This window comes from Aplidium turbinatum, chromosome 3 (assembly GCF_918807975.1).
Source record: "Aplidium turbinatum chromosome 3, kaAplTurb1.1, whole genome shotgun sequence".
In the NCBI taxonomy this organism is placed as follows: domain Eukaryota; kingdom Metazoa; phylum Chordata; class Ascidiacea; order Aplousobranchia; family Polyclinidae; genus Aplidium; species Aplidium turbinatum.
The window spans coordinates 43,805,814-43,949,992 of NC_137474.1; the positions used below are offsets into that span (position 1 = coordinate 43,805,814).

Genomic DNA, 144,179 nt, shown 5'->3' on the forward strand with positions numbered 1-144,179 from the left:
AGACATTAAAACAACCATTTTCATCAATTGTGATGCCGAGGGACTAATATCAGCTGTTTAAAAGCATATTAAACCATTTGATGCGGAAACATACAATTTTTCACAAAGGTTCGGGGGGGCCCGGGCCCCCTGGGCCCCCCCCATAAATCCGCGCCTGCAAGTGTGCTTGTGTGGAGCGACATTAATAAGCCAAAATGACTAGTAGGCTACACCTCACTATAATGACATCATTGATCGAAAGTTTCTGTTTACCATAGCTTTATTGAAAATATTTCTGGGAGGAGGGGAGAATTGCTGCTTTTGCCCTCTCTCTCACTACGCTCCTGCATATGCAATAAAATGCATACAATAATATAATAATAATTTTTGTGAAGTTGCTAAAGTGGAAAAGACAATGGCTGTCCTCCAAAGATTTATTTATTATTTGCAAAATCTAAAAAGGTATATTCAATCAATCATTTTATTTTTCGTCATTAACGCGTCCGGGACGAAAAAGATACTAACTACAAAAATCGATACCAACCTACCAGCACGTTAACGAACGGGAAAAGGCGGCAAAACCTTGAAAAGTTTAAAACGTGCCTGAATGTTACAGCATTTTTAAGATGGATGGGCATAAAAAAGAAAACAGCGCTCTCAAAATATCAACTCACACTTACATTAAGAATTTTGTGAATTTTGCATGCGGCTATAAAATATGTCGAATTGTGAATGTTACTTCATCTCTTAGACACCGCTCAAGAGCATGCGGCTGTGTCTTTGGCAGGACACTTAAAGCATGCCTGAAGGTAGACACGAAGATTGGCTTCCTTGCCTTCCCGTCCATTTAATCTAAATCTTCAACTTCCTAGCGAAAGCCTGGATACGACATAATAATCAGCATTCGCTATATAGTATAGAAGGTGGGCTAAAATTAGGTTTGCAGTTATTTAAACAATCATTACAGCCTCCGCTTGAAGATACTTCCTAAGTTCAATCAGTAGGCCTACACCGGCATAATATTCCTCACAATAAATCCAACTTGGATTTACATTTTTTTTCTTGCTGCTTGCAATTTATTTTAATGTTAACTTTTCAAATAAATAGTCCGCATGAAAAGTGTAAACCTACTTCTGGTCACCCTGTGCGTGCTTGTTATATGCAAGTTAAAGGCTCATGTCGTGTCACGGTTTATGCTCGGTTGAGGAAGCTTTGGATTACGTGGAGTGGAAGGTGACTTGGCAAGGACACCAATCTGCGTGTCTGCTGTCCGCCTTCAAAATGCCTTGCCAAAAGTGGAACTGAGTGTTTGCGGTGGGGGCCGAACACAAATCCTTTTGAACATCGTTCCAACAGTCTCGTCATTTTAAAACGACATTAAATGTAACTTTAAAATTATATTTTTCTGTAACTATTATAATATTTTTAAATGTAATATAATTAATTTGATATGTTTTTGAAATTGTGTAAATTGTATGTTGAAACCCATTTTGCATAATCGGTCTTTTCTACATTGATTCAACGTCTGCTGACTATGAATTAATGTGAAACTCACCAGTTTTGCTTTGTGGGCATGAGGTGTTCGTTTTTAAAACTAAGCCACTATTTCTCTTGGCACCGTATTGCGCCATCTTCATCTGGTCTGATTCCATTACTAGGCTACTACTGTTCATAACCATAGTGCTCAAGTAGCGGCTCGTATCCAGATGCGTGTATTCATTTACTTATGACATCACAATCTCGGGAACAAAAATACGTTTGGAACAATACTTATAACCATTCGCTATCTCCGCTTGCAGCAGATTGCGCATCAACCTGGGTTACTTGACAGGGTTCCATTTGATTTTATGAGCCGTGCTGCTTCCATGCTGGCTCAAGGCAGATTGGAAGAGGGTGATATGTCACCAGACTATTACCCGATTTATCCTCACTGCGTTATGCAAGAAAGAACACAATCGGTACCCTTTTTAAAGTCTTTGGTATGACCCAACCTGGAATCAAACCCAGGGCTACCAGCACCAGAGCCGAAGGCGATAACCACTGAGCCACGGGTGCTGGAACAATACTTACAGTGAAACCAGCTCAGTGGCCGAGTGGTTTCGCATTCGGCTCTGGTGCTGGTAGATCTGAGATCGATTCCAGGTCGGGTCAAACCGAAGAATTTAAAAACGGTACCGATTGTGTTCTATCCTGCATCGCGCAGTGAGAATGAGTCGGGTAATAATGTGATAACATCGTAAACCTGATACAAATTAATAATGAGCCCTGTCGCTAAAAGACCTTAGCTGTTGTAGAGCGACAATAAATAAAACCATAACATTATTATTACTTACAGTGAAGCAAATTTTTCTAATATATTCATTTTCGTATATTGCTGATTATCACCTCAAAAAACGATTCTTGCCAAACACAGCAGATACAACTCTGATATAGGCTGCAGTAGAGTTCAAACATAGCAGAGGTGTAGAAAATGGTAAAAGCGACAAAACAAGAACACTAGGGGTTGAATGTAGAAACTAAACTTAAGCTGTCCTTAGCCATAAGAACTACTTAAGTACTAATCATGTCTTAAAACTGTATGCAGAAACTAAACTTTTGACTAAGCAATACTTAAGTTCTGATCAAAATGTTCAAAAGTTAAGACTGCTACTGACCAGTCTTAAGTTGTGATTATTTCTGGCAATGCCTAAAGTTATGGTACACGTTAGGCTGATACGAGGGGATGGGGAGATTGCTTTTATACTGGTAGAGTTGCTCCGTTCGCTTTTGGTTGATTTTCTTTGGAATTTTCATGATTTTGAGAAAACTACAGGAAATTTCCAAACTACCGACGGCGACCTCATGGGATTGCACCAAAGCACAGTTTGCAGAGCAGTTCACAAGATTTCAAAGTGTATTGCTAAAAGAAAATCTAATTTTATGAAGTTTCCTACCAACTTGGCGGAAGTCAAGCAAGCTTTTTTTGCTATTGCTAGGTTTCCTTTAGTTGTAGGTGCAATCGATTGCACGCACATACCCATAAAGTCACCAGGTGGAGACACCGCCGAAGTTTTCAGAAACCGCAAAGGTTACTTTTCTGTAAATGTGCAGGCAATCTGCACAGCAGATCGCATTTTTACGAATGTTGTTGCGCGATGGCCTGGGTGAACTCATGACTCCAGAATTTTTGAAAACAGCGTCATACGGGACAGACTCGAAACCAATGAAATAAACGGTTTCTTGTTAGGAGACAGTGGGTATGCATGTAAGCATTACATAATGACGCCAATGCTGAAGCCAGCTAACGATAGGGAACGAAGATACAACAGGAGTCACATTAACACACGTGTTCGAATCGAACAGTCATTTGGTGTCCTGAAGCAACGCTTCAGGTGTCTTCGCGTTCCACTGCGGACACATTTCAGCAACTCCTTGGTAATAATAATAGCAGTATTCTGTCTGCACAATTATGTAGTTAAACGTGGACAACCACTTCCAGAAGATGTTGTTGAACAAGATGACCACAATCAAGGACCAGAAGTAGATGATGCTGCTCCTTTATCTTCCTCAGCAACAAGCTTGCAAGGACGTGCGGTTTGCTTGCAGTTAATAAACCAATAGCCCACTTCCAATAAACCAATACTTTCAGTTAATAGACCCTTTGGCAAGAGTTTATGCGACTATGCATGATTGAAAAAACTCAGATTCATGGTAATAAAAAACTGGTATCAGGGAATTGAAGTGGTTTATTATCATCGTTACCTTTAGAGGTTACAATGATGGTTCAGCAAAGTTGACCACATTTAATAATGAGGCATGTAAATTCACTGCAGGGGGTAACTACAATTTACAAAAATGCACAAGTATTGTAGACTTCAGTTATGTAAATACAAGAGGAAAATGCTTCACCGCAGTAAATTTTAGCGCGTTAATCAAATTGGGGGGGGGCCTTGAAAGCGCGCAAATCAAAGTGGGGGAGCCCTGAGCAACTGCCCGATTTGCCCATTCTTATATCCACCACTGCAAACGGCTGTCGCTCCCAGTGACCAGTATGTAATTTGCAGTACTATGTCAAAACTGGATCGCTTTATACATTATTTTTAATTATTGTTATTAGAAAGGGTTATTACAGCATACAAATGACCAGAATTAGAAGTTTCGTATGCGCAGGTGCTGCTTTGCAAGTCTAGTGTCGGTGATGTATCAGCGACGACGTAAGAAATTCTTACGCAATGCGTCACGTACGTAGACTTAAGTCATTGACTGAAAACTTAAACAGAACTTAACTAAGAAGAGATTAAGAATACTTTTTGCAACAGGAAATCGACCAGGACTTAAACAATACTTAGCTAAGTTCTTCTTAACGTTAAGCAGTTCTTTAGTTAAGTTTAGTTTCTACATTCAACCCTAAGACTATTTATTAAATTAGGACTATATTGTACGGAAAGATTAATCTTATGGAAAGATCTGTCTTTTTTCTTGGTAGCTGTTACACAAAGCCAAGCTACAGCTGTCATCGTCGCTCATTTAATTAACACTTACACATCCAGTTCGGAAAACTTACTTTTGTACATTGATATAACAGCTACAGACATTGCATTAATGTTAAAACGATGTTTTTTCGAGCTGGAACTGGGTTTGACATTGACAGGTAATTCATCAATCAATCAACAAGTTCCCATTTTCCCCTTTAAAAACTAACAAATGTAAACCTGTTTTGATATTAATTAGTTAAACAGGCTTCATTGATGGACAATAAGTTTCGAATGCTTCTAACCAAACAGCAAATTTGACGTTGATTTAACTTCTGTAGCCATTGAATTGATGTAAAATACGGTGGATTTGCTGTCCGGAAAACTGCTGGTGTTCTGCAGGGTTTCAAATCTGATTCCTCGCAAGACAGGATACATACGCACTCTCACTGTATGTGGCAAATCTTCAGTAAAGTCACAAAGTGTAAAACAACACAATCAGTACTAAAGGTAAGATACAAAAGAAGTTCAATTAAATCTATGAAAAGCAGAAGAAAACAGTTTGTGATTAGTGACGCAGTGGTGATGTAACTAATGAAAGCGTGCTTATCAAACGATACGTCAGTTTTGGTGACATCACCAGTGATGTCACAACAGAAAGAAAAAAGTGTTTAGTGCTCGTTGAAAAAATTTAAAGCAAGATATAGAAGAAGCAGCAGTGATAAAATGATGGAGAAGTTAATAGCAAGGTCTTTCAATCGGAGATTGTTTCCAACTTCCATATTTGGTCATAAAAGAAGCCCAAGAATCTTTGGAGATGAAAAACTGTAAAAATAATGATGAAAATAATTAACGTTAAATGTCATTTTCAGATTTTGATTCTCGATAATTTGAATCTAGATTCAAATATTATTAACTTTCGCTTTGAGCTCGAACAAGACGTTGGCCCATACAAGCTGGTAACTACAAAATGATAGAAAATAAAATCGTCAAACTGACTTTATCAAGAAGGCTAAAGAGATCAAAACTATGTGATCAGCAGCAAAATAGCACAACAGTAAAATATTTTTTCATCGCTTTATGTATCTTCAATATGTATCTGTGTTGTGACATTTTGTGACCCCGAGTTTACAGAGTGGAAATCCGGCAATCACACACCAACACCACTGCACCATTTCGCCCATGACGTAGTTTTTCAGACAGCAAAGTTTTTTTAACATCGTTGCAACCTCACTAAACGTTGGAACTATGTAAAAACAGCAACTTTTGCTTCCTGTGTTGCAAGGTCTACCAACGAACAGCATTTTTTATGACGATGAACACACAGATTACGTATCACAACGTCACCACCTTTCAACCAATCAAATGCTTAGATTCATGCAAGACTGTCACAACCACTATCTTTTACTCGACGAAACACAGATAGAAGTCCACTGAAAATATTTTTGCAGCCTACTTTTTGCTATTGTATGTTGATTCAATGTAGAAGGAAAAGTTTTTGAGAAAGAAACGTTAATATTCTTAGTAAACAAACCATGGTTGAACACTTGAAGTACCGTGATGTCTCACACTGCTGCGCTAAATAACTGTCAACCAGGCCCGTAGCCAGACATTTTCAAGGGGGGGTTCCTAAATCCAAAAATATGGACCTTTTGATAACACTTCCTTCTTTGCCTGTCCCCAAGCAAGCAATCAAAACATAGGAAGTGGCAATAAATAATATATAGGCCAACAAACAAAACAAACTTCAAGTTGTCAACATTACAACAACAAAATAAATAAATAGGTTACAAACAATTTTCACGTTAACAATAGCACATCTACAGGGACGCCGGAAGCGGGGGCAGAGGGGACGGGTGCCCTTTTAAGGTCATGTAAACTACTGCACATTTTGCAATATAACAATTTCTGCTGTTCGCTTTTAGCCTAAATTGTCTACGATATGCGAGCTTCTAAACCAGGGAACCGCAAATAGTGGGTCGCGACCCACATTTGGATCGCGAGATTATCCACGGTGGGTCGCAAAAGGGTTTAACCTTACTATAAATATAACTTGTATGTCAAAAATAAATACAATCATATACTCTTTGACGCACTGAGTTTCGTCTTTCCACCTAAAACATCGGGAAGCTGATCGTGAGCTACATGCTCAGAACAATGGAAAACCTCTGTCCTTCTGCCCTGAACCAAAATATCTTAGGGTGACACTAGACAGATCGCTCACATACGACCACCATTTAGTGTCACTGCGCAAGAAACTGACATCCCGCACTGGGCTACTCAAGCGCCTGGCAGGCTCCAGCTGGGGGGCGAGGGCTGACACTTTTCATCCTTTTTCCTTGTCTACTCTTCAGCAGAGTAGGCTACTGTGCACCTGTTTGGTGCCGCAGTGCTCACTGCCATAAACATCGCCACAGCCATAAACAGCGCCTTGCGCACAATGACCGGATGCCTGCGTCCCACGCCATTGGACAATCTCCCCATTCTAGCTGGCATCCAACCTGCTGAGCTTCGTCGTGAAGAAGCGACTTTGTCTCTCAGTCGACGGGCACCGAAGCCTAACCACCTTCTCCACCACAAGATCTCTGCTCTCCCAAACGAGCACCTCCGGCGACTGAAATCAAAACACCCATTCGTGCCAGCCGCTCAACTTCTGATTAACGAAGCTGATGAAGAAAACATCTCTGCGGCTACTTAGGCAGACCATCTATTGAATTCTGAACGGAAGTCAAGTAGCCTATTACCAGACTCCATTCGTTCATTTCCTACGCCGACACATGCTCCATAGGCCTGACACTACAAAGACAGGCATGGGTGCGCCTCAACAGTCTTCGTACGGGCGTCGGGTTTTTCTGCTCAACCATGCACCAATGGTGAATGGCCTCTTCCTCCTCCTGTGAATGTGGTGCCGAGGAACAGACCGCAGACCACATCATCAATGACTGTAGAACGGAGTGGAAGGTCTGCGCGTCTTGAATGATGAAACCAAAGACTGGCTGCTCTCTAGCAGCCTTCCAGTGTAGTCCTGAAACATCGTGAATCTGGGGTGGTAAAAAGGTAGATCCTCGGTCCCAGAGGCTTACATGATGACGACCACAGTTAGGAGGTCCACTCGCTTATTAAGCCCAATTTGGTCCATTCCTGAATTATTGAAAGTATAGGAGTGGTAGAAAATCCCCCCCGCTCAATAAGCCCAAAATTGTCCTGTCCCGATGTGGGCTTAATAACCGGGGACGACCATATTGAAATTGATATTATATTGCAAAAGATTTTGCGCAAAAATTATATGCATCTGAAACTTTTGGGCCGCGAAGATTTCGAACGATTGTCTTTTGGGTCGCACCAACAAGTATTTGCGGAGTGTTCTAAACAAGCAACAATATATTAACATGTTTATTCAGAACTATCTGGAAGGTTTCAGCTGATCATAGGTAGCTGATCCTGTGATCGTATGTACACTACACCTTCTCCAAAATGTGGACCTTTTCGGCTCAAGGGGGGGTTCCCGGGAACCCCGAGAACCCCCCTCCTGGCTACGGGCCTGCTGTCAACAGCTGTAAGCCTTCTGTTTTAAAGAATCATCATCAAAGCGTTTATAAACTTTCAAAACATATTTGGACTCCAGAATTGCTAGAATCGTTGTTTTTTTTACAGTAGGCTAGCTCACAGAAAAATCATCTGGGGGGCAATTTGCACTGTAGCCTAGTTCAAGAGCCTACGTTCTGCATTCGTACTTCGACAGCAAAATCCATAATTTTTACATTGATTTAATGTCCGCAGACGTATCAACGTAAACATGACGGATTTTGTTGTTTTAGTACCAACTCCTGTCAGCAGTTAATCTACAAATTTCGGGGGCTGTGGAAAGTTAAGGTCCGAAAAATTCAACCAGGGAGACAGTATCTGGGAGGCATACCCCAAGGGAACTTTAACAGATTTGCTTGTTTTGCATTTTGTTACCCAATAACAACTGCACTCCCCAAACACTACATAGGCAGGGTACTTTCAGCAGTCCTGGTTGCCCACACTGCGAATCCATCATTCAGGTCGTCGATCACCTGGTCAACGACATGGGAAGCAGTAGGGTAGGCTACATGCATGTGGCGACATTTTTAAACAATGCTTGAAGCGCCAAAGGCACATAAGATGTGCACACCAAACGACTCCACATATAAATTAATATTAGATTTCTATAAAAGTATGCTAGAAGTTTGCTTTAAAATGGTGTCGCTTCTACCTTTTTCTCGACCTTTGCTATGTTGACGTGTATTGTTTTTGCTGTGATGGCCAGAAATAAAAACAACTGAACTGAAAATTAAATATCATTTTTTGCCATTACAGAAAGATTTCAATAATATATTTGACAAAGTCTTTGTTGTTTTGTACGTGTAGCGCTAATCTAATGTTTGTGTAGTATTTTGGTAAAATTTTGAAAATCCTTACGAGGTATATCTTAAAGGGGTACTAAAGGAAAAACCTGACTTAGCGATTTTCCACGTTCTTTGTGTTTAACATGCTACCATAAAACGATTTTCAATAAAATTTTGCCCCATTGCGGTCAGACCATCATTGCGCGCGTGCTTTTGTCAGAACTTTCAAAACCAGAATGGGCATGAGCAGCAAAGCGTGCGACTGTACAGTCTACGTAACAAAAGACGAGCAATCAGCTGATCACGCAACAGTTGTTACTGCCGGCGATTTAACTGTAGGCTATGTATGCATGTACATCAAAACATCAAATTTCAACGTCAAAACATCAGACAGTTTGCTCAAAACCTCAGATCTGATGTTAAAACATCAGATGTTGTAACGCGGCTTTTGTTATTGCTGTCTTTTGTGACTTATTCTCGAGCTGTGTTTGCACTTTTTGGTCATTTTGAAAAAAAATGAAAATAAATGAAACATTGGACTTTGGGCCTTGCCAGCGCCATTGAAAACAATTTTTTTTCGGTAATTTTTTAAAAATGTATTCTTGAATGTTCAGTTTACGCATTTTAATGCTTAATTCCCGTTTGAAAATTTCATTTAGTATGCCTTTTAGAACGGAAAATTAAAGCTAAATCAATTCGAAAAACTAAAGCAATCAAAAATCAACTTTCTTTCACTGCACTTCAGAGATCCCTAAGATGGAAACAATTGGCCTCTGTCTGAAGATAGTAACGCCTTTTTAAGCATTTTCTTTCATTCTTTTCAAATTATGTAATTTTTACTTTGTGTGGAGCTACATTTAAAGAGTTGTTTGTTTTTGTTATTTTCTCTAATGTTTAGCCGTCCAATTGTTTGTATCATCGCACTGTGAATGTCCTGGGCATGACGTTAAAAACTGCAACCGGTGGAAAAGGCTCCAGTGTGGGAACTCTGGAGTTATGGGGAATATGGAGTTACCCCTTAGTTTTCCATTACTCCCAGGTCTGCTCTGGCCCGTAGCAGTAGCACCTGTCAGGGCCCCAGCTATGGGTCAAATAACACCACTCCGGCTTGTCACCTTATTCAAACCTGGATGTGTGGCAGACTGTGCGGAAGAAGCTCATCACTGGACATAGCTCAACGGACAGGAAGGCACCATCCAGTTTCACAGTTGCAGGACGTGCCCAAGAGCATGACGTGACACGTAGACGTTATGGTCATCCTGCTGCATCTCATGCTTCACCCAATCGTCTTGACCATGTCTTGCCATTGGACCCTGAAACCTGAGACAAGAGAGTGAGGTTGGAGTCCCGCGCAGCCCTTCCTCACTTTAAACAAAATCACGCGCAAGTCATGATCCTGGATCAAGAAGCCCAGAAACTTGATCTCAGTCTCATTGGCCATCTTCGGAAACGAAGGGCGAACATCATCATCGCACTGTGAATGCGGGACAATAGCTTTCGTTGTCACAGCTTTTCTAACTGAATCAGGCTTCAAGGGCATCTCTTCTTTCGGCAACACGGCAACACCGGCTGCATAGCCGAGTGGTGAGAACCCTGGAACGGCAATCGAAAGGACGCCGGTTCAACACCGCTCGAGCATGCGGCTGTGTCTGTGGCAGGACACTTAAAAGCATGTCTGAAGGTGGACCCGAAGATTGGCTTCCTTGCCTTCCCGTCCACTTAATCTAAATCTTTAACTACCGGGTGTAAGCTTGGATTTTGAAAAAAAATGAAAATAAATGAAACATTGGACTTTGGGCCTTGCCAGCGCCATTAAAAACATTTTTTTTTCGGTAACTTTTTTTGATATGTATTCTTGAATGTTCAGTTTACACATTTTAATGCTTAATTCCCGTTTGAAAATTTCATTTAGTATGCCTTTAACCTTCCCTTATAGTAGGCTATGCTTTATGCTATGCACATTTCACCGTTATTCACACTGAAACGGGTAATAGACTACCTAGCCTATTGCAAACTAGTTGAGCAAGCAATGTGTTTACTTTAAAATATTGCATCTTAGTTTTTGAGGGGACACAAATTTCGATTCCTGAAACCCGGTGAAAACGAGCGGGAAATTATTGCAAAAATAATGGAAAAAATTACATCTTTCCTTTTTTTGGGAGGGAGAGGAGCACGTGACCAAGTGTGCCCCTTGTAGATCCGCTACTGACTTCGTTGAAACAATTAAGTTTGTTCCAGTCTCTTAAGGGTTTAAGAGAAGAGCAACACCTTTCTTTATCTTGGCACAGAGGCGGATCCCAGCAAGCAGCTTAAGAGGCGATCGTCTCTCCTGGATCTGCTGCTGTCATGGCATCGGCCGTAGCCCATTTTTTTCACAGACTGTGAGTTCTAAAGTTAATTAGTCTACTGAATTGGTGGCATTCTTAAGCGAAACACTTCAAACTTATCTTGGGGAGAGGACAAGCGCATGAGGTTCTTACGAGGTCGTGGTAGCTACAACTTCGGACTTTCTGGTATAATTTGGTGGATTGTGGAATCATTATTCTCGCACCGAGAAAGCCTGTTTAGAATCTTAATCCTGGCACTTTTGCATAGCCTATTTGTAGAGACTTTGAACCACGACACAGGCCCAATCGCCGAGATTGAAGCTTCCACTTGCTGTCTGTAAATAATTACATTCATATGTGTCGTTTAGTGGAGAGCGGTCCTTGAAATTTTTGTTCAACCGCACTGGCCACAAGGGCAAAATTTTTTGACTAAATATTTTGCCCATTTTAACGAAAAATGCTGAGTTGGCAAACTAGATTAGTACTGTAATTTAAAAGATGTAAGTAGGCCTAGGCTAGCTAGCTAGCTTTTATCAATATAAAATTCACTTTTCCAACTCTTTATTAACAATGGAAGCATGGCAGACTACAGATAGGGGGCCATGATGGAAGTCATTATGTTTTTGCGTTTGCCTCCAAGTTCGCGCACACACGTTGACCAGTTTCCATGCTTTTGATGAAAATTTTGCTTCTTCATGTTAACTAGCATCTCTGTGTCAACAGCTTTTCCGAGTTCCCAACCAATTTCTTGAAATCTTAAGATATTGTACAAAAACCTATCCAATTTTGCTTGCTTAGGTGTTGCCTTCATGGGAAACTCGGTGCAAAATGAATATAAGTTGGCTGAACGTTTGAAATGGCAGAATGCAAATCTCGACCTTGCTAAAACTGACTGCAAATAAGACACAATGCTTTAAGGGCGAAAATCATATAGTCTGAGTAGGCCTAAAACCATGATAGGTGGTCTGCAACGTATAAGGCTAACGCTCCATATGGAACAGACGTAATAAAGACCAACCGTCCGCTCATAAAATTATTGACAGTTAAAATTTTAGAAATTGAAGGGGAGTGCTCTCCTCCCGGCTACGCCTATGCACCCACAGAGAGTCGAACCACTTCCATTTGGTTTTGCCGTTTTTTGTGCACAAACTTGAGTAACAAACTGAGCTATTACATTCACGTATGTCAGCCAAGGATATAGGCCTAGATACAAAACAACTTATTGACTTACCGTATATGCACTTGGCTTGCAACAGATACTTGTATTGTAGCAAATTCTCTGAAGTTAAAGATTAAATTTCGTAATCACTGGAATGTAAAGGTAGGCTAAGTTAAAACGAAGATGCATTGTAGGCCTAAGTCTACAACGTTTCAACAATAAACGTAGGAAGAAATAGAAGAACAATTCGCAATTTTTCACTCGGTAGTATTTTAGAAATTATGTTGTAGCCTACTGTAGCCGATCTGGCTGAAGACTGTTCTTCTCTGTCTTACATATAGCTTTGAGGTGTGTCGAATCAGGATTAGATGAGCATAAACTAAAAGCTCTGTATTCCATATAAAAGCTCTGTATTCTAGGCTATATTCTCAGTTGACTGGATGACCAAACGGTCTCACTGTTCCTGGCTAATCAGATTGAATCATTCAACACCGAGCGTACGTGCGTTGTGATGTTAACAGTACTTTTCTAGAATCTGATTGGCAAATAGTTATTTCCCTCTCGAACTCTCGTTTTCAGCCGAATGCAATTCCAGGACACATGAAGTAGGCTAGACGACCTTTTTGACACCACAAGTCGACGAAGACTGACGGGCAGAAAATGCGACAAACAGACAACAACACTGCTGTTGCAATTCTCAAAGCTTGAGTCACAAGCAGGGGCGTGATATGTGAAGATAAAGACTTATCATGAAAGCTGCGTGAAAGACGGGACTGCTTCACAACCAAGATGCACGTCTCACGATAAGACGTGCATTTAAATGACTGAAACAAAATGCAATCTAGAAACCGCATAACGTGTGAAGGTCTATGCTACGTGTTATGGTCTGTAGCTCATCTTCACACTTTGATAAGATCCGTCGAGTTTGGAGCTATTTTCTGGCCATTCTTCAACCTCGGACATGCCAATACACCTCAGAGGGCGGTAGCCACTTTAACATAACAACTTTTGTAAGAGACAGTAAAGCTTGAAAGCAATCAAAAGTACAGGTAGAATAGCGTTTCAACCAATCAGAAGTTTGAGGTGAAACAGAGAAAAAACGCAAACACATCTGATAGAAAGCAAATTAAGTGAACGTTTCGCCGTGGTCAGCGTGCCCTAGAGGGTTAGTGTTAAGGGAATACACTTCGATAACGTGGATTCAATTCCTTACCCTGTCATTACTCTTTTTTCTTCTGTAACTATCAAAGTCCAAAGCAAGGATCAACTACCTGGCTGAGTGCTAAAAAGGTCACAATTGGAGGGTAGCCTCTTAAACATGTTCTGAATGGTTGGCGGCGTAATCGGGTCTTACTGAGCATCGCCATGTGAAAGTGGCTACCTCTCAAGACGACATACGCCATTTGAAAAGCTCTTTTAACTAGAACAGCGACTACCAAATGGAAAAAACTCGTATGCTAAAATATGTTGGAAGATGATAGGATCAAATCTATAAACATCATCGGTCAAACGTTATTTGTCTATAAAGAAGGTCACAAAGGCCAAGTTATTGGAGTTTGGTGCAAAACTAACGCTGTGACCCAACCAACTAGAAGTTCTGTTGCTGTATATCAACATGTTCAATTGTCCAATCCTGCTCGGCAGATTGCCTTGAATGTATTGAAAAGAAACACAATCTGTGACAAACACAATCTATTGTAGAGATGCTATTATTTAATGAAATACGGCGGCCAACTAATGCACAAGCACAGTGCAACCATTTTCAATGCGATCGAAGCCGAAGCATAAAGTATTAGCATTTATACCGGGTTGATAAATAAAAACTGAATTATTTTAAACAGTCTGAAACTAGTTACTTTCGTTTCAAAAAGCTCATCTTGACCTATTGGCATTTTACATCACTCTCAATAGAAAGAGCTTGTCATTAGCCAACTCTTCTTAAAGGAAAGTGGTTGCCTCTCCAGACAGCAAATCAGGCATGTTTTACATTGATTCAATGTCTACAGACGTTGAATAATGTAAAAAGAGACTGATTTACAGTCTGGGTAGATTGATAAAGCGATAATTTCAATAAAATAATACAAACATAACATCATCACACTTAAAAGTCCGATACACGAGTGACGTGGGTGAAAGTATCAACGTTGCCGGTCAGAGAAAAGAATTAGCTTCGTGATGACTGCATGTGCGATGGATGGCGTCGCTATTCTGTTTACTGCGATTAAAACCAGCACAACCCCTCCCCATGTTAGGGCAGAGGTGACACTCAACCAGTATTCGGTCTGACAATGGAGCATCAGTAAACTTACGAGGAAGTTTTGGTGGCACTCAAATAGTCTTAAAAATAGAGGATGCACTAAAAGAAAAACGTATAATTACGTTATAACTTCACATAATTGCAATGATGGAAACGCGAGAGCAGGTTTATTGGCAGCCCACTCTCTGATGAGTACGACGAGACAATGGGTACTCGGTGCCGCAGCGATTTTGAGCCTTGATCAGCTTTGAGCAGAGTTTACAAAGCAAAGATGATCAACCAGTAGACGAATCCTAGCAAAATATCACATACAAAGTACAACGGTACAGTCGGTAAAATCCATACAAGCGATTTTACCAGCAGCAAGCTTCCAGCAACGTTAAGACGATGCAAATACGGATATGTGACCCAGGCTAAAATTATAGCAATCCATTTGGACAATGAAAGACAACAGCATGGTAGGTCTCCTATAACACAAAGCAGCGCGATTCTGTTCTCTTAAACACTTCTTGATGTTGATATAGACGCATGATTCATGACGTGTTCTTTGCACAAACAATATAAGTCAAATGTGAAATAAAAGTTTTGAATCATCTTTGGAATGAGAGTAAAATTTAGGCTCTGTAGCTCCTACTAGCGATTAAAAACATCGGCAAGCCATTTTTACTTGGCTTGAGTCCTGAAGATTGAAATTTAGATTGAATGGACGAGAAATCGATTTACATATTAACCTTCAGATATGCCATTAAATCACATGCCAAAAGCACAACCGCATGCTTTTGAGCGGTGTCAAACAGGCGATTGTTCGTGCGTCAGTCGAAACAAAAAAACATATTTGAAAGATTGCAAAATTGGTAAAACGACCAAGATATCGGAGCCATTTACGCTCAGGCATCAAAAAGTTGATAACAATACTGGATTGCTGTTACAAAGCTTGATCAAATTCAAGAAAATATTCAATGATGTTGATACACAATTCTAAAACTTGGCTCATTGAAACGTGACAAAAGTTCTGTGGTTGGTTGTAACTTGCTTGATGCTGAAAGCGATAGGTAGTGGTTGGAATGCTGACCACAACGTGAGCTAATGAAACACCAACAATATGACATCCTGGACACAAATCGTTTATATAAAGTGAAAGAAACCAAAGTTTGTTGATGAATTCCTCAAGAAGTTTTGAAATTTCGTCCGATTCAGTCGCTTAGCTTGTAATTGGTGTAGAACAAGCAGTAGTCTTGAAGATGGGCTACTTGCTTGTCCAATTGGAGGAATCCTTTGACAATCGGCTGCTTCAAGGAATACCAGGAGTTGTGACAAAACGACGACTCCTATAACACGATAATGTAGTAAAGCTTTGGTAGAGAGCATTTCAGTTTACCCTTAACGTCCTCACAGCTAAAGTGAGTTTTCACGAAGAACAATTAGGCTACGCAAAGAAAGTCATTAGCCAAATTCCAAAATTTAAAAACGTTTTTAAATTTTTGGATTGATTGCAATGCGAAGTGGAGAAGACAGCACGTTTTCTTTGACAGTAATCGCATCTGGAAGTCGTGCCAAACAGCAATCAGTTTGTGCATCCAGAAATGAAAAATTAGTCGCATGAGAGCATACGAAAGTTCCCGGGAAAATGATTGGCCAATAAAAGTCTTATTATAGTTCTTTTTTGTTTCTATCGCAATTTTAGTTTGTCAACTGGCAGAAGTTGTTGATATGTTTTGCCTTTGATACTCTCAACGTTTTGATTAAATCTGAAAATCCACACAACTCGAGCACTCACGTGATTGGCGAACAACGTCATCGAGAACTTTCCAGGCTTGAAGACATCGAGAACCTTGTCAATCAATGGAGCGTAGTCGTCCATTATGACGTTGCTTTCGAAGCTGACGTAAGAAAACTCTTCTTCTGGTGTGACGTGGATGGTCCAATAGCCCCCCTGAAGTGCGGTTCATCCGGTTAAGTCGGTTGTGGCTGGACATACCATTGCTGGCTATCCAAGAAAGGTTTATTGCTTTATAAAGCCATGCATATTTGTAAAATAACCATGCGGCCTTTGTTGAACTAGACCAGTGGTTCATTATCTTTTCTGAACATATCGCGCACCTTAGAGGGAGTCACGCAGTGTGCCAATATTTTACGAAAGGATATGCAATATATAATTCGTAAAGTTACCTCAGCCAGCAATCCATTCAAGGAGTACCCGCAAGGTTCAAACAAGTAGGTACTCAACTTTGATCTAGGAAAAATGTCACCTATGCCGCTGGTCTGAAAATAACAGAAGGGATATTATGTTGAATGCAATTATAACGTCATATTAGTGGCATTATATGACCTCTCAACAGCAGAATCACATAGACTATAAAGGCTTTGTGGTGAGATCGATCACACAGGCGACCTTTAGTGATCGATAGAGACATAGATCTGTGATGACGTAGAAAGGTTGTTGACTTTATTTGACTATGATGTGCAGCGGTTACGTCATAATTATTCATAACCCAACAATAACAAAAGATAACATGAAACCAAGGAACTTTCAGAAATCGTTAGTTAAACTACCATTCAACGTTTTATAGGCAGAGAAAACTTTTTCTCGAACCGTAGAAAATTTCATTGTCAGATCACCGCTTCAATGCGTGATGGAAATCTACAGATAAATCTGCATCAGGCATTGCAGAGTGCAAAAAACAGTGTTGCAGAACGCGTTTTCGAATATTAAATTCTCATCAGTGCAACTACGTTTATGAACGCAATAACAACGGTTAAATTTAAACTCAATACAATACATTACAAACATTATAAGGACATATTCTCAGTGTTCAATTGAATATTAATAAATCCAGAGACATCAGAAAATCACTTCCCGCATGCAATTCCAGACCGACATTACTCGCTTAAGGTTTTTTTTTTTTTTGTTAAAACAAACTTAATGTTCAAAGCAAAAAAGCCATCACAATGAACATCTACCGAAGTATACTAATTTACAGTACTTAAATAAGCACTGAAAATTAATAGACGGTATTGTTATTAATATCAATTCAATATGATTTCAGTGATTATAATACAATGTAATACAGTAGCGTATCCAATTAATTAGCGACGACCTTCTAAAGTACACGTTAATTCGAACAGAAATAAGAATTTATCAAAAGTCTCAGTCATTTTAGAAAGATTTTACCACCGGTTACAGGACCATCTTTGCTTGTTTCCTTGACAGAGTCAACTCTGATTGATCATATACGCCTTGGAGAGTAGCTAGTTGAGAAAATTCAGATAACATGAAACCAAGGAACTTTCAGAAATCATTAGTTAAACTACCATTCAACGTTTTATAGGCAGAGAAAACTTTTTCTCGAACCGTAGAAAATTTCATTGTCAGATCACCGCTTCAAGGCGTGATGGAAATCTACAGATAAATCTGCATCAGGCATTGCAGAGTGCAAAAAACAGTGTTGCAGAACGCGTTTTCGAATATTAAATTCTCATCAGTGCAACTACGTTTATGAACGCAATAACAACGGTTAAATTTAAACTCAATACAATACATTACAAACATTATAAGGACATATTCTCAGTGTTCAATTGAATATTAATAAATCCAGAGACATCAGAAAATCACTTCCCGCATGCAATTCCAGACCGACATTACTCGCTTAAGTTTTTTTTTTTTGTTAAAACAAACTTAATGTTCAAAGCAAAAAAGCCATCACAATGAACATCTACCGAAGTATACTAATTTACAGTACTTAAATAAGCACTGAAAATTAATAGACGGTATTGTTATTAATATCAATTCAATATGATTTCAGTGATTATAATACAATGTAATACAGTAGCGTATCCAATTAATTAGCGACGACCTTCTAAAGTACACGTTAATTCGAACAGAAATAAGAATTTATCAAAAGTCTCAGTCATTTTAGAAAGATTTTACCACCGGTTACAGGACCATCTTTGCTTGTTTCCTTGACAGAGTCAACTCTGATTGATCATATACGCCTTGGAGAGTAGCTTTGATAAATTCTTATTTCTGTTCGAATTAACGTGTACTTTAGAAGGTCGTCGCTAATTAATTGGATACGCTACTGTATTACATTGTATTATAATCACTGAAATCATATTGAATTGATATTAATAACAATACCGTCTATTAATTTTCAGTGCTTATTTAAGTACTGTAAATTAGTATACTTCGGTAGATGTTCATTGTGATAGCTTTTTTGCTTTGAACATTAAGTTTGTTTTAACAAAAAAAAATAAACCTTAAGCGAGTAATGTCGGTCTGGAATTGCATGCGGGAAGTGATTTTCTGATGTCTCTGGATTTATTAATATTCAATTGAACACTGAGAATATGTCCTTATAATGTTTGTAATGTATTGTATTGAGTTTAAATTTAACCGTTGTTATTGCGTTCATAAACGTAGTTGCACTGATGAGAATTTAATATTCGAAAACGCGTTCTGCAACACTGTTTTTTGCACTCTGCAATGCCTGATGCAGATTTATCTGTAGATTTCCATCACGCATTGAAGCGGTGATCTGACAATGAAATTTTCTACGGTTCGAGAAAAAGTTTTCTCTGCCTATAAAACGTTGAATGGTAGTTTAACTAATGATTTCTGAAAGTTCCTTGGTTTCATCATAGATATCTTACATATAGATATGCAACTCAGCAATCGTGGAATTATCGTCACGCTCGACTGACTTTATGGACACAATCAACAATCAAGGTTGCCAGCTCGGCCAGCGTATCCATGGCAGGCTATTATTGTACGGTTTGGGCTTGGCGAGTGGTGGCTTTTGAGCTCCTTTGGAATATTTTGTTTGGCGTATATTTCAAGTTTTCACAGAATAGCCTACTATGAAAAATCAAGACAATAAACTTTCTTCACGTAGGGCAACTTCTGTTTCATGATCGTTGGAACTACCATTTAAGCTTATTTCCAGTGACTCATTAAAGCTTGTTGTAGACAGTTTACAAACCTGAGATAGAGGGGCGCCGGAACGATTTTAGGGTGAGATATACGGTAGCGATAATGCTGGGCAACTCGTTCGTTTTCCCGCTATTAGCCATGAAAGTCGAAATGTGAGACAGATGAATAATTGCAATAACTTGAACAAGAAACGAAAGGTAAATTTCACATTCATAGCATCACAATCTGCTGCAAAGTATAAAATGTGTCCACGGGATAATTTGTGTGGGCCAACTGTAGGCTATAGGCCCTATAATTTGGCTAAAAGCGAATAGCAGAAGTTGTTGGCCTATATTGCAAAATGTGCAGTAGCTTACATGACCTTAAAAGGGCACCATTGCCCCCCATCCAGAGAAAATTTGAGGGCAGGGGGCATCCTCCCCCCTGCTGAGACAGCTTCATTAGCATCACGGATCCAACCGCCAAACCAAGACAATTTTAATGTTTGGTACACACCATAACTAGGCTACCAAATGCTATAGCACAGCTTTCGGTAGCCAGCAGTAACTTTCATTTTGGTAACACTCAGTAGATTAATTGAATAAAACTTCAGCTTGTCCTGAAACTACAGCTCCAAAAAAAGTCTTTACCTACTTATCAATGGTTGACAGGCTTGTTGTTAGGCATTGTCGGAAATTTTCAAGCATTTTCAGGGGTTGTCAAGCATTGTAGAGTAGCTACTTTTAGGCATTGTCTAGGATTTCTAGGCATTGTCGATCATTATCAGTAGTTGACGGGTTTGTTAGGCATTATAGAACATTTTCAGGCATTGCCAAACATTTTCAGGGGTTGTCGAGGATTTTCAGGAGTTGTCAGGCATTGTAGAGTAGCTACTTTCAGGCATTGTTGGGAATTTCCAGGCATTGTCAAGGATTTCCAGGCATTGTTGATCAATATCAGTGGTTGACAGGTTTGGTAGTCATTATGGAACATTTTCAGGCATTGTCGAACATTTTCAGGAATTGTCGAGCATTTTCAGGGGTTGTCGAGCATTTTCAGAGGTTGTCAGGCATTGTAGAGTAGCTACTTTCAGGCATTGTCAGTAATTCCAAGGCATTGTCTAGGATTTAGGGGGGGGGGGGCAGAGGGTGCAGGTACTCCGGACCCCCGACTTTTAAAGGGCCCCCTACGTGAAAAAAATGTGATTTTGTGTTATTTTTTTTCTTTTAGCTTTGGTGGTTTCTGCAAAATGCTGTGCAGTGCTGGATTGATGCTACTGTAGACGTCGAGGGGGTGTTTCACGCCATAGGCGAATTTTTTTTCACGGGGGCCCCTGATCTAAAAGTGCCCCGGGCCCCCCATCAGTTAAATCCGGCCCTGCGTGAAAATGAAATGCGTTTTTTATCAGATTATAATCAAAATCAAATATCGTAGTCTGAAAGTGCCGCCCCCAGACGTGCCGCCCCCAGACGTGCCGCCCCCAGACGTGCCGCCCGGGGCGGTCCGCCCCTCCTTTCCCCCCTAGCTACGCCACTGATTGTCGGACATCTTCAGGCATTGTCTAGGATTTCCAGGCATTGTCGAACATATTCAGTGGTAGATAGGTTTGTTAGGCATTGTCGAACGTTTTCTTGGGTTGTCGATCATTACCAGGTTTTGACAGGTTTGTCAGGCATTGTCGATACTTATGATAGCCAGGTCATTTAAACGCTGCTGTGTTTGTGTATATCGTAAATACGTTTACAACCTACGCAAAATAGAAAGGGATCATTCTGCTGCGCATGCAGAGCTGGGAATAAAAATGCATGAAAATGTTCGACAACGCCTTACAAACGTGTCAAAAACCAATAATGATCGACAATGCCTGGAAATCCTAGACATGCTAGGAAATGCCCAACAATGCCTGAAAGTAGCTTAATCTAGAATGCCTGACTACCCCTGAAAATGCTAGACAACCCCTGAAAATGTTCGACAATGCCTGACAAACCCATCAACCACTAATAATGATCAACAATGCCTGGAAATCCTAGACAATGCCTGGAAATTCCCAACAATGCCTGAAAGTAGCTACTCTACAATGCCTGAAAACCCCTGAAAATGCTCGACAATCCCTGAATACGTTCCATAATGACTACCAAACCTGTCAAACACTGATATTGATCGACAATACCTGGAAATCCTAGACAATGCCTGGAAATTCGCAACAAATGTCTGAAAGTAGCTACTCTACAATGCCTGACAACCCCTGAAAATGCTCGACAACCCCTGAAAATGTTCGGCAATGCCTGAAAATGTTCCATAATGACTGCCAAACCTGTCAAACACTGATATTGATCGACAATGCCTGGAAATCCTAGACAATGCCTGGAAATTCCCAACAATGCCTGAAAGTAGCTACTCTACAATGCCTGACAACTCCTGAAAATGCTCGACAACCCCTGAATATGTTCGATAATGCCTGAAAATGTTCGACAATGCCTCACAAGCCTGTCAACCACTGATAATGATCGACAATACCTGGAAATCCTAGACAATGCCTGGAAATTCCCAACAAATGTCTGAAAGTAGCTACTCTACAATGCCTGACAACCCCTGAAAATGCTCGACAATCCCTGAAAATGTTCGGCAATGCCTGAAAATGTTCCATAATGACTGCCAAACCTGTCAAACACTGATATTGATCGACAATGCCTGGAAATCCTAGACAATGCCTGGAAATTCCCAACAATGCCTGAAAGTAGCTACTCTACAATGCCTGACAACCCCTGAAAATGCTCGACAACCCCTGAATATGTTTGATAATGCCTGAAAATGTTCGACAATGCCTCACAAGCCTGTCAACCACTGATAATGATCGACAATGTCTGTAAATCCTACACAATGCCTAGAAATTCCCAACAATGCCTGAAAGTAGTTAGCCTACTCTACAATACCTGAAACCCCTGAAAATGTTCGACAACCCCTGAAAATGCTCCACAACCCCCCAAAAAGCCGACAATGCCTGACAATGCCCGACAATGCCTACAATGCCAGACAATGGGTATTAAGAGGTACCCTCTGTGACTGTGATTTGTTTTCAATCACCAGAATCTCCATAAAGCAGTCCATGCGGAACGAGAATGTGACGTCATCACAAGCAATCCATACGTCAACTTGAAAACGAAGAAAGTTTTATTTAAACAAAAACCAAAAAATATATTAAAAATAAAGTTGTTTTGCTGTGCCAAGTTTGAAGTCAATGCATACAGCCATAGCTACGCTGTTAGCCTTCAAACATCGTTACGCACCACTGAGTTGCATATCTATATATAAGATATCTATGGTTTCATGTTATCTGAATTTTCTCAACTAGCTACTCTCCAAGGCGTATATGATCAATCAGAGTTGACTCTGTCAAGGAAACAAGCAAAGATGGTCCTGTAACCGGTGGTAAAATCTTTCTAAAATGACTGAGACTTTTGATAAATTCTTATTTCTGTTCGAATTAACGTGTACTTTAGAAGGTCGTCGCTAATTAATTGGATACGCTACTGTATTACATTGTATTATAATCACTGAAATCATATTGAATTGATATTAATAACAATACCGTCTATTAAATTTCAGTGCTTATTTAAGTACTGTAAATTAGTATACTTCGGTAGATGTTCATTGTGATGGCTTTTTTGCTTTGAACATTAAGTTTGTTTTAACAAAAAAAAAAAAACCTTAAGCGAGTAATGTCGGTCTGGAATTGCATGCGGGAAGTGATTTTCTGATGTCTCTGGATTTATTAATATTCAATTGAACACTGAGAATATGTCCTTATAATGTTTGTAATGTATTGTATTGAGTTTAAATTTAACCGTTGTTATTGCGTTCATAAACGTAGTTGCACTGATGAGAATTTAATATTCGAAAACGCGTTCTGCAACACTGTTTTTTGCACTCTGCAATGCCTGATGCAGATTTATCTGTAGATTTCCATCACGCATTGAAGCGGTGATCTGACAATGAAATTTTCTACGGTTCGAGAAAAAGTTTTCTCTGCCTATAAAACGTTGAATGGTAGTTTAACTAATGATTTCTGAAAGTTCCTTGGTTTCATGTTATCTGAATTTTCTCAACTAGCTACTCTCCAAGGCGTATATGATCAATCAGAGTTGACTCTGTCAAGGAAACAAGCAAAGATGGTCCTGTAACCGGTGGTAAAATCTTTCTAAAATGACTGAGACTTTTGATAAATTCTTATTTCTGTTCGAATTAACGTGTACTTTAGAAGGTCGTCGCTAATTAATTGGATACGCTACTGTATTACATTGTATTATAATCACTGAAATCATATTGAATTGATATTAATAACAATACCGTCTATTAATTTTCAGTGCTTATTTAAGTACTGTAAATTAGTATACTTCGGTAGATGTTCATTGTGATGGCTTTTTTGCTTTGAACATTAAGTTTGTTTTAACAAAAAAAAAAAAAACTTAAGCGAGTAATGTCGGTCTGGAATTGCATGCGGGAAGTGATTTTCTGATGTCTCTGGATTTATTAATATTCAATTGAACACTGAGAATATGTCCTTATAATGTTTGTAATGTATTGTATTGAGTTTAAATTTAACCGTTGTTATTGCGTTCATAAACGTAGTTGCACTGATGAGAATTTAATATTCGAAAACGCGTTCTGCAACACTGTTTTTTGCACTCTGCAATGCCTGATGCAGATTTATCTGTAGATTTCCATCACGCATTGAAGCGGTGATCTGACAATGAAATTTTCTACGGTTCGAGAAAAAGTTTTCTCTGCCTATAAAACGTTGAATGGTAGTTTAACTAATGATTTCTGAAAGTTCCTTGGTTTCATGTTATCTGAATTTTCTCAACTAGCTACTCTCCAAGGCGTATATGATCAATCAGAGTTGACTCTGTCAAGGAAACAAGCAAAGATGGTCCTGTAACCGGTGGTAAAATCTTTCTAAAATGACTGAGACTTTTGATAAATTCTTATTTCTGTTCGAATTAACGTGTACTTTAGAAGGTCGTCGCTAATTAATTGGATACGCTACTGTATTACATTGTATTATAATCACTGAAATCATATTGAATTGATATTAATAACAATACCGTCTATTAATTTTCAGTGCTTATTTAAGTACTGTAAATTAGTATACTTCGGTAGATGTTCATTGTGATGGCTTTTTTGCTTTGAACATTAAGTTTGTTTTAACAAAAAAAAAAAAACTTAAGCGAGTAATGTCGGTCTGGAATTGCATGCGGGAAGTGATTTTCTGATGTCTCTGGATTTATTAATATTCAATTGAACACTGAGAATATGTCCTTATAATGTTTGTAATGTATTGTATTGAGTTTAAATTTAACCGTTGTTATTGCGTTCATAAACGTAGTTGCACTGATGAGAATTTAATATTCGAAAACGCGTTCTGCAACACTGTTTTTTGCACTCTGCAATGCCTGATGCAGATTTATCTGTAGATTTCCATCACGCATTGAAGCGGTGATCTGACAATGAAATTTTCTACGGTTCGAGAAAAAGTTTTCTCTGCCTATAAAACGTTGAATGGTAGTTTAACTAATGATTTCTGAAAGTTCCTTAAGGTCGTCGCTAATTAATTGGATACGCTACTGTATTACATTGTATTATAATCACTGAAATCATATTGAATTGATATTAATAACAATACCGTCTATTAATTTTCAGTGCTTATTTAAGTACTGTAAATTAGTATACTTCGGTAGATGTTCATTGTGATGGCTTTTTTGCTTTGAACATTAAGTTTGTTTTAACAAAAAAAAAACCTTAAGCGAGTAATGTCGGTCTGGAATTGCATGCGGAAAGTGATTTTCTGATGTCTCTGGATTTATTAATATTCAATTGAACACTGAGAATATGTCCTTATAATGTTTGTAATGTATTGTATTGAGTTTAAATTTAACCGTTGTTATTGCGTTCACAAACGTAGTTGCACTGATGAGAATTTAATATTCGAAAACGCGTTCTGCAACACTGTTTTTTGCACTCTGCAATGCCTGATGCAGATTTATCTGTAGATTTCCATCACGCATTGAAGCGGTGATCTGACAATGAAATTTTCTACGGTTCGAGAAAAAATAACAAAAGAATTCACAGAGTTACCATCCAAAAGAAGCAAAGCCATAAAATCACCTATGAAAAATACAAGAAGCCAGCTAATGGTTCATCTTCCAAGCTGCAACATAAACCCGGTTCACGTGCCATGAGTTTGCAGGACTTGAAGTGCAAACCGGCCGATAGATCAATCATTAACTAACAAATGGAATTATACTGTTTCGCCGGTTGAGTGGATGAGTTGGCAAACGTTCTTATCTAGTGGCATGCCAAAGGCCGAATGTTCGTCAGGTTTTATTGAAGTAAATTTAACATTAAATAATTTTGCAATTATGTAATCATTTTAATGTTAAATCAACGTAAGAAGCACTCGTACACAACGCCAATGAATTGGGCAATAAGCTAGTGTGTGTAAATAATTAATTTGTTTAAAACGTAACTTGTTGACAGTTTGTCAAAGCTTTCAGCAAGCAAACCCCAATGAACTACGCCTGGTTGCCGGCACCACTGTGTCCAATAGAATTTTTAATAAATCACAAATGCATTCAGTTGATAACATTTTTAACTTAAGTAAATCAAAGTCAAGTGCTTCATGAATTATTGGAGCAGGTCCAATAAATGCAGTAAGACAACAGCAACAATACAGTAATTAACAAAAGTTGACGTTCAACTTGCTTCAGCACCTGGCAACGTGAACGCGAACTACTGTAGAAAGAAAAAAGCTCCATCAGCTGTTCAAACAGTACCTTAGTCACGGAATCACCAGTCCTGGGCTTGCCATGCTCGCCCGTGGCATTAAATTGGGCCATGACGTCTCTATCCAGTTCTGTCATCAGGATTTCAATGGTCTGGTCAGGCTGGTCAATGCCAACCAGTGCATGGTTGCCAGGATGGTTAAGGGTGTAAAGAAACCAGCAATCACCATCCATTCGTCCTAAGCAGTATGAAGCGCTGGCTGTTGGGAAAGAGATTAAAACAAGAATTGAGTAGAAGTGCCTTCAAATGTTTCGTTTTGACGCAAAATGTTATACGTGTTTATTTCATTCAAATAAAACAAGCCTTGAATTTTTTTTACTTTATTAAAACTAGTGGCGGGGCAAAATATTGACTTGAGGAGCTCTGGTAGGCCATGCTTGATCGCCCGAAAAATATAGGAGCTTAGAGGCCTGCTAACGTCTACTGCTTCCATACCGGATAACAACTTGTCTAAGTAAACGATTTCATCTTGAAACGTCTTGTGAGGATGAGGCTGATGTTGGGGCTTCATGAAGTTCTTTCTTGAATAAAAGCAATCCTGAAAGTTGAATGTCACATTAAAACTTACGGAAAAGTGCATTGAGATTCTTAATAACTTGCAAAAAACTTTGACAAATTCGCTGCAGCAACTCTTCACAACATATGGTTTTAATGTATACAGTAAACGCTTTAGATCTCAATAATTTTAGGAAACGAAGCAATGCAGCCTACTACAGACAGTGATCACAGGATGCACGACTTTATGCCGCTGTCCAAATGACACCATCCCAAGCACGCAAGGTCAGTAGGCTATGCAATATGCATGCATTGCATACATTACTTAACTGACGCGTGACTTGGTTATTTCTTATAAAACTAAATTATTATTTTTTTGAATGTGGTAATAATTTGACATGGTAGCAATTTCAATTTTTTACACAAACAAAAATATAAAAATTGTTTTGTTGCACTTTAATGTTCAAATAAAGACGAAGGTGCCACTAATTCAATTGTTGCTTTTTAACCTTTATGAACACGCCTGCTGAGAAATCTTACCAATCAGAAACGTCTTGACAAACTCAAAGTAGAAGTCTGGCCCCCCGCAATTAATCTCGTTCCTCGCAGCTTTATGAACAACACAGGAGGCCAGTTACACTCTTTTGTTTTCAAAGACAACCGACTAAGTTCGGACGCGCATTCAAACAGCCATATTTAACTTCAGATGAATAATAATCATAGGCAATTTTTGGTCTGTAACTGTGTAACATTTTGTACTAATTAACCTTTGTAAACATGTGTGAAGAGACATTTTAACAAGTAAAACAGTCTGACAAACTCTAGGTCTAAGTCTGGCTTCCCGCAGTTAATCTCGTTCTTCGCTGCTTCATGAACAAACACAGTAGGTAAGCTAAACCTTTTAAAAAAACAATTAATTTTAGAAAGAAATAACCAAGTCTTGCGTCACTCATGTATTGCGACGTTCGGCCTTGCGTCATTGTCTTGCGACCTAGGGATGGCGTCATTCTTGTTCACGTCATTGGGATCGCGGCATTAAGTCGTGTACCGGTAATTACACGAATGGGATTAATGTAAAAAAATTATAATTCTACAATTTAAGCAATTGATTGAGCTTCGCTTTTAGCAGCATGATCGTTGCTTACTTCACAATGTAAATTCTAACAAAAAATCTATAACTCGTATGTATAGTTTTTTCTGTTACGTACTCTTTGAGTAACTCAAGTAATGATGTAAACTTACCGCCACGGTGTCCAAGCCGCATTTAGCTTCAGCTATCTTGAGAATATGAGGCAAAGCTTGAAGGCAAAGAGTTGTTCCACAAGTCTTCAATATTATTCGCCGTTTGGATATAAAAAGACTTGACTCACTACAAAGAAGGTTTTGCTACAATGGAATCAATGTGCATTTACCGTTGAAACTTAGAAAACAATAAAAAAAACTACCAGTAAATGAATTTCCACTACGATAAATTAGGATTGTTAATATTTTGTGAATGGTTATCCAAAATTGTACTTTGAAAAAATATTGAATCGCTTTATCTCTGAGAATTCCAACCAAAAAGAAAAGGCTGAAAATGAGTTAAACGTGAAGCATTGCTTGTCCATTCCGTTTGTGGGAAAAGAATCCAAAACGTTTGCTCGTAAAATCGAACAGTTTATGAAAAATAAATTTGATGTGGACGTTTTTCCTATTTATAAAACATTTAAAATTAGTTCGTATTTTCAACTAAAGTCCCAGACGCCGTCTCTCTGCTCAAATGTCGTATACAGTTTTACATGTCCGTGTGATTCGGCATTGACGTGCATCGGTATGTCCACCAAACATTTGACCACGAGAGTACGGGAGCATCTGAACTTTAGAGACTTAAAGAAAAGTGCCATCAAAAACCATATCATGGATTGTTCTTTTTGCACAGATCGAAAATTCTCTACTGACTCATTTAAAATTTTACGCAAAGGCAAATCCCAATTTGACACAAAAATTCAGGAAGCGCTGTTAATCAAACGCTACAACCCAAATTTAAACAAACAATTATTTGCGGGAGGCGCCTCCATTCTGCTCAACATTTACTAGTGTATCACGTACCCCGTGGTGCAAATTCATTTGTAACTTAGTCACGCAGTTGCCTTTTCTTAATGTAATTTGCTTTTCGTCTGTCTGTATGTTTTCCACTCTATTGCTTTTAATCGTTGCGTGTTTCTCGATGCTTTTAGTTAGTTAGTTAGTTATGGTAGTTACTGTCAAGAAGTGAAATTTATTGTAGTTTATAAATATTTGCAGATTCCTGATGAGGGCTTAAGTTAAGCCGAAAACGTTTGAATGTTGAACTATTTGTAAATATGTATACTATATAATAAATCAAATGTAGTTATTACTATCTGAAGCCTTTACAAATTGTTTCACCTAACGGATCATCAGAAGGTCTTAAGAATTCTATTTGAATAAGACCTTCTGATGATCCGTTAGGTGAAACAATTTGTAAAGGCTTCAGATAGTAATAACTACATTTGATTTAATTCGCTCTGCTTTGCCTTTTTGCTTGGCATTGAGCACTTTTTGTAGTATTAATAGTTTTCATTGTTTTTTTTTATACTATATAATATATATACTGTTGTAATGCTCAACCCTGTGTTATTGTTGTGTCTTGCCAGTCTTTGGTATAAAAAAGAAAACTCTCATCCCGAAACTATATAAACATTTAAATGTATTGAGAAATCATTGAAGTATCAATACAGGCCGTGAAATTCGAATGTATGCATACATAACATAACATATCGCCTTCGGACATTCTGTTGTGTTATTGTCTATGTTAAAATTGCCATAATATGTAGATGGCTAGCTTTCTCCTCTCAATAACCTACTTCACCTGAGAAGATAAGCAGTTTGTCCATCTCCTTCTAACACGTCAAGGATTGTACATTGAACATGCTTTAGAATACGCTCCCAGTCAGATCTGTAACAAAAATAAAAATGGAACTTAAAAAATAAGGCATTGCAATCAATGCAAAGCAAATCTTAAACAAGTGTTACAGCAAAAAATACTTAAATATACTGGGTCCTGCAGCTAATTTGGGAATTTTGTATTTTTTGTTATTACCCGATCTTTCAAGGTTGAAAAAGGTAAAATTATCATTTTAACTTAACCTTACAATCTATTCAACACAATTATTTAAAATGATGGCCCTTGCTTCGATAGCTTTGGATATTCTCTGGCAAAACCGTAAACAACTTCTCTTTATCACATCGGTATCAAGATTCCGGAATGCTCTTTAAATGACTTTTTAAAGTTGAGGTTAGAGTGTGGAATTGAGCTAGACTGTCTTTCAATCATGCTGAATAGCCAATACTCGTAAACGTTCAAATCTGGAAGCTACTCGGCCAAATGTCTTTCGGGACAAACATGGGAAGATTCTCCTTCAGACAAGTCTGGACTTTTTTGCTCCATGCGCTGGCACAGAGTCTTAAACAAGCATGACTTTGGTAGCATTGTACTTTCTATGAATCCAGGGAAGAAAAATATAATTTAGGATCTTCAGATATATACTCTGTTGTATTAATTTCAAGTCCAGCTTTGATGAAATGAGGAGGCATCACCTTGCCACGGCTGCAAAAACCATGACAGAAGCAAAATTTTTGCTTTCCATCAGATGAGGAACTTCATTAGGGTCACAGGCAATAACTCGTGTGTTCTGACAGTTTGTCAACAACCTTGTCCACAATGAACTTTTTCTCATTGTCAAAAATGTGAACATGTCCTCACTTGTTCTCGAAATGATTGAGAAGCTTTACACAATACACATCTTTCAACTCTGACTGATCTTGAGCGGGCAGTGAAGAGGTTGCAACGTTTTGACAAAAGACTCCATTTCAAGGTCTTCATTGACTGCTCTGCTGATGGTTCTGTGAGAGACATGGCACCTTTTGGCCAGTTTTGTCATTGATTGTATTGTGTCTGCCTTTATTGACCTTTTTCGACACATGTGCCTTAATGCCCATTCACCTAGTCTTTATAGATGTTTTAAATTTCAGGTTTATATATCTTTGTTTGCTGACATATTGTTTATGGAAGCAATAGTTACCACTTTCTATTGTTTGTGAATGACAAAAATGTGCTAATAGCAAATGGTACTAAAACATCGAACTGCTTAGCAAGTTAAATGGTAAAACATGACAATACAATGGTACTGTACACAGCTGTTTTACAACTTTTGTTTAGGAATTCACACTGTTCTTATTAGGCTTACGAATAGTCATACACACAATTACATCAACAACAACTGTGTTGTTTCACTTTAAAATCTAGATAAGACAAACCTGCGTGAGGCTAGCCGGCTAACTTGCAGCATTTCTGCAAATTCTAGTCAAGCTACTGGTATTTTACATATTGAATATGTAGTTAGCATTAGTATTCTATAGGCCTAATTTAAATTTAATAAGAATAGCCACCAAAAAAACTTGACTTGAGGTCAAACTGACGCAACACGCTAAAAAGCAAAATTTTATATTCTTCTGACTTTGCCTTCACATATAGGCTAGGTAGTAAGGTAGGCCAACAAAAGCAGGCAATTTTAATCTGAGTGTAAAAGTAATGGCACTAACCGAGATATTTTTCTCATGTCACCAGAGCCAACACTATCTTTAGATTTTGAAAACCATATTTCCAAGAGTTTTTCGACTCCTTCAAAAAAGTTACCACTGCCATTGCTGTTGTAAGCTATCACCTCCGCCATAGCAAAATTGATATATGTTGATCAAAACCTTGTTTGCGATAAGACTTGTCAGCTAATATCAGAGCACATTGCTATGATAAACTGTAAAATTTTACTCAGATAAGGAATCAAATCCACAATTGTTTTTCCATTTCCACACAGCCAAAACAAAAAAAGCCTAATTGTCCTGAAATATACCAAGGTAAATATTCAAAAATTGACTTTGGCAAAATGTAAATTCACTTCCCTGCAGATACACTATTAGAAGCCTACATTTGAAAACTATACATGGAAGTTTTTTGGAAGAGCATGAACTTGAAATTAAACAACTGAGTTGTCTGTCATTAATTGGTAATGTGAAGCCTGAGTGGTGAAAGCTATGGTTCGGTGCTCAATAAGGTGATAGTTTGTCACTGCTCAAGAGCATGTTGCTGTATCTTTGGCAAGACACTTAAAGGCATGCCATCAATTGCAGAGTGGTTCCCTTTTGACAAGGCCTATACAGTATCCCTTGATTTTTCTCATGTACGCATTGTACGGTACCGTACTTATATATGAACAGTACATTGCTATAGACTAGTCTAGAGAATTAAATGCCTACAACCCTTACTAGGGGTATGGCCTGCTGAACTGTGCAGCCTGACAACAGAAAACAGTTTAAACAGAATGATCATGCACTCCAGAGCCACATTCACATGAGCTTTTGCCTGAGGTCAAAGATGGCCCAGATTGGTTTTTAGAAATACGGTAGAACAAAGTGGCTATTTAGAGTTGCTAAGTCCAATCAGAAAAAAATCAAATAGTCTCAAAAAAGGCCAAATAACTAAACACTTTCCCTTTGGTAAATCTACTTTGTTGATTTGGAATAATTTACCATATGCTGTAGTCAATAGTATGTCTATTGCGATATTTAAGCGACGTGTCGAAAACTATTTATGATTGTGTCGTATCTTTTTTGTTCCTTGTGATTTTTGTTTTCTCTTCAAAAATTTCTTATTTTTATTTATTTATGTTTTCTTATCAATTGTTATTTGCGAGTATGTTAATGTTTTTCTCTGTAGTACCATGTGTACTGGACCAGAATACATTATTATTATTATTTACCTATAATATCGTACGTAAACACCTCAACCTCAACAAGCCAAAGCAGTAGGCCTACTCTGGCAACCCTCGTGACCTAGGCGAGGTCAGTGGTTAAAAGCGTCAACAAATGCTTATACCGGATGCAACCTAGTTCGTACCATGAACAGTTTGTACCCTGAACAGATCGAGAAAAAAAATTAAAAAAGCAGAAGTCGCTGATCGCAGTTTCCGCAAACATTTTAAAATTTTCCCCCTGAAAAGATTGAGAGAAAGATAGCACAAAGCCAAAGTCGCTGATCGCAGTTTCCACTAACCCTAACGCTAACCCTCGCTAATCTCAATTTCCGCAAACATTTTTCTGCACTTTCCGCTAACCCTAACCATAGACTAATCTATGCTCTAACCCTTACCCTCGCTGATCGCAGTTTCCGCAAACATTTTTTTGTAGTTTCCGTGAACCGCAGTTTCCGCTAACCCTTACTCTAACCTTAGAGTACCGTAATCTATGCTCTAACCCTAACCCTCGCTGATCGCAGTTTCCGCAAACATTTTTGCGCAGTTTCCGCTAACCTTTACCCTAACTCTAACCATAGAGTAATATATGTTGCAACCCTAACTCTCGCTGATTGCACTTTCCGCAAACATTTTTCCGCAATTTCTGCTAACCCTAACCCTCAAGTTGTTTGCGGAAACTCCGATCAGCGACTTCGGCTTTGTGCTATAAAACTGCGATCAGCGACTTTGACTTTTTTAAATTTTTTCTCTTGATCTTTTCAGGGTACGAACTGAGGGTACGAACTGTTCAAGGTACGAACTAGGTTGCACCCACTTATACCCACTTAGGTAGGTACCAAACTGTCAGCATTCGTCCTTCAACTTAAAAGAGGTTTTCAAAGATGTGAGAGGTCAGGATTCAGCCTCCAAAGGATACTGTACCTCTAAATGGGTGCAACCTATTTCGTACCCTGAAAAGATTGAGAAAAAATAAAACAAAGCCGAAGTCGCTGATCGGAGTTTCTGCAAACATTTCAGTATTTCACCTCTAATGCTAGACTGCAGTTAGCAGGCCCGGATTTAGAGGGTGCAGGTGCCCTGGGCCCCCTGACTTTTGAAGGGCCCCCTACGTGGAAAAAATGTGATTTTGTGTTTTGTTTGTTTTTCCTTCAGCCTTTGAAGTTTCTGTAAAATGCTGTGCAGCGCTGGATTAATGCTACTGTAGACGTAGAGGTGGTTTTTCGAGCCGTAATCGCAAAAATTTTTTTTGCACGAGGGCCCTCCGATCTAAAAGTGCACCGGGCCCCTCTTCAGCTAAATCCGGCCTTGGCAGTTAGGTTATATTATTACCACTAACCTAAATCTAATTAAATTACTTATTAACTCTAATTATTAGAGTTGATTGCAGTGTAATTTGCTAATGTAGACTGATAGGCTACGGCACTCTTTAAACTTTTTCATCAGCACCTACTACAGTTACAAGTCATTGATCAGGGTTGCCAGACTGAAATTTGCAAAAAGGCCAAACTCACCAAGAAAAAAGGCCAAGTTAAGGCCAAATATTGTAGGTAGCAAAAAGGCCAAAAATAAGCCAAACTCAAACAAGATAAAACAAGCAGTGTAATCACGGTTGCCAGACTATGAAAAGGTCTTAATGCAAAATAATACAAAAAGGCCAAAACAAGAAAAATATTAGATAAAAAAAGCCAATTGGATATTTACCTGTTTGTATTAAAAATAATGAAATAAATTTAACAAATTTACTTATATTTTATTGGATAATTGAAGAATTTCTTCTAAATAGTTGGTTTCTTCATTTTCTGATGAAATATACAAATTCTCACTGTTGTGCAATTCAATAATATTTGGGGCGCACTTGAAGTCTTTGCAACACATTTTTTGGTCCAACAGGTGAGAACAAATTCTTATGATAACTTCCAATAGTTGAATTTGTGTTCTGTTTCTAGGCTTTGTTTATACAGCAGTAATTAGTGAAAATATTACCATGATACTTCACCACATCACCAATGTGATATGTCGTGATCGTGATCCTATGTCGTGATCATACATTCATTTAATGTTTAGAAGTCATGAACAATCTTAATTTTAACGTTGCAGGACCAAAATCCAGTGTTAGACATGGAATAATAGTTGTCTAAATATTTAATTCGTCATGAATGTTCATTCTCAGATATTCAGTTAGGCCTACACTACAAAAACTAACACTTAGGTCTAAACATTACAACCGCAAGCAATTTGTACAAAAAGCTAGATAAGTTTGCCTCCTGCGTATAGAAGCTTAACGAACTAAATATTGCTGTTCCAGACAATTGTTCACCTAATCAAACGTCATATAAAAACCGTTCAGGTCTACTGAATCTTAGCGTATTACGTCATGGAATTTTTCCTAAACATGAGCAGAGATTGCACCATCGTTCGTACGACTTGTGTCAAACCTGTTTAAACCTGTTTCAGTGTCAAACCTGTTTAAACATGAAATATTGGATCATCAGCTTTGAACACCTGTTTGAATTGCGTGACAATGTCTTTCACTATTGCGTCACAGTACTGCGAACGTGAGTTTGAGATATTGCTATCTATTCTGGTCATTCGTAAAATTGTTGCTTGAAGTTAGTCGCAAATTTAACTGTTTCGCTTAGTGCTGCTAGCTGGACAAAATTTCCGTCTTTCATCTAAGTAATCTGTTCTGTAGTGACAAGTTTTAGTGGTGTACGGCGTTGCATGCCATTTTCGACAGCTTTGAGGCTATTTTTACAGAAATACAATTCTCGAATAGACGTTTCCTGAAGAGTGTTTTTTTTTCGGTCATTACATACAGACGAACGGATTCGGGAATCTTATGTTACAATTTTCCAACGAAGAGATTATGGTTTACCGCTGTGACCAATTGCATCTGCACCTGAACGTTCATTGGCGAAGTAACGTTATATCAACGCTGTAAAAAGGGCAAAGGCATGACTATGAAAGCTAGTATAAGCTAAAGTACATGGCGAGGAGACATCAAAAAACAGCAACAATCTTTTCGCCTTTATGATGCTGTGCTGTGTACCGTGACGAAAGACCATTCTGACGAGTTAGTCTAGCGAATGTACGCATTGACGTCACTGGGAAAGCAACTCTAACCATAACACATCTGATTGGCTAAGCAGCTGGTGACGTTTTGCAAAACGGGTGAGGATTGGATAAAACGAAAGCGTTTTTTGACATTTTTGAACCTGGGAAAGCAACTTTGATAGTTGCTTCCCTGGAGCCTCAGTGGTTGTTTCTGACAGTCCGCGTTTGCGTCAATTGGCATTTATAGGCAAGACATGCGGTTTGGTGAGGACTTAGACTACTCACAAGCGTTACGAGTAATTCTAGTCACGAATACAGTAATTTTCAAGTTACAATAGACGTGATAAAAATAATAAGAAGTTAAACCTAGAATTCAATCATTATATTTTGCATAGTTTTCGCTCAGGTAAGCACTGCTTTCCTTGCTTTTTCTCACCGATCGTCACTGCCGTGTGAAATTTTGGCACCTAGCAAACAAAATTAGTTTGCGCTAGGGTATGCGCTGACGCCTGACGCCGCCAACTTTTTTTCCACGTTGCGTTAACGCATGCGGCGTATGGTTTTTCGAACGTTTGCGTTTACGCTGACGGCGTCAATATTTTTTGTATGCGCGTACATCACTGCTAATTCCCGGCAACAAGACTTCAACAAAGAGAAAACCCAGTGTGGCTGGCATGCTCCAAACGATGTACATAATCACGACCAGTAGCGCACCCAGAAAAAATTTAGGGGGGGGCTAATTCAGAAATGTAGGTTGAGTGATTTGCGACAATACTGACAGCAGTGGCGTATACTGGTGGGTTGAGCACTGTGTTGCCAGATTGGGCTACTTATCGCAAATTGGGCTACTTTCCATATGTGATTTGCGACAAAAAATTGAGCTTGGCGACTTGCGACTTTTTGGGCTACTTTTAAATTTAGATTGGCGACAATATAACAAGATTGCGACTTTTTTACATCGGAAATTTCTTACTAAAGTAAGTTTCGCTTGCAGTCTACTGACAATTTATTTGTAGTTTACAAATTTTACAGCGCATTCTCATGTTTCCAAGACGTAGCAAGGGACATGGTTGAGTGAGTTTCTAGTCATTCTAGCGTTACGTTATCTCCGTTCTATGTCTTTACAGTTTACTCTTACTGTAGAAGTCAGAACGCAGAAGTGCTTGAAAAGTAGTGTGCTGAAAAAGTGGTGAGAATCTAATCTGTACCCGATAGAGCCTGATGTGAACGTGCCTTACTGTACCGGTAACTCTGTTGCTATTTAGCAGAGTAATTTGTGCAATTTCACTGGGTTTGTTAAGCTGATTTTTCATATGTGTGTTTTTTAGCTGTACATTCAAGAGCATTTGACGGCTTGTATGTTATTAATTAACATTTTTTTTCAGGTTCTTCCACTGACTGGCATGCAGTTTTTACATAGTTCACTAATCAATGTAGTAATAATTGGAATAAGAATGAATGGCTTGATGAAAATGTGTGTTTGTTAAATTTGTGTAATGATGATTGTACACCTTGTCCTTCAGTGAAAAAAACCCAACACATGACAAAACTGAGGCTAAGCAGTTCTGTTATGAAGTATGCCTAACAGAGACATCCAAAAGTGTGACAGTGTTAGAACGCCTCACGGGGGTCTGGGGGGCGAAGCCCCCCAGAAGTTGGAAAACATAGCTCCCGCGCCCCCTGCTATAAATTGGGCTACTTTGGAAGCAAATTTGCTACTTTTTTGGCTACTTTTTTTTTCAAAATCTGGCAACTGTGGTTGAGCAAGGAAAGCAATGAAAGTCAATCAATCAATCAATCAATGTTTTATTTGTCAGTAACAGGAACATAGGTACATGTTTGAAATATGCAATATACACAGTACAAAAGTTACACAAGTTCCCATACCGACAGGGAGACAACGAGACGACCATACAGTCTACTAGTCAATTGCCACCCTACGGAAATTACGATTTTGCCATTTAAAATAAGCTTACAAGAGAAAAATAATAATTGAAACGTTCCCGCGCTTCAACAACAGCATACGCACAAAAAAAAAACATATTGATGATAACGTAGGCCAAAACACAAAATTCCATGAAGCAAGCAGAGAATAATAAAGTTTCCGAAGCAACTGACAAGTTGGTTTCCATAACATATCACTTACGATGCACTGTAGCTTTGTAAAATTAACGTTTTGATCTCTTTTTTGAAACAATGAAATGATAAGTTTTTTAGCCTACTTGGAACCTCTGACCAGAGCATTGGTCCCAATACCTGCATGGACTTCTTGCCAAATTCTGTGTTTGATCTGTTTATAAAATAATTGTTGCTTGTTTGATATCTTGTGTTATGCTGATGAATAGATGAAGCATTTGTAAATAAATCACAATACGTAGACGGATACTCATTCATATGAACTTTGTACATATGTTTTTTTATTTCAATGTTATGTATGTCTTTTAGTTTCAAGATGTTCATTTTGAAAAATAAAAAATTAGTGTGAGCATAGTAATTTTGTTTCGTAATTATTCTTATAACCTTTTTTTGTAATTTTATTAATGGATCCAGTGCACTGTCACAGGCCTTTCCCCAGCTTGAAATACAATATTGCAAATGACAGTAAATCAAAGCGTGATACACATCTTTTAAAGTGTCTGTGTTGACATAATTTCTGAGTTTAAGCAACGCCCATGACCCTTTTGCTACTTTTCCGCAAATTTTATCTATGTGATATTTCCATGTTAATTTGTTATCTATGTAAACGCCAAGGTATTTTATTTGATTTTTTTGTTGAATGCTTGTGTTACCAATGTTAATGTTAAAATTTTTTATGTGTTTTTTATTTGTTATTAGCATGTATTCAGTTTTTGAGAAATTTAATGATAATCTATTAAGCTTCAACCAGTTGTAAACTTTTTGCATTTCGGCATTCACATTGTTCTGCAAATTTATTTCACATTTGTCGCTCATCGTAAGATTGGTGTCGTCAGCAAATAGTTTAACATTCATGTTTGTTGAATTTGGTAAGTCATTTATATAGAGTAAGAAAAGAAGGGGTCCCAATGTCGATCCTTGGGGCACACCGCAGGTAACCTGTCTTGAGTTTGAAGAGATTCCATTGACGACCGTGTGCTGTAGACGATTGCTGATATAGCTTTTTAACAATTGTAATGGAAGGCCCCGAAAACCGTATGTTTGCAGTTTCTGTATGAGAATAGTGTGATCAACTGTGTCGAAGGCTTTAGCTAAATCAAGAAATACAGAGCAAGTTGTATCTTTATTATCTAGGTTAGTTAAGATGTTATCACAAACGTTTGACACAGCTAACGAAGTGGAATATTGTGGTCTAAATCCATACTGATGTGGTGTGATCAGGTCTTTTTTTGTTAGATAATTGTACATTTGTTCATACAGGCATTTTTCGAATATTTTGGTGAAGGGGAACAATAGTGATATGGGCCTATAGTTGGAACAATTTTTCCTGGAGCCACTTTTGAAGATTGGGGTAACTTGAGCGACCTTTAGTACATCAGGATATACACCTTTATCGATACACTCATTGAATAAGTTGGTGAGGAAAGGGGCGATTATTGGTGAGGATAGTTTGACAAATCTCATAGGTATTCCATCATGTCCTGTACTTTTAGAGACAGAAAGATTATTAAGATGTTTTAATACTTCTTCTTGATTGACAGGTTTTAGGAAAAAGGAGAATGGGACACTTTGCAATTTCAATAATGAGCCAGGAGACGGTAGAGAGATTTTAGATGCCATAGAAGGACCAATTTCTGTGAAATAATCATTAAAACAGTTACTTATTTGTGCAGGGTCAGATATTTTTTCATTGTCAGTGCTAATTATTTCTTCTGGTAGTGCTTATGTTTGTACTTGATGATGTCATTTATGGTTTTCCATATTTTTCCAGTGTTGTGCTTGCTTTGCGTAATAAGAAAACTGTAATGCATTTGTTTTGCTTGCTCTTTGGTATGAGTAGGCTAAGTACATTTCTGTACTTTTTGTATGTTGCTTGTGCAGAAGTGTTTGTTGGGTCTTTTATTTTTAAGTGATATAGTCTGTTTTTAGTTTTGATGGAGTTCAAAATTCCTTTTGTTAGCCATGGTTTGGTCTTGAGTTTTCTTTCTCTTCGAGACAACAATCGTAAAGGTGCATGCTTGTTTAAAGTGTCATTAAAAGTGTCGATGAAATGATTAAATTTGCTATGAACTGAATCATTCCTTTCTGTGTATTGGTTGGTCAAGCTATTTTCCAGATCACAAACGAATTCATCAGCAACAAAGTTTTTCATGTTCCTTACTTTTTGTGTATATTTTTCTTGTTTTGGTTTTACAGAGTTTATCACAACTACAATAGGAAAGTGGTCAGAAACATCGTGAATAAGAACATGGCATTGAATTTTATTTGATTGATTGATTGATTGATTGTCGTGGGGGTAAAAGCGTGCCGAAGGCATGCATATCCTAGGGGGGTCCAGGGGCATGCTTCCCCGGAAATTTTTTGCAAAATTACACTTGAATAATGGATTATAGTGCTTTCTGGAAACATTTTTAGGGTAATATTTGTATGAAATTTATTAGCAGATAAACAGCTATTAACTTAAAATGAAAGGTAGCTCTTACACGAACGGGCAAAAACTGCGGCTCAAATTAGAGAACACCAAAAATTCAGCTTAACTGCTCAGTTACAGCTATACCTACTGCTGTAGGCTAGTAGCCAGGATAACAGTGTAAATCTAACATTAGGCTCAAACTTTTCCTTGCAAGGCAGATATAACCCCAAAGCCTTAGATTTTTTCATTACGCACCGGAATAATACCCAACGGGAAGCAACTCTGAGATTGCTTCCACAGATTAGTTGAAAGAAACGTAAATCGCGTAAACTTTCCTCTGCTCTTTTCCTTTGTTTCTCACCTTGTTTCTTTGTATAGCAAAAACGAGAGCAATGGATGCGGTACGAATCTCTGCTTCCGTAAGCTTCCAACTTTTTTAAAATTAAAACCTAGACGGGACATGAGTTAAAAACTGTTCTAATTCGTATTCAGATAAAGAAATTACGAAATCGTTTTACTGAAAAATATTATCTTTTTTTTCCAATTTTGGTAGGGGAAGCAATGCTTCCCTTGCTTCCATTAAGGATACGCCCCTGAGTGACAGTGACAATAGGCCAATACCCATACCTTTGATTAATATTTAAGGCACTCACGGCCCACAACCCACCGGTTGCCGATACATCAGGATTTGCTCTCTCAATCAGATTACAAGTTAGCCTAGTGAACCCCATGCTACTAGCACCATCAGCTTCCTCATTCTTACGTCTACTCTCGCAATCTTTTATAGATCTTGACTTTTCCCTCATGTATGACAAAATAGAATTAGCTTCCTGTTTGCCAATACAAATAAGCGCGAAAACAACAACTAGCACGAAAACAGTTTGAAACAAAACACTAATTTTGTAAACATTAAATTTGATGTGAACATTTTTCCTACTTACAAAACACTCAAAATTAGTTCGTATTTTCAACTGAAGTCCTAGACGTCTTCGTCTTTCTGCTCAAATTTCGTATACAGTTTTACATGTCCGTGTGCTTCAGCATTGACGTACGGTACATCGGTATGTCCACCAGACATTTGACGACGAGAGCATCTGAACTTTAAAAGTGCCATCAAAGACCATATCATGGAGTGTTCTTTTTGTACCGATCGAAAATTCTCTGCTGACTCATTTAAAATTTTACGCAAAGGCAAATCTCAATTTGACATCAAAATTCAGGAAGCAGTGTTAATCAAAAGCTACAACCCAAATTTAAACAAAAAATTAACTTATTTGCTGGAGGCGCGTCTATTTTCCTCAACATTTATTTGGGGAACATACAAAACTTGATTTTTTGTGGCGGGTTTGGGGGGGCTTGAGCCCCTTAGCCCCATGCAGGGTGCGCTACAGATCACGACACGAAAACGCACTGTGGCATGCAGCAGATGCACAACGCTAAAAAAGATGTAAAACTACATGTACTGTAGCCTAAAACAATGAAAACTATTAATACTACAAAAAGTGCTCAATGCCAAGCAAAAAGGCAAAGCAGAGCGAATTAAATCAAATGTAGTTATTACTATCTGAAGCCTTTACAAATTGTTTCACCTAACGGATCATCAGAAGGTCTGCAAAAAACATGTAAACAGTAAAGAATCGATAATTCTGAAAAGATATTAAATATTACAACTGTAAATTAATCTGCCAAAAAAAACTCTAAACCTGTACTTCCTGAGAAGATATTAAATATTACAGCTGTAATTTAATCTGCAAAAAAAACCTCTAAACCTGCATTCCTGAAAAGATATTAAATATTATAACCGTAATCCAATCTGCAGAAAAAAAACTCCAGAATTACTAAGGACAGCCTTCATCCGCCACGATAAAGTATCAATCAATTTGTCCCAATGGAAACCAAGCAACAATGATGGCAACATCTATGACATCACAAAGAAGCAAAATGCTTGTTATGATCGGCTCAACCTGTAGTAATCTGCACAGAATGAATAAAAATTGTTTTTAAACCTGTAAAAATTAAATGAGATTTATAACCTGTAAAAATCAAATGAAATTTAATTTTTTTCAAAATTATAACCTGTAAAAATCCCAAGGAATTGTGATGATGTAACCTGTAGTGTCCTGAACAAATGAAATAAAATCCGTTTATAAATCTGTAAAAATTAAATGAGATTTATAGCCTGTAAAAATCAAATGAAATTTTAAAAACCTGTGAAAATCAAAAGGAATTTATTTTATTTTGAAGTACTTGAGTTTAAATTTGTTTCTATGACGACATTTGCCGACCAGTTCCGAACGCTTGTTCAAAAGGTGGCCACTATCAGCCTTCAGAATGGCCAGCTTTTCAGCCAAACATAGGCCACAATTGTTACGACCACCACCACTATAAGGCCGAGCACAGCTGTGGATGGACCAAGTTATTTTAGGGTCAACACCCTTGTCCTTAAGGTCCCAAACTGCCTTAGATAGCTCGGTGCTGTTTCGTTTAGACCTATCCATGAAAGTACATTTATGGTTGGAAAAACGTTTTTTAAAAGTAGTTTCGCAACAACCAATGTAATTAAGAACCTTCGGGCTGTTATCAATGGTAGCTTTGTAAACAATGGCCTTCTGCAAGCATTGCCCATTCAAAGGACAATCTGGCCTCACCCTACAATTGCAACCAGGCTGCGATAGTATATTATCAGCCTGCAATATTGCTTTATTGTGGGAGGATATGACGCTTGCAACATTCGGAGTACAACTGTAGCTCAGCTTAATAGTATTACGGTTGAATATTTTGTGCAATCTATGATGGGGTGGAAAGTGTGTGGAAACAAGTTTGAAAAATTCCTTACCAATATTGCTATCAACCTGCAAGCTGAAAGGAGGGTTAAACCATAAAATTTTCCGGCTCCTTTTCCTAGATGTTCGTAAGTTATTAGCAGGGTTGTAGCAAACTCTCTCCGCAAAACCACTTTTCAAAAGGGCATCGTTATAAACAGATGCGGTCTTATCAAATGCATTTTGGCCAAATGATGTGGCGGACAATCGCTTTGAAATCATAGTCGGGATTTGTCTTTTAATGTTGGATGGGTGATTGGACTGGGCATGAATGTAAATTGGATCATTATTGGGTTTTCTATAAGGCCAGAATTTACCAGATAGCAAATTCAAAGTGACGTCAAGAAAATCAGTTTCAATTAGACCAGTATCCACAGTAATATTTAAGCCATGTTGTTTAAATAATTGAATGACATTCTTTCTCAAACGATCAATCTTAGGGCCGGATAAATTACGCAAAATAGCCAGACCATCATCACGATATAAGCCAAGCATGTCTCTGTCAACAATAGCAGAAAGTTCGTTCAAAAGAAACAAGCCGACCAACTCACAAATCTCAGCACCATCAAATGAGCCCATTGTAACGTCAAACAAACCATCTTTCTTAGCCCAAGTATCACCACCATCAAAAAGCAACGATTTCCTAGCATGGAAAATTGTTTGTATGATACAATCATCCAAGTCCATAAATGGTTTGGCAAACTCAATTGCTTTACACAAAAGTTCCTCCGTAATGGATGGATAAAAATCAACAATGTCAAATTTCATAAAGGTGCATTGACGTTTAGATGGAATAGCCTTAAACCAGGATAACACAGAGTCTGTGTTTTTCCATTGATTCAGTCGTGATGCATCACGGATGGTTACGTTAATAGAGTCCAAGTATTGTTTACTTATACGGCCAATCTGGGACTTGGAAGGGTTAATCAACCTGCATTTAGGGTTCGATGTAAAATTTGGTTTATGATCTTTTAGCGTAATAAACGCTGGGTTGCTTGATACTTTTTCAACCCGATCATCAACCTTTAACGCCTTGGCAATCGTTTTAGCCTCAGTATTGATCGTGTCACTGATAGCAGGATTCACCTTTTTGTATTTTGCCGATACATTATCATTAAGCAATTTTTTATAATCCTGGGTTTTAACTTTGTATAAGTTAGTAGTTTTATCTGCTGATATCAACAGATCCGTAGAGTTAATAATATTCTTAATGTCATTAGTTAGTTTTCTCTGAAAAGAATTGTAAATGGGTTTGAACTTAATCTTACGAACCATCTCGTATAAACCATTCTCAAATGGTATCAAAGCACCATGCTGTGGAGGTGTTCTTTCAGTCGTAAAGCCAAAGTTATTAAAATGCTCAGACTGAGAAACATCTTGCTGGTTAAGATCGAAAAAATAGGCCTTCCAACGTAAACGTTTAATAAAATTTTCAAGCTTACCTAACATCGTCTTCAAATATCGATCTTTACTTGGAATAGCAATGTTTTTTAAAGAATAACCGTAGTTAATCTTTTCCAAATTCATAATAACTGGATAGTAGCATCAAAAGAAAGTGCTCAACTAGATCAGTGCTAGGAGCAATATTAAAACAATGAAAACTATTAATACTACAAAAAGTGCTCAATGCCAAGCAAAAAGGCAAAGCAGAGCGAATTAAATCAAATGTAGTTATTACTATCTGAAGCCTTTACAAATTGTTTCACCTAACGGATCATCAGAAGGTCTGCAAAAAACATGTAAACAGTAAAGAATCGATAATTCTGAAAAGATATTAAATATTACAACTGTAAATTAATCTGCCAAAAAAAACTCTAAACCTGTACTTCCTGAGAAGATATTAAATATTACAGCTGTAATTTAATCTGCAAAAAAAACCTCTAAACCTGCATTCCTGAAAAGATATTAAATATTATAACCGTAATCCAATCTGCAGAAAAAAAACTCCAGAATTACTAAGGACAGCCTTCATCCGCCACGATAAAGTATCAATCAATTTGTCCCAATGGAAACCAAGCAACAATGATGGCAACATCTATGACATCACAAAGAAGCAAAATGCTTGTTATGATCGGCTCAACCTGTAGTAATCTGCACAGAATGAATAAAAATTGTTTTTAAACCTGTAAAAATTAAATGAGATTTATAACCTGTAAAAATCAAATGAAATTTAATTTTTTTCAAAATTCAGACACCGATTGCAAGAATGCTCTCAAATTATTAGTCAGCGTTCTAAATTCCTAATCATGCATTCACAAAAGAATTCACAAATACCTATCTAGCGTTTAAATTTCCTAATCATGCCACAATTATCTTATAGTGAAACTACAGAGAATGAAGGCATCCAGGTTTTCACGACATCAATAAGACACAAGGGAACACAATAATGCCACAAAGAAAAACCCGTAGGTTGAGCCACATGCTCATAGATTTGAAAAGGAAAAGCATAATCGTGGAGAAAAAGAGTGTGGTTTGCACAAAGAAAAAAAAGACTTCCAGTTAAGAAAGTGGTCATTTTAATTTCTCATTTTCATAAACCACACATTTTTTAACCTTCTCAAATAGCCTATGTTTTATTTTTCAATATGTTCAATATGTTAATGAATATGTTCAATAATTTAACACGTGTTTAGAGATTAATACTGTTGCCAGATGAAGAATTTTGTCTATAACTTTGGGCCTTTATTGATGCCAAAAGCAAAAATCTGCTGTGATTTGATTTACAAAAAGTCATGATGATGGAACCAGATAAAACTGACAATAATTAGAATGCAATCGAAGATAACTTTTCAGGTTCGATCACCGCAGACATCATAAACAGGCAACACATTCTGAGGACTGCTCTTCTTTAGTGGCACCAAAAAGATGAAATAATCTCCAAGCAACAACACCTCAACAACATTAGAACTTCACTCTATCAATCTCAATAACCGGCCCTATGTCGAAAGCCTCTGCAACTAGGCGAAACCACCAGGAATAATCCATCAAAGCTTTGTCAGTTCAAGGATGAAGATTCAAAACCAAAGTCAAGTCAAACCACTACATAATAGCGAGAAATGAAAACAAAACTGAATTGAACTGCTCAAAAATATTTTGATGCAGTAAAAAAGCGATCAGTGAAGAGAGCGAACAAGAATAACGATGGTTGACTATACAATTTGCCAGCCAAGGATGTAAAAGGCTTAGACTATCAGGGTTGTAAAATTCTTGGATAGGCTACAATTAGCAAGTTTACACAACAAGGCTTTTCAACCCCAATACAAGGGAAATTCCAAATGTTGTTTTGAACTATGGACAATCAAAAATAACCACAATCACTTCCTGTTGGTAGTTAAAGTGTGTGATTTTTTGTTCTGGTCTTTTCTAGTTAAAAGTAACATTTTTTCTGCAGTGTACAAACGTCTGATTTGATTATTTGCATGCCGTTCTAATCAAATCAGCGCTTTTGTATCTTTTACTTCAATTATATTCTTGCGTTATTTTCTCAGTATAACTTACATGGCATTTTACATCACTGTAGGTGAGTCTACCAGTGGTTTACTACTGCAGTGCAATCGACTACAACAATATTTCACTTCGACTTATTTTGCCTGTCTTTGCCGTATTCCGTCTTACGTTGTTCAATTCAGTTCAGTTTATTTTTTGTTTTGTTGTCGAAAAAGAAAGACACAAAAAGCAAAAACACAATAAGCACAAACAATTCGCACAACAAGGATGGCAGCGAAAGACCAAAAGGTCACCAAAGTCAGCTGCCACCCAAACATTTAAACAAACGACCCAAAATTAAGAACATTAAGACATACGGTGTATAATATATAGCACAATACCAGCACTTTAATTTGTAAAAATTAACAATGGAGTTAACAATACATTAACAATGGAATAACACGGGGCAACATAAAAAAAACATTGTGTAGAGAAATAAGCGGATGATACGTTTCAGGAGTGATCATTATACAAATTCTTTAATAAACATTTATATTTAAATTTGAATACAAGTCTAGTAAAAATGCAACGTTTTTACATTGTTTGTTAGGTGATACGGAGTCTGTTTAGTTCAAAAAGTATACTTTCCATGAATTAATGTGTGAAGTTAGAAAATCTGGCTAACTTTGTAAAACATGGCAAAATTTAATGGGATACCTGATGGCCAACCTGATAATAATCTGGCAACTCTGTAATCAAGAGAGCTTTAGAAAATCGTTTGAAACGCTTTCTTTTCTGAAATTATTCGTTTGCTAGGTGCTGTGGTTAATTGGTTGTGGGAAGTTTACAACTTAGAAGTTTTTGTTATATTTCCAACTCAAACAAACATCATGGCTCTACCAAACGTATTTTTTGACATTACTGCGGGTGGGAACTCTGTGGGAAGAATTGTAATGCAGGTATGTTGCTTTGTAGTATTTTCTTGCTTGCTAAGGTGGGTTTCTTCGGATGCAACCTAGTTCGTACCATTAACAGTTCGGACCGTCAGTTTGTACCTTGAAAAGATCGAGAGAAAAAATTAAAAAAAGCCGAAGTTGCTGATTGCAATTTCCGCAATCATTTTAAAATTTTTCCCCTGAAAAGATCGAGAAAAAAAATAGCTCAAAACCGAAGTCCGCTGATTGCAGTTTCCGCAAACATTTTTCCGCAGTTTTCGCTAACCCTAATTGTAACCATAGAGTAATCTATGTTCTAACCCTAACCCTCGCTGATCGCAGTTTCCACAAACATTTTTCCGCAGTCCACAAACATTTTTCCGCAAACATTTTTCCGCTAACCTTTACCCTAACTATAGAGTAACCTATGCTCTAACCCTCGCTGATCGCAGTTTTCTCAAACATTTTTCCGCAGTTTCCGCTAACCGCAGTTTCCGCTTACCCTAACTCTAACCATAGAGTAATCTATGCTCTAACCCTAATTTTGATTTTTGTTTTCTCTTCAAAAATTTCTTATTTTTATTTATTTATGTTTTCTTATCAATTGTTATTTGCGAGTATGTTAATGTTTTTCTCTGTAGTACGGTACCATGTGTACTGGACCAGAATACATTATTATTATTATTAACCCTCGCTGATCGCAGTTTTCGCAAACATTTTTCCGCAGTGTCCGCTAACCGCAGTTTCCGCTAACCCTCGAGTTTGTTTCAAATTGTTTAGGAAACTCTGATCAGCGACTTCGGCTTTGTTTGAGCTATTAAACTGCGATCAGCGACTTGGGCTAGGGGGGGACTTAGACCAAAAGTTCTGGGTGTAAGTATAGAATCTGCCACCCTGGTCAACATGACATTACAAAACGGACGCAACTATTATTGGGAGGGTGAAAATAAGGAAGGTAAAAAGCGGCGGAATGGAGGTGATAAGACGGAATGAATATGGATTTTTTGACAATTTTACTGTGTTTTTACAATAAAAACATTAAACCAACGTCGAGTGTTGAATATAACTACCTAGAATGACATAAAATTTACCAAATTGCATCAATTCAACTAAAAATTTACCCAATTAAACTTTAAAAATAAAAATATGAAAGGTTTGCAACTAAATGTGTTGTAGCTAACTAATTTCTGCTCACATTTTAATTTTTACAATAAAAGTACCAATCTAACGCAAAGTCTGCAAAGAGTATGTCTTGCTTTATGCACGTGGAAAGTTTCAGGTTTATATCTTATCTACAAAACGGGCAATCGTCGTTCAAACGTAGCCGCTGGGCGACACTTTTTTCCAATGCGTTGTAAAGGCGAATCGATCCTTATTCAGTATAAGCCACCCCTGTTTGCTGCGATAAGCAAATAGTGCTTCCACTAAACTTGTTGTAGTTTTCTCGTTTCTGCTCGGATTTTAACAATTTTGCCTTCGTTGGAAAGCACGATCATACATCTACAAGAATCAAGTAAACAGTAGCACAAAATAAGTACTAGCTTTATCTTGTGATAAATTAAACTTCACCAACGTGTAACGATTCTCAGCAACTTAATTTTTGCAATAAAATCATTAAATCTTTGCAAAGTAAAAGAATATGTCTTGCTTTATGCACCTGAAAAGTTTCAGGTTCATATCTTATCTATAAAACTGGCAATCGTCGTTCAAACGTAGCCGCTCGGCGACACTTTTTTCCAATGCATTGTAAAGGCGAATCGATCCTTATTCAGTATACGCCAGTTACGCCACCCCCTGTTTGATGTGATCGGTAAATAGTGCTTCTACTAAACTTGCTGCAGTTTTCTCGTTTCTGCTTGGATTTTAACAATTTTGCTATTGTTGGAAAGCAAGATCATACATCTACACGAATCAATTAAACAGTAGCACAAAATAGATAGGCTACTAGCTTTATCTTATGATAACTTAAACTTCACCAATTTGTAACGATTCTCAGTAACTTAATTTTTGCAATAAAATCATTAACTGCAAACTAAAAGAATATGTCTTGCTTTATGCACCTGGAAAGTTTTAGGTTGACATCTTATCTATAAAACGGGCAATTGTCGTTCAAACGTAGCCGTTCGGCAACACTTCTTTTCGATGCATTGTAAGGGCGAATCGATTCGCCTTTACAATGCATTGAAAAAAAGCTTTGCTGGGCGGTTAAGTTTGAACGACGATTGCTCGTTTGGTAGATAAGATATAAACCTGAAACTTTTCAGGTGCATAAAGCAAGTCATATTCTTTCAATTTGCAAAAGTTTAGTAATTTTATTATATAAAGTAAATTGCTGAGAATCGTTACAAGTTGGTGAAGTTTAAGTTATCACAAGATAAAGCTAGTACTTATTTTGTGCTACTGTTTAATTGATTCTTGTAGATGTATGATCGTGCTTTCTAACAATGGCAAAATTGTTAAAATCCGAGCAGAAACGAGAAAACTACAGCAAGTTTAGTGGAAGCACTATTTACCTATCGCAGCAAACAGGGAGGCTTATACTGAATAAGGATCGATTCGCCTTTACATCGCATTGGAAAAAAGTGTCGCCCAGCGGCTACGTTTGAACGACGATTGCCCGTTTTGTAGATAAGATATAAACCTGAAACTTTCCACGTGCATAAAGCAAGACATACTCTTTGCAGACTTTGCGTTAGATTGGTACTTTTATTGTAAAAATTAAAATGTGAGCAGAAATTAGTTAGCTACAACACATTTAGTTGCAAACGTTTCATATTTTTATTTTTAAAGTTTAATTGGGTAAATGTTTAGTTGAATTGATGCAATTTGGTAAATTTTATGTCATTCTAGGTAGTTATATTCAACACTCGACGTTGGTTTAACATTTTTATTGTAAAAAACACAGTAAAATTGTCAAAAAATCCATATCCATTCCGTCTTATCACCTCCATTCCGCCGCTTTTTACCTTCCTTATTTTCACCCTCCCAATAATAGTTGCGTCCATTTTGTGACGTCATGTTGACCAGGGTGGCAAATTCTATACTTGCACCAAGTTCTGCTCTATCCCCCTGAAAATATGGAGAAACATGTAAAAACACCAACCATCTTACTTTTAACGCTTTAAAATAACGTTTACCCCCTTGAATATAGGGGTTGAAAGTTTTGGAATTTTTTTTAAATTTTTACTGTTTGTGGTACGTAAACACTACTTTTTTGATTCAGTCACAATTGTTGTGATAGCTTCACTGAAAGTCTTCCATTGTCACATCAGTCTTTGATACAATATTTTCAAGGTATAGTTTCAAGTTTGTTATGTATGTGTGAAGTGGAAGCTTCTTGTGTCCTTTTTTCAGCTTAAAAATATTGCTAGTTTTGGGAATGGATTACGATGCTCCTTGTTTTTTTGATCCGTCATTAGCATATGTAGTGGCTGCATTATTCTTAGAAAACATAATTTCTTGAACAATGGAATCAAGAGCCATTGTTTCGATGCTTTTGCCGGTTTTCGTTATAATATGTCTGTCCAGCAAAGTGTCCAACTTGAGTTGATCCGGGTCACTACCATGAAACTTCCAAGTTCTTCCAAACATTTTGTTTGCTGTTTCCATGATAGCTGCCTCTGCTTGGAGCTGAGACATATGATAAACACTTTTTAGTTTGTCCAAGGTTTCATAATTCACTGCAAACAGTTTGCAAAGTAAGTCGAACATGCTGGTATTGCTTTGCCATAGTGTCATCAACCACATGATTAATAGCTACCTTTCTCCTCTTTGGCTTAGGCTCTTCATCATCAGTTGGAGTGTCGTCTGAAGTGACCTCAACAGCACTAGATCTGAAAGCATCTCATTTAATTCAGTTAAACCTTCATTATATTCTTCCGTGATTCTTTTTTCGGAGCACCTTGATCGTTCAAGAGCATGAAGATGTTGCTTTCGCCTTTCCATTGTTTTACACCACTGTTTGTCAATGTAATCCTCACAATACATTTTTCGTTCTGAGCGTTGATCTTTCAGAAAGTCCCATTCCATACTGGTCATCGTTACTCCATGGAGAGCTTCAAGTTATTTTCTTTGTACGTTATTTTCACAAAATATATCAAAAACACCACTGGACCTGTCATTGAAGTCATTCACTCGTTTCTGATGCCGATTGTTTTGACGAGATTTTCTTATTCTCAAAAGATACATAAATTCATCATAAATCTTAACAACACGATTTTTAATTGCAATAGTGTAAACTGTATACAAATTGCAGAACAACCAATGTTCTTGCAACATCATTGCTATCATACCAGCAGCATCCAATTTACTTCTCTCATTTGCACCTGCTCTCTTAGGCTGTAACAAGTAGGCTACAACATAGTTTCAAGGACTGCCTTTTCTACAGGAAGGGTTCCTGCTGGAAAGCCAGCTGCTTCAGTGTAAACAACATCACCTAATTTCTTATTTGCTTTGGACCGAGTTTCAAAAGCAGACATTATTGGGTGTAAATAGACTGCTAACTGCCCAAAGGGCATAATAGTACACTTTCAGATTTTTGTATCTTCAATATGATATAGGTTTATAGTAGGGGCATTACACGTCAATCCACCAGGCCATGTAACCCACCATCTCATTTTTCAATATAAAGTTTACAAGCAGGTAGAATGTTCTATTCTGAATCCAAAAACGCTTGTTGGAATGAAATTGGTCAAGCAGAACAGAAGTTACAGTCATTTCAAAATTGATTGTTTTGGTGACCGTTCATCCGTGACGAGACGCTCTTTAATTTTAGTGTATTTTTAAATGCTTGGTATATACATTCTACTTAATGAAATAAGTTGCAACTATGTAAGATTGATGTATTTGTTGTTGTGACCCCAAATGTGCACCTAATTTGTTTTTATCCACATGGTGGCAGTAAGTATAGGGGAATTTATAGCTGGATGCACTAAAAATCACTCATGCGTAACGGTATTTTCAAAAGGTTGTAACTCAAAAGGGACAGCACCTATGAACTTAAATTTGGTGTTGTTGGAAAGCCCTGAACCAGGAGATTTAGCTGTGAAAAACTTGTTTTGTATATTTGATGATATGGAGTGTATAATGTGATTGGTAAAAATACTAAAATACTGATAAATTGAACTGATAGCCACTCCTATATTAGAAGTGGTCTATACTGTACATGGGTCAAAAATACTTTTTTGTTATTTTTCACTGCAGGGACAGTTTTTTTTCTATTCTATTAAACCTATCTCAACATAAAATGACAAAAGTTTTGATCTTGTATCCAAGAAAAAAGTGTGCAGAGCAAAAATCCAAAATGGCCGCTATTTTCTATGAAAAATCACATTTTTGGCCATAACTTCCTTATTTTGGGGATTTTTTCACTGGTTCTGGTGCCCAACCCTATGTTTGTGGGGTCAGGCAATATGTTAGTGCATATCAGAAAATTCACTGACAATTGGAGGTTGACTTAATACTAATTTTTACAAAATTTGTTGTTTATTTCACCTTTGTTGAGTTATTTCTTTAAACACACTTTCAATCTCCAGGCCCAGGGCATTGTTAAAAATGTAACATGGTTTTCTTCGAGAAAAGATCCAAGTTCCTGAAACTGTCACGGGACAATCTGTTGCTTTATAGTGCCCTGAATGTCATCAGTGCCAAGTGGTCACTGCCAAGTTTCATCTTCTGTGGCAGCACGCATCAGATGATCTATTTGAAATGTTGCATCCCCATTATCGTCGAGGTAAAACCCAACGACCAACGTACCATCTTTTGTTTTCTCCCACATCCCATATGACGGCAAATGACTGGTTTGGCTGGAACAGTTCCTTATCCTGACCCTCTGTCTCTTTAGCTCCTGTAAGTGTTTGCACTATTTCCTCTTCACAAGGGAAGACCACTGCTTCCTCAACTTGGAAATCATCTCCAGGGAGTGCATTGAGATTCTTAATCATCTCCTCTTGGGATACCTTGTTGACCTGGTAAAGATCTCTGTGGACATCTGCATCATGTTGGTGGGTGACTCTCTGACATTGGATTTCTTGCCTTAAGAATGTCTTTAGCTCAGGTGGCTTTTTAGAAACAAGAGTTTTTACTTCATGAACAGATGTAAAAGGCCCCCATGTTTTTTTTACATTTCACAAGAAGTTGGTCAATAAACTCACTGGCTCACACTTTCTTTTGCAAATTCTCTTTCAACCTTTGCTTTTTCTTCTGTTTCTGCTTGTTGCTCCAGATCACCTCCATTTAATGTAGTTGTTTGAGAATAGTAGTGATTGACCACTCAACTTCATTGATTTGTCTTTCTGACAGCATAAGGTCATCTTTGATCCTCTTAACTTTACCTTGAACATCCTGTTTGAGTTTTTGGCCGATTGTGAAGAAAGATAACCAAACTTGGCCAAGTACCTCTCTTGTCTCTTCATTCAAGTTGTTTTCGGCAGGTTTTCCGTTGGTCTGATACCAGTGTATAAAGAGGAGTTGCTCGAGCAGCATTAAGATCAACATCCCAATACTCAAGCTTGTACTGCAGTTCTACTCCTTTTCCAGCCTGGGTGCACATTTCTCCAGGAAGAAGATGATTGATCGCTTTGTGGAGCATTGTCTTCCATTTTCACATGTGTCCACAGTCCATATGGTAGTCCTGGAGGGTGTGTGTTTTTTCAGCAAGGTCACTGCAGGGCTGAGGAAGGATGTCAATTAACAAATCGTGGTTTGCTCGTTCCACACAGATAAAAAAGGGCATTGTCACTCGGTATGTAAAATTTGCAAGAGCTTTGAATCCTGCTATGATGAAATCATTCTCAAGGTAAATTTTACAAGCTAGAACAAGATTATTAAGCGGCGTCTTGGCAAGTAACTGCTTCATGTACGGAATGCAATCATAGACTGCACCTGGTTATGTCATCTCAGTCTCTGTTTTTATCTGAGGATATGCAGCATGATATTCCAATGGTATTCCAAACCCAAAAGCAAATCATTGAATACCTAAAAATGAAAATTCCTAATGTCCAAACAGTTGAGTATTTCACTGGTCATGGGTGTGCAGCCCAATATAAAAATTGCAAATCCTTTCACAATCTTTGCCTCCACAGGAATGACTGTGGGATTGATGCTTCGTGGTCATTTTTTGCTATAAGTCACAGTAAATCTCCATACGATGTCATTGACGGAACTGTTAAAAGATCGACAGCAATGGAGAGTTTAAAATGGAGAGTTTGAAATTAAATTACTGACACACATAAAATGTTAGAACATTACCAAAAAAATATTCCCAGCATTCGTTTTCAGATAATATCTACAGATGTCCTTGCTGACACAAGAGAGCAATTGAAGGAAAGATTTGCAATTGCAAGCACAATCAAAGGAACATGGGGGCTCCATTATTTCAACCCACAGCAAGGATCGTCATAGATTGGGATAAAGCGCGTGAGCTGTGATTGAGAATATTCACTAGTGGTTAATCTGCATGTAAAGAAGCGCAACAATCTCAAAGAATTGAATGAAGGAAAGTTTGTTTGTGTGGTTTACGATCATAATTAGAAAATTTTCACTAAGGATGAAAGGAAAAGTATATCGGAGCTGTGTGCGGCCTGCAATGCTATATGGTAGCGAGACATGGGTATTGAGAGAGAGTGAACTGGCAATCCTGAGAAGAACGGAAAGGTCAATGGTGAGAGCAATGTGTGGGGTGAAAACGAGAAGGGAAAAAAGGACTGAAGAATTGTTGGATATGCTAGAGATGAGAGACACCATAGACCAACTGGCAAGGGCAAATGGAGTAAGATGGTATGGACATGTGATAAGGATGGAGGAAGAAAGTTTTATTAGAAAGGCACTAGATCTAAAGGTGGATGGGAAGAGGAAACGTGGTCGTCCAAGAAGAACGTGGAAACAACAAGTGAAGGATGAGTTTAAAAAAGTCGGACTGAAGGAGGAAGATGCAAGGGACAGGGTGAAATGGAGAAAAGGGATTAAGACAATTGCTGCGCGGAAACAATCGGCCACCCCCACTAGTGGGGAACAAACCGACGATGGATTATGATGATGATGAATTGGTACATCTGGATGGTTAGCACCACAGACCAAGATAATGAGGATGCAAGCATAGATTTCATGCATCCACATGGTCCATCGACCTCTTTCTGTTGAGAAAGGAAATACAACTGTTGGGTTCCTTTTGATCACATCTTATGTGTCACTGATGTACCAAACTTGATATCCATACGTGTGCAGTACAACTTGTCACTCGGCTCATTCACAAAGATTCTAGAAGAATGGGAAAAGCATTCAAATCATAATTAAATTTGTCACTGTTGAACTCTTGAAAACATTCCCTTTTCTCATGCTTTATTCCCTCACATTTGTTGCTTTGCTGCTTGCTGGAGGCTACACAATTTAGGATTTGTGCTACTTACAGTAGGATACTCCATCAAAATTCTCCAAGTTCGCAAAATTTCTATGGTCTAGTCAGACTCTACTGGTTTATGTTATAAAGGGTTAAGAAGTATGTATAATGGAATTGAGAGCAAAGTATTGCCAGTAAGTCATTGAAATACATTTATTCCTGTAACTTTTCATATTGTGAGGGACATGGTCGAATTAAATTATTACGAAGGGTCTTCTTTCTTCTGAATTTGCCCTTATTTGGGCATATTTTTTTCGATTTTTAAAGCGCTGAATTGAGACCCTCAATGTGTAATATACAAAACAATATTTTACTAAGTAATTGACCTGTTTCAGAGCTTTCAAATGAGATATTACACAACTTTTTTCGATTTGTCCTTTTAAAGTTATTATCATTTCAAGTATGCGTCATGCTTGAGTGACTTCAATAGTATATCGTATGTGATGACCCCTCATGACCTCAACAGAAATGACAATTGATTTTTTTTTACCATAAATGAATTATTAAAATTACAAAAATTTACTGACAATTGATTTTTTTTTACCATAAATGAATTATTAAAATTACAAAAATTGACTGTGATTTAATCGATTTTGATATGCTTGAATGACCACGAAACGCATATATTTTAAATTGGCATAACTCGACTTCCACTCGACCGATTTTCTTCAAACTAACTTTATTGAAATCAGAATTAATTGGTCTTCCAGTATACCAAATTTCAACTAAATCAGCCACCATGGGTTACATTTGAAATTATTTTGGGTGGCTTGACATGGAATGACCCAGTACAGTACATCTGAAAAACAATAAAAATCAATGCTTGCTCTGGGTCTGTTTTGGTTATGGTATATATACTTGACTACAATATTACAACACACCATCAAGGTGTTGGCCAAACAAAAGTTGTTTCAAAGAGCAAATTAAAACTTATCCTCAAAATACATCAAGAAATCCAAATAAGGTTAAGGGGCAGTGGCCCCTGCTCCATCCCTCTCTACACCATAGTAAAACTCTGTAGATTTAAAACTGAACCAAAATAATCATTTCATTGCAACTATTGTACTGATAGTCACCAATGGCTAGGTTGGTTTCGCCACAAGCTATAGCCTAGTCTTCTACAAGATTGTAGGCTAAGAACTGTCAGGCATTAGCCTAATATGGCCTACTACAACTTTGAATTGTATCTAAATCAGTACTCTCTTAATTGGAAAGGCTTTATACTCATTGATCAGGCAATATTCCAATATAAAGTAGCCTAGTTGCCTTGCACTATCACTCATTACTAACGTGTACAAACAATCAAAACAAAAGACACACGCTATTATTACATAGTCTCCAAAGCAGAACACATGTTGCCATTCACAAAAAAAAAATACTATTTTTTAACTTAAATTCAATAAAGTGTGTCACTAAACAACTAAAATATCTTTCTACATACTGGTAAATTATCAAAAACTGCTTAAAAGTACAAAGGAACAAGTTTTGCGAGATAAAATGTGTTAAGACTTGATCGTATTGTTTTATATGGCAACACTGCAAGAAAATATCCAAAATCTCATAGTGGTCATCTTCAAGGGGTATGTTCAAGGGGGTAAATGATCTTCCAGAGGCATAAATTTGGGCTTGTTGGAGTTTTTATATCTCGGTCCATATTTTTAGCCCATTAGAGAACCGTTTTTCGCCAAAAAGCGTTCTAAGTCCCCCCCCCACTTGGGCTTTTTTAATTTTTTCTCTCAATCTTTTCAGGGTACAAACTGACTGTACAAATGGTTCAAGGTACGAACTAGGTTGCACCCATGATCCTAAGAGTTTTTGTTTGTTTGCGGAAAATTTTAACATGTTTGCGGAAACTGCGATCAGCGACTTTGGCTTTTTTAAATGTCTTCTCTCGATCGTTTCAAGGTATGAACTGACGGTACGAATTGTTCATGGTACGAATTAGGTTGCATCCGCTGAAATGTACTTGCTGATTTTTATCTTTAATGATCTCTGTTTTCTTAAGATGCAAACTCTCATTTCCAGTGTGATTATTTTAGCATTTGATTGTAGTTTCCACAAAATTGTGATTTTGTTAAAAAGCATCAGAAATCTTTTCTTTGTTATAAATTGTTGCAAATCAATGGTTAGGACTTTGCTCAGAAAGCTCAGACTTTGGGTGAATTTCTGAAATATAAATATTTCCAACACTTTTGTAAAAAAACATAATGAACAACTTTTGCTTTTTTTAACAAAATTGACAAATTTTTGCGGAAATTCCTCTTGGTGACTAACCGATTTTTTGTTCTTTTTAAGAGACGAATTGTCTGTTACTCCTATAAAACAATCACACCCTTTTGTACTCCAAAAACAGTTGGTCTCGACTTCAAAACCAATTGTGTCAATATAACGATCACATGATTATGCGGCATGCGCAGGTGCAACCTAGTTCGTACCTTGAACCATTCGTACAGTCAGTTCGTACCCTGAAAAGATCGAGAAAAAAAATTAAAAAAGCCGAAGTCGCTGATCGCAGTTTATTAGCACAAAGCCGAAGTCGCTGATCGGAGTTTCCCCAAACAATTTGAAACAAACTCGAGGTTTAGCGGAAACTGCGAAACTGCAGAAAAATGTTTGCGGAAACTGCGATCAGCGAGGGTTAGGGTTAGAGCATAGATTACTCTGTGGTTAGAGTTAGGGTAAGCGGAAACTGCAGAAAAACGTTTGCGGAAACTGCGATCAGCGAAGGTTAGAGCATAGATTACTCTATGGTTAGAGTTAGGTTAAGCGGAAACTGCGGAAAAATGTTTGCGGAAACTGCAATCAGCGAGAGTTAGAGCATAGATTACTCTATGGTTAGGGTAAAGGTTAGCGGAATCTACAGGAAAATGTTTGCGGAAACTGCGATCAGCGAGGGTTAGGGTTAGAGCATAGATTACTCTATGGTTAGAGTTAGGGTAAGCGGAAACTGCAGAAAAATGTTTGCAGAAACTGCGATCAGCGAAGGTTAGAGCATAGATTACTCTATGGTTATAGTTAGGTTAAGCAGAAACTGCGAAAAAATGTTTGCGGAAGCTGCGATCAGCGACTTCGGCTTTTTTAAATTTTTTTTTCGATCTTATCAAGGTACGAACTGACGGTCCGAACTGTTCATGGTACGAACTAGGTTGCATCCTAGGATCATTACTAGAAATTTTAAAATGTTTGCGGAAACTCCGATCAACCCTAACCCTTTTAAAATGTTTGCGGAAACTGCGATCAGCGACTTCGGCAAACTCTTAGGATCATTACTGGAAATTTAAAAATGTTTGCGAAAACTGCAGTAAAACGGAAGCTGCGATCAGCGACTTCGGATTTGTTCTATTTTTTCTCGCGATTTTTTCAGTTTTTTTGTTTGCGGAAACACCCCAACCCTCTTAAAATGTATGCGGAAACTGCGATCAGCGACTTCGGCAAACTCCTAGGAACATTACCGGAAATTTAAAAATGTTTGCGGAAAAACGGAAACTGCGATCAGCGATGTTCTATTTTTTTCTCTCGATGTTTTCAGTTTGTTTGCGGATACCGATACTCCGATACCCTAACCCTTTTAAAATGTTTGCGGAAACTGCGATCAGCGACTTTGGCTTTTTTAATTTTTTTCTCTCGATCTTTTCAAGGTATGAACTGACGGTACGAATTGTTTATGGTACGAATTAGGTTGCACCCCATTTCAGCTACTGTCCTAGTCAGCAAATGAGATTTTCAGTTAGCATCAGACTTGCTTGGTCATCGCTTGGTAAAGTGAATTTACTATCTTGCGACATGTCAAGTTTCAGTTTGCTCACTTGTTACTTGCTCAGTTTCATCGGGTCCACGTCTTTTAGGCGCTGACAGTTAGGCGCTGGTCTAATAGGCGCACACACTGTGGCGTCTGGATATTTAGGTGCGGAGCACTGTGGCGCCCGGTCATTTAGGTGCTCAAAATATTATATTGAACAGGAAAATATATTGTTTTGTTAATGCGTGTGCGTTGTTGGTCATGGCTTCAGTGAGTGAATTGCTTAAACCGGCAATGCTTTTTCACACAAAATGTTATATTCAACAGAAAAAATATATGAGTGAAGACTGAAGCTGCTTAAACCGGGAATGCTTTTCACACAAAATGTTATATTGACCAGGAAAATATGTCATGGCTTCCGTGAGTGAAGCTGCTTAAACCGGCAATGATTTTCACATAAAATGTTATATTGAACAGAAAAATATGTTGTTTTTTTAATGCGCGTGTTCAGCATTTATTTGTTGTTAGTCCAGGTTTGCGTCGGCGAAAGCTTTATCAATAAACTATTCAAGATTCCGAAAATGTATGAGTTCACTTTTAGTTAGGTCAAATAATAACTACACTAAACATCAGTAGAAAATGTACCGTAGTCTGTATTCAAGCGGGCGGTAGGCTTGAGTGAAGAGTAACTTAGTTTTCCGTCAAAACCCCAATTAGGTTTAATAACGAGCGAAGTCTCACCATTATGCTTGCAACTTGTAGCCAAGGTGTAGCCTATATGCCCTGTAGAAATGTATTCATGTGAACAGTAGTAGGCTACAGCGTCTTACGCGTTCTCGTCACATGGCCAACCCATCCCGAACAGAAGTAATTGCGAAAGATAATAGATTAAGTAAAGTTCCATCTGGCTGCAACTTGTGTTCAGGATGCATTGCAAATGTCCTGTAGATATGTGCTAATATCAAGAGTAGTAGAGCGTTTTCCCGCACCTCATCTCCACACGATTTATCCGTCTCAAGTAGAAATAATTATTAAGGTAACAGATTGCACAAAGCTGCGCCTTTAAACCGGCAACTTCTACTCCAGAAGTACGTGTCCTGTGGAGATCAGGTGGTCTACTGCTCTAATTGCCCTGCATATAAGCCGATGTTGGATCTGAGCAATAATTTATTGATAAAGCTTTCACCAACGCAAACCTAGACTAACAACAAATAAAACAATAATAAATCAATAAAACAACAATATATTTTTCTGTTCAATATAACATTTTGTGTGAAAAGCATTGCCGGTTTAAGCAGCTTCACTCACGGAAGCCATGATTTAATTTTCATTGCCTACCTGCCAAGCTGATACAATCTACAGACTTTACTAGGAATAGCACCTAAATGACCGGGCGCCACAGTGCTCCGCACCTAAATATCCAGACGCCACAGTGTGCGCGCCTATTAGACCAGCGCCTAACTGTCAGCGCCTAAAAGACTTGCTCCCGTTTCATCATTTGCCATTTTCAGCCACTTGCTGAAATGTTCCTAGCTCAGTTGTCCCTTGCTCAACTGGCATTTACTCAGTGCACAACTGCTGACTTGTTGAAGACTTTCTTATTATGTATTTCCATCAGGAAAAGTAAAGAAGCACTCATATGCTTGTGAAGTCATTATTAAAAAGAAGTTCAATTGGCACAGTTTTCTAAAAAATGTGTCGATATGTTCTGCCGATCAACACCAATTTTCAGTTACGTTCTCACAGCACCCAACGTAGACCATTTTTCTAAAAACATAGATTTACATAGCTTTGCGCGTTGTGCGTAATACTCAACAATAAAAATCTATGTCAGACTCCAGTGAAAGTTGAAGATAAAAAATAGGCTATTCTATTTCATTTTTTATTACGTTATGTATTTCCATTATGAAAAGTAAAGAAGCAATCATTTGCTTGCTGAACCATTATTAATAAAAAGTTAGATTGGCGCAGTTTTAAAAAAATATGCTAATGAATTCTCCCAAGCTTTGCCCAAAATCACAGTTCTAATATTATATGCAGCCGAGTTAGCACATACACATTCCCAGCATTAATGTCTATAAGTTTCTTAGAAGCCACTGTTTGTGATAGTATGGGCATGTGTAATGCATATCTGATAACAATCCTCGAGTAATGTCGTAGAACAAATTTGGGAGACCAAGAAAAAGATGACTTGAGTTGGTAGAAAAGACATCAGTGTAATAATAGAATAGAATGATGTCATATACTCAAGTATATGCTGTGCAATGTCATGTGCAACTGTGCATGCACTATAAACAGATGAATTAGGCATCATTTAATATAAAACTGGCTAAGCCAAAAACTAATTAATAGCCTAATCATGAATTCTTTTAGGCGTTTTTATATGGAACAGCTACGGTATGTGTACAGCTCAAACAGCCAATAGCCATTTCCTTAGATTAATTGATGTATGATTTATTTTTACATTTCTATCTGCAAAATTGTTTTTGAAGTTCTGTAATTGGTTTGTATCATTTAAGTGATGTTTGAATTTACAACATCACTGATATTGATAAAAACATGTATAATTGTATATACAAAATTTCTAGCTCAGAAATGATGTCGTTCCCAAAACTGCCGAGAACTTCCGAGCTCTTTGCACCGGTGAAAAAGGATTCGGCTTCAAAGGTTCAAGTTTTCACAGAGTTATTCCAGGTTTCATGTGCCAGGTATAAAAGCGTTTTACTTTAAATGAGATGTAAGAAATTTTTACAAGTAGTAAATTCTGTTTTTTCATACAAGAGAATGCCACTTCTCACAACAATCCACTGTGGAAGAAAGGCTGTGCTTGAGATTATGGTGGAAACCTACCGGATCAAAATATTTTGGTTATGGTTACAAGACCTGATATTACTGATACTTTAGTTACCTTATGGTTACTTCAGGTACCGGTATATAATTGTCTTGTACATAAATATACCGGTAGTCAGTTAGTTATGGGCTTACGAAATGTGACCACTAACCAATTTGCAAAACAGCAGACCTGAACTTTATTACAGTATGTTAGTTTTATTGATATATTTAGCAACTTGTACAGTCTAATTGGATGTTGATTTAAAGACATATTTTATATTTGCAGTGAATAAAATCTTTATTTTGTGCCCTAGGGTGGTGACTTCACCAGAGGCAATGGAACTGGGGGCAAAAGCATTTATGGTGAAAAGTTTGCAGATGAGAACTTTGCATTGAAGCACACTGGACCAGGTAAAGTAATCTTATTACTTGCTTGGCAGTATTTATAGATCAGTGGTTCTTAACTTTTTTTTCTGATACGCCCCCATTTTGGTGTGGATCACATGCTTTGTGCGTCCCTCCCACCTTTGAACAAGTGTAACACCAAAAGCAATTTTTTTGTTTATATATTGATCATGGTAGCCTACATGCTATTGAGAAATTGTTGTTGAAACAGCTTTTCAGTAACCACATAGTTATTATTGATATGAGGTTTAATTGCACAACGTATGAGTCGGTATGACAGCTAGTCTTCCAACTCACAGTCTGTCTTTGGTCTTGACAGCAACCACAGTGGAAAATGTAGCGAAGATATGTGGATCCTAGCACTGTTAGTATTTGAATATTTTCGATAGTTAAGCCATCATCTGTAGTTAGGCTATCATCTCCAAGTTATTGAAGCTCGGTTCAACTCGACTTTTCCAGAGTTACATCTAGTATACTTCTTTGGGCAACCATCAAACATTCGTGTGGAAAAGTCAGGTTTTATCAGATGGCATATCCTAACACAGACTGTTGAAAAGAGTTCCAGCTTTTCTAGCGTTAAGAACTTTGGCAACAATGCTCAGGACGGACACCCTTTATAATTTGCTAAAGGCAAAGTCTTGGATGCCAAGGCTTGGCAATAAACAATGCAATGAATAGATCAAAAACTTACCAAAAACTTACCAAAGAAAAAATTCAACTTGCTGAAAAATGGACAGAACGGATACCTAAACCCACAGAAAAAAATGCAACCAAAGCCAACAGAGTAATCTGGCCTACATCATTTCCTAGTTTACTCAAGACCACCAACGCAGAAAAAAAACTACAGCCCAATCAAATGATTACATATAAAAAGCCAAGCACGCTGGGAAATTTACTCACAAAATACAAAAAAATTGCCCTGAATACAGTAACACCAACCAATGGCTACTCCAAACCATGCGGCAAATGTGCACTGTGCGGTAACCATGGAGCGCATAAGCCTATGGTAAAAGAATGCACCTCTATTAAATGTAAACTCAACAAAACTTACAGTCTCAAACAAAAATTAACTTGCCAAAATTACCGGATATACATTGCAACGTGCACCATATGTCATGAACACTATGTAGGACAAACCATGACAAAATTTTCCACACGTTGGACCACACATAGATCTATTTGGAACAGTTTTAATTTTTCTGATAAATCCGGTGACAAAGCAGCATTATTGAAACATTATGCGAAGTTCCACAATATTGAACTCAAAAAGAAACCAGCTCTGGCAGAATGCTTTGTCGTTACTTTCGCCGAACAACCCAGCAAACATTATTTAGACATCGCTGAAGATAAATGGTTACATAAAATGAAAGCCACCATAAACATACAGAAATTGATTCGACCAACCACTTAAATCCCATGTCATCAGCAACCTCCGACCCCTGTGTTGTAGATTCTTCAACTATGCCCCTTCACACTTATTCTTTATTGACGCTTTGTCTATGTAAGCTTATGGCAATGAACTGAAATTAAATTGCGTTTTTCTTTGTATTAGTCTTGTTGAACTGTTGTAATTTACTAGATGGATGCCCATTCACACTTATTCTTTATTGACGTTTTATCAATGTAAACTTACGGCAATGGACTGAAACTAAATTGCGTTTTTCTTTGTATTCGCCTTCTTAAACTGTTGTAATTTACTAGATGGATGATAAGGATAATGTATTTCTTGAATTTTGTACCAGTATATTGTTGAAAATCGTGGGAGAACACCAGTTAAGATTTAGGCTTGCAGGTTTTGATTTTAAATATTATGTAACCATCTATTTAAAATATAATTTTATGCGTGTTGATAACATCGGAGTTTGCTTTATTTGTTCATTTTACGTATTTTTCAAATTTTCTTTTTTACATACGTGCTAGCTGAAGATGCAATTACTATAGCGAAATCGATTCTTAACTTAATATATTACACTAAGAGGTTAGATTGTTGTGCAAATGCCAGCATTTGATGAATGCAAAATAGCAGTATTCAGTATTATACTGAACTACTGGTACAGGAATTGATTGCATTATTTTCACATAACGAAGCCAGCTTGCAGAGCAACCGCAACACGGCTCCGTTCGCACACAACCCTATACCAGGAATTCCCAGTTACTAAACAAATGTGAACGGCAAAAATAATAGGCTACAGGACGTTGAATTACTACATACTGCAAAAAGTATAAATAGTGTTGAAGATCTCTCGCCCCTCATGTGAAATGGGTGAAGTCCCCCTCCTAGGGGACCGTGCCCCATGGGTCATCATCATCCGTTCAGTCGTTTACGACTCTCGGTCACTCTATACGTCATCTTTCTCCACATCTCTCGATCCCACGCAGCCTCCTTCAATTCATGCACTCCCATGCCACTGTCATTTACAATCGTGTCAAGCCATCTTGTTTTCGGGCGCCCCCTTCCTCTTCCTCCGCTCACCAAACCAAGCATGATGTCTTTTTCCATTGATTTGCTTCTCATTATGTGGCCAAAATATGAAAGTTTCTGCCTGACGATTCTAGCTTCTAGGGATATGTCCGGTTTAATTTGTTCAAGAATTTTCTCGTTTGTTATTTTGGCTGTCCAAGGAACACGCAGTAACCTTCTCCAACACCACAATTCAAATGCGTCAATCTTTCTTCTGTCTGTTTTGTTCATTGTCCATGTTTCGCATCCGTAAGTTGCAATTGGGAATATTATAGTTTTGATCAGCTTCTTTTTTGTTTCTAATTTTATATCCTTGCTCTTCCAAATGCTATTCATTCCAACAAATGCATTTCCCATGGGTAAAAACCACTATTATTTTTTGACCATGTGTACTAGGGTGGCTCATTTTCCTTGATGTTCTTTAAAATTTTTGTCAGTTTGGAATAATGTTCCATTTTGTTCACTCTTCCCTGATATTTGCAAACCAAAAATTTTTGACCTTTGACCCTTGGTTCACCCAAGGATTTGACCTTTGACCCTGGTTCACCCAAGGATAAATTCTGAATTTTTCTAAAAAAATAGTAAATTTCGAAGTGGTTTTGCAGTATCTGAAGAGGGGATTTCTCAAAATTTGACCACGTGATTTTGACGTCACTTCCTCTGTTAACTTCCACGTGGAACATCTTCACCCTACTCCAAGTCTGAGAGTCACTAATAGTGCATGCTTTTAGTGTTATTTTAGTTGATTTTACAGCCTTTTCGCTGTCCGTGAATCTATAACATAGACCAGGGTTGTCCAAAGCCTGGCCCGCGGGCCGCATGCGGCCCGCCGCCTCTTCTAGAAAACTTTTAAAAATTACCGTATATCCTCGCATATAAGCCGACCCTAGAAAAACAACCTTAAAATGGTAAATTTATAAAAATCCGCATATAAGTTTTATGTTTAATTTGCAATGAAATGATATCTGTTATGAAAGAGTACAATGTACAACAACACTACAGCACTCTTCATGTCACTGGCTATGATAAATACACTGGTGAGGCGTGGCGAGCCCTACTCAATGATCTCACATCAAACCTGCGTAAGCGTCAAGAAAACATGTTTCAATTAGTGATGCCTTCGTCTTCTACAACCATTGCTTCTTATGATGTATCACTTTTGATGGCTAAATCCAAAAAACTTCAATGTATTCAATGCTCCGCTGACTATAACTATATCAGAAGCCGATGACGATTTGCAGCTTGAATTGTGTGACTTGCAAAGTGACCAGTTTTTATTAAGCAAAGCTACACTGCCAATCACTCAATTTTGGCCTCTTCTTTCTGAAGAGCATTATCCTAATTTACGCCGGTTTTGGATTGCACTTGCTGTCAATGTTTGGCAGTACCTACCTTTGTGAAGCAGCATTTTCCGCAATGAAGTCGATTAAATCCAAAGAGAGGAATCTACTTAAACAAACATCTCTTGAAGCCTGCCTTCGTTTAGCCTTAACCTCAGTTGACATTGACACAAAGGAGCTGGCTTCCAAAATGCAGGCACACCCATCTCACTGAATTTTAAGTAAACTGTACCGTTTTACGTACTTCCTTAAATATTTTTTACGAATAAATTTATGGTTTATTCTTATTCATACTTGTCAGTTATTTTTAAGGTTTCCTGGTCTACTGACGTTGCTTAAAATTTCCAAAACTCTCTTATTCGTAGTATTCACATCTTAGCTTCTTTAATCTATTCCCCAATATGTTTTTATGATAAATATAAAGATTCATTTACACATGTACGTGTTTTACTTTACATCTGGTACGGTGAGACAGTGTATAAGAGGAAAAATGTCAACTGCGGCCGCGATCTAATTTCCTTGCCGAATGCGTCCCGCGTCCCATAAAGTTTGGACAACCCTGACATAGACCAACAAAAATTTTTGGCACAAAAGATGAGAGTCATTTTAGAGTATTTCAGGCCCCCTGATTCCGAAAATGGACTTAGTTTTTCGAATTGGCTCTAGTTTTTGAGATATTCGACAATGAAAATATTTTTGAAATCGTTACTCAAAAGCTTTCGATTAGCAAATTACTTATTTTCAGCCCTGTTTACCATTATGATGTCATAATTGCACTTGTCTAGTTCAATTGGTTCATATTGCACGAAAGTTCAAAACGCAAGCACAGGTTGAAATGAACTGTGTTTAACGTAAGGGAGACATAAATATTCAATGAAAACAGTTGTGAATCAGTAGGCCTACATCACAAGAAAAATATCCAGAAAGTCATGTGTTTATAAATGCAGCTTTATATTGAAAAGGTAGGCCTACTGAAATGGATACTGTACAAATGAAATTTTATTCTAAGCCTTTGCTAAGGCCAAGTCTTTGCTGCAAGAAGTTTTTTTCTGGTCTATAGGCTAAATAAATGGCATATAGGCTAATAAAATATGCCTTTGACAAGTAGGATGCTGTAGAAACAACCCAAATATATTTTAGTGTATGAGGCAACGCAGAGGAGCAACGCATTGTGCGATACATACAGCACTATATAAAAACAAGCATTGTTATTATTATTACTTTGACATGAAGCTGGGTCATCAAGATAAGTCCTGGGTTCCTCCTAAAGTATGCAAACATTGCACTCAAACCCGTTTTTGGGCTCAAGGCTAAGAAGTTCAGAGTGCCATGGCGAGAGCCGTGGAATCACCATGAAAATTGGGGTCTGCTACTATTCGGTGAGTCCGATTCGGTGACCGAGCCTTTTTCGGTGAGAGCCCTATTTGGTGATTTTATTGATTTTTTTTTTTTAAATTATCGGATACCGTAGCCTAATTATTATTGCCGCTTTTACATCGTTTTAACGTCGCTAAACGTTGAAATAAGACCCTAACCCTAACACCTAACCCCTAACCTTAACCCCTAACCCTATAACAGCAATGATAATTAGGCTAGGGTACTCAATAATTAAAAAATCACCGAATAAGGCTCTCACCGAATCGGACTCACCGAAACGGGCCATTCCGTGAAAATTGATACTTTTGTACGGTGAGCATGTTCGAAGGAAGTTGGAACATCATGTTTACATGGAGTGTGCAAGGCAGTCATTGCGTGGACGTTGCTATTTCTGTTTTTTGTTTGCCCTCTCTTGTTTCAAGTGGTGATTTGCTTGAAACAATAGGAAAACGGGCATGACTGAGAGTAACCTCAATACCTTCAGTAATGTTTTGGAGCAAGGTCAAGCCTTTTTCTCAAAACCATTTCTACCACCTACTGTAGTAGTTAAAGATTTAGTTATCAAAAGTGGTAGCTAGAATCTTGGCTAACTCAAAAACTAGAGCTAATTCGAGAAAACTTAGTGCATTTTCGGAATCAGGGGCCTCGAAATACCTTAAAATGACTCTCACATGTCCTAGGCCTTTGTATAAAAAAAAATTTGTTGACCTGTGAAAAACGATAAACATCGTTAAATGATTCAAGAAACTGAAAGCAGTAGATATTTACTACAGTGAACGGTGTACAAAGAAAATCATGTCAGAAATGTGGTAGAATTCGACATTTTGAGAGTAATACACGTGTCAGTGTTCATGGAGTTGCTAATTAAACCAATTTGCTTGTCACAAGTTTGTGTTACTGCCTCTTATTGTGTCCATTAAGATGCTAGAGTGCATTAGACAGGGCTTTCCAAACTTTTTTGGTCGCGACCCCTTTTAATCTCCTAAAAATTTTCGTGACCCTTTACGGTTAAAATGATAAATAGTGCGGAATATAGTCTACATTTGTGATATTGATGGACAGATTTTCAAATGAAAACTTAAAACAAGCTAACGGTACTCAATGACTGTTACTTTACAGTTTACACGCAGCCTAGGCCTACTGGAAACAAAACAAAGAACCAAACACATTTATTCAGATGGTTGTGAGTGTGATGGCTGCGAAATCTTTTTGCTACAACTAAGTCTAGCCGTGACTCAACGTTGGTTAATGCTGGTTCTAAGGCGGTTTCAAAGCTGCTCACAGTAGTTTTGATGGTTGTTCATCAGCGTTAAAAACGCTGACTCGCACAAATTGTCGTCGTAGGCTCCAGCGCGTGTCCGAGCATTGGTTTTATTTTCCAGTCGGATGTGACTTTGGAGGCCTAGTCTACAGTAGTGTTGGGCGATATATCGAATTTTCGATACGATACGATATCTTTTCAATATCGATATTTATTTCAATATCGTTCGATATTTTAACTATTACAGCCCTAACTCGTAACTGCAAACCCCTACAAAAATGTTGCCGAGGCCAAACGGCAAAAGTTGAAATTGCCTCGGCAATTGCTGTGAACGTTTCGGCAATTGCTGTGAAAGTAGCAATAAAGCGAACAACACGATTACGCACGCTGTTGCGGTAATTCACGTTGAATAACTCATGGGGAGGAAAAGTACGTTAATTTTGGGTTGATTTAATGTTAGAGTCAGCACAAATCGATTTAATTTTCCCGGCGGGTGTATTGCGTAACAACAATGCCCAATAAGAATCTTACGTTTGTTTTACATTAATTGGACATCTAGCGACGTTGAATTATCATAAAATAACGTGAATTGCTCAACTAAGTACCGGTAACAAATTAATAGCTCCCAGCGAGAAGATTGCCTCGATTTACGTATGCACTAACATAATTTCGGCACAATTGGGATACTGCGAGCAACACAAAGTCTGTTTGATGAAGAACTAGATGTCAAAATCGGAATCATTAGATGTTGTACCGGAGGATGAGGTTGTCGCGTCATCACTGGAATCGGACGCATCAAGAGGCTCATCGCTTGGCTGTAAATCTACACCGTCTTTGCCGTTCGCAATGAAGTGTCCACGTTTTGCGGCTTTCGTGCTTTGATACCCACCCACACGCCTCTTTCGCAGAGCTCCATCGGGTGTTGACTATAAAGAGCAAATCTGTGGCATAACGACTAGGAGCAGGGCCGTAGCCAGACCGCAGAGCAAGGGGGGGCGAACTTTTTTTAGGGAGGGCCAAAAAATTAATTCATTATAATTGTAGCTGTTGCTCGAGAATGTTGGGATTTTGCCAGGGGGGGGCAAAATTTTTTTCGGGGGGGCAAGACCCCCTGGCCTCCGGCTGGCTACGGGCCTGCCTGGGAGGAATTTATAACCCTAACCTTACAAGCGCTTGTGTGGCCTCGGTATTTTTATTGCCGACGCTAATGCGCCATTCATGCATCTGCGTCGGCAATCATCTCGGCAATTGCCGATATTAATTTCGAAGACTGGGAAACTCTTTTCTTAATTAGAACAAAAATATCGAAAAGTATCGAAATATCGAGTATTTTTTCAAATATCGTATCGTTTTGTTTTTTTCAATATCGCCCAACACTAGTCTACAGTGGAAAAGACGTGGGCAAAAGTGACATTGTATGGAGAGTTGGGAACGTGGTTGTACAGTATTAGCTGTTTTTCTAATGTTTTATTTTGTCTGAACCTTTTGTATCCTGTTTTTTTTTTCGAAAAACCCCGTGCCTTCCCTCGTTCTCTCCCTCCAGTTTGACCTACCACTGGCAAATTGTTTCCACGATTCTAGATCAATGTTTGCTGGGTCGAGACTCGAGGGAGACTTTAACTGATCTTTGTAATTGGATTGTTGGTGAGACGATCCTCTCAACGAATACCCAGCATTTGCTTCCGTTTCCTCTGTTGGAAATTTTCAAGACAAATTCGTCAAAACAAACGACATGAGTGCGGTTAGGCCTACTGCTGAATCAGGTAATAGTAGATATTCCGCTTTAACAAGCCAAAAAGTGTAAAGGTGTTTTGCATAAAATTTATAAATTTCCGCAAAATTTAAATTTAAAGTCAGAAGATAGATCAGTAAACTCTTTCTGAGAGAAGTGCTCGGTAGGCTAGCTACTTAGTTTTTGGGGTCTGCTACTATTCGGCGAGTCCGATTCGGCGAGTCCGATTCGACTAGTCCGATTCGGTGAGAGCCCTTTTCGGCGAGAGCCCTTTTCGGCGAGTGCCCTATTCGGTGAGGTTTTGAAATTTTTGAAAGGAAATTATCGGGTACCGTAGCGTAATTATAATTGCCGTTTTTACATCGTTTTAACGTCGCTAAACGTTGGAATCGTGCAGAAAGGAATAAAAAGAAAATGTTTGAACTATTAAATTAAAATTCGTCATGTCAGTTCAGTTGTTTTTATTTCTGACCATCATATAAAAAACAATACACGTCAACATAGCAAAGGTAGAAGCGACAAAACGCGAACGTGAAAACGTGCTTGAATTCGTCATGTCAGTTCAGTTGTTTTTCTTTCTGATCATGATATCAAAAACAATACGTCAAAATAGCAAAGGTGTAGAAAAAGGTAGAAGCGACAAAACGCGAACGTTAAAACGTGCTTGTGACCGAAGTAAGTTATTGAGTTGAAAGAAATTTGGCACGGTCGCAACACTTCCAGAAAAATTTAAGATATGAAGAAAAAATAAAACAAAGAAAATGTTACAAAAAAAAAAAAATGGATCATGTTTATGTCTATAAGTTAGTACTTTTGAATAGTTAAAATGATTAGTTTGGACCAACAAATGTGTGGCCTACAGCTTGGATTGAAAGGAAATTATCGGGTACCGTAGCCTAGTTATCCCAACCAGCAAAAAATTGTTCCAAGAACACAGTTCATTTTTACATTGTAGTAACAGAATGAAAAGGCTAAACAAATGTGTGGCCTATCGTGTTAACGTCGCTAAACGTTGAAATCGTGTAGAAAAGGGAGCTTTTGCTGACTAGGATACTTTGAAACTGAGAAACATTCACAGAAGCCCTACGATTTGTTCCAAGAACCCATTTAGCATAACATTTCATTTGTACATTGATTCAACGTCTGAATACATTATCTTAAAAATGCAACGTATCGTGTGCATATGTGTGGCAATAAAAGCAATCCTAGTGTGACGACATAATTACGTCATCCATCTGCGTGACATTTCGCTGAATTTACGTTGCTGCTGATGAAACACGCTTTCGCCCCCACGGCCAAAAAAATAGTTAGGCGCCTATGATTTTAACTATTCAAAAGTACTAACTTATAGACATAAACATTATTTTTTTTGTAACATTTTCTTTGTTTTATTTTTCCTTCATATCTTAAATTTTTTTGAAGGTGATGCAACCTTGCTAAATTTCTTTCAACTCAATAACTTACTTCGGTCACAAGCACGTTTTAACGTTCGCGTTTTGTCGCTTCTACCTTTTTCTACACCTTTGCTATGTTGACGTGAATTGTCGCTTCTACCTTTGCTATGTTGACGTGTATTGTTTTTCATATGATGGTCAGAAATAAAAACAACTGAACTGACATGACGAATTTTAATTTAATAGTTCAAACATTTTATTTTTATTCCTTTCTGCACGATTTCAACGTTTAGCGACGTTAAAACGATGTAAAAACGGCAATTGCAATTAGGCTACGGTACCCGATAATTTCCTTTTAAAAATTTCAAAAACTCGCCGAATAGGGCACTCGCCGAAAAGGGCTCTCGCCGAAAAGGGAACTCGCCGAATCGGACTAGTCGAATCGGACTCGCCGAAACGGGCCATTCCGTTGTTTTTGCGGTGCAAATAGGTTTTGGATTCAGTATACTTTGGTATTGTCCAATTCTGGAAGAAAATATTTCTGAAACTGTTAACAGATTTGACAACGTTTAATAACCAAAGGCTTTAGCATTTGATTTTACATTATTGTTTTAACCAAAATTTTTTCAGTAAATGAGCACATTTCAAACGAATCATTTGTAACTTTTTGTTTCCAGACGTTTAATGTGTTGATAAACGCTTTAATTTTAGATTTCAATGTAAAAACATACATGTATTCTCTATGGAGGGACAACTTAAGTTCGTTAAATTTTTTAAGCAAATCTGATAAATTGCATAATTTCAAGAACCAAATGTCATTGCCAAAATGGTGGGCCAAGTCTGCATTTTTTTTTTCGTTAGCAAAATCACGACTTCAATTTTCAACACTATCGTAATAAAACCTTTTTAGCTTCACTTTTAAAAGCCATCTTACTTCTCATTCAGGGTTGTTGGTATTTTACCCGACCCAAAAAAACCCGGGTGGTTTTTTTTAATAAAACCCACTTAAAAAAACCCATAAAAAAACCCAGAGCATCATATTTGTCCAGTTTTTATTGGAAAATTAAAAAAATTTACAAAAACACTACAAGGCACTTACAACAAACTTTAAATTAGGACTTAAGGATGTGATTGTGCAGTAGGCTAATTTCCAAGAATAAACTGAAAACGCAGTGGATATTGCACAGTACACAAAAATCAAGTAATGTCACTTTGTGTATACTACACTAAAACTCATTTATGCAAGAAGGCCTTATAGTTAAATTGGTGAAAGTACTACTCTACTGTAGTGTTGGGCGATATATCGAATTTTCGATACGATACGATATCTTTTCAATATCGATATTTATTTCAATATCGTTCGATATTTTGACTATTACAGCCCTAACTCGTAACTGCAAACTCCTACAAAAACGTTGCCAAGGCCAAACGGCAAAAGTTGAAATTGCCTCGGCAATTGCTGTGAACGTTTATTACGAAAAAAAACTGTACCAAACATGTAAAACGAGAAGCGAAAAATATACTAGAGTAGTCTATCACGACCGCACTGTTGGATTTGTTGTGATGTAATAATACCAAAAGTAGCGATAAAGCGAACAACGCGATACGAACGCTGTTACGGTGATTCACGTTGAATAAAAGTAAGTTAATTTTGGGTTGATTCAACGTTCGAGTCAACACAAATCGATTTAATTTTCCCGTCGGCTTATATTGGTTGTATTGCGTAACAACAATGCTTAATAAGAAATTTACGTTTGTTTTACATTAATTCGACATCTAGCGACGTTGAATTGTCATAAAATAACGTTAATTGCTCAACCAAGTACCGGTAACAAATTAATAGCTCCCTGCGAGAAGATTGCCTCGATTTACGTATGCACTAACACTGGGTTTTTTTTCCGGTCATTTATCGGTCATTGACCGATTATTTAGCAAAATGTCCGAAAAAATAGTCAATTCGGTCAAAATGTCCGAAAAAAAGTTTGGTTGAAGTTTCGCTGATGAATGTTGAAGAAACGTTTGTCTTTTCCAACTTTTCTCAGATAAAACACGACAACGTTTCTCAGCGAAACTTAATGTTGTAGCTAGTCAGGAAGTGCAAATTTTGGTTTGTATCAGCTACTTGAAAGGAAATATATCAGAAAAAATGACCGAAATAAATAAAAAATGACCGAATTTTTTTAAGTCATTTCGGACAAATGACCGAAAAGTCTCGACGAAAAAAACCCCAGCACTAACATAATTTTGGCACAATTGGGATACTGCGAGCAACACAAAGTCTGTTTGATGAAGAACTAGTCAGAATCGGAAGCATCAGATGCTGTATCGGAGGATGAGGTTGTCGCGTCATCACTGGAATCGGACACATCAAGAGGCTCATCGCTTGGCTGTAAATCTACACTGTCTTCGCAATGAAGCGTCCACGTTTTGCTGCTTTCGTTCTTTGATACCCATCCACACGCCTCTTTCGCAGAGCTCCATCAGGGTGTTGACTAAGGAGCAAATCTATGGCTGTGGCATAACGACCGGGAGGAATGTCTAACCCTAACCTTACAAGCGCTCATTTGGCCTCGGCATTTTCATTGCCGACGCTAATGCGCCATTCATGCATCTGCGTCGGCAATCACCTCGGCAATTGCCGGCACTAATTTCGAAGACTGAGAAACTCTTTTCTTAATTAGAACAAAAATATCGAAAAGTATCGAAATATCGAGTATTTTTTCAAATATCGTATCGTTTTGTTTTTTTCAATATCGCCCAACACTACTCTACTGTAGTCTATATATGATGTGAAATGCAATTTAGGAGGCTACTTACCAATTACAGATTACAGATTCTGGATTCTAACGCATGGCTGTTTCAGAGCATTTGCCTAATTGGCCACGCAATCGCTCAATTGCTCATCCATTACTATATATAATATATGAAGGGCTTAGAGGCAAACCGGTCTAACCCCAAAAATGTCAAATTTAATTTAAAGACGCCATTCAACAGATATCGATATTATCTGTTTATGCTATAACGGTCTAACCGTTATCACGTGTATGTGAAGGCGAAATGAGCAGACTAATTTCAAGCTCTTCGGTTTTTTTCATATTTGCTAGAGCCAAAGTGGTCTAAGCCATAATTTTTTCCCTGCGCTTGAGCCAAAGCGGTCTAAGCTACAATTTTTCCCCTGCGCTTGAGCCAAAGCAGCTGCTGTGCAAATGCTTCAGGGTTGTCAGTTGCCATTACTTGCAAATTTGGCTATTTTCAATATCATTTCAATATTATGTTGTGTATAAATTTGTATGATGCAATTTTGGCAACTTCAAATTATTGCAGACTCATTTTTAGCCTATAGGTTGTCCAAAACAAGAATCATAATTACAAGATAGCAGTATTTAGCTAGTTAAAGTATTAAGAGTTGATGTTCTGTGTTCAGTAGTGTAGCCAGGAATTTTGAAAGGGGGGGGTTTTGACAACCCAGCGGCGGGGGGTCTGGGGGGCCTCCCCCAGAAAATTTTGAAAAATTACTTTGAATTTGGTGCATTCTGAGAGCATTTTCAACAAAAATGTGGGTATGAATATTCCTGTAAAATGGTGCTGTCCGGTAGCATAGCAAAAGGATAAGATCATGTTTTCTTCGGCCTTTTTCGGAAATAAAGCTAAGTCTCTGTGTTTTCTTGTTGCTAATTCCTGGCTGAGATGTTTGGTATTGGCAAAACTCGCTCTTTTAATGCAGTTTTGTTGAAAATTACGCAATTTGTTTTAGACTGAAAGCATCATTCTCAATATCGTGACGTCACACGCGTGCCAAAGGGGGGGTTGTAACCCCCAAAACCCCTCCCTTGGCTACGCCACTGTCTGTGTTAATAGAAAGGTAGGTAGCTAATAACCTTGTTTGTGAGAAGGTCAGCCGTTTTATGGAGTAGCTAGGACATTTACGGAGTTATGGAGTAGCTAGACTTGGTATTGAAGAAGTCAATCACAAATTCATGGTTTCTGGCCATAGTTATCTTCCGAACGATAGTGACTTTGCAAAAGTAGAAACCGCGAAAAAGCGTCATGAGAATGTTTACATTCCGCAGCAGTGGATGGACATTGTTGCAGAGGCAAACAGGAAAAAACCTTTCAACGTTATTCCCATGTCTTCAGAAGACTTTATTGGTGTGAGTGATTACAAAAAAGAACTGGTGATCAGAAAAAGGGATACTGGTGGCAGAAAGGTGGAGTGGTTAAAAATTCAATGGATCAGACTTGTCAGTGAATCATCAAGTTTAATGTATTTCAAGTACAACTTGACTGATATTACTGAATGGAATGTATTGGATTTGGCAAAGCGTCAAAGTCGTGGTCGACCAGCCAATGGTTTGGCAGTTCTCAATCGTCTTCATGATCAGCCTGTGCTGATTAACCCGTTAAAACTAAAAGATATCAACGATTTGTTGGATTATATTCCTCTCCTGTCTATCACGATTTCTATAAGAACTTGCGTAGTTCTGCGGATCAGGATCTTGATGAGATGCTACCAGACGAAGCAGATCATGAAAACGAAAATGATTAGAGGAAAGTTGTGTGAGTTAATAATATCCCAAAAGTTTTTCACAATAGAACTGCTTTTATTCCTTAAATGCATTGACACTTTCTTTTGGTAAAGTTTTTCTGCCAAACCTAAATATTCTTCAGCCCTTAAAAGATCCAACTGTAGATAGAACTCCCAAAATTGTAACTTACAATGTATGCTACAATGGTCTAACAGCATTTTTGTAGTTTGTTCAGTAGTTATTGCGATTTTTTGAAACATTCAGTGGATAACAGATGAGGCTTGTCACAATATCTAATAAACTTGCAAGCATTGTTGTGTGTATTGTTTGTCGATATTTTGGTACTCAAAATACTTCAATTGCGATTTACTCAAAATAATGTTTTTGTGGTTTAGACCGGTCTGCTTCTAAGCCCTTCATATATATAAATGATAAAAAATATTTAAACATGATGGTATAAATGCTCCTTGCCTTCAAATCTAAACAAATGATGCAATAATGTGATTTCTACCACAGTAGCATCAACTTGGTATAGAAATCAGTGGATGATGCAACATCCAACTTGATCTTGAAACAAATGGATGATGCAACATTCAAGCAACAACAGCCCTAGTGCATTATTTTATTGAGTTATGCAAGCATGTACTGTGAGTGAAAGGCACTTCACTCGTAAAAAGTAGTTTTGAGGTGAAATAAGCATGAATCTACCTTTTTTTGCATCTTTTTTAAAAAAAAACCAATAAAACCCTAAAAAACCGTTTTTTTAAAAAAAAACCCGGGCAGGTTGGGCTTTTTTAAAAAAACACGGGTTTTTCTCAACCCTGTTTTCATTGCAATAAAAGGGTTATAAATTCCGATTTACCACATTACCACATTAACCGATTTAGCCCGACTCTCAATACCGTTAATAACTTAATTGCACAGAAGTGTTAATATGCAGTACTTTGTGTAAAATTGGTACACTCTCTGCGACCCCTGAAGTTCGTTACGCGACCCCTTACGGGGTCGCGACCCCCAGTTTGGGAAGCCTTGCATTAGAAGATAGCGAGCGAGCAGTTTCAGGGATAAGTGAAAATTCAATATTTTGAAAAAATTCAAACCAGGTGAACCAGGGTCAAACGTTAATATTTGTTTGTGAAATTTGGTATAGGACAGCGTGGTCCAACTACTTTTGACTTACGGGCCACTTTACAAAAACGTGACAACTTGCGGGCCATTTCCAATAAAATGATAGTGAGTGCGTAATCGAAATTGTTAAACAATAGCAAATAGAAATTTATTGCAAATCTCTATCAGTAGCCTGTCAGTAGCAAATCTCTATCAAATCTCTATCAGATGCCTGTGGTCGAGGTTTCTCTGACAGGCTACTATCGTTTCTACATCAATTTCAGTGTTAGTGGTAGCAAGTCGGAGACTATCTTCCAGTGTTTCGTCTATCATTCGATTTCTGTTTTTAGACTTGACTTGCTTCATTCTAGAAAATGTACTCTCACACATGTATGTGCTTCCAAGCATTGAGTGCATTTTTAATACAAAATTTTTCAGTTTGGGAAATATATCCTTGCTGACTAATTTCCAGAAGCAGACTGAGGTTTCATTTTTCCTTGACAGCAATAATAGGTTGCACTGAAGCTCGCAGAGTTCGAGCTGAAGTTCTGGTAGCTGTATTTCCACATTAACACCCATAGGATTGGTATACAAATGAAGATTAAGTTTTAATCTGTCAAAATCTTAAAATCTATTCTCAAACTCACAAGATAAATCCTTAGGTCTAATATCTTTCACAAAACGGGAGCAGTCCACTTTATAATCATCTACTTAAAGAACACAAAAACTTCAGGAACACCAGCCTACATATCAGCCTTTAAGAAGCCCAGTTGTAGCCTACTGACGAGACCTGGTGGGTTGAAACAGTATAGGCCCTGCTGTCTACAACTGAACTAAATTTTTGACACTTTTTATTCAAATGCTATACATGTTCTAATTGAAATTACTTTCTGTAACTTAAATACAAATTAAATCAATACTGTGAAAGCTCGTGGGCCGCAAAAATTCTATCCGCGGGCCGCATGCCGCCCGCGGGCCTGTAGTTGGACCACGCTGGTATAGGAGATACATTTACCAAAAGGAACAATATTACAAACTGACGAAAAATTTAAAAGAAAAAAAATGTTTTTTCGAGATTTTGAGCCAGCCTAATGTGTACCTTGTTCTAGTGATGTCAATCATCAATACCATAATTAGTTAATTACTTTCTTTTCATTGTAAAAACTATCAAAATACTTTACTCAAGCCTCAATAAAGAAAGGGGCACTTTTATTGGATGACACTATTTTCTTGCTTCTATAAAAACTTGGCAAGGCCAACATGTTGTTCATATTCTCTTACATACATTATGTTGTCTTATTAATGTCAGTGTACGCTTGATTTCTAAAAAATGAAGTTAAGAAATTTTGCGACCCAAGCAGAACCTGATTTCTTCCTTTAAAGGCATGCAGTAAAAAAAGGCAACATTACGTGTTGAATTGATAGTACTTTGGGTCGGCTAAAAGCAACATGAAGAATGAATGAAGGGTGATACAGTCAACCCCGCTTAAACCGACCACCTTCCAACCAAATATGGGTTTCGTGGTCAACCTTTTTTTACTTGTGTTTGGCGAGATGACACGACAAGAGTTAATGTTGGGCATTGTGCTATGTTCTCGCAAAAATTTTGTGGGAAGACTTCCAAACGTAGCCTAAAATTTAAAAGTTTGCCCAAATTAAGTCAAAAACAAACTTTTTTGCTACAAACAATGTTCATTTTTGTGAAATTTGATTTGAAATAAAACCAATCAACCAAAACCCAACCTGCGACTGCTGTTATCTTCCTGATTAAGCAACACAGAGAAGCATGGGACAGGAGACCTGTTGGTCAAGCTGTAGCCTACTAGACGGAGGATTAATAGCAAAACGAGGACGTTATAAAAGGTCAAAACAAAATGTCAAAAACAATGAAATTTGTTCTTGCGTAATCGGACCAGTTTAGCTTGGTCCCGATGAGGTCTGATTAAGCGGCGTTGACTGTAGGCTACTTGCAAAACAAGAACGATCAACAAATGCAACTTCATTGTAGGATTTTGCTTAATTGCAATATATCACACCAACAGCTACAGTACTTCATACTAAACATTGTTTTGTTTGGAGAAAAAAATAGAGGACCCAGAAACTTTTTCTGGCGACCCGACTTTGGGTTGCGACCTGTAGGTTGGAAATCACTGCTTTAGCTTACCATAGCTTCATCTTTTGAGTGATTTACGAATTCAGCACAAAAAAACTACCATTCCGTACTCGAAAGCGTTACGTAACGTTTTGCTTGAACCCCTCCCCCGGATGTGACGCTAACGTAACGCTTTGCATAAACCCCCCTCGAAGGAGTTACGTAATATTTGAACGTTCCCTTACCATAGCTTCATCTTTTGAGTGATTGAAAATAGCTATTGTTGTAGGAAACAGCCCAGTCGCCTAGACTAGTGTGTAAAAATCGCAGTTTTCTATTAAGATCATAAGCATTTTTCATTATTATATAATTAATTAACTTTGTTGCATTTCAGGTGTTCTTTCCATGGCTAATGCTGGTCCAAACACAAACGGTTCCCAATTCTTTTTGTGCACTGCCAAGACTGAATGGTGAGTGTGAACTTGGTTTACTTTGGCTTGCAAGAAGGAATGTATACCATTTGGACAACGCAGACTCGCAGAGCTTTGAAACTAAACCTCAGCGACTACACAAGAATCGAAAGGACATAGGTTCGACACCACTTAACAGCACAAAGCGTGTCTTGGTTGGTACTACGACAGTTTATCGTTAACGACAATTAATCGAACGACTGTTTATCGAAACGACAGTTTATCGAACGACAATTTATCGAACGATACTTAATCGAAAACCTAACCCCTAACCTAAAACCTAACCTCTAACCACTAACCATTATCCCCTAACCATTAACCCCTAAGTATTCCATTGCATGTGCTTCGTCGTTCGATAAACTGTCGTTTCGATAAACAGTCGTTCGATGAACAGTCGTTTCGATGAACTGTCGTTCGATCAATTGTCTTTCGATAAATTGTGGCGTCACGGTCTTAGTTGTCCATCTACTGTCATGTCGAAATGGAAGAAGCTGACTGCATTGCCTTTCACTTTTACCTACCTGTCATCCTCCATATGTAATTGCATTGTGCTTTGCGCTGTCGCAATGGGCACATAATAACCCAATCATAAGCCTATTATTGTCCAAATAGCTACATTTTTAACCCATTATATTAGAGCAAAATCCCATATTATCTTCGTAAGTGGAGAATAACAATCGGTACTTCCGCGATGTGAACTTACAGATTTTGTTTGCAGGCTTGATGGCAAACATGTTGTGTTTGGATGTGTGACAGAAGGGTTGGAGGTCGTTAAGAAAATAGAAAGTTATGGGAGTCAATCTGGCAAGACAAGTCAAAAAATCATGGTTGCTGACTGCGGCCAATTGTAATCTGTGAAGCTTTTCCCTAAGTCGATATTTCGTTCAAGAAATTGTTTAGTTGGACACTGACTTTGACATCATTTGTGGTTGAACTTACTTTCTACTAAAAACTGCTACTTTTCATAAAAGGAATAAATACACAGTCAATCATGGAATATTTGTCTTAGCTTGTTTATTTTTTGTTTAGGTTTAAGCCGTAATAACCTACATACTAGGATGTTTCATTTTTTCACGATTTTTGAAATTAAAAATGCTTGGGGTCTAATCAGATCGGATTTTGGCCACAAACAGCCGATCCAAAATATTTTTTCGATCGGACGACTTTTAGAGGGTGCGCGGCCCCCCCAAAGTTTGAAAATTTGAAGCGTGGGAAAATTTGCAGGAAATATGCGATATCTCGGTAACGGAAGGAGATAGGAAGACGGGCAAGGTGTCAACTTGTTCGGAATGGCCAACTTCCTATCTACGCTTAATACATTTTACTACCCTATCTGCAACGGAAAAAAAGTTAATTGCAAAAAACTGTTTTTTTCATATTTTTGATGTTTTCTTCCCAGTTCTTGTAGCTGTCAATGGATGCACCGTATCCCAGAAGAGGAGGTTGAGTTTTTGCAAGATCAAAGGTCTGCCAGAAAGATGTTTATTACTGCATCTCGCGACAGATCTTTTACTTTAAGGGTAAAAAATAGATTGAGTCATCAGAGTTCTTACCAGCAAAAGTTACCTGGTGAAGATGAACCATCTTGCTCTTATTCAACCAGCTCAGAAACTTCCAGCCTGGTAGCACAGGAGAGGCTAAGGCGAAGACCTGCAGATATGATTACACCTGATATAACCGTTTCCAGCAGTGAGTCTTCGGAAGATGAGACACGAGGCTTAATTCTTGATCCTGATTTCGCCAAGAAAGCAGTAACAGGTGGCAAGATGTACACAAAAAAACGAAAAATTGCCGTAAGTTCTTTAAGCCGTGTGTTAGCTGACCGGCGAAACACTTCTAATTCGCCAACAATCTGACCAGTTGCTTGCATGTGCTGGTGACAATACTGCTGCCTCACCGACTACCGTGTATAGATGTAGGGAGAAAACAAGAAAGCTTTGTTTAGAAAAATGTGATGATGACATCTCTGCTTCCGATTTTCTGCAGCTTCATTATGATGGTCGAAATGTGAATGGTATGGATCGTTATGTGTTTTTGGATCAAACGCATGATCGAGCAAAGAACAAAACTATGGAAAGAGTTATAGAAGTAAAGTTTTTTCTCAAGAAAATTTCTGTTAATAGTGAAGCTGTCTTTAATGCGATTATTATTGGTGCATGTGGTGAAAATCTTTCCAAAGTATACTCGATCATGAGTGATACAGCGAGATTGAACACGGGCAAAAAAGTTGTGTTAATAAACGAGTGAATTATTACATCATCGAGAATATTGGACATGAAATACATGCTTTTGAATGTATGTTTCATGTAAATGAAATTTATTTGTCTCACGTAATTGCTGAGGTTGAAGGAAAAAGCAAGGGTCCAGGTGCAGTGCAAGAAGGCGCACTACTCAACAAAGTTAAGTGGAATACAAAATGTAACTTAGAAAATTTCATCGCCAGGGCCCAGGAACAACATTCATGTCCAAATCACACCCATAGCTGCTCTCCACCTCAGAAGCAAAACTGAATGGTTTTCAGATCAAAAACGCTCAAGAATTTCTGACAACAGTTTTCGAAGTGACCAAATGTGTCTGTTGGTTTTAGCTTGTCAACTGTTTATGGATGTTCCAGCCAACTTGAAGCATTTGCTTTGGTACAAACAAGAACAAATAAGTCAATCACGTTGGGTGACAACGGCAAATGAGTACCTTAGAATGCTGCTTTTTAGCCCATTTGATCTCACGTCTGCTGAGAAGAGCAAATTGTCACGTTTAGTTTCGTACATAGCTTCTGTTTATGTTCCGTCTTTTATTATATTTATGATCCATCTCAATCCTTTTGCCCCGGATTTCCTTTCCTGACTTTGTTCCAGAAAAATCTCCTGCAAGCTTTTGAAGCAATTGGTTCCACACTCGTGACTGTAGTATGGCGCTACTATCTGGATCATGCAAAAAGTTGGCTCTCTCCACAAAATGTTGCCATAAGCATATATTCAGACAATCCACCTTTCTCTAAAATTGTACTGACAGATCTTACTTCACTACCTAGTGAGGTAAGCATCGAAAATATGCTGCAACAAAGACAATCGAACCTGAAGCATTTCTTCACTGTTCAAAGCAAGCAAGCACCCTGTGTTTTGTTTGGGAACAGGCAGTTCTGGAAGAGCGTCAACAACCACAATAGATCAAATGAGAGGGAAATAGGGAAGCTTAAAGAATTGCTACAACGAAAGAAGATTATTGACAACTCTGATCAACAAAGCAAAGTTGATGTTAGACTGAGGTCGTATTTAAGCAATGCTGAAGAATAATCTATAAGTGTTACATGCCGGCAGTAATTTTTATTCTTGGGTAACATGCCCGATTTTTCGTTCTACATGATGTTGCTTATTTGTTTTGCTTTCACTGGTCATGACTGGGGATCCCTGTTCCTGGAGCTGCGTTTGAGTACCTCTAGCCCGCAAGTATTGTACAATGTACATACTGTTGAATTTATGATTTTCTTCGCGTTCACATGGTGTATGACTCTTGATTTGCACAGCCTCGTCAATGTCAGCTGTTTTGTTTAATTACTCTGCGTTGGTAGCTTATGCTGAAACGTTTACATGTGAGAGACACTGTGCGATAGGAGATGATGGTATTCTAAGCCAATCGTAAAAGGAAGTCCATTGTTGTGTAAAATTCGATGCACACTTGTACCCTGTGTCATAGCACATGTTTATTGCTCTCTATAACTTGTAATCACAGTAGTTACTGGTTCCAAGGGTTTTGCTTCTGTAGAACAAAACATCAAAAATATGAAAAAAACAGTTTTTTGCAATTAACTTTTTTTTCGTTGCAGATAGGGTAGCAAAATGTATTAAAGGCAGATAGGAAGTTGGCCATTCCGCACAAGTTGACACCTTACACGTCTTCCTATCACTTTCCGTTACCGAGATATCGCATATTTCCTGCAAATTTTCCCACGCTTAAAATTTTTAAACTTTGAGGGGGCCGCGCACCCTCTAAAAGTCGTCCGATCGAAAAAATATTTTGAATCGGCTGTTTGTGGCCAAAATCCGATCTGATTAGACCCCAAGCATTTTTGATTTCAAAAATCGTGAAAAAATGAAACATCCTACTACATACGCAAGCCAACGCGCAACTTCAAATTTGACTGCAAGCCGATCTCCTATGCTTGGTAGTAGTAAATAGTCTGACTATCGTTTGGGCTTATTTTAGCAACTTTTATTATGAAACTAAATTGTAGGATTTGAGCTGTTATCAAGGAAAAATTGCGTGAACTCAGGAGTTTTGCAGTGATTTAAAATTCACTACCGTAATCACACTGTGGTTTGGCATAGCTATCGCTTTTACAAATACATTTAGCCTAAAAAGTACCCAAAATTACATCAGCCTCTGTCTCGTCATTTCGCATGTTGGGAAGCCCGTTGTACAAAAGTTCCTTTAGAGCCGGGTTTCTACAAAAATTTTCCTTCAAGCGACTTTATGAGCACCAGTTTTAACCTTGATCTGTATGTTCTCTTGGCAATAATCCTGGTACGAAACGTTCCAAGTGCAACTCCAGTTCTGACATTCACCCGAAAAAGCTTTTGTGAAGTTTCAACCCAAACGTAGTCGCCATATCGATGCCTGAAGGTCTCCATGGTAGTAGCCTACCGTCCGCTTATTTGTAATCTGCAGGTCACTGCAACACATGGAGTGTTTTCTGCACGCGATATTGTGAACGTTCGGCAGTGTGAGGATTAGGGAGTCGCTGCAGCAGATGGCGTTTAATAACCAATCAGAAGGAAAGATTTAAATCAGTTGATTGCAGTCATGCGACTGATGCACGTTAGAAAGTAAACTAAATGAATGTCTGAATACTAGAAGAGTCGCAATGCTGCAGCCAGCTGGTTTATAGCAAAAATTGTCCTGTGTTAGTGTCTACGGGTTAAAACACCCCACCTGCTGCAGCGATATACAGATTACACATACGCCTATCGTGCCCGTAATGTGAGGTAACTCTGATGCACTTGTTTTATGAGGTCAATTTACTAAATAGGCTTTGTTGTTGAAGTTTTTATTATCGATAATGGTCTCAGCAACTGTGGTCACTAACATAGGTAGACTGTACAAAATGAAATGCAACCATAGGCCATACTTTATTTTACAAAAATGGTGGCCCAACCCGGCAGTAACTTGGTCTCAATTCAAGTTTAAAGCTCTCAGTGATCACGTACGACGTAGCCTGATGACGTGGTTGATAGCGGAACAAAGTTAGCTGCATGAAGTTGTGGGCTTACACTACTGTACTTTTAAACAGGGTACGGGATGGAATGGAAGACGTTTCTTCCATCCTGAGATTTTCTTCCATCTCAGAAATCTCTTTCATCTTCACATTTTGTGATCTCCGCGTTGAATATGCTACAAATAAACCTAAAAACCATAGCTTTCTGATTGGCCAATTCTGCCTAACGACAGTAGTTTTGACAAATACGCGTCAGGCAACAGTCCCGTTGGTTTAATACGAACCGAAAATCGAATTATTTCAGCAAGCAACGTAATATTTTGCATGTCTTGATAAAGCGTTAGAAAGTTAATGATGGAATTGGGATGGAATGATGGAAGATTGTCTTCCATCCCATCATCAAGATCTTCCATCCTTGACATTTTCCATCTTCCATCCCATTCCCTGCTTTTAAAGCATCACGCTACCGCTACTTGCTACCAGTCGATAAAAAGTAATGCGGTGCAGCTAGCTATCTGGACCAGAAACATATCTACTTGCTACGTGCTGCTTCTACTTGTGTCATAAACTGACATCGGAAAGTTCTATTCAAGTATCAGTATTTCACCTTACAGTACCACATTCGCTTACATTGCCATTTCAACGATGTAAAAGAAAACAAGTTCCAAATGAAATTTTATTCTTATGCTCCAGTGTGTTTCCATCAAAAATCATCTCTAAAAACGATTCATGTTTTTCATTTTGAATTGGAAAGTAACGGGTAGCGGAACTACGACTGAAGCAAATGTGCGTCTCTCCGCTACCGCTGCATTGAAAAAAATAGCAGCCGCTGCTCTAACAAATGTTGCGCTGTTATGGCCACCAAAAAATAGTCGCGCTACTAACTACCTCTAGCAGCGGGGAAGGCTTATGTGGCTGACAGTACAAAAGACAGTAAAAACTTGAGTTGTTTCAACCAGAATGAACGTTTATTGCGTCACACCACAGATGAGGATAAGCTTTCAGAATCTTTACCGGGTTGAGGAGTTGTTTCGGTGTCATCATGAAGTTGAAGCGATCTCGCGGTGCTCTTGTAGAATACATTTTGCCTGGGCGGAGTAAAACGACAAAAGTCATTCCAGGTACAAAATATTAGGCAATAGGTTATGGTCAAAGATTTGAATGACAAAACTTTGCTGTAGGGACGTCGAGTTTGGTTCATCTGTAATCAGAAGACGTAGCCTACGACTATTCAACTTAGGAGACTAGAGGTGCTCAACTGAATAATCGTTTTTAACTAAAACAGTTCAAATGAGTAGGCAAACTTGACTAAAATTAGCCGCAAAAATCGTCCAACCTCAGAAGTTATGGGCTTAGAAATTCGACAATAGTTTTACAAAGGTAAGTTTTCTTTAAAACTGCAGGGCTGTGGAGTCGCAAGGATTTCAGCGTGTCCGGAGTCGTTAAAAATAGACCGACTCGACTTTGTACAAAACGACAAGCAATAAAAAACACACCTACTTGCCTTAGATAGTAAATAGCCTATTACTTATGAAACTGCTAATGCTTACTAAACTATTTGTAACTGCTTACAATGTGATAAACAATAATAAAGCTCTATAACAGGGCTACTCAACTGGCGGACCGCGGTCCGAATCCGAACCTTCTGGGTGTTGAAGGTGGGCCTTGAGCTTTTGGAAGAATAACCTCATTGCCACGTTTCAGGGCTTCTTTAAACAGATTTATACTGGGAGGAAGCAATTTTTACTGTGATTATCCTAGTTGTTGGGGGGGCTTCGACTTCCCAACACTTTTTCAGAAATCCAATTCGAGTTACATTTTACCCAAGAAAGTGGTTTGGTACAAATAGTTTAACTTTCGTGGTTGCATGTGAAATAACTTATTCACCGGACCGCTAAAAATATTCAACTTGTCAAACTGGACCTTTGTTAATATTAGTTGAGTAGCCCTGCTCTATAACTTGAGACAACACAACTTTAATGCAATACATTTCATAACTAATGATTACGCTACAATTTTTTAATAATCCAAAAGTTAAAAAAAGTCTGGCAACACTGAAGGAGGAGTCGGCCAGTTATAAATCGAAGTTGTATGTTTTTCCTCCGATTCCACCGCCAGATTAAAAATATCACCCACCCATGCAAAAAACACCGCTGACGCTTTGCTTATTTCCTCCACATCCTTCATCACCAGATTTGTAAGAAGAGAGGATGCCTTCGAAGCAGCCTCTGCGGTGACATCTGTGATTTGGTGATCGCCAATCCGTCTTTTCAAGCTTTCTTTTCCCATCTTTCCGATCAATGCTTGGATTTGAGTCCATTCCTGTTGACCAAATGATGAAAACCTTCAAATTTTGCCGAGGTTTTCAGTAGGCTACCTATTTAGCGTAGCCTTCTAGACGTTGGCCAAGTGCAGGTTACGTTTGAGACCATGCCATGAAAGTTCACAATGGCTGGCCCCAGATGAACTATGTATCGTAAATCAACAAGACATACGACTTGATGGTTTTCTTCCATATGTCAATCAAATGGAGGCCTGATAATAATCTAAGATTTATTCAAAGACTTCAAAAGTTTTGTCATATATTCCAGCCTCAGAGAAAGGCTAATCTAAATTTGACCTGGCATTGACCTGACAAGTCAGTCTTTTTTTACGTTAAACTAACTTCTGCAGACGTTAAAGACACTGATATGCTTGGAAAGGAGGATCATTTTTCACTGCATTTAGCAGATGTAGCAATAGCTTATCTTATGTAAAAGCGTGTTATAGCCTCAAGTTTATTTTTGATTGCCAAGCTTACACATTGGACCACTAAGCCATGAAACATAGCAGTAGGAAAATCAGAGATTTTTGCAAACGACTAAACGAGGTATGTTGATGGTTTATCAAACTTGTTAAATTAGTAGTGTTGACAAACTTTAACTGATCAACTAATAAACAAACTTTAACTGATGAGAAATTTGCAAGAGACAAAATGATAGCTATTACACAAAATCGATACCTTCAGTTCATCTTTCGAATGGCCGAGGAGAAGAAAAGTTGCTTCCATAACTTTACTGATAGCTGCAGGCGGTTGTGAATAGCTCCTTATTTCCGATATCGTGGTCTGTTTGAGCCGCATGACCGCTTCTCTCATCTTTTCCAACTCCGTCAGCATCTCAAGAAGGTCTTTGGCTTTCTGAACGGTTGCATGGAGATCCGGATCTTCTTCAATGTCTTGCTGGCTTATTTCCTTCTCAAGAGCTTTGTCTACTTTGCTTAAAGAAGCTTTGAGATTTTTAACGTTTTTGCTCTGTACAGCTTGCAGTAAATCTTTAAGCAAATTTTGCTTAATTTCTCCCAAAACTTTTGCTTTCGCCTTGGCAAGTAGAGCTTTATCCGAAGGGTCGCTCCCATCATCACAAGCTGCTTCGAAATCTCTCATAAGTTTTTTCAACTCGTCCCTGCAAATTTTATAGTCTCATTAAAAAGTGTGGTTCTGTGGTAGAGGCTACAACGTTGCTTATATTTTAGGGTGTCCCACTTTTATGCGACTTTTCAGGAAAATTAGGTTCGGGTCAAATTCTGAATGGATTTTCGTCACTGATTTCAAAAATGACATTATTTTTTCATTATGACGTCATCTTGATGTGCCAGCTAGCGGATTTTTGCTATTTTGGCCTTATCACGAATATGGCAAGAGCTAGAGATTTGGAACTTGTGCCAAAATGACCGAAAGGGACGACTTCCTATTTGTTGTCAATACAATATGAAACGCTAACTGCAACAGAAAAGAAGTTATTTTGAAAAAACATGTTTTTGCTCATTTTGGACAAAAATATGAGAAACACGGCAATTTTGCTACTGTTACGCTTTTATTTCGGTTGTTAAGTTGCTGTGCTGCGCCACATTGTTTAACAATTAAGTACAGTGGTGGTTAGTCTAGCATATTGTATTTGCAATTGATTATATACCTCAGCATTGATTTTTACATGCATATTGCAATTACTAATAGCTACTAGCTAACTTTAAACCTTTGATCATTTCGTTCAAAGATCTACAGGCTTGTCCATGGCAATGGGATTCCCACGGGAATCCCATGGGAAATGTCCCATGGGATGGGATGGGACAGCACGAATTGCATTTCCCATGGGACAGTAGCTAGGCGTTTTAAGAGCATTTTAAGAGCAGGAAATTGAAAATTTGCTGAATGAGCACAGTGACTCGGAATATGAGTGCCAATGAAAATGAATTGTCATAGATAGACAACTTTTCTGAACTTTAAAGTTAACAAAATCAATAAATTTTGTCGTTTTGTATCTCTTTTTGTACATTTAGTCCTATCTAGTACACATTAGACTTAAATTTCCATAAATTTAATAAGATTTATTGAATTGTATTTTGATGGGAATCCCATGGGATGGGATGGGACGGGACAGGCATGAATTGCTATGGGATGGGATGGGACAGAAAAAAATGTCCCATGGACAAGCCTGAAGATCTATCAAACAAAACCACCATTCAACAACACAACACAGCTTAATGGGATTATTTATCGCACCATACTGTGCAAAGCAGCACAAATGCGCAAGTCTGTTTTGGCCAAATCATCTTGGTCATCTCGAATCAAGCCGTTCACAACCCGTTTCAGTCTGCCAATAAAGCGCTCTGTTCCTCGATTGTTGTTGTTGATCATACGTAAAAACACTGATGGAGATGAAAAACATGCAATGCGTGGAGCCATCTTACTTTCTTCGGAGAAAAAAATCACTTAAGTTGTCACGCTTCAAAAGCGTCTGCTCGATATCAACGTTTCTTGGAAAACTTTTCTGTCTTGCCGCATCAGCAGCAAAAGGCGGAGCTTCAGCGTGGAGAACTTAAAGCAACGTTTTAGGGCTCAACCATTGGGATGCATGCTTAACGAAATGTTTCAGAACAGCGTTGAATACTGGTTCATCCACAGATTTATGTGCAAGTAATAAATCTCTTGTAAGCAGTACCAATTGAGGGACCTTCAGCAGCGGAAGGTTTAAGATGGATGACTAAAAATGCTGGCAAATAAACACAAACAATAAAAGAAACCATACGTTGAAGTTTACGGATATCTTGAGGCCCAACACAATACCCAAAAATCAGCAATCTTAAGTAACCACTCGCTGTTGTTATTCAACGCGCAGTTAAGTAACCACTCATTATTCAACGCCCTTTCTTGACGATAAAAAGTAGGGGTTTCAAATTTCCTAGAACATTCATCACTAAATGAACTGCCATAGCAAGAAGACACATATGGTCGCTCCGAAAAGATGAATCTTAGCTTCTTTCTTGTGCTCAGAAAATCATAAGATCTTGGCTTTTAAATGATTTGCGGCTATAGCTGTGATGAAACTTTACAATATTGTCGGATTTTCAGATGTTGGGGCTTAAGTTTTGATATTTTCTTAATTATTTTCATCAAACCACCATCTTCGTATGCATTAGGGCCTTTCACTTTGCCTTCCAAAAAGCTTTTTTTGTGTGTAAAATAAATCTCATTTACATGGAAGAGACATTCAAGAGTGTGTACCACTACTACTACCACTGTACTTAATTGCTAAACAAAGTGGAGCAACTTAACAATCGAAATAAAAGCATCACTGTAGCAAAATTGCCGTGTTTCTCATTTTTTTTGTCCAAAAATGAGCAAAAACATATTTTTTCAAAATAACTCCTTTTCTGTTGCAGTAGCGTTTCATATTGTATTGACAACAAATAGGAAATCGTCCCTTCCGGTCATTTTGGCACAAGTTCCAAGTCTCTAGCTCTTACCATATTCGTGATAAGGCCAAAATAGCAAAAATCCGCTAGCTGGCACATCAAGATGACGTCATAATGAAAAAATAATGTCATTTTTGAAATCAGTGACGAAAATCCATTCAGAATTTGACCCGAACCTAATTTTCCTGAAAAGTCGCCTAAAAGTGGGACACCCTATTATATATATTGATCTTAGCGGGTTTAACATAATGTATTAGGCTACACACAAAAAGTATATATTTTTTGGTTAGTCTACTTTGTTTTTGTCTATGGTTCAAAAAAGCAAACTCTCTACCAAAGCTTACCATATTGTTCTACTGTTCAAAATCTGAAGTCATCATTGAAATGCAATTTATTAAAATTGCTGTCTGCTTGCTAAGACAAATAGTACGGTACATTGCAAAATAATTGGGTTAGTAAACATCAGGGCTGTGGAGTTGGGCGAAAGTTATGCGACTTCGACCCCTCAATTTATAAATGGCCGTCTCCAGCTTCAGTGTTGCTAGATTTTTAAAGTTCTTGTATTTTTTCATTTTATTTTTTAATTTAACCTTAGCGCAATATAAAGAGCAAAAGGATTTTGAAAAAAGGTTGCAAACAAAATGTTTATTGCTCGTCGTTTTATAGGCTATCAAGCTGGAGTCGGCCTCTTTTTAAATTCTCCTACTCCGGACACGCCAAAATCCTTCCGACTCCACAGCCATGGTAAACATACCAGTATGTCATTACTATTGTTGTAATGGGCATTTCTGCAATCAACATCTGTTGCTATTTGCATTACCGTTCTGTATCGTTGTCAATTGATGTTCTTAATTTTTCCCTTAGTTCGTCTCTCTTCTTTGCTTTTGCGGCTTTCTCAGCTTCTTCGTTAAGTTTCTTTTCTAATTCTTTTGCTTGGGTAAACAGTTCTGGAAGATTATCATCAGATGGATCCCATTGGAGCAAATCCTTCTTTTTCGGCATCAGGGAAGCTAATGTGTCTCTGATAGTGTCAAGGTCGTTTCTAGCAAGCCCAGCCTTCAAGATTTGTCTGGCTTCGTCGACCTGTCGTAGATAAAGTTTTGTTTAAACGCAAAGTTAAAATGCAGCCAAACAGTACAATACATTTTATTCTCTGGCTGAGATATGCCTCTTCCAAAGCTTAGTCGAGAAAGTTTTCTATAGTCTACTTACAGAGGCTTCCGAGTCTTCTCGGCCACCGAGCTTGACAAAATAAAGTGTTCACTTGCTAACTATCCCATTCACTAAGTGTTGCCGATAGAAGAAATGCCCTTGAAGCCTGATTCAGTTAGAAAAGCTGTGACAACGAAAGCTATTGTCCCGCATTCACAGTGCGATGATACAAACAATTGGATGGCTACACATTAGAGAAAATAACAAAAACAAACAACTCTTTAAATGTAGCTTCACACAAAGTAAAAATTACATAATTTGAATAGATTGAAAGAAAATGCTTAATTGACAGAGGCCAATTGTTTCCATCTTAGGGATCTCTGAAGTGCAGTGAGAGAAAAGTTGATTTTTACTTGCTTTAGTTTTTTGTTTTTCAAATTGATTTAGCTTTAATTTTCCGTTCTTAGCTAACTAAACCCCACCTCTTCATTTCGCTTTTTGAGCTTTTCCAGAACTTCATAAGCTTCCTTCATGTCTTTTGAAGGGAGGTCAATTTCTTCAGCGGCCTTTATCTTTTCCGTTAGGTCTTTCATGCTCTCGATGTTGGCAGCTGGTTTCTTTCCATTTGTAGTTGCTCGTTTCAACTCAGCTTTCACCTAAATAGAGTACAGGTTGGGATGTCCGGGGTGCGAAAAATTTTTTCCCACGAGATTTCTGTCTCATTTACATATGTTGGTAAAAGTTTGGATTAAAACCGTGTGAATGCAACATTTTCTCGTTGGCACGGTTGGTTCAGTGGTTTCATCCTCGCCTAGTGATCGTGAGAACGAGGGTTCGACGCCCGACGAAGTCAAACTTTTTTTCTTCTTTAAATTAATTTTTGCGGTGCACAAGAGCTTTTCAAAAAAAGTAGGGTTAGGGAAAGCTTATATTTTATTATCATTGCAGAATTTGATTGGTAAATAGTTATTTCGCAATCTGAATCAACCAATCTCTTAACACTTTCGGAAAATCTTACTTTTAGAGTGACTAGAATCAATGATACAGAAATCTCGTGGGAAAAAAAATTTCGCGTCCGGGGTAGTGTAGTGGTATCGCGTTCGTTTAGTTATCAATAGGGCAACCAAAAGTCAATAAAGTCAAAATTTTTCTGCCTTGTTCAAAGTTTATAAAACGTCCACAAACTAAATTTCAGGCTGACACGAAGAGAGGTTTCAAAGTTATTAAGTAAAAAAAAAGTCAAATTTCATGGTTAGGTCAAAATTTTCTTTTAACGTAGTTTTTCTTCTCTCTTTTAATATTTTATTAAAGCTACACAAATACTGGGTTTTTTGTTGCAATTTCTGTTGCTATTTCGACGTAATAATTGATTTGTTGCAATTTCTGGGCAATTTCTGGGGTAGGCTAATAATCTTGTTTCGCCCACTACTGACGATTGAATAATAGCCAACTGCCCTGCTGTTGATAAGTTGGTTGCCAGGGTTAAAGCAGTGACCATTAAAAACAGGTCAAGAAGAACTAGTTTTACTTCCATTGGCCAACCTCCACACAGCCAAATGTAACTAGATGGCGCACTTGGTTGAAAGCTGCTTACTATTATTCAAGAAGTCTACCAGAAGTAAGAAATATTGTGGAAGGCTTCCATGATGGTGGTGTCTTGCTGCGGCGTGCTCAAGATGCTGTGAAAGCTCCCAATTTAGCTACTCACCTTGTAGAAATAGAGGAGCAGTACAGTGCACTGTTTGATATAATCTCGTCCTGTTGCTCAACACATCTTTTTGATATAATTCAGAAGATGGAAGACAGCCGTTACACCATTCAAGAAGCTTACCAGAAAATGAGGTCCCTTAACTTTGGTGTTGATGGCTGCCAAATTGGAAAATATATTCAAGCGAGAATCTCAAGGAATGACATCAAAAACATTGTAAAAATGAAACAAGATGATATTTCACCACATTTATGTAGCCTGCTGAGGAACTCCCAAGCAACTTCTGTATCAGTAGAGAGAAGCTTCTCTATTTTAGAAAAAATTTTAGCGAGAGACAGGAACTTCAAAGGCGATGATGTGAAACATTACTGCATGTTGAAGTATAATACTGCAGAACCCTCTCAGTAATTTCGGGATATTTAAAGACACTCCATATTTATCTTTTGCAGTTTTTCGAGTGACTTTCACTACCTGTTCATTAGCTGCGGTGTCGTTGAGTCTTCCACATTTTTCTCATATTTCATTAGAAAAAGAAGATATCCTTAGCCTACCTAACGGTTTGATTTCTAATGTGTTTTGCATTTCACATTTGAGTTGCAAACTCAGAAAGTTATTGGTCAAAATTAGGTCAAAATTTGTAAATTATAAAGTCAAAATTTCAAGATTTTAGGTCAAAAAATTGGTTGCCCTAGTTATCAATATGCAAATACTCGACCTGGCCACTACTTTTCCCCCCAAAAAAACTTGGTTTCAGACTTCAAAATAATTTGCACATTAAAGTGAATTAGGAAGAATTAAGAGGTCGCAAGTTACAAAATGTCCCATAACGACGTTGATCAGTGGAGCGTTCTTGGTTGTCTGTTTCTCAATTTTTGCTGCTCGCAGTATTTGCTAATGTAATGGTGAGTATTCCTACTTGTCACGCGTACACATGGGTTTGATTCCCTGACGTGGAGAGTATTTGTATGAAACTTAGTTAAAAAGATTAATCTGGTCTTCTGATTTGCACATTAAAAATTGTAGGAACATTATTTTATTGAAACTATACAACTTTCGAAAATTTTAAACGGCACCTTTTCAAGCGGCCCGGTCAGGTTTGTTTTCAGCTTAAGTAAAAAAAAACGTGCGGCCGAGAATTAGATTTAAACTGTAACCTACCATGTTTGCGTCATAATTTCAGTTCCCTTATATGGCTGTTTATGGGTGCAGGGATATGAGACTTCTGCATACAGCATCGAAGAACTTCATGAAAAATGTTAGAAAAACTAAATCTGTTTTCAGGAAATGTTTCTTAATTTGTGTCTTTTATTTAAGTTTGATGATAAGATTGCTTAGGCCTATCTAATGTAAACTGTGTTGATAACAGTTCTGTGTTAATTTTGTATTAAATTTACGATGCCACACCATTATTAATCGACTTATTCTCACTGCATCATGCAAGAAAAAAGCATAATCGGTACCGTTTTCAAAGGTTTTGGTGTGACCCGATCAGGAATTGAATCTTCGGCGGAACGCGATCAGCCTGTCACTGGACGGAAGGCTACGTGAAACTAAGAATCGATAAACAAGTGGGAAACAACTAGCAGAGGCAGGTATCAGCTACTTTAAAAGTAGCGCGCTCTTACTACGCTACTGTCAAAGTGGCCGTGAAAACAAATTCGTAACGCATTTTCAAAGAAATGATAATTGCAAATTATTTCTGAAGCTTTGAATCAAAGAGCTAGTTCAACCCCGCCAATGTTTCACACCAAAAAATAAAATTCCAGAAATAGATTTTTTTTCTAGCAATGTGAAAGTGCGATTGAAGCAAATATTGGATCGAAATCACCAGTGTTACATTGGTAAAATGTATCTGTCACTTTCACTATGTGTAGTCCCGAGGCAGACGACATTGTTGTCCTAGAAAGAGGTGTACTATTTTATTGCGTAATTCTGTTATGGTGTTTCGTCTACCGCTGATCTATAGTAACCTTTAGTTACACAATCTTCTATTGCGAAACCTACTATACTACTAGAAGTTTCTGAATAGATGAGATTCCGGAAACTTGTTACTGACTTGTCAACCAGAAGAAAGAGTTCTTGTGATGGCATATGATCTTGGTCTATGAAAGTGTTTGGTCAAGCAAATCTGTGATGAATAGCCGCGTGATTTGAGTGTGATTATTAGAGTTGTGCATTACGGGTATTGGAAGTTGCAAGGAAAAGTATGTTGAAGACGATTGCAGACTTCTAGCCGATATTGAATAGATTGTGGAAGTAGACGGTGTTGCCAATTGTAAAGTAGCTGATACAAGTAGTGTATATTTATTTTGAAATCGACGAAGACGTTTGCTGTTCAAGAATTTGATTTCTTTCCATGTTGGAAATGATCAGTTCAAGCATTTCATCTATTATCTCACAAGTAGAACTATTCGATCATTTATTTGACTGTTTGGTGTTTAACGGTTGATATCAAAATAAACTATTCGCTCGAAAACTCGCTTGAAAACGTTATTTCACTGAACATTGTGACTGAAAGTACAGTATTATTTATCACCTTTGTCATGTACAGCGCCCAGGAGCATAGTTTGCACTGTGGGTGTGGTGCTATATATAAATGTTGTTATCGTTATTATTATTAAACTACGTCATCAATCTTTGCAAAGTCTCTTTCCGAGCAAAAGATAGAAAGCACTGTGACAGTTCGCTGCTACAGCAACTATTTAACCTTTTGAGGAGCATGTGTATTGTGTAGTGTGTAGCCTACCATGAACTTTTTTCATGATTTCTAACCATTTTCTTGTAGTTATCAAAAAGTATGTCCCTAAGCGTTTTTTAAATAAATAATCAATTTATAAAACAAAAAATGGAAACTCTATTTTGTTTTAGCTTTGCTCTAAACAAACGTAACACCTTTTGTTACTGCATTCATAATGTGTAACTGCTCACACCTGAAAATTAGACAGTGAAACTAATTTAAAGTTAAATAAATTTTTGCTCATACCTTATTAATTACTATAAGGAATTAGTAGATATGAGTAGATAATCACCCTTTTCTCATTGTCTGCGTCTTCCAACAATTTATCTTCAGCTACTTTTGCTTGCTCCAATAACTCCGTCAGCTCGGTGTCATCCGGGTTCCATGACACTAAATACTTTTTGTTTGATTTTGTTGCCGGCTGCGCTTCTTGAAGCGACTCCAGGTCATTACTGGCCAAGGCAGCTTTGAGATTTGTCTTGACTTCTTCTACCTGCATAGAGAAGTGTCAAATGTAGTTTATCCAAAAAACATGGCCGTAGCAAAAAGGCAGACCCTTAGTCTAAAAAGCTCAATAGAAAAAGTAGGAGCATTCTCACACTTACCCAGATCAAAACTTTTATCAGCATTACTGAGAAATATGCAATAAATATTTTGTTTGTAGTTTTTAAAATGTTTTAAAATGTATTCAAAATCCAACAAAGATAGATTAAATGAATGAAAATTTATCCTCGGATTGAGAAAGCTTCTTTGCAAGCTTGATCATGCGTGTTACGTATGCTAACCCTGTCCAAATGCGCCACACTGCTTAGGACCTACGTTGCATCAGCATTACTTGATATTGCTATTACAGCTAGAAGAGAGATTAGAGAAAGGAAGGCTTGAAAGCATAATTTAACCGAAACTTTGCTTATTTTAAAAACTAATTTAATTACTTTTAAGCTGTAATTAAAATTTTAGATTGAGTGTACGATAAAGCAAGAAAGTCAATCATTAAGAGCCAAGCTTTAAGTGCCTTACCTAAGACACAGCCACATGCTCATAAGCGATTTCGAACCAGTGCCCTTTCGAACAAGGGCACTCACTGCTCGGCTGCGCAGCTGTTTTTAAGCTATTTAGATAATTTAAAATAAATCTACGGCATTCTTACTGAAGCTTCTGACTTCAAACAATAATTTAACAAGGTTCCAACCAGCGCTCAGAACTTTGAAAGTTGCAGGGAATGCGTTAATCCAATATATTCCATGACTGGTCAGTTGGTGAACACCCGCGTGCAACATTACAAACCTCCTCGTTCCACCTTTTTAGCTTTTCTAAAACTTCATAAGGTTCCTTCATGTCTTTCGAAGGGAGGTCAATTTCTTCAGCGGCCTTTATCTTTTCCGTTAGGTCTTTCATGCTCTCGATGTTGGCAGCTGGTTTCTTTCCATTTGTGGTTGCTCGTTTCAATTCTGCCTTTACCTGAATATGAAGAAAAAATGAATTCGTAGCTAAAGCAGACTATAGCGGTAAGGATGATATATCAAAGATACATGAAACAAAGTAGGCTCATTTTGTTCTACCCCATTGCGGTTCACTTTTTATTAAACATATCTGCCGAGTTGCATTTTGTAGGCCTACATTGTTTTGAAATACGGTACTAAGATTGACGCTTGTATCAAAAGATAACATTACGCTTATTCTGTTGAAGGTAGAGTTCGACTCACGATAATTAACACAAACGGAAGCATGCGAGCTGATTAACTTATTGGTGGAAGCGTTGCCAGGTGATGCGAGCAACTGCACAATTGGTGTTAGAAGTTCAAGCAACTGACAAAGCGTTTCCAGCCAAAATAGCTGAATGTGGAGATTTTGTTCTTGCCCAGTTGATTTCTGACACTCAGTAAACTTCTAGTTACGTAGTAGATTTGAACGTTATTAGGCCCGGTACCAACGAGATAGCGGGGTAGAAAAATACGCTACCGGTACTTGTAAAATTACCAAGGAAAAGTAGATTTTTTTTCAAAAGCAGGAGTTGTCTTCAAAACGAAAGGGACAGAATGCAAATGCTCTATAGTACATTAAAATGATATGCGGTATTTTTGTCATTTTTCAGAACCACCTATGCACCTAGAAAGGTTTTTGAGCCTTTCTGTCTGATGAGCCTGCAAATGGTTCATGAAACCACAGGAAAAAGTTATTCCATATCAAACAATACATTCTATTTGAATAAGATACGGAAAAAGTCGATTTTACTGTAGCGAAAGCTCTTCCAATAAGTTATACAAGTTTCAGAACCTGGATGCTTTTATTTAGTTAGTTATGTTTCATCGTTCGGTTGTATCCTACATGAAAGTTCTTTGTGTAACTTCTGAATTTCAATAACATCGTGAAGGCGGGACCGTGGTTAAAGATACATCAGAGTCTACTTCATGACAGTGGCGGACTCAGAGAGGGGCGATTGTGCCCCTTGAAACAAAGAAAAGTAACTGTATTCACGATGTAATTGCAAGGTCGGATCAATGTAGATCTACCCATCATTGTGTTTTGTTGGAATCTCCAAGGCTACTTGCTGAATCTGCTTTATGAGTTATAAACCACTTGTCTACCTTTGCCTCTTTCCCCGTATCGTCCATTAGTTTTTTTTCAGCTTTTTCCACGTTCTCAAATAATCCCGCCAATTCCTTGTCGCTAGGATCCCAAGACAAAAGATAATCCTGCTTAGAGTTCAATGACTTTTGTACACTTTGCAGTGTTGCCAGGTCACCACTGGCCAAAGCATTTCTCAAAGTTTTTTTGGCTTCTTCCACCTACAAAGCGAAAGTAATTTTAAAAAGTTTCATCGATAGATCATGACAAGTAACTTCATGCGGAACGTTTCACCTTCAATGAGATGATGATTGAAGCAAGTGGCCGGGATTTTCAACCTTTTTGAACATTTTTAGCGCATGCCGTACGGAAAAAGTTAGAGACATATCTGGATCTCGATAATAATTTTAATTATGTTATATTTGTGTAGGTAATACATCATGTTAAACCCAATGAAGTTACTTTGTTTTATTTCTCTATGGTTCAACAAAGCAAACTCTCTACCAAAGCTTTAACATATCAATTAGATGCGGTCACTAATCGGAGCTGTTTGGGGTGATATTTTTCGCCTTTTTTACTAGGTTTGCATGTACTTGTAAACCAAATCATGACTATGGTGTAATAAGATCAAGTAGGAATTAGCAATGTCATAACGATGATAGCATTTAATAATCCCAGACAGCAAATCAGTCGTTTTATTCAATAACTTAAAATCATTTCCATTAGTTAATTTGCAAGTAAGCAACAATCGGAGACAATACAGTTAATATAAAATTTTGAAGAAGATAAATACTTTACTTTTCATTGACTTGCCTTATGGAATATTACTACAATATTGCGAATTGTGCGATGTATGATCAAGCTGAGTATCTATTCTCATCTCTCGAGATTCACGTATGCTGCTTTGTTACAGTACATGACAAAAACATCACCTCGTTGTCCCTTGTTTTCAGCTGTTGCAAGACTTCATAAAATCCCTCCATTTGTTTTTTCGGATGTCTGATCCTTTCAGCATCTTTTATCCTGGCGGACAAGGTCTGCATGTGATCCTTGGTAGCTGAAGATTTCTTGGCTTCACTTGTAACTTGCTCTAAGTCTTCCAAAATCTGAACCAAAACAATGTGATAAAATGGTTGCAAGTGTGAAGGATTGCTTGAACCGTGAACGTCGCTATAAAAGCATCTGGACTGGAAGCCAAACGCTAGGCCTCATCTTGCATGTCCAACAGGATTGCCATATTGGCGGTTTTAACTCCAAATTTTAGAAACTTGACGTATTTTTTAATATATTTTCAGATTAAAATATGGCACAGTTGCAATACCTTGTAAGCTATGGTAGTAATCATGCTGTTGACAAACTCAGACCAAAATGCAATATTATGAAAAGTATCATCAAGATTCGGGAAAAGTTGCCTTTTCAAACCTAATGTTTCGTAAGGCTACTGTGCATTGATAAAGCAAAGTTTTTAAACCATTTACAAAGCTGAAAAAAGTATAAAACGTCAAAAATGTATCAAAATTCCAAATTTAAAGTAGCCTGCCAAAAGCATTAAAAATGCTCAAAGTTGGCGTTAAAACCGCCAACATGGCAATAATCCTGTTTCGAGGCCTCACGTTAGGCTTCCAGTCACGCTGGAACTGATGGAAAAATGTCTTAGAACCATGGCGATCTATATGTTTACCTACAAGGTTAGTTTTAATATTCTTTTAATAAGATTTGCATGTTTATCGTTTTCTTAACGTTTTTAAGTTGTTCATTCTGAAAATGTAGCGACTGTCTAGCGAAGGTACTCTTTGAGATAGCACGATAGAAAAGTGCAATAAAACTCTCAACACTGCATGAGAGTTTGTTGCAGAATAACATGTCACAGCATAAGACTACAGGAGCGCATCCTATAACACATCGTCTTATTTTGGTCTCGGGCATATTATAACGAACTGATTTTCCTTTTTTTTTTATCACCGGCTATACTATGGCCAGTATTTTTTGTTCTCATGGCCTAATACAAGATTAAAACACTGAAAATGCGCCTTACAAGAGTGATACGATTTTTAAGTGAGTCGAGTATTTCATCCGATTTCTTTGTATAATCTGGTGGTATTTTCAACGCTTCCGCTTGTTTAAGGAGATCCTCTAGTTTTGTGATAGTGTCTACTCCTGCAGTCTCTGATTCGGCTTCATCTGTGGCTGCTTTCAGATCTTTCTTGACCTGAAAAAGTATTCGCTTGCAACAAGTTCAAGTTGTACAGCATTTAGTAGGCTATAGCTTCATCCATGCATATTGCATAAGTCCAAGTACAATGAATCAAGCGCTATAAGCAAAACAAAAACACTTTATACCAATTACAGTTTTGGCAGTAGATGCAGCACGTCGTATGCACTCTTAGTTAGTTAGTTAGTACACGGTTTAAGTCCTTTGTTTCCCGTATTGCTAGCAATGCAAAATTGATCTGTTTCATTGAAGTATTTTAAAACCTGCTTAGTTGATTTGTAGCAAATTGAGAAGAAAACTTTCAGCATGCGAAAAAGAGCAATTATTATTCACCTCAAAAATTCTAGTTTTTAAATTCTCTAGTACTTCTCGAGACAGTTTGATAATTTCCTCAGGTATTTTGAGGTCCTGTGCCGCTTTTATCTTCTCCTCCAAATTGTCTAGTGTAAAAATGGTGGCAAATGGTAATTTCGCCTTTGCCGTCCACTCCACGAGTTCTTTCTTACACTAAAAGACAAATTCACACTCGTCTCAACGATGTGCTGTTGCTGTGTAGCCTATCCCGTGTTCCCTCCCAGGCGTGCAACTGCGCAATGACACTGGGTCATTTGCGCAGTGGAATTTTATTCTTGGACACTTGCAACGCTATATACGATGGTATGATGAAAAAAGTCTGCTGCATAGCTGAGTGGTGAGTACCCTGGTAGTGGTACGGGAATCAAAAGGGCCCCGGTTCGAAACCGCTCAAGAGCACATGGTTGTATCATTGGCAAGTCACTTAAAGGTATGTCTGAAGGTGGACAGGAAGATTGGCTTCCTTGCCTTCCGTACACTTAATTTAAATCTTCAACCACCTGGCGTAAGCTCGGATCCAAAAAAAATGTTAAGAAATGACACAGGCTACTATAAAAAACATGTTGAAACACGTCGATTTGTACCAGAAACCAGTGCAATAAAAGGGTTAAAATCTTCCATTTGTTTGCTACAGCAAATATTAGCTAGTTTTTTTTTAAATGACAAAAAATATTCGTAAGTTCTTCACGAAAGTCATTCGGAAAGTCAACTGGTACCTTAATATCTGCTGAAAATTGTGTACATAACGTAAAACCAGCATGTGGTAAGAAAACTTTTAACGTAAAGAAAATTCTACAAATGGGTTACTCAACTTTGCAGTAAAACGCAAAATTACCCAGTCAACTTTTTCTTTGAGCTTGGAGCAAACTTCTTTTGGGGTGACAAGTTCATCGCGAGAAATTCGAAGATGTTCAGCGTATTCCAATAATTCTTCCAAAGTCTGCAGCTCAACAGCTCCCGCGTTCGGCTTCGCAGCTTCCTTTGCCGCTTTCTTAAGATCTTTTCGCAACTAAAAGTAATGAGGACTAAAAATCACCATTGTGTAATTGTGACGTCACAACCATAACACGAAATACTTCAGCGAAAAACAAGACGCTTAAAAACATAATGATGATAACCGGAAGTGTTCTGTAAGGCAGCGTTAGAACAAACTAAAGCGGTGATGACAAAATTTTTTATTTATATCATTTTCAGTTCAAAATTGAGTCAAAAAAAAAACTTTTCCGAGCAAAAAGATACGTATCTATGTTGCTATTGCTAATTATATGAATATTCTAAGTAATACTGTAAAATATTGCTTGGACTATCATCAAATGAAAACAATAAGCTACGTCAAACGTTGGTGTCTGTAGATCTTCACCACAGAAAAACAAACATACAACAAAAGTTACCGTTAAACACAGTTGGAGTCTGTATTTTCATTTCCCTGGAAGTTATAACGTTTGATGCAAAAGTTCATGCTTCTTGAGTTTAAACATAATAGAAACCAACCACTAAAGATTCAGCATCTTCAATGATCAGTAGAATAAACATATCCATTAATTAACTTTCCACCAAAGCTCTATAAATGTTATGTACTATATCAAATTATCAATATTATAATATAAATACAATAATATAATAACAAACAGAGAGAGACTGTTCACCAGGCATTTTATAATAAAAGTAATTTGCGTTCTTCTGGTGACTATTTACTAGGTTACCTCCTGATGTTAAAGATGATAACTAGCTTTTGTATTTCCGACGTTTCGTCAGTCAGCACGACTGACTTTATCAAGGTGGCTAAAACAGGTTAACACAACCTGTTCAGCAACGATGTGCTGAACAGGTTGTGTTAACCTGTTTTAGCCACCTTGATAAAGTCAGTCGTGCTGACTGACGAAACGTCGGAAATACAAAAGCTAGTTATCATCTTTAACATCAGGAGGTAACCTAGTAAATAGTCACCAGAAGAACGCAAATTACTTTTATAATATAATAACATGTAGCAAGAATGACAGACAACAGATGGGCCAAGATAACCACAGAACGGACACCAAGATATGCAAGGAAAGCTAGAGGGAGACCAAAAAGAAGATGGCAAGATGACATAGAAGAAAAGATTGGCATCACCTGGATGAGAACAGCAAAATACAGAATGTTGTGGAAACATTTGTGGAGACCATCTGCCAGCAGTGGCATGGCCGGCTGATGATGATGACGGGAGGAATATAATAAAATAAATTATAATGATAATTATTATTATACAGTATATTTATAGCTTACAGTAGGCCTATAGTCTCACCTTATTAAGCCCACCTCGGGACCGAACGGTTTTGGGCTTATTAATGGGTTGGGCCTATTGGGAACAAGTGGGGACAATTCTATGCCCATTCTATGCATTTAGTAATTCCAGACCGGACCCATATGGGCTTAATAAACGGATGAGCCTATTAAATGTGGGTTTCATGAGGGAATTACTTTATCATAACATGTATGTATAATTGTATATCATAATTCTTACCACATCAATGACGTGACTCAGACCATGCAACGCTTTGTGGGATTCTTTCAGTCGATCGTTATCTACTTGAAGCTCTTTGGCGTAGTCCAGTTGCTCCCTCAGCTTCACCAGGCAGGACAAGGTGGCGGTTGGCCTTCTAGCACGGATGGTTATAGCATGGAGAACTTCTAGAGCCATAAGTGTTTCTTCCGTATTTCGTTTAGACTGAGCGAGAGAGATTTGCAAATTACTGAATAGCGCGTAGAACAGGTGTTTTGATTTTGAAGTGCAAAAACAAGCCTTATAATCCTTTACTTAATTGGGCCTAACGTGGGTGGCATCGCTCAGTGAGGCTGCTCCAATTATACAAACCTGGTTCATTACAAGGCTAAGTGTGATGTCAGAAACCTACCGCTGATCTGTACCCGTGGCTCAATAAACTGATAAGTGTAGTTGCCAATAATGGGCGACCAAAAGAAATGAGGCGGTGATACTGTTGTCAACATTTTATACCATCAACATGTCATTGAATAAGGCTAAGTTGGTTAGCGTTTGAGAAACGCATTTTGACGGCAGCTCTCGGTAGCCATACGTCAACCTGAAAATATTCAGCAAGAGCCCAGTTAAAGGTCGAAATTTTGATGATTTCGATAGCCATTTCGATGACGGTAGGCGGTAGTAGTCATTTCGATGACGATAGGCGGTAGCTAAGGCGGTAGCTACAAGGTGGTAGTAGTCATTTCGATGACGGTAGGCGGTAGCTAAGGCGGTAGCTACAAGGTGGTAGTAGTCATTTCGATGACGGTAGGTGGTAGCTAAGGCGGTAGCTACAAGGCGGTAGTAGTCATTTCGATGACGGTAGGCGGTAGTAGTTTAAGGCGGTAGTAGTCATTTCGATGACGGTAGGCGGTAGCTAAAAGGCGGTAGTAGTCATTTCGATGACGGTAGGCGGTAGCTAAAAGGCGGTAGTAGTTTAAGGCGGTAGTAGTCATTTCGATGACGGTAGGTGGTAGTAGTTTAAGGCGGTAGTAGTCATTTCGATGACGGTAGGCGGTAGTAGTTTAAGGCGGTAGTAGTCATTTCGATGACGGTAGGCGGTAGCTAAAAGGCGGTAGTAGTTTAAGGCGGTAGTAGTCATTTCGATGACGGTACGCGGTAGTAGTTTAAGGCGGTAGTAGTCATTTCGATGACGGTAGGCGGTAGTAGTTTAAGGCAGTAGTAGTCATTTCGATGACGGTAAGCGGTAGTAGTTTAAGGCGGTAGTAGTCATTTCGATGACGGTAGGTGGTAGTAGTTTAAGGCGATAGTAGTCATTTCGATGACGGTAGGCGGTAGTAGTTTAAGGCGGTAGTAGTCATTTCGATGACGGTAGGCGGTAGCTAAAAGGCGGTAGTAGTTTAAGGCGGTATAGTAGTCATTTGGATGACGGTAGGTGGTAGTAGTTTAAGGCGGTAGTAGTCATTTCGATGACGGTAGGCGGTAGCTAAAAGGCGGTAGTAGTTTAAGGCGGTAGTAGTCATTTCGATGACGGTAGGCGGTAGTTGTTTAAGGCGGTAGTAGTCATTTCGATGACGGTAGGCGGTAGTAGTTTAAGGCGGTAGTAGTCATTTCGATGACGGTAGGCGGTAGTAGTTTAAGGCGGTGGTAGTCATTTCGATGACGGTAGGCGGTAGCTAAAAGGCGGTAGTAGTTTAAGGCGGTAGTAGTCATTTCGATGACGGTAGGTGGTAGTAGTTTAAGGCGGTAGTAGTCATTTCGATGACGGTAGGCGGTAGCTAAAAGGCGGTAGTAGTTTAAGGCGGTAGTAGTCATTTCGATGACGGTAGGCGGTAGCTAAAAGGCGGTAGTAGTTTAAGGCGGTAGTAGTCATTTCGATGACGGTAGGCGGTAGCTAAAAGGCGGTAGTAGTTTAAGGCGGTAGTAGTCATTTTGATGACGGTAGGCGGTAGCTAAAAAGCGGTAGTAGTTTAAGGCGGTAGTAGTCATTTCTATGACGGTAGGTGGTAGCTAAAAGCCGGTAGTAGTTTAAGGCTGTAGTAGTCATTTCGGTGACGGTAGGTGGTAGCTAAAAGGCTGTAGTAGTTTAAGGCGGTAGTAGTCATTTCGATGACGGTAGGCGGTAGTAGTTTAAGGCGGTAGTAGTCATTTCGATGACGTTAGGCGGTAGCTAAAAGGTGGTAGTAGTTTAAGGCGGTAGTAGTCATTTCGATGACGGTAGGCGGTAGTAGTTTAATGCGGTAGTAGTCATTTCGATGACGGTAGGTGGTAGCTAAAAGGCGGTAGTAGTTTAAGGCGGTGGTAGTCATTTCGATGACGGTAGGCGGTAGCTAAAAGGCGGTAGTAGTTTAAGGCGGTAGTAGTCATTTCGATGACGGTACGCGGTAGTAGTTTAAGGCGGTAGTAGTCATTTCGATGACGGTAGGCGGTAGCTAAAAGGCGGTAGTAGTCATTTCGATGACGGTAGGTGGTAGCTAAAAGGCGGTAGTAGTTTAAGGCGGTAGTAGTCATTTCGATGACGGTAGGCGGTAGCTAAAAGGCGGTAGTAGTTTAAGGCGGTAGTAGTCATTTCGATGACGGTAGGCGGTAGTAGTTTAAGGCGGTAGTAGTCATTTCGATGACGGTAGGTGACCAGTAGTAGTTTAAGGCGGTAGTACCGGTAGTCATTTCGATGACGTGGGTTCGTGTTTCAACAAGATACATTAAAAATAAATTTCCATCTAGTTAGCAAGAGCCCAGTTAAAGGTCGAAGCAATCGACCAATTAGAAGCTACGTTTTCCTTGACGCGACAAAACACGAAAAGCAGATGATAGAAAGTAAATTAAGTGATCGTTAGCACCATGGCCGAGCGGGCTCGGCCAAGTGGTAAAGAGGTTTAAGGCGGTAGTAGTCATTTCGATGACGTGGGTTCGATTCCCACCACTGTCATTACTCTTTGTTCTTCTGTTGTTTCTTCTGTTAGTTAAATTGCACCACAAGAGTTCGTCGCGTGTTTCAACAAGATACATCAAAAATAAATTTCCATCTAGTTAGTAAAATTGTTCACTGCAACAACACGCTAAACCTCAATCCTGTGAACCTTGCTAGCCTGAGTCAGTAGTTCAAAGCATATACAAGAAAGCAAAACTGTTTTTCAAGAAAGAAGCTTTGCCATTAAAAAGTCAAGAATATATTTTACTTGTGTGTTTACCTCCTGCCGGTATCTTTTAGCCAGGAACTCATTCGATCTCCTGTAAAAGTTGATCGCCATTGCCAGAACAACGAGAAAGAGTACTGCCGCTAGGGAGAGCCATAGAGCGTTCAAATTTATGGGCTGATTGGTTCCTCCATTGTTGGTTGTATTGTTTGATGGCTCCTGAAAAATCCACAAGACATTGGACAACGATTCAATTCCTTATAAACATCGCCTTTTTCTACCCCACTTTGACAAGAGTAGAATGAATGTTAGAACACAACAAAACAACCAATTGCATCACAAGCAAAATTGCATCACAGCGGCACCTTATGAATGGAATAATTCCCCGGTAACAACACTTCAACAACCGGAAAAACTTCACTCTGTCAATCTCGGTAACCGGCCCTGCGTCAAGAGCTTCTATAACTATGCGAAACTACCAGGAATAACCAATCAAGGCTTTGTCAGTCCGAGGATAAAGATTCAAAACCAACCAACCAAACATTCATTGTGGTTTTCTAAGCCAAACATAACACAATATATAGGTATTAGAAAAACACCTGAATGTTACATGTTGTCACACAATGCAATCGTCCAGATACCAACCAACAGGAGTTTGCATCGACAAGTCCGGTACCAGGTAACATAACTAAGGTTCGCGCCAGACAGAGTAAGTGCAATTAAATTAGACTCGCTGGTCCCAATGCAATACTTTTGAAGCACAGCATGAACAAAAGGCCGCTTATGATTTTATGATGAGTTTGCCAACAGGCGGTGTGCTCTTTTTCCTGTCGACTGCCTCCTAGTGGTCACACTGGCCTACCTCATTTTCAAGGTTTCTGACTTGAGATCCCAAAGTTAAATCTGAATCTTGGGTCGTTCTTATGGTCATGTAAATTGGGATTACCCCACTCTCCGAGGAGGTTCCTTCGACCAGGTCCCGAAGTTGTGGATGCTTGTCCAATAAATCGCTGGCTCTGATCAAAATTTCGTTCCACCCCTTTACGGCAATAAACTATTTTCACATACAGTTATGTTGCTGCTGCAAAAGTAGAAATGTGGCCTATTGTTCTATCGCTTAGAATTAGACAAAACGACGTTGTGACGCAAGGAAAACAGAAAGTATTTTACAGTCAATAAACCGGTAAATTTTTGCATTAATGCAACGTCTGAATACGTTATATCAATGTAAAAATGACAAATTTGCTGGCTGAATCATAATCAATAAGTGGCAACATTGAAATTGTAAAAAAGCAAAAAAAAACTTACAACACTAAATTTCAAGTGTGTTGTAGAGTTTTCGCCACACAATGTAGGTTCATCCATGCCTATCCCTGTCGAATTCAAATGAAATTGCTGTTTGAAAGCAAAGATTAACCCTTTGAAGGTTGAGGGGGGGGGGGGGCTGTCAATTCAACTTTTTTGTGCCAACAGTTGTATCTCTAAAACCACTGAGCCTGCGGCTACGAGATTTCTTGAATTTTCCTAACTTTTATTCACCTCTATTGAGCTGAAATTTTGAGTGAATAAAGGTTATAAATTGAGAGATATAAGGCATTTCTCAGCACATCCTCTGAAATATTTCATATTCTATTTATATGTTATCAGTGGCGTAACTACCCATTGGATCTTGTGGATAAATCCAAGGGCGGCACGTTGCTGGAGGGCGGCAAAATGTGATAACGTTTTAGACGAACAAAAACAGTCACATTAATTTATTCTCGGAGAGACTCAGACTTAAACGACCTAAGTTAACACTGATCTAAGTGAAGCCAAAAAATTAAACAAGTTATGCCTATATAAACTAATTTGCAACTTTTTTTAGACTGCTTCATGTGGAATTTGTGACGGTTTAATGATAGGTTACTCATGCTGTTGAAGTAATAACAGAATGTCGGTTGTAACTTGTAAGCAATAGCATTGTTCAGTCAATTTAGCTTTGGTACGGTAGTTAAGTTTAGATTCGTTTTAAGTTTATTTCACTTTCGGGAGGAGACAGGAATGGACCATGAGGTCATCGAGTCAACTGCCACCTTTACTGCCTGTGTGTGGTAGATAGATGGGATTCCTCTACATGTGTGAAGATGGGTTAGGTTATAGTGAAAGGTTTAAAGTTTCAGGTCTAAAATAGATCACTTAGCTTAACTCAGCAAATTTGCAATTATGGTTATTGTTTCTAACTAATGTGCTGCAGATTCCAGTTCAAGATGGCGTTTCAAGGGGCGGCGTTTCGTGCAAAAATCCAAGGGCGGCATATTGCGTTACTACGCCACTGTATGTTATTTTGCATTATTATATTATTTTGCATGAAAAATATAGATTCAAATTGAGATTATGTAAAAAAAATTTAATCACAACATTGCAATGCATGTTCTTCATTACTCTACCAAAAAATAATGTGTAAACTCACGCAATCGCAAAATAATCCAAAAGCCATAAGTCACCTCAACATTTCAACGTACATGAGCAGTTCTAAAATTCACATAGTTTTAATTTTCGAATATGCTCAGCGTGAATAATTTTACAAAGTGAATCCCAAATTTTGAAACCGTGCCTTAAAAAATAACAAAGATATCATTCCTAAAGCATAAGAAGAATCGACAGCCCCCCCCCAAACTGAGCAAGACTCCAGAAGCCCTACCTTCTAAGAGTTAATGTATCATTTTGTATCTGTCCCAAATATCGTTTTTTAAACCGTATGCCGGCTGGCAAAGTCGACGTCGTCAGACGTTGAATTAACGTAAAAAATGTCGACTTTTGATAAAGCCTGGAATCATTCTGGGGCTGGAAAGTATTAAAAATAATTGACAGACGGAACTCTTTTATGTGATCAAATAATTTATTTCTTTGCTATCAATTATGATCATAAATAGAAATTCTATTTGAATAAGCGGAAGATGCTATTACTATAGCGAAATCGATTCTTAATAAATTACACTAAGAGGTTAGATTGATGTGCAAATGCCAGCATTTGATGAACGCAAAATAACAGTACCATATAAATAGCAATAGTCACACTCCAACAAATGAGGTTTTACTTGGCTCTTTGACTCTTTGTTCCCTACGTTAATGCTGGCTCATTATTTCCGACGTATTCCGTGCAACTCACGATATTTTTAAAAAGTGTTGTATGATATGACGCGGAATCGAACCCTAGCCTATCGGAACCAATGGCAACAAGAAGCACTATTTTGCCAGAGCATACCTTTTTCAGGACAAGTAGTAGATCATAGAAAGCAGAGTTTGGCTCTGTCACTCCTGCTGACAAAAAGACAGACCCCCCGCTTTCATTGGCGCTTGTTGAAAAGTTAATTTGGAGTTGCTTTCCAGGTGGCAACCCCAAGGCAACGTGCTGCTGGGCTCCAGCTCGTAAACTGATAAAAATGTTTGGATTGTCCTGAAAGAAGTTAACAAAGGTGAGGTCAATTCTTGCCAAAACCTTTATCCTAGCAATGTCACACACTTGTTAGCTTGAAACGTGTTTCGAACCACTAACGCAGGCTCGAGCCCCGAGATTGACAGAGTGAAGTTTTCGATTGTTAGGTGATTAATTGCTGTTTAAGAATTAATCTATTCACTAGGTGCCAACAGTCAACTTCTGTACTATAAACGCGTCATTTCTTTGGTTTAGAAAGCTTGTGTGAAAGTAAATAAGGTCTTTGGTGCAGTATTTGATAAACTTTGGTAACTTTAGCGCTCTATATCATCTGCCCTTTGGTTGTTACAGTATTTGCAAAATGCTTTACGTGTAGTCCTACCATAGCTTGATACCACAGAATTTCAAACAGAGAACAGTCATGCAATTTACTACAGCCAACATAGAGAAGTTCAGCGCAGCATAATTTTACATATAATAACATTGACAATACAATAATACATAAAGCACAGCAAGAGACAGAAAACGTAAAAAGCGAGAAATTAGGCCTACGAATGTCGTTTTCCAACTGCTTGTTTAAGCTAAGTAAAACAACAAGGTGTACAACTGTACATGCTTACCTGTTCCAATCTTATTGGGACACGACAAAATTGGCTGTACATTTCACTGTTTAAGGATGAGATCAACTCATTAAAGTTTGACAAATAAAAGGCATGACTCGTGTCAGGGTTGGTAGCCATTAGTGCTATTTCTTCTTCTTCAACGCTGCTACCAATGCCAACGGCAAATACAGTGATATTGGCTTCGTGGATCTGTTAAAAAAAAACATTCAAAATCAAATGGATGAAACTGTTTTGTGATGTCACAAACGCAAAAGCTTACAAAGCAAAGGCGAAAGCTTTCTTTCGATGCTGTGGTTTGCAGCCTACCTCTGGATTGCTCGTTTATTGAAATATTATTGTACTTTTTGTTGTATCCTGACTTAAGCCTGATGATTGAAGATTTATAATAAGTGGACGGGAAAGAAAGCCAATCTTCATGTACCTATCCAGTGCAAATATTCCAGGGTCCACACTCCACAAACGTTAAAAATTTGAAATGTTTTTGCGGCAAATAAACATAAGAATAGACCTAAGAATAACCTACAAGCAAGCCGGAATACAATGCACGTTTGGAAAACATTGCAACATCAGTATTTACAAATGTCAATCAAAGTCTGTGATCACAAATGTCCATGGCAGATAACAATGCACCTCATTGACTGCAGACTTGATATCATCTGTGCTTTTTCCGTCCGTAATTATCACCAAGACTTTCGAAACTCCATTGCCCCTGGCTCCACCTGCTGGTGAAAACCCCTTAGTAAGAACTTCCTCCAGGGCACGTCCAATCTCGGTGCGACCTGAATAAAACTACAAAAATTAATCAAAAACATGACGAAGCCAAACAAGGTGGATGACAAAGTTTCGAATTTTGTTAGCATCGAAAAGTTTGGGCTATGTAATAATGCACAGATTTGTTGGTCGTGTTCAGGCTTACGCACGATGGTGAAGATTTAGATTAAGTCGACGGGAAAACAAGGAAGCAAATCTTTGTATGTACGTACACATGATAATGTATGAAGATCGTAGTCTTTAACTCTCTATTAATTAGCCGAGTGATAACTCAGGTAAATGTGTTAAGACAACGTTCAAAAAAACGTCGGATGATCAAAATGAGTCATGTCATGTGTGAAAGTGCAGATTCGTTTACTTGACTTCTGTCCACTTAATCCAATCCCTTCTCCACTTGGCATAAGCGTAGAGGAGAAAGAGAGAGAACGAAAAGGAGAAAGGGAGAGGGTGAAATAGAGTAGAAGACAGAGAGAGTGAGAGACTGTTTAGTTGTCTTTCCAGCGTAAGAATAGAAAGAGAGTAAATACACAAATAGAACACATAATATATTGCGGAAAGGACTGGCAGCACCGAATAACCTCGCGGTTTCCTAGTCGAGGTGCTGCCAAGAGGCTAACAAAGGTTGCAGCAGAATGCATACTTCAAGCTTACTTAGTGGTTGTTTCGCCGAGGCCACTGCTTTTGCCAGCTTTGTTGGATCGTCTATGAACCGGAAGTAAATGACGTGATAAAACGAAAAAACAGAGAATCCAAATCTGACTTCGGAGCCATTAAATATGAAGCGAGACGACAAAGACGTCGTGAAGTTCAGCGCTGTTTCGAAATCTGTAGCGCTCATACTTCCAGAACCATCAAGCAAAAACCAAATATCCATCTTCAAGCTTGTATCACAAACTGCAAATTAAGTGGCCAATTTAAAATACCATCAAGATGATTTTATCACGTGACAGACATTGTACAGCAACTTTAGCAATTAGCTCGAGAGTAGTGTAAATGCACGTAGATGGAAAAGCTTTGCATGGTCAGTGGGTTGTAAAAAATTCGGCCCGCCCGGGTATTCATGGACAAAATGGGTTTTATCACGTAAAAATAGCCAAAAAAATTTTTTTTGGCGGATCTTGTTTATTGTTTCAAAATAAGTTAAGGTAACTATTTTTTTTTATAAAAAACCCAGCCTACCCTGGTGCGAAAATTTTTTCCCACAAACTTTCTGTTTCATTTGTATATTTCTGTAAGTGTAGCCATTACTGGTTACCGCTGAGGGACAGACCACATCATCACCCATTGTACCATATTCAAACTTCCCAACCAAGATGAAGGTTTGTGTGTCTTGAATGATGATAGCCAACCAGTGTAGTCCGGGAACATAGTCAATCTGGGGTAATAATGAAATAGACCCTCGGCCCCAAAAGCTCAAACAAAGAAGTGCCAGCACCACACTCAAGGCTTTTATGACATTGACATATCTGTATGTAGGTATCCGACTATCCGTAAACTAGTCCCTGCTGTGCTAAAAAATACAAGAACCTGTCCGACCAAAAAATGGAGGCTTCATTCTATGGTGTTGAGGCTCGAAGCAACTAAAATGTTCAACTCACCTTCCTTGTCAACGACATCTTGCGCTTTCTGAACATAAAGCGCCGCGTTGGACCCAGAATTGTAGTGCTTGGACCACCACAATGACTGGTCGGTGATGGTCTTGGGGATGTTCTTGCCAACACTGATCTCGATATAAATCCTGGCCGCTAGTCCTGAACGCAGTGCGGTACTGGATTGAAATGAAGAAGTAAAAAAAGAATAGCTAAGTGGGAAATAAAGATAAAAAATTATCAACAATCACTATTGTCGTTTGCATAGCCGAATGACAAGAGCCCTAGCTCGGAGTTCAAAAGGTTTCTGGTTCGACACCGCTCAAGAGCATGTGGCTGTGTCTTTGGCAAGACAGTTGGCATGCCCGAAGGTAATTACAGAGATTGGCTTCCTTGCCTTCCCGTCCACTTAATCTAAATCTTCAACCACTGGGCGTAAACCTGGATACGATGACTAGTCTGACTAATTATCGACTAATTATCATCGGTGCTGGTTGCTGACGGCAAAGAACAAGTTCTTGCAGAGTTGAAAAAAAATGATTTTGCAACATCTCACAGCATTAGAACTAGAATTCATTCGATATTTTCCTGAAGTTTATGACGATGAGCTTGATTTAATACGAAATTCATTCACATTGTTGATGGAAAACCTTCCCGATAAATTGTAGGATGAATTTTCAGAACTCAAAACAGATTCTCGCAAGAGACTTATTCAGAGAAAAATCAAATACTGGATTTTGGCCATTAATGTGTAATTCCTATCCCAAAGTGGCAGAGAAAGCTATTCGAAGTATCCTCCCGTTTGCTTTCACTTATCGGTCATAGGCAAATTGTTCGTAAACAGTTGTTCGTAAAACAATTGTTCGTAAACTGTTGTTCGTAAAATGAAATCCGTAAAACAATTCTTCGTAAAGCATTTCTTCGTATACATGAAATTTCAACTGCATGCACGAAAAAATGCTTTAGGAAGAATCGTTTTACGAAGAATTAATTTTACGAACAACTGTTTACGACAAAAACGTCGGACACCCATTTATCTATGATTCCATGCGAATCAGGTTTTTCAACTCTTGGAAGTGAAAACAAAACAGAGAAACAGATTAGACGTGGAGAATAATATTCGTTATGCTCTTTCCAATACTCTTCCACCACATTCATGAGTTGTCGTAACAAAAAATCACAAACTTCACATAGACTGTTAAATGCATTGACTGTTATATTTTGGGTGTATTCTTTGAATAAAATACGTTTCAGCACACCGTTCTTCATTAATTAAATTGTTTTAGTATTAAAGGAATATTAGACGTACAGGCTAAAAAGCTAATTACTAGCGAAAGTATAGTTTATTTTCCAAGACTTAGATTTAAAAAATATTAATGTAAACGAGTTTTTAACAAAATAAATTTATAGGGGGAATTTAGATAAATTTGGATATCGACTAAAAGATAAAAAGGTTGGGAACCACTGTCATATGGTATGTTTATCAGATATAACTTACTTGTAAGTGTCACTGCATAAGAAACAATCAATGTTAAAAGCAGATTCAATTTGTTTGATCAGTTTGGCGGGGGCTTCTTTTGACCTCCCAGTTTTGAATAACATCAGAGTATTGTGAATAGAAGCTGTGATCTAAAATCAAGTTAGAGATTAGCGTCATTTTCAGAAATTAAGTTATTTTATAAAAATTGAAAAAAAAATATTGCATGAGGAAAACTAAGTTCAGCTTTATTTGAAAAACAATAGATTGAGTTTCGCTTTTAGCAGCATGATCGTTGCTTAGCCTACTTCACAATGTAGGACGTAGGTACTAACGACCTAGTTTTACCTGATGCTGCGAGTTCGCTGTGTTAATAGCGTATTGCACTAGCTTTCGGAACACAGTTCCGTGGTCATATATTCTATGACGAATGGTGTTGAAGTCAATGAGTCGTTGTTTTATGCGGCTCTTTTAAGCCAAACAAAAAAGTCGCATTAAACAATGACTCATTGACTTCAATACCATTTGTCATAGCACCAGGGGAAAGTTTAACCGATGGGGCCTGGGGCACTTTTAGATCGGGGTGCCTCAGTAAAAAAACTTTTGCGCCGCGCGCGAAAAACTATGCAAGGTAACTTGAAAGTCACCCACATCGTTGCTAATGCCTTTATGTCAAGCTCAGCTGCCATCTTGTGACTAAAAATTAACCTTGAAAGAAAAAGGAAGCATTTTGCAGAAACTTTAAAGGCTGAGAGAAAATAATAATAACAACACAAAATCACATTTTTCACATTGGAGGCCCGGGGCAACTGCACCCTCTGCCCCCCATAAATCCGGGCCTGCATAGCACATGACTAGGAAACTGTGTTCCGAAGGTAGTGCAATTCGCTATTACCAATTTACAGAATCAGGCTAAAAACAGATCGTTAATATCTACATTGTGAAGTAAACAACTTTCTGCTAAAAGCGAAACTCAGTCTATTCAATTATTTGACTTGGTAGAACGATGAAATGATTTCTTCCTACCTTTCTGGTCATACTATAGCCTACACTGACCAACAGCAGGAGCAGGCTAAACACGGCTATTAGAAGAAGCAATCTACTTGGTGTCAGCGCAAGGCTAACTGCTAACTATAGAACAGCGAGCATTACGTTTCGCTAAATATACCGTGTAGCTTTCGCGCAAATGAATAGCAAGATTCGGCAATGATGGCCCAAGGCCTGGTACCTGCAGTTGAACAGAGCATCACGAATCTTCCAAGAGACACCAAATAAATTGAATGCTAATCTACATGGAAGCAACATTTTAAGCAGAAGTAGAAATTTGAACTGTCAGTGTCGCTAACTAGGCTTATGTAAGTGGTTTAAAGCCACCACAAGTAGGCTAAGTGGAATTGCCAGAGTTGAGCTTCGGAAGAGGCTTTTAACTTCGAAGATACCATAATAAACTCCACACTTTAATTTATTGTAACATAACTGAAGCGTTATTAGATTTCATGACATAGTTATTATTCGACGTCTGCCTTGTTTGGCGAGTTGCAGGCCTAACCATGACCTTTTTTAAAGAGAGCCTAATTGCTTGATCACACCACGTTTACCACAGAGTTAAGTGAACTTATCTCACTTGACACTTCACTCTCTAACAACAAAAGTAGGCTGCAAAAAATATGCATAAAAGTCACAACATGCTAAGCCTCAACTTAAAGGCGCATTACGTTAAAAAGATTTTGGAAACATATGCTGCACCTGCCATATGCCTCCCTTAAAATAGTTGTTTATAATCGCCGTGTCTTCACCATATGACGATTCCAGTAAGGCCAAGCGCTTCAACAGGGAGTAGTCAGGCTTGAGATTCAAATACGTGTTTATTTTGGATACAGTTGCGTCCACGACGTCTTCACCAAAAACTCCAATCTCCACAGTTGCATCTCGTGCTCTGAAAACAAATGCAGGTATTTTAGTTCTCTTACTTACAATACTCACGCTAGGCTAGTAACTGTAACTCTGTTACTGATTACACTAGCTGACAAAAAAAAAAATTGTGGTGCCGAAGATTTTTCAGCTGTTTTCAGCTAATTTGTGGTCGCTGATTTCGAAAATGTAGTCAGTTTTTGTCCATCGGATCTAGTTTTCTAGTTACAGTGATTCCACTGCATGAGTGAACTTGTGCATGAGGGCCACTCCGTGTCGATTCACACAGTCAAGAGATTCAACCTTTCGATTTTCTTTAAATTTTACACATCTTTTTACTATTCTATATGATAAACACTTGCAAAATTTGAGTTAAATTTATTGAGAAACACGAAAGTTATGAACCATTTAGTTTGGGGGGGTCTGCTGAGGGGGCACAATTTTTTTATTTTTGGCCATGTTTGAGGCCCTATTACTGCTAAACTAAATTAGGTAACAACCCAATTTTTTTACAGGTGATAGTACTTCTGCCAAATATTAAAAAACAACATCGTTCACTTTGTCACTCTAAAAGGTCAAAGGTCATAAACTCCCAAAGTTGGCCGTTTCCAGCTCTTGGTTAAAACTTATCTTGATCCCCAACTTCACTTTACAGTAAAGTAAAGGTGTGGAGTCTGAAGGTGTTGTGTGTCCACACCTTTACTACTGTTTACTTTAAAGTTTACTTTAAAGTTTTCTTGCTTACTTTACTGTAAAGTGAAGTTGGGGATCAAGATAAGTCTTGGGCTCCCCACATTGTTTGCAAAACTTTGAAAGAACATTTACGTCAATGGACGAAACAAAAGAAGTCTAATGGTGTGGCATGAGCTAAAATATCATAATAGCGACTGCTGTTTTTGTGCAGTAAACACAAAAGGCATAAACAGGAAAAATAGGACTTTCTTGCAATATCCAAGCCTAGCTTTAGCAATCAGGCCAGTGCTACACACTTGTACACAGTGAACAACTTCCTGTTCCTGTTTTTGAAGGGTTGCCACAGTTGGATTTACTTTGATGCATACTTTCTATAAAACATTGAGAACCATGGATCAATTTTGCATGGTAGACTTGTCATATCTTAATAGTGAATATGTGGATAAAATTTCAGTGCAAATTTTCTCTGGGGTCATGGGTAACCGGGATATTAAAAGGACCCCACTTTTAGCTTTTTTTCCATTTTGACCCATGTTTCATATAAAATATCTCCTAATCTATTTAATATTTTGTACTAAAATTTTTTTAGTTCATAGAGAATCCTGTAAACAACACTTCCACCAAATTTCAGCCAAAATCAATCAGAAATGGGGTCTTGGTGAGCTTTTCAAATTTTGGAAAATTTTAACCAAGAGCTGGAAACGGCCAACTTTGGGAGTCTATGACCTTTGACCTTTTAGAGTGACAAAGTGAACAATGTTGTTTTTTTAATATGTGGCAGAAGTACTATGACCTGTAAAAAAATTGGGTTGTTACCTAATTTAGTTTAGCAGTAATAGGGCCTCAAACATGGCCAAAAATAAAAAAATTGTGCCCCCTCCGCAGACCCCCCCAAACTAAATGGTTCATAACTCTCGTGTTTCTCAATATATTTCACTCAAATTTTGCAAGTGTTCATCATAGAATAGTAAAAAGATGTGTAAAATTTAAAGAAAATCGAAAGGTTGAATCTCTTGGCTGTGTGAATCGACACGGAATGGCCCTTATGCACAAGTTCACTCATGCAGTGGAATCACTGTAACTTAAAAAGTTGACCTGATGGACAAAAACTGATTGCATTTTCGGATTCAGCGCCCCAAAGTTAGTCTAAATCAGTTCAAAAACCGCCGGCACCAAAAATTGTGTCGGCCAGTGTTATTCATACTTTCACAGCCTAATGCTATTTCTAGTAGTGTTTAGTCAATTTCCTGACCTACTGGAACAGAATACCGGTACAGGCTTAAAACAGCGCATGAAACTTTTACTGTGGATTGCTCTGAAACTGAAATCTGCAACAAACGACAATCGTAGGGCTAGAACACGTTCTAAAAAAAAACCTTCCACTAAATCGGGTATCTATTGTTCGTCGCCTCATAATCTCCAGGCTGTGTAGATCAGTCAGCAGAAAATGTGCTGCGACTGTGCAATATTTTAAACTGATTGTCCTGTTTTGGTATCACGTTATAACGTCCGCTTCTACGTTTTTTAGACCTCTGCCATGTTTGGCACGCATTCGTTGTGATGGTCAGAAGTAAAAGCAAATTGAACTGAAAGTGTACGTGCTGCCTCGAAAAAAGAGTGACTGCGCGCATACAAAATGCTTTCGCCTATGGAAGCATTTAACCGACAAAATATCGTGTTCTGAGCGCTTTTCAACATTTTTTCAGCTTGTTTAGGGGCCCTTTATGAGGTAGACAAGGTTTATTGGCAATGACACTGAGCAAAAATAAAACAGCAACACTTCGGATACTTGCACTAGTTTTTTTTAATTTGATCTGGTCCACGCGAGGTTTCATCGTAAACAAGAACACAAGCAACGCATACTCCTGAGAGTGTCAATTTTAAAACTGCTTCAGACCTTGAAATTTGCTACAGTTGCCGTTGTGAAGCCGAACTCAGAAGAATCAACGAATCCCTCTCCACTTAGAAACCACCGTTTGTGTTATAGAATATTAGGCTAATATTAAAAACCATTCTGCATAATCATGCGCACAATCTCATTGAAGTGTAGACAAGAAAAACTTGTTTGCAGTTGCATAAGACAACATGTTTCCCAGTTTTAAAACAAGGCAAAAGCGGAAAAGATTATTTTAAATTGCGTATGTTTTGAAGGTAATTCCAAACAAACGAAAAATCCAAATTGTTGCAAAATTGCATAACCTACATCGATAACTTAACTCTTGTACAGCAAGTGGTACATGCGTTTTCATTCTTGTAAGTGAATTTTTTTCAGTTACTCTCTGCACTAAAAGCTTTACTTCAATTTGTTAGACTTTTTAGTATTTTCAAATATACCTTAGCAGTCAATCGTAGCCTAGTGGTTAAAAATTAGGACTCCATAAATTAGAGATAGGCTAGTTGGAGGCTGTAGCCTATAGGTTGGCCAGTCAAAGCTGGTTTCCAGAAAGTTTAAGCATCGCGTTTTATACCATGTATAGATGAATTCTAAAGTAGCCTAGTTTACTTACTGAAATACTTGGCAATGACCTTCAAAAGCACATAGCATGCAGAATAATCCAAAGAGTGAAAGTTTTACACCGACTTTCCTCATTTTCAGAAGCTGCAATCTAAGTCGTTGCTCGATGAGGTTTTCATGCTTTGCAAAACAAACTTCAAAAGTTAGCACAATTTATCTTATAACAGAGACAAGTGTGACACACAATTGAATGACCGCAGTGACTTTAAATTCTCATCGAGAACCAAGTCAAACAAGTTAAATTAGCTCAATCTTTTTGTTTCGAAATCGTCATAAAGGAGTTTGTTGTTTCGTATGCCGCTTTAAGTCCAAGAAGTAATGAAATTTTGGAAATAATATAATACACTGTAGTAAAGGATAAGTTAAAGATCAGTGGTTTTCAACCAGTGTTCCGTGGAACCCAAAGGTTCCGCCAGTAAGTCTAGGGGTTTTGCACGTTTACATTCAAATCCGAGAGTCTATTTTATTATTATATGCATATTGTTTAAATATAATCAAATATTGATTAGGTTTGCCACTATTAATAAATTTGCTGTCGGCTGCATAGCCGAGTGGTGAGAGTCCTGGAACGGCAATCGAAACGGCGCCGGCTCGACACCGCTCAAGAGCATGCGACTGTGTCTTTGGCAAGACACTTAAAGACATGCCTGAATGTCGACACGAAGATTGGCTTCCTTGCCTTCCCGTCCACTTAATCTAAATCTTCAACCACCTGGTGTAAGCCTGGATACGACAAAAAATTAATAAATTTGCTACACTTTAACATGTTCACTGCGATCCCGAATTTTCAGAAACACCGGGCTCAAGTTTCTCATTGAATTTTTTATGAGAATAAATGTAATTTTTTACACTTTGTATTTTTATTGTACATAAATGAATCTGAACATGAGTATTTTAATTTAATTTTATTAATCAAACGATTTTTTTTGCATAAGGCAAATAAATTATTGAACAGGGGTTCCTCGAGCTTTTGGAATGTTTCGTTGGGTTCCGTTCCACCAAAAAGGTTGAAAACCACTGGGTTAGATTATTATCAATCAATCAATCATTTTATTTTTCGTCATTAACACGTCCGGGACGAAAAAGATACTAACTACAAAAATCGATATAGACCTACCAGCACGTTAATGAATGGGAAAAGGCGGAAAAACCTTGAAAGGTTTAAAACGTGCCTGAATGAAACATTAAGTGATGGTACAATGACGATGATAGCGAAAGACCATAATGGAATAAGTTGTCAATTAGTCAGTCATCAGAGAGACAGAAAAACTTTTATTTCGTTTATTGTGAGAATAGAACGTTAGCCTACAAGTTAATTAAGACGAAAAATATAGCACCGTAGCAAACTAAATGTATAAATGCAAATCGTTCACAGCGTCAAGTGATCAGATTGCCATCTAACATAGCGATTGTAGATATTAGGGATGTGAAACTACCGCTTTTGTGTGAAACTACCCGTTTTAGGAAACTACCCATGTGAAACTACCCGCTTTTGGCTTATCCACTCCACGTGTACTAGAAGCAGTGGTGCCGAAGTTAGTTGAGGATTGGGGGTGGGGGGATAAATCAACATTTTATCAAATTTTAGACGATTTTGAAAATTGGGGGGATGCATATTTTTATACACAGTTTTAGTGGTACCGGTATTAAGTTTATTAAAAAATCGCCGGACCACAGTGAATTAGCTGCTAACAACATAATATAGGTACAGATAAGAAATCATGGAGATTAGATAATCAAATCTTTGCATTTATACGAGCCATGACATGTCCTTTGCCATGTTTTTTTGCCAGAAACAATCTGTTCCAACAACTTTTTGTTCATAAAAAATACTTCGTGCACCTCACGACAGCTCAGGTGTAGGTTTACCTTTATTGTAGCAGGGATTTGACCGTTGTTTCACTAAGTCTATTTCTTTCTTTGATCCACTGAGCCGGAACAAGAGAGAACAATCGCTCCACAAACGCATTATTGACTGGAAGGGAGAAATTGATGCTAACCAGCTTGTAGAGCAACGGAAAAGAGTCGTCTCTAGTAAAGATCTTCATCCACTTGTCCTCAGGTTTATACTTGTGGAACACATCATCTGGAATCGTTTTAAGCAGGGCATTAACAGTCGAGACCTCATCGAATAACTAATCCTTCATTACATATCGATGTTACTCATTAAATAATATACTGTATTCCAAAAAAAGGGTAAAAGTTTTGGAAATAAGACAAAATAAGGACTCCAATCAAAAACAAGACCATTCTTAGAAATAAGGACAGTAGGCCTAAACTTTTCAACACCAATTTTATTCGTAAATGTTGTTCAACAAGCTCATCTCAGTGGCTGATCTGGAAAAAAGTTGGGGAAGAACCAAAATTTTCACAAAGCAAACTTAGAAAATACATAAGAAAAATGTGTCCATAAACTGATTGTAAAGTATTTTATAATGCGGTTGAGTGTCTGCAGTAGCTGCCATCGAGCCTCCACCCAATCTTTCAGGAACTCTTCTTTGCCGTGGTGCTTGCAAAGGCGTGATAAAACTAACAGCAAATTTTTCTAGAAGTGAAACTGCATTTTTGTAATTGTTCTCAAACTCTAAACCACGACATTTCTCTAGCCACTTCCCTTCGGATGTCGGCTTAGCCGACAGTTTTTTCCGTGCCAATTCCTCGGATGTCGGCTATTTCCGACAGATATTTCTTGGTTTGACCACAGTAATATAGAAACTGTGGTTTGACAGCTGCTGGAGTCGCCTTGTGCTGTACATTGCTGGCAGTTGAAAGGGGAATCACCTAATGCAGTGGTTCCCAAACTTTTTCAGCTTGTGGCACACTAAAATAATTATAAAACGCTCGCGGCACACTTACGTAAATTTTCAAGCTATTTTCTGGAAATTAGAATGAAAACCGACTTCCTGACGTTTTTTCATCTCAAACACTTTATTTCAATAAAATTGTTGGAAAAAAATTAATTTCTATGCGCACAATAGGCTACACATGGCTATTATCTTGTAAAATATTTTGGCTTTGATTTTCATAGCTCTCATTATTAGCGATTAATTAGCACGGGGCTAAGATAGCCCTTGACGTACTTTCCGTGTACGAAAACAGATCGTTCTAAGATAGGGTTAAGTCGCTTATGCATGTCTGCATGCCTTATTTTAAATATTTATAGCCTACAGTTCTTTTCCAAAATTCCAAAAAGATTCGCGGTTCACTCGAAAATATGTGGTGGCACACTAGTGTGCCGCGGCACATAGTTTGGGAATCACTGACCTAATGGTTCTGTTATCTTCAGGCAATGATTCAGCTGTAATAAATCAATGTTATAGCGGAATTTTGTTTGTGAGAAAGTTGCCTGTGACATAAGTTTTCTGAGCTACTGGCACTGCACTGTTTCAGCAGATTCAGCAGATTTGCTGTTCGCATGAGCGACTTGAAGGTATTCCAGTGGTTGCTTAGCTGTAGAGGTGGCAACGCGAATCTTTTGTTGTAAACCGAAGTATTTTTCGACAGGGGCGGGTTTAGTCTGATGGAGGGCCCGAGGCACTTTTAGATCGGGGCCCCCTTGCAAAAAATATTAAAAACTGTCTCTACGTCTACAGTAGCATTAATCCAGCACTGCACTGCACTACACAGCATTTTGCAGAAACTTCAAAGGCTGAAAGAAAAAAATATACCACAAAATCACATTTTTTCACGTCTGGGGGCCTTTCAAAACGGCAGCCCGGTGCACCTGCACCTGGATGGTGGAACCGATCGTTTATTCAAGATAAGACCTCTGCTTGATGAATTTCTCCACAATTTTCAGGAAGTCTATTGTCCACAGAAGCACATCTCTGTGGATGAATCTATGATGAAATTTCACGGCAGGCTAAAGTTCAAGCAATACAATCTTTCCAAGAGGGCACGGTTTGGACTAAAGCTGTACCGACTCTATGAATCAAGTGGGAGTATGTGTGGATACACCTGGAATTTCAAACTATACAGTGGCTAGGATCGAGACAGTGCTGTAGGCTACCAGCAAGTACAAAAGTGGTCATAAATTTATGCCATGAGTTACTTGGAAAAGGTTATTATCTTTTTTATCGATAACTGGTACAGCAGTTCACAGTTATTTTGCACATTGCTGCAAAACAAAACCCACACAGTTGGTACAGTTAGGCTGAACCGGAAGCACATGCCAAGCAATCTTTCGGGAAAAAAAAGGGGGCGAGAGCACGTGTTCAAGACAGCAAATGGTGTAATGGCAATGGTGTGGACAGGTGCGGATTTAGGGGGGGCAGAGGGTGCAGGTGCCCCGGGCCCCCCTTTTGAAGGGCCCTTCGACGTAAAAAAAATGTGATTTTGTGTTATTTTTGTTTTTCTTTCAGCCTTTGAAGTTTCTGCAAAATGCGGTGCAGTGCTAGATTAATGCTACTGCAGAGGTAGAGGTGGTTTTTTCGCGCCGTTGGTGCAAAAAAACTTTTGTACGGGGGCCCCCCGATCTAAAAGTGCCCCGGGCCCCCATCAGCTAAATCCGGCCCTGGGTGTGGAAGGACGTAAAGATGCTCTACATGGCATTCATCAGAACCATGTCCAACAGGTAAAACAAACCTCAATGGAAATCCCATCATAAAACCCACTTGTGTGATGTCGTACAATCAAGGGATGGGGGGAGTTGATCGTTCAGATCAGCTTTCAGCAACCTGCCGCTCTGTAAGAAAGCACACAAGGTGGTACAAAAAGTTGTTTTTTTATATAGTGGACATAGCATTGGTGAATTCATTTCTACTATTCAAAATGCTTTATCAAGAGCAGGGACGATTGACATTGCCAAACTTCAAAGTCATGCTGGCCCTTGAGATGTTGGAATCAACAGAAATTCCAGAGTACCTAAACTCTGGCCGAAAAAGATCTTTTCCCACCCCTGACCGTCTCAGAGCTGAAGATGGACATTTTTGGCTTTTATTTTTCCAAGTGTTCGTTTATTTCGATGTAAAATCAAATGTCAATCACTGACAATGTTCGCCTTTATATAAGACAACACTGCTGTTTTTATTTTTAAAAGTGTTCGTTTATTTCGATGTAAAATCAAATGTCAATCACTGAAAATGTTTGCTTTTATACAAGACACCACTGCTGCATTCATTTTACAAAGTTTTTTTTTATTTTTTTATTTTGATGCAAAATTACATGTCAATCACTGACAATGTTTGCTTTTATACAAGACACTACTTTTTGTACAAGACAGTCAAAATGCAGAAACGCGAGAAAAAAAAGAAAAAAATGCCGTTTACCGCGTCACGATCACGGCGCGCGAATGCTGATTGGAAGTGGTTTTCAGAGTGATTTTCAGGGTCTGAAACAATGAAGCTCCTTCAATGAAAGTCCTTCATTGTCTAGCGTCAAATCCAAGACAATCTAGAACTGTGATCAAACATCAATAAAATAAAAACAACAGCAATTAGAGATGCTTGCAAACAACTAAATCGAAGTACAACTTCATAACAAATAATTCTTTCTAAATTATTGGGGGGATGCTGCCAAAATATTGGGGGGTATATATCCTCCTATCCTTCCCTACTTCGGCACCACTGACTAGAAGGGTTATGTTTTTTGTGGTTAACAAAATAATGTACTTTTATGGGTTATATAAGAGGAGTGAAGTTGGTTCGTAAGTTAAGTTAGTTTGTGGAAGTGAAGTTAGCTTCTGTCCTATGTTTTATTGGAAGATATTACAGTTTACACCTTAGAAGTCGATGTTGGAAACGACGTGATGCTAGTGCGAGCAGGATCGAATGACTCACACTTGGAAACCTGGAAGGCATTTTAAATAAATAAAATAAAATTTTGGTGTAAGCGAGAGTGACTTTCTGGTGCCGAACCAATTACTTGCATTTTGTTTTGAAAAGTCGTAAACAAATTTGTTTTCATCTATATACCGACTTCACAATTTAGTTGAGTAAAGCCTCTGATGTCAGCAAAACAAAACGTTACGTGTAGAAGTAACGGAAGCACCGACTACTTTAACCCGAGTAGCAATAGCCACTGCAGTTACTTCTCATTGACTGGTAGCGAGTAGCGACATTTTAATACATTGTAACCACAGCAAGAGCGTGTCACTATCAAAGTAGCGGATGCCCACCTCTCCCCGAGTCTAATAGAAGCCATCCATGATACATTGCAACTGTTGAACTGTTGGTACATTGCAACAACATTGCAACTGTTGGTAAATAATCAAATATGCTAATACTGTATTTTCAGTTTTAATGTGATTGCTGACGATACGTGATGACTTTTATTATTGAATACGTAGGCTATGTACATAAAATAATCAACATTTAAAACAGTTTGAAATGTAATTTTTATTGTGTTTTAATATTTTTAACAGTTTTAAAAAGTAATTTTAATGTTTTTCGAATCAAAACAACTGGAAATTTTCAATTTACAACACACTCACATATAGATGTTCGCTTGAAAACAATGATTTTCACATATGCACAGAAGTATTTGTAAAATGGGCACCAGGTAACAAATTGTAACAACACAAACTTTTGATGAAGCCAATGTTAACAAAAAATCTATGAGATGACTTCTTAAAAAACATAAAGTTGATTGTTACTTAAACATCATTGTGATGACACGAGAAAATTATTGACATAATTACGAAAATAAACTGCTACTCTGCTACCTCAAAGCGCACATTTAAATCCTTTGAAATAATGAGCTTTGTGACGTGATATCACTTAGATCCTTCAAAACCTTTCAAATACAGTAATAGTCTCATGTCTGTGCTCATTTCGAGTTCATTGTTGAACTGGACGTATTTTCATTTCACTTTTTGTCATCGAAAAAAGTGACTTTTGCCACTTATTCCACGTCATTCCTGTGTCGCTTATGGTTCCATCCCTCAAGTACCTTCCATTCAAATTTGCGTCGGCGCAATTCCAATACCACCAACCACCGAAGTATTCTTCAGAACAATCATAAGAGGGCAAAGCGTCGTTGTCGCGATCTTTTGTGGAAAACTGTTGGTTATTGTGAAAGGATAAAGAATCACCTAAAATTAAACAATGTACTTGGATGTAGAATAAATCAATTCAATTTATTTGATATGAATAATAGACATGTAATACAAAACGCAGTGAGATTGAAGTAAAATATAGTATTGATTTGTGAAGCATAAAGATAGAATTTTTTTTTAGTCAAGATATTCCCATTATATATTGAAAAACTGTAGATTGCATTGTTATGTAATAAGTGGAACCCGACAAAAACGTTTTTTTAGATTTTGTAATAAAACTAAAATAATATGATCGATACAAGTCTAGTTTTAATTGAATTTCAACAGATGCTGTATGTCGTTAGGCATACAAGAAAGTTATTTAATGTTGATGATGAGATGGTACATTTATTCAAATACTTTGTCTACAGCTGCATACCAAGTAATATTCTTGAAATAAAGTTAGTCTAATAAAGTTAGTCTATAATTTGCAAGATATTTTACTACCCATCTACACCAACCTGCATTTCCGCTGTAGTCTAGAATCGTCGATCGATAATTTGTGGATTCGTTTCCGATGGAAAATGTGCTGCATACACATATCAGTTTATTTATACAAGGTAAAAAACTATAAGGCAGTGTAAGCTGAAAAATATTTTATATTACCCAAAACAACTCATTTTATATTGTCAGTTAAACTTGCATTAGTCAAAGCTGTATATTCAAATTATATTGCAAACGATTGAGCAATTCAACTGCAGTGATATTTCGCAGTTCAACAAAAATGTATGCTTTGGAAACAGGAAACTTTTCTGACTCATCAGTAAAGAGGAATCGTTGTGATTTACCTGAGTGTATTTGATGCTTGCATGCACAAATAACAATTTTTTTAATAGAATATTTTGTATCTGGAAACAATATTCAGATGTCGCTTGAATCAGGTTTGATTTCAGAAATGTTTCTGCCAATTAAACAGTTTTGAGATCTGTAGTGACATGGAAACCAAGAAAATGTTGCAAGTGGAACATTAATTAAAACAAAACGCTTAGTTTTAAAAAAAATACAAGTTTTATTGGAAGGTACAGTAGTAAAAAAATTATAAAACTTTTGTAAGTCTATGTGTGATATTTTTTTTCCGTATTATCTCTTCAATGAAATATGTTTCACTTGACTGTAGCAAAAATTTTATTTTATTTTAATTTATAGCAATTTGATAGCAGTTAATGTTTGCTACAGTGCAAAAAAATATTTTTTGAAATTCATTGTTAATTTCCAAGCTCTTGCATGGCTTTGCGTATTTATGAAACATTATTACAATTCCACAAGGATTATTCCAATGCATCCACTGCGGGACTTCCTTAACAGCATTTCAAGATGCCAATGGAAATAATCGTTTCTAATGTTAGCAATTTAAAGCTGTTTACGATATCAAGCCTACAAAATGAGTTTAGTAATCGAGTGTATAAGAACATCGATCACTTGATTAGCCATTATTTTGGCCTTTCTCCTCTGCCTAGCACTGACATCCATAAAGAGCTCTATTTCTCGTTGAGTCTTTAATTTGAGTAAACTCATCATTGTCCAAACTTTTATTTGTGTCTGATCTTTAGATTTTTAATCTTGCAAACTTCACTTACAACGCTTCAATCAAGCTTCGCTTCGTTTTTCAACCTTCTCGAAAAACTTCCAAAAAGTAACGTATTCAAAGTTTTGCAAATGCGTTTTCCATTACATGCTTTCTTTGAACCCAAAGGGACTAGAAACAACATGTTGGCTTCACCTTCACGTAATGATATTTCATGCTTTATGCTTACTCAACATACCTGTACTCAGCGTAAGCTGTGTTTCCGTTAAAGTCCTCCATGTCAACTCTCAACATGTGACGTCCTGTGCTTAAAATCTCATGTAAGTATTTGAGTCCTAAATATATGAAACAGAAGGTATTAAGGTTACATTGAAGCGATTCGGTTTTGAGAAAAATAGTGCCTGCTTATTTAACGCTAAGCATCAGATATAATGCTGGAGTTGCATGAAAACTATCCGAACGTCAGGTGTATCTTGGACTAAATCTCAAAGTACATTTTGGTTTGAACCAAACAACACAACGCGCCATTTGATCTATGAGCGAACATTGCAACAAACTTCTGATACTTTCACATCTTTTGATAAACTTTAGGTTTGTTGGAGCGTGACAAGTCGACGTCATTCGGTCTCTATCTTTAAGGAACTTGAGGTTAAGATATGAAAGTTTGTCATATCAAATGAATAACGTTGCTTGGATGCGGCTGATTGAGTTGACTTAACCTATGATGACCATTGCATATACTGTAAATCAAATATATTACTGATCCGTCGTAAGCTTAAATGTCAACAATTCACTGAAAGTATATAACTGCAGTATGAAGGTTCTTTATATGACAGTATGGAAATACAATTAATAGCTAGGCTCTAAAACGACACAACTCATACCGAGCCAGAACTCTCCGTATTTTTGACCAAACCCTTTTTCATAATCATTCCAATTCCGATAGAAATCCACTTCTCCGGAAAATCGTTTTTGAAAAATCTGCATCAAATAATAAACAAATCCCCTTGTCACAAGTTCATCTATAAACTGAGGTGATGGTACTTGACATTAGTAATAATGTAGGCATTAAGGTCTTGTTTTGCATTAAATATAGTTATTACTTTCTAAAACTTATACAGCCTGTTTCACTTCAAATAAAGGATCATCAGAAGGCCCTTATACAAATAAAATCTTACAGGTCTTGTTTTATGTTCAAATCAAGTATTTGTATAAATGGCCTATTTCTTGTTATATTTCCCCACTCCTGTCACAAATCCTAAGTAACGTTATTGAACATATCTTTCCAATTCTTCAACTGCTTTTTAATAAATGTCATCTTTCGAAAAGAGAGTGCGCAGTAACCGATTGATTATGTTGCATATATGCTATAACAAACCATCCAGTTGCTGCCATTCCTTTGAAATTCACAGTAAACTTCCAACATTGTTCCATTCACAACGATGTTGTAGAAACCGTCAAAAGTAAAGCCAGCTTGATAGAGGTCGTCACAATTATTATAGTTGCTCACTGATTGTTCAGTCATAGCTTTACAAAAATAAAACATGTATTTAGTCGTATTTCTTTTGCAAAACAAAAATTGTTTATTTATTTTAAAGATTTATTATATTTAACAATTGCAAAGCAGCGTATGGCTTGCCACTTCTATAAAACTTTTTTAATTCAGTTAAAAAGAGAGGACAAGAATTTTTCTTCAGCGTTTTCCTCTAACAAATTAATACAATTTGTTTGTTCTCGATGAATAACTATCAGTTTCAATGAAATTCATTTCGTTGCACGGTGTTGATTGCTGGGATAGCATAAGTTTCATCAATCAAAACGTTCTATCCATTTAAAACGTGATGTATTCAAACTTTTGATGCATGGAAAACTTGCTTCTATTCGAATAAGATACTGAAGAAGCCGCCTTTACGGTGGGGAAAGTTTATCAATAATTACACAGGTTTCCGAGCCTGCCTGACTTTGTGTATTTAATACGCCTTGGTTTGCAAAAACCTTTTCATCGTTTGACTTCGTTACCAACACAAAGCAACATTCAAATTTTTAATTATCTTGGACTAACAACGTCTTACCTTTGATTTCATCACCAACAATCGTTTTCACCTTGTCCTCATCGATGTGAACTGCAGGACATTGTTTTTCTTGTTCAACAAAAACGGCTTGTCCTTCATAACGCGGCAAGCCATCAGTTGATTCAATTTCGTGTGTGCGACATATCGTGAACTTTTTAACAGCACTCACTGGTGTAGCCATACATACAAACATAAAGCACAAAAAAACCATACATTGTTGTTCCATGGTGTTTGTTCAAACAAGCTATGGTCGAAAATAATGCTTTCAGTCTTATCCCTTCAACTTAAATGGATGGACAATTTGTGTGCGTCACAGTTCAGTTGACGTATGGCACATATCAAACATGCATTCACAGAAGATTTTATGAAGTTAAACTAAATGAGTAAAAAATGCAAGTCATTGACTAAGTTTTAGCCATACGTATTAATGTATCGTTTTATAGAAAAACTTTATGAAAACTGATTGAAATTGTCAGCTGAACATATTTTCAACTCTGATAGAATCCATAGAAAGTGCTCATTTAAATATAATATATTCAAAACTAATTCTGTTTGAATAAGAACCTTCAGAAAATCGTACAGACTCTTAAGTGGTTACGGGCAGTATCAGCTACATTTGTTATCAACTTGGATTTTACTTATACAATGGAATTGTTCAATTTCTGTAATGCATTGAATTCAATACTTTTGATTTTCTCTATTGGTCAACATATCCATTATCCAATCTAGCGCAGGAGTTTTCAACCAGAAATGGATTTTATTTTTCAATAAATTAAATTTACTAAAGCAGGAATAAATAGACTGTGTTAAGATAAACAAACGAGTTCTAACCAAATATTGCAAATGTCAGTTAATTTGTTTTGATTTTTTTGGAAAGGTGAAGAAAAAAAGTAAGAAGGTGGAGAAACTATAATTTAAATTCATGTCAAAAAAGCTGAAATAATTCTGGAATGAATGGCAACGAGCATTTTAATTATTGGTTGTTCTCTTTCATATAGTTTTTGTTATCTTTGATGATCTTCGGCGCAAGTTTGTTAAATAAGAAATAAATTTGTGCAACACTGATTCTCATGCATGCAATGCAAAATATTGAAACTAACATGACAGAAAATTTCCTAAAAATTCTAAAACAAAACATGATGCGCAGAGCTGTTTGCATCAAAATGAACTTTTTAACCGCATTACCGAGACCCAACGGTCAGCTTAGTTATTTTTAACGTTTCAAGCGTTTATTAAGGAAGTATCCTAGACCTCATAAGCTCAACAGGAGACATCTGAATGACGCGTCGGTGGCACGCAAGTATGAACGTATATGATGCTTAGTGACTTGTGAGTTGTAAAAGAAGACAATATGAAAGCAAAATGATGTTGGCTGCTTCAATAAATTGAGGCAGTTGTAAAATTGTTAATTGGAAAGTCGCAAAAACAGTATTACATAATTGTTTTGCATAAAAGACACAAATGACTTTGAGAATATTGACTGCCATGTTGGAAATAAATTAACAATAGTTTCTTTCCATCTTGATACTTATCCAGGTAGTCGAAAAGTCAGAGGCGTAGTCAAGAGATACAAAAATATTTTGCTACCCACATCTTCTATGTATCCCCTGTCAACCACGTTCATCGGGATGATTTCTTTGCGTCAGTATAATGCGTTATGTCTTGATAATTTGAATTAGTACTTATTCCAAGATCTTCAACGTTGTTCAGAAGCTGTTGTGCGGCGGGCACAAATGGGCGTCTTGATTTCAATCGCTGCTGTCCTCCAAGTAGGCGCTGGAGTGTACTGTGGAGGAGGTGGCCGGGGTCCAGCGCGCGACGAGCAAGGGAAATCATGGCTCCTTTACGGCGAAGCTCAGCAGGTTGGATGCCTGCAAGGATGGGAAGGCAGTCCGTTGGAGTGGGACGCAGGCATCCAGTCACAGTGCGTAGTGCGTCATTGATGGCGGTGTCAATTTGGCGGGTGTGAGAGCTGCGGCACCACACTGGTGCGCAGTACTCGGCGGTAGAATGGACAAGGGCCAAGGTAGCTGTGCGAAGGGTTTTTGCATCAGCTCCCCAGCCGGAACCCGCCAGCCGCCTCAAAAGTGCAACGCGCGCAGATAGTTTTTTGCGCAGCCTTCTTTTTTGCCGAGAAGCTGTCCTCGATGTCTTGGGTCATCAGAGTAACCTGGTCTATGGTTGATCTTCCGTGGCGAAAGCCGGCTTGTTTCCGAGGGAGCTGAGGGTCTATTATCGGTTCGACACGGGCGTAAATAAGGCTCTCGAGTATCTTGAAGGGGTAACAGAGCAGAGAGATGGGGCGGTAGCTCTTCGGATCCCCTGGGGGCTTCTTCGGCTTTGGGACTGCAACCACTAGGGCTCTTCTCCAGATTCTTGGGGTGCGCAGGTGACGCAAGCAGCAGGAAAGGAATTCTTTTAACCAGGACCTCATAGAGGGGGCAGCTTGGAGTATTAGTTCCGGGCATAGGTGGTCAAGGCCCGGGGATTTGCCTGGCTTTAGGTGCTGAAGGGCGGAGGCAAATTCTTCTGGGGTAAACTCACCAGAGATGTTGCCCTCGACAGGTGTTGGGACCTTCCAGAGGTCCGTCATTTCCTTGAGGACGACTTGTCTGATTCACGGTCTCTCGTTCTGTGCACTCCATTTTTCACAAGTTGTGAGGCGATGGCATTTGCTGAAATGGGGCATTGGCGACGAGAGGCACGTGATCTGCCAGTGAGGTTGTTGAGTGTACTCCATGCTGTGCGGCTGGAGTGCGTGAAGTCGATTGAGTCTATGGCTTCTGTCCAGCGCTTCTTCCTCTGTGAATCCAATCTTGCCAGAAGGGCTGTTGCTGAGTTGGTGGTGGCGGTGCCCTGGGGGGAACGGTAAGCAGGAAGCACGGCATTGCCACGTTTGTGCATGAGATCCTGAAGTGGACGTTTGTCGACCAATCTCCAACTGATACCGAAATTGAGTGGGTGTGCATATGTACCTCAGACTACAACATCGTCAACATCTACAAGCCCCACCCTCGCGAATGTCGCCATCATCCCTTTCAACGTTCCCCTCCCCCAGTCTCTACGCTGGCGACTTCAACTGCCAGCACATCGACTGGGGCTACAACAACACTAGCAGCGACGGAGAATTGCTGGCTGACTGGGCCTCTACAAACCATCTTGCCCTATTCAATCCAAAGGAACCAGCCAGTTTCCACTTCGGCCGCTGGGGAACAGAGACAAACCCTGACTTGGCTTTCGAGAGTGTCGACAGCTCTCTTCCAGACAGACGTGTGCTTGAGAAGTTCCCGCGGTCCCAACACCGGCCGTCCCTCATCATCGCCCCAAAACTTGTGGCTCCTGTCCCGAGTTCACCGGTGAAGCGATGGAACTTTAAAAAAGCCGATTGGAATCAATACAGCCTCTTGACCAATGAGTCTACTGCAAAGTTACCACCACCTGAAACATGCAACGCAGACGAGGCATACCAGGACTTCTGCAATGCTATAATAATTGCGGCAAAGGCCACAATACCACGTGGCCATCGAACCAACTATACACCACGCTGGGACTCTGAATGTGAAGCTCTCTATCGCTCCTACCTAAACGCCACACCTGGTACTGCTTCTAACACCGCCGCTACCAGACTACTTGAGTGGCTGGACGCAAAGAAGCTTGAGCGATGGAATGAAGCCGTCCAAACCATCGACTTCTCACACTCAAGCCGCAAAGCATGGAGCATCATCAACAACCTCGCTGGGCGCTCAGCAAACTCCCCTCGCCCGTGCCCCGTTTCTGCAAATGCCATCGCTTCCCAGCTAGTGCAGAACGGGGTCTACAAGACAAAGGACCGCGAGACATCCCGCCTTGTCGCCAAGGAAGTGTCTGCCCTGTGGCGAGTGGTAGCACCACAAGAAGAAACAACCTCTGGAGATTTCACTCCAGAGGAATTCGCCACCGCCCTCCGCCTAGTGAAACCACACAAGTCTCCAGGGCCGGATAAGATCTGCCCTGAGCTTGTGCTCCATGCTGGCTCTGCCCTCAAGTCCTGGTTACGTAGATTCCTCTCTTCCTGCCTGCACCACCTCACAATTCCAAAAATCTGGAGAAGAGCTCTAGTAGTTGCGATCTCTAAGCCTCAAGCCACCAGACGACCCAAGGAGTTATCGTCCGATATCCCTCCTCTGCGTTCTTTTCAAAATCCTCGAAAGGCTGATCTATGCCCGCATGAACCCAATCATCGACCCGATCCTTCCAAAAGAGCAAGCTGGGCTTCGGCGCGGAAAATCCACTGTAGATCAGGTCACACTGTTGACCCAAGACATCGAGGACTGCTTTGAGGCAAAAAAGAAGGCCGGCGCTGTCTTTCTAGATCTCACAGCTGCCTACGATACTGCATGGCATCGCGGCCTTACTTACAAGCTGCTTCGCTTGCTTCCTGACCGACATATGGTTCATATGATTATGGAACTTGTCAGGAATCGAAGCTTCACCCTCACCACCGGCAATCCACAGCGAAGCAGACTGAGACGCCTGAAAAACGGCGTCCCACAGGGATCGGTCCTGGCTCCACTTCTTTTCAACATCTACACCCACGACCTGCCAACCACGGTCTTCGCAAAATACGCTTATGCGGACGATCTGGCAATTCTCCACTCCACAAAGTCGTGGGAAAATCTAGAAAACACCATGAGCCAGGACGTGCAAACCATTTTAGCTTATCTCCAGAACTGGCGACTGAAACTCAACGAAACCAAAACTGTGGCAGCACCTATCCACCTACACAATCGGGAAGCTGATCGTGAGCTACATGTCCACAACAACGGAAAACCTTTGTTCTTCTGCCCCGAGCCAAGGTATCTTGTGGTGACACTAAACAGATCGCTCACATACCGCCACCATTTGGTGTCACTGCGCAAGAAACTGACATCCCGCGCTGCACTACTGAAGCGCCTGGCAGGCTCTAGCTGGGGGGCGAGGGCTGACACTTTGCGAATAGCAGCCTTAGCCATTGTCTACTCTTCTGCAGAGTACTGTGCACCTGTCTAGTGCCGCAGTGCTCACTGCCACAACATCGACACTGCCATAAACAGCGCCCTGCTCACAGTGACCGGATGCCTGCGTCCCACACCATTGGACAATCTCCCCATTCTCGCTGGCATCCAACCTGCTGATCTTCGTCGCGAAGAAGCCACTCTGTCCCTCGGTCGACGGGCACTGGAGCCTAACCACCTTCTCCACCAAACCACCTCCTAACGGGCACCGGCACCCCCTAACCACCTCCAAACGGGCACCTCCGCCGACTGAAATCAAGACACTCATCGGCTTCTGATCAACAAAGCTGATGAACAAGACATCTCTGCGGCTACTTGGGCGGACCATAAATGGAATTCTGAATGGAGGTCAAGCACCACCAGACTCCATTCATTCATCCCCGACGCCGACACACGCCCCATCGGCCTGACACTACAGAGACAGGCATGGGTGCGCCTCAACCGTCTCCGTCCGGGCGTCGGGCTTTTCCGCTCAACCATGCACCAATGGGGAATGGCTTCTTCCTCCTACTGTGAATGTGGTGCCGAGGAACAAACCGCTGACCACATCATCAATGACTTTACCATCTTCAAGCCACCTAACGGAGTGGAAGGTCTGCACGTCATGGATGATAAAACTAAAGACTGGCTGCTCTCTAGCAGCCTTCCAGTGTAGTCCGGGAACATCGTGAATCTGGGGTGGTAAAAGGATAGAGCCTCGGCCCCAGAAGCTCAGACGACGACGACGACGACAGCCAGCTTGGTCTAAGATTTGAAGAATTTTTTTGCGTTTGATGGTGTCAAAAGCTTTGGACATATCTATTCCCATTTTGTGGAAGTCCCATTTTCTGGCCATTACCACTGAAACGAGCATACGTTGTGCCCAGACAATGTCAGCACAATTTCTGCCACGTTTGAAACCGCTTTGGAAGGGTCCAGTGAAGCTGTCAATTTTGTCTCTGATCCGATGTAAAATGATGATGGAGAGGATTTTTCTGATGCTATTGAGGAGCACAATGGGTCGAAGATTAGCTGGTGGTCCTTTTGGTTTCTTGGGTTTTGGTATAGCAATCAGTATGCTTTCGCCGATGGTGTATACTGGTTTGTGTTGTTTGAGAGATTCATCAATAGTTTGTGATATTAAACAGGAAGTTATGTCTTTGGAGAATTTGAAGAGTTCGTTGTTGACGTTATCAGGGCCAGCAGCACGACGGTTTTTCAAGGAAGAAATTGCTGTAGACACTTCCTTAGTGGTTATTGGTGTTTGCAAGGGTCTTGCTTCTCCGGTGAATGGTTGTATTGGTTCATCATCTGAATCTGTAAATTGTTGCTGAAACCATTTTCTTACAATCTCTACTTTGCTTTTGTCTGAGACTACAAAACTGCCATTGACATCTTGAATCATGATTGGGGTAGGAGGCTTGCTTGCTTTAAGTTGTTTTGCTGCTTGGAACATTTTTCTGCTGTCTTCAGATGCGGATATTTCTTCTGCCAAAAAGTTGGCTCTCTCTATTGCAACCTCCTTTAATCTTTTGAATATGCGGTGTAGGGTGTTTGTACGTTTCTTTCGAGGTTAGAGCGTTCCATGTTGTTTGTGCTTTGATAAATTTGTAGCCTTTAAGCTTTTTGCTGTTTGGACACAGATCTGCTACTTGTTGATCAAACGTATGTTGTGGTGGGTTGCTTCTGGCGATGCCGGCAGCTTTTATGGCTGAAACTTTCATGCAGTCAAGTAGGTGGTTTATAGTTGTGTTTGGATCGTCGTTGCGGTCTAATTTACTCAACATATTCTTCAGAATTTTCCTGTATGATTGCTGGGTCTTTCGATCATCTCTCAGACGATGGATGTTGATTCTCTCTCGCTTGGATTTCTTTGGATAGCGTTTTTAAATTAAATGAATTTTATCAATTCTTAGTTTCGTGGAAACAAGCTTGTGGTCAGAGTTTAGGTCCGTGCCTGCAAAAAACCTTGCGTTTTGTAGTAGAGGGCGTGCTTGCTGTTGACAGATGACGTAGTCAATTTGGTTGTAAACAGGCTTGCTTAAGTTGGGGTTGTTTGGATCTTTGATAAATCTCGTCCAGGTAGTGCGGTGTCTGCTTGCGTGTTGAAAGGCAGAGTTGCTAGCAAAGTAACCATTGGCAGAAAGGAAATTCATGAGTGCATTACCGTTCGGATTGCGTTGGCCAGTGCCGTAACTGCCCAGGCATGCATTTAGGCCTGTGTCAATGTCATCCTGGGTAAGCTTTCCGAGTTTGGAGTTTATGTCGCCACATGTAAAAGTAAGCCAGTTAGCGGGGGTGGTGCTAGCAGTATGAAGTTCTGCATAGAAATTTTTAAGATTTTCTGGTATTTCTGCTGCTCTTTCTGAGGTTGGTCCATAGGCGTTGATCAGCCGCATTTTTGTTAGACTACCATTTCGAGTTGGAATAGCGAGGTCCATAGTTGCAATTCTGTCGCTAACGTACTTATAGTTCACAACGTGGTTGATCGGTCTTTGGCCAATAATAAATCCCAAGCCATAATGAACTGATTTGTTTTGTTGCAGCAAGACAAGTTTGTGCCCTGTTTGTAGGTTGACTTCTTGGTGGTCCTTGATTTTGGTTTCTTGAATGCATAATAGGTCAATATTTTAGCTTTGGCAGTCTTTGCCCAGAGTTTGCTTTTTGGTTTCAGCATTAAGGCCTCGTACATTCCTGTGCCGATGGTGATTTCCCATGGTATAGTGTTGGGCCTTGAAGGTGCTTGTTGAAAGTTAGACATCTTTCCGAAGGTGGGCCGAAAGTTTATCCTTTTACCGCCCACTCGGTGTTTTTATGCGGCGGTCAGCCCGCAAGCCTAGACGATGATTAGCTTCCTGAAAAATCAGTACTGTCAGGGTGAACCGCAAGAAGGTTATCGTCTTTCCCACCACAAGTTTACAGATCCATTTTCTAACAGTTCATGATTTTGAAAAGGAAAACTGTGCTTTGACACACCTTTTGGTGTTTTATGCCTACCATAGCCACTTTTACAGCCGTAAGCAGAACAACGTCCCATAATTCGAAATTTGTACCAAGCTACACAACTTACAACAATTCATCAGGTATCTTTATTTGTAAATTGAATGACTAAATTAGTCTAACATATAACTGCTGTGATAAGATAGCTGAATTGGAAACTTCACTTTCTAACTGATTTCAAGTCTGTATGCTTTAGTTTTGCGGAAATTACAAAATACCATAGCTAACTACTTACTACTATTATGTAGGCTATTTCCAAAACTTGACTTCTTGCAAACTTGCATGCCATACTGCTGTGCTGTTATCAATGTCACTCAATGCAAGCCTTCTTGTATTCACTGTCAACAATCAAAAACGTGGTATTTCTTAATAATGTTTTATGCTTTGTGAAGTTGTACATAGGCTACTTTTGTACCGAGCAGTACCATAGGTTCCATTCTCACAAAGCTTTCCCATGGCTACTGCTGTGCTAACATCACAGTCACGCACACAAAACATTAAAAAAGGTAGCCTACCTTTCTAAAAAGCACACAATTTCCTTCAAAGTTTAAAACTGAACTATATATTTTTTTTATATAAAAACTTAAATGAACTGAATTCTCTGTCTTCTGTCTAGTTTTTGAAAAACTGAAAAAGCGCAATTCCTTTGGGTCCACAGTGGTATGGTCACGTGATGAATACGTCACCTGTGACCAGTACAGGTAGTCTAGAAGTTCATGAGTCAGTCATCATGTAGTCATCCCACCTGCCCTGTACCGCTCTTCTATGATCTTAATGTCCTGGTGGAACCTTTCTCCGTGCTCTTCACTTAGGTCACCAAGGTTTGCAGGAAAACGATTTAAGTGGCTGAAGAGATAGTGAACCTTGATACTCATCTTCACACCTAAATCTTTGAACTTGGAAAGCATGTATTCTACCAATTCTTGGTAATTTTCAGCTATTTTGTTTCCAAGGAATTTCTGTGTGACTGATGGCGTATGAGCAATCTTTCCAGGCTAGATCGGAGGGCAGGAAATCATCAGCCACTCAGCAGTCTCGCCGTCCAGGACCTTCAGATCATGCGCACCGTATGGAGGCCGGTGGGTTAGGCAATGGTGGATGACATGGTCTGCGGTCTGTTCCTTGGCACCACACTCGCATTCTGATGAAGGAGCCAGGCCCAACTTGTAGATGTACGAACGAAAACGGCCGATGCCAGTTCGCAGGCGGCTAAGCCTGACCCACGCAAGCCTTGCGAGCCTGACCCACACATCCCCGGTGGACGGGGATTGGCATCGGGTATGAAATTACGGAGCGTGGAGGTGTGATTTTGCCACTCCGTGTTCCACATGTGGTTTGTCCAGTGTGCCGCACTTAAACCAAGTTCTTCCGCGTTCTTAAGTAGTTGTTGTGCGGCAGGCACAAAGGGGCGTCTTGATTTCAGCCGCTGCTTTATAGGTGGAAGTTTATGTGTGACCAAATCAAACGATTGCCATGCAACAGACTCCTTGTCTGTCATGGACTCCACAAAACGTGCATATTTTATGATTTTGCAGATCTGAGGGCCATCAAAAATACCTGCTTTCAGCTTTTCGTGGTCAAATTAGGAAATGCTCTGCAAATATAATTATTAAAAACAGCCGCCAGTCGTAGGCAAGGCTTTCATAAACTGCTTCATCATACGAAGTGTGATGTGTAATGGTGGAATGATGATTTTCTCTCTGTCAACTATAAAGGCCCATTGATGATGTTAGCTTCAACAACTTTCATGGAATCTGCAGGTGGCCACCTTTTTTTCACCCAGTGGTTATTACCAGCTTGGCTGTCCCACAAGTAGATGAAATATGGATATTTTGTTTTGCTGGGCAAGCAAAAAAATTACCATTTTCAAGTCTACACAAATTAATCATTAGTGAGAGTTGTAATCAAGTTTCTGCAATATCGTTTTAATGTTATTGTACTCTTCGTTTAGTTTTGTTGAGTGGCCAATTGGGAGAGATCAATATCTGTAACCGTTATGTAACAATACACACTTTAAACTTCCCTTTGAACTGTCTATGATCAAGCTCCACTCTTGAGCTCTATATTGTGGTACTCTCATTTACAGCAGAAGCCCTGCGATGTCTTTGCAGTAAACAAACTCATCTTGCTGGCTAAAATATGGAAGCAATTCCTTTTCTCTTGCAAGAAAAATATTATGGAAGCTCTGGTTCCAAGACAGTTTTTGTCTGAGTCGGGATGCCAAAATTTCTGCTGCTTATTTGAATAGGTTGAGGTCCTTGATGAGATCACTCAGCTCCTCCTGTTTGAATGTCTCTGGAATAGCTGAACTACTTTAAAACACATTTCCACCGCTGTCACTTGCAGAGCTTTCTACCTCTTTCTTCCATCATATCCCATGACTATGTCAAGTGAATTACTAAGTTCAGGCACTTGCATACAGTGAGGCACAGGTCGTGGTTTTGGTCTTATTGGTGAGTAACGACAAAAGGTCAATTTCTTTTTATCTCAAAAAGTAGTAGCTGAAACTTGTTTTAGTGTTCATAAACAGATACCCCACCCCAGAATACATGGACGTAAAGTTAAAAATTATCCAAATATGTTGAGCGGTTCATGAGATATTGCCGTTTTTCCATTGCTCCTTATCTATGAAGCCACCTGGTGGCCAAGTGTTATTTCTCTTATAACTCGAGAACCGCTCATCTGATTTTCATTAAATTTGCACCATTCTTCTCAGTGAGAAGCAAGTGAGAAGCATGTTTTAAGCTAATAAAAAAAGTTAGATGGTACCAACCAATGTTCCTTTTATTATGAAATAACCCCTTGGTCATCTAGCCAAAATTTAAAAATATCGATATCTCAAAAACTGGAGCCAATTCAAAGAAACGGATGTTATTTTCGGATTCAGTGACCCAGAATTGCCCAGAAACCGTTAAAATATCTTCGGCACCCGAAAAAAAGTTTTTTTTTGTTGGCCAGTGTAATTTATTCATTTTTTTTTTGTTTGTTTAAAACCTTCTGAAGACCCCACAAAATGTTGGGTTATTTGAATAATACCAACTATATTTGTTATGAGCTTCGGTTTTATATATTTGTTTCATCGGAAATTGTTGATTTTGTTGAATGCATTCACTTCGATAATTTTAATTCTATACATTTGCAAAGTTATATCCAATCTAGCGCAAAAGTTCTCTGCAGGGGTAAATTTCATTTTCCAATCAGGTAAATGTAGTAGGACAGGATTATAAACTATGTAATTAAGAAATCTTTTTATTCAAACATTATAAGTGTTGGTCAAATATAAGATGGTTGGAAAACTATGATTTACAACTCAAAATTCATTCCTAGATAATTTCATGATTGGAAACGAGCATTTATATGTTGATGGTTTTGTTGCATCATTACATTTAGTTTTGCAGACCTTTTTGATTTTCCTTTTATGTTTATCAGAATGACTTGTTTGCGTCAGTGTAATGTGTTATATCTTAATAATTTTAACTTGTAATAGTAACAAATAGTTTAATTGTCGTCATGTAGTTATCGAAAGTTTTGCCGTAAGGTTCAGGAAAAGATTCCATAAACGTTTTATAACACCAAGTTCAAGTTGTCATCCAGTCATATGTTAGCATTTCAAAATGTTGTAGCTGTACTTTATCTACCATGGTTTATCGAGGGGTGATACCAGATGCCTGCAATTCATTGTCGTATAATCATATCATATCTTTTTGTATTAGTTTTCTTGCTCAAAACCACTTTGATTTTGTGTTTCTTGCCTGGAGATATTTTAATCATTTCAGTATACCTTGTACTCTGTTTAATTTTACGTTATTCGAGATTTTTAAAGTTCACATTAAGTTCTTTAGATTCACAACAATGCGGTAGAAAAACTTTTCCCGTCATACAAAACATTTTAAAGTCATTGTGAGCGGGTTCTAGTGACAAACACTTTTCTTTTTTTAGTTGTAACGCTTTCTTTTCAATTCTGACGTTAAAAAAGTAGTGTAAGTGAATGTGAGTCACTGGTACCAATCAGCATTCGCTTGTATTTTTGAAAAGGCATTTTGAACAAAATTTGTTTCACTGTTTTTCGATCTCAGAAAGTAGTTGAATGTAACTTCCAACGTAAAATCATCACAAAACGTGGCTGGTAAACGGAGTTGCAGCTACGGCTAAGATTGTGACAACATTCGAATTCATGGAACTTTGATAAATAATGTAGTATTTTGTTTATACTTGTTAAAAATCTGGGGAATTTAAAAAGTCATTCAGGCTTGGATCGAACAAAAATGGAAGACGCCATTCGAGTTTCCTTCTTGTTAGGAATCATCAGTGGTGCACTTCTATGTTGTGTTGAGCGGGAATCGAACCTCCAACATGATGAACATATTTCACTTATTGTCAAGTTATAGTAACATTAGCTTGACCAACGCAAGTTCACTCCAAGCTTATTCCGTCATGATTACACATAAACATTTCATTTATCGGTAGTTCTCATATATAGAGTTTTTTTAGCTTTTGTGATCTGCAGCCCAAATTTAGCAAATAAACAAATAGATTTGCACAGGAATCATTCTCAATACAATGCAAAATATCGAGACAAAGATAACAAAAGCTTTCCTACAAATTTGACGACTAAACATGTAGAGCAGAGATGTATGCATCAGCATCCTTGACGTCACGAAGTTAAAAAGATATCTGAATGACGCGTAGGTGATACGTAAGTTTGAAGGTATGTGATGAGTTTTCGGTGATCTC

At 38.4% G+C, this 144,179-nt stretch overlaps 4 protein-coding genes across 4 annotated transcripts; 1 reads left to right on the top strand and 3 right to left on the bottom strand.

Annotated features, from left to right (window-relative positions):
• Positions 1-13,926: 13,926 nt before the first annotated feature.
• On the bottom strand, positions 13,927-31,684 carry LOC145766214 (S-adenosylmethionine decarboxylase proenzyme-like). Its single transcript, XM_082577881.1, has 8 exons — positions 31,393-31,684; positions 29,660-29,746; positions 28,033-28,159; positions 26,731-26,833; positions 26,286-26,494; positions 16,713-16,805; positions 16,321-16,476; positions 13,927-15,871 (listed from the first exon to the last, which is right to left on the bottom strand). The coding sequence occupies exons 1-8, from the start codon at positions 31,521-31,523 to the stop codon at positions 15,737-15,739; spliced, it is 1,041 nt and encodes a 346-aa protein (XP_082434007.1). The 5' UTR covers positions 31,524-31,684; the 3' UTR covers positions 13,927-15,736.
• A 15,532-nt stretch (positions 31,685-47,216) lies between these two features.
• LOC145767629 (peptidyl-prolyl cis-trans isomerase-like) lies at positions 47,217-81,514 on the top strand. The gene is made up of 5 exons (XM_082579483.1): positions 47,217-47,410; positions 62,109-62,228; positions 62,667-62,763; positions 80,442-80,517; positions 81,236-81,514. Exons 1-5 carry the CDS (start codon positions 47,342-47,344, stop codon positions 81,366-81,368), a joined length of 495 nt encoding a protein of 164 aa, XP_082435609.1. The 5' UTR covers positions 47,217-47,341; the 3' UTR covers positions 81,369-81,514.
• Positions 81,515-85,987: 4,473 nt separating this feature from the next.
• Positions 85,988-120,903, bottom strand: LOC145767008 (uncharacterized). The gene is made up of 23 exons (XM_082578736.1): positions 120,796-120,903; positions 117,431-117,620; positions 115,706-115,836; positions 114,217-114,386; positions 113,270-113,512; positions 112,478-112,626; positions 111,845-112,036; positions 111,054-111,245; positions 108,672-108,848; positions 107,864-108,028; positions 104,697-104,900; positions 103,029-103,202; positions 102,173-102,346; positions 101,663-101,836; positions 100,560-100,733; positions 99,648-99,848; positions 98,347-98,520; positions 97,352-97,552; positions 93,097-93,270; positions 92,283-92,545; positions 88,731-89,172; positions 87,866-88,051; positions 85,988-86,817 (listed from the first exon to the last, which is right to left on the bottom strand). The coding sequence occupies exons 1-23, from the start codon at positions 120,876-120,878 to the stop codon at positions 86,770-86,772; spliced, it is 4,281 nt and encodes a 1,426-aa protein (XP_082434862.1). The 5' UTR covers positions 120,879-120,903; the 3' UTR covers positions 85,988-86,769.
• A 6,676-nt stretch (positions 120,904-127,579) lies between these two features.
• Positions 127,580-130,348, bottom strand: LOC145766844 (ficolin-2-like). The gene is made up of 4 exons (XM_082578546.1): positions 130,246-130,348; positions 129,600-129,696; positions 128,298-128,365; positions 127,580-127,833 (listed from the first exon to the last, which is right to left on the bottom strand). The coding sequence occupies exons 1-4, from the start codon at positions 130,346-130,348 to the stop codon at positions 127,580-127,582; spliced, it is 522 nt and encodes a 173-aa protein (XP_082434672.1).
• Positions 130,349-144,179: the final 13,831 nt, after the last annotated feature.

Coding starts and splice junctions, on each gene's coding strand:
- LOC145767008 (XM_082578736.1), bottom strand. CDS start 120,878: ATGAGGAAAGTCGGTGTAAAACTTTCACTCTTTGGATTATTCTGCATG. Junction 103,203..104,696: donor TGAGTCACGTCATTGATGTG/GTAAGAATTATG, acceptor CATTACTTTTAG/TTGCGAAAAGATCTTAAGAA. Junction 86,818..87,865: donor CAGCGGTGTTTTTTGCATGG/GTGGGTGATATT, acceptor TACTCCGCCCAG/GCAAAATGTATTCTACAAGA.
- LOC145766844 (XM_082578546.1), bottom strand. CDS start 130,348: ATGCAGATTTTTCAAAAACGATTTTCCGGAGAAGTGGATTTCTATCGG. Junction 128,366..129,599: donor ACAGCTTACGCTGAGTACAG/GTATGTTGAGTA, acceptor ATGTGTATGCAG/CACATTTTCCATCGGAAACG. Junction 127,834..128,297: donor AGACTACAGCGGAAATGCAG/GTTGGTGTAGAT, acceptor GTTTAATTTTAG/GTGATTCTTTATCCTTTCAC.
- LOC145767629 (XM_082579483.1), top strand. CDS start 47,342: ATGGCTCTACCAAACGTATTTTTTGACATTACTGCGGGTGGGAACTCT. Junction 47,411..62,108: donor TGGGAAGAATTGTAATGCAG/GTATGTTGCTTT, acceptor CAAAATTTCTAG/CTCAGAAATGATGTCGTTCC. Junction 80,518..81,235: donor TGCACTGCCAAGACTGAATG/GTGAGTGTGAAC, acceptor TTTTGTTTGCAG/GCTTGATGGCAAACATGTTG.
- LOC145766214 (XM_082577881.1), bottom strand. CDS start 31,523: ATGGCGGAGGTGATAGCTTACAACAGCAATGGCAGTGGTAACTTTTTT. Junction 16,477..16,712: donor TGAATGGATTGCTGGCTGAG/GTAACTTTACGA, acceptor ACCGCACTTCAG/GGGGGCTATTGGACCATCCA. Junction 15,872..16,320: donor TGACGTTGTTCGCCAATCAC/GTGAGTGCTCGA, acceptor ATCGTGTTATAG/GAGTCGTCGTTTTGTCACAA.